Raw genomic sequence first — 144,179 nt, 5'->3', positions numbered from 1 at the left:
CTGTTTGAAAGAAACCATTATACTCAAGTTTGATTCTGGCTTTGATAACTGTCACTATAGAATGACTGACGGCAGCAGGAGAGAATATTCTGTTCTGTTGCATTCTATTCCATAGAATAGAAGATCTCTTCTCTCTCACTCTCCACCCTTCAGGAAACATTTCTTTCTTCCCCTGCCCAGGCAGGCAGGCATAGCTGGTACAGCTGAGAGATCTTGCCTGTTTCTTTCATCCTCCCCTCATTTCCTTCTCATCTCGTATATATATATATTATATAAATCTATCAGTGCGCCTGGCTGCCCTGTCTGGCTGCGTGGGGAGGAACAGACGACAGCCTGCCTGCCGTCGTTAGCTAGCCGAGGGTCGTTTGTTTCAGAGTCGTGCAGTCCCTGACGCTTTCTGAAGTTGCTGTCGCAAATAATGACATTTCAAAACAATTTACACTTATCAGACACCAATAAACTCCTTTTGTGTGTGAGGGAGGTATTTGTCTCATTCATTTCTGTGGATATTGCATTTTCACAGCAGCCGTGCACTGCAGTAATGGGATGAGGTTCGTCCTTGCTTTTCACATCTGTGCTGCTGATAGCAACTCAGTCATTCTGTCTTGAACTTCATGTGGCAACTGAAATAGTCTGGCAAGTTACAGTATGGAAGTAGTCATTTCCTTGATGCCAAGTCAATCCCATAACCTTTACAGAACAGGCATTGTGACAATAATACCAAACTCTTAAAGCTAGAATCCTAAATTGAAAAAATAACAAAGCGACAACAAGACTCTGTTTTGGTAAAAAGCTGAGGGATGGACCTGGAGAAATGTAACCACTCTAAAATGTATAGACAGAGCTATGGATGCAAGAACTGATTCATTCATCCATGCTATAAACATTCTAGTTTTAAGCATGTTTTGAGGCTATAGTATATTAAACAGTGTTTGTTAACATTTACATTTTTTTACAAACATTGTAGTAAAACAAGCTTATATTTTGGGTTCTGAAGGGATACAACAAGCTATATTCTTCAAGAAACCATGGGTATACATCATGCAGGTGTAAGTCCGGAAATGGATGTAGCAAGTAAGGATTCTAGCGTTAATCAGAATGCATGTCAATGAGCTTCATCGAATTGAGTAGAGTATACAGCACATCAATAGGCTAGCACAGGATGGTCGGATACCAACCAACCAATGTGACAATGGTCATCATTACTCTTTCTCTCTGTAGCCACTGTGCTTTCTCCTCTTTCTCCTTTAGTCCATTTGTAAAAGAGATAACAAAAGCACTGATTTATTGGTTTCTGTCCATAAAGTGGGAACACAGCTGAAATTGCAGGGATACAATGGTGGCATTGTGTCTGTCTGCTGCTTGGCAGTGGCTTGCTATGGATGGATGGATAGCAACACAGACCGTACAACACAGACCGTACAACACAGACCGTACAACACAGACCGTACAACACAGAATCTACCTCGTAAAGCTGGCACTGCAGAGGCAGGCAGGGGTTGCTATGGATGGATGGATAGCAACACAGACCGTACAACACAGAATCTACCTCGTAAAGCTGGCACTGCAGAGGCAGGCAGGGGTTGCTATGGATGGATGGATAGCAACACAGACCGTACAACACAGAATCTACCTCGTAAAGCTGGCACTGCAGAGGCAGGCAGGGGTTGCTATGGATGGATGGATAGCAACACAGACCGTACAACACAGAATCTACCTCGTAAAGCTGGCACTGCAGAGGCAGGCAGGGGTTGCTATGGATGGATGGATAGCAACACAGACCGTACAACACAGACCGTACAACACAGAATCTACCTCGTAAAGCTGGCACTGCAGAGGCAGGCAGGGGTTGCTATGGATGGATGGATAGCAACACAGACCGTACAACACAGAATCTACCTCGTAAAGCTGGCACTGCAGAGGCAGGCAGGGGTTGCTATGGATGGATGGATAGCAACACAGACCGTACAACACAGAATCTACCTCGTAAAGCTGGCACTGCAGAGGCAGGCAGGGGTTGCTATGGATGGATGGATAGCAACACAGACCGTACAACACAGAATCTACCTCGTAAAGCTGGCACTGCAGAGGCAGGCAGGGCTTGCTATGGATGGATGGATAGCAACACAGACCGTACAACACAGAATCTACCTCGTAAAGCTGGCACTGCAGAGGCAGGCAGGGGTTGCTATGGATGGATGGATAGCAACACAGACCGTACAACACAGAATCTACCTCGTAAAGCTGGCACTGCAGAGGCAGACAGGGGTTGCTATGGATGGATGGATAGCAACACAGACCGTACAACACAGAATCTACCTCGTAAAGCTGGCACTGCAGAGGCAGGCAGGGCTTGCTATGGATGGATGGATAGCAACACAGACCGTACAACACAGAATCTACCTCGTAAAGCTGGCACTGCAGAGGCAGGCAGGGCTTGCTATGGATGGATGGATAGCAACACAGACCGTACAACACAGAATCTACCTCGTAAAGCTGGCACTGCAGAGGCAGGCAGGGCTTGCTATGGATGGATGGATAGCAACACAGACCGTACAACACAGAATCTACCTCGTAAAGCTGGCACTGCAGAGGCAGGCAGGGCTTGCTATGGATGGATGGATAGCAACACAGACCGTACAACACAGAATCTACCTCGTAAAGCTGGCACTGCAGAGGCAGGCGGGGGTTGCTATGGATGGATGGATAGCAACACAGACCGTACAACACATAATCTACCTCGTAAAGCTGGCACTGCAGAGGCAGGCAGGGCTTGCTATGGATGGATGGATAGCAACACAGACCGTACAACACAGAATCTACCTCGTAAAGCTGGCACTGCAGAGGCAGGCAGGGGTTGCTATGGATGGATGGATAGCAACACAGACCGTACAACACAGAATCTACCTCGTAAAGCTGGCACTGCAGAGGCAGGCAGGGCTTGCTATGGATGGATGGATAGCAACACAGACCGTACAACACAGAATCTACCTCGTAAAGCTGGCACTGCAGAGGCAGGCAGGGGTTGCTATGGATGGATGGATAGCAACACAGACCGTACAACACAGAATCTACCTCGTAAAGCTGGCACTGCAGAGGCAGGCAGGGCTTGCTATGGATGGATGGATAGCAACACAGACCGTACAACACAGAATCTACCTCGTAAAGCTGGCACTGCAGAGGCAGGCAGGGCTTGCTATGGATGGATGGATAGCAACACAGACCGTACAACACAGAATCTACCTCGTAAAGCTGGCACTGCAGAGGCAGGCAGGGCTTGCTATGGATGGATGGATAGCAACACAGACCGTACAACACAGAATCTACCTCGTAAAGCTGGCACTGCAGAGGCAGGCAGGGCTTGCTATGGATGGATGGATAGCAACACAGACCGTACAACACAGAATCTACCTCGTAAAGCTGGCACTGCAGAGGCAGGCAGGGCTTGCTATGGATGGATGGATAGCAACACAGACCGTACAACACAGAATCTACCTCGTAAAGCTGGCACTGCAGAGGCAGGCAGGGCTTGCTATGGATGGATGGATAGCAACACAGACCGTACAACACAGAATCTACCTCGTAAAGCTGGCACTGCAGAGGCAGGCAGGGCTTGCTATGGATGGATGGATAGCAACACAGACCGTACAACACAGAATCTACCTCGTAAAGCTGGCACTGCAGAGGCATGCAGGGCTTGCTATGGATGGATGGATAGCAACACAGACCGTACAACACAGAATCTACCTCGTAAAGCTGGCACTGCAGAGGCAGACAGGGGTTGCTATGGATGGATGGATAGCAACACAGACCGTACAACACAGAATCTACCTCGTAAAGCTGGCACTGCAGAGGCAGGCAGGGGTTGCTATGGATGGATGGATAGCAACACAGACCGTACAACACAGAATCTACCTCGTAAAGCTGGCACTGCAGAGGCAGACAGGGGTTGCTATGGAAACCTACCATGGAGACGCAGGGAGGAAGAGGAGGGGGGTGCTTTCTGCTGCTGCTTGTGGTTTTGCTGGTCCTGGCGGATGCCGTCTCTCTGACTGTCTCTGTGCTCTCTGCAGCAGGAAAGGCAGCGTGAGGCTGGACGACAAGGACATAGGAACACAACACAGGCTCTCCCTTTGAGTGCCATGTGGACAAGCTTTTCCTACTCAAAATCATATTAGAGGATCTGATCTGGTTGTAAGAGGCCAAATTCGATAATTTGTGGGACACAGAAATGCTGGACTCATACATTTCAATCATCACTAAGCATTTACACATCATACACATAAAGCACGTTATATAGTATGACCATCTGGCCATGTGACAACATAGCATGACGACCATTCAATTATCATGCCTGCCACTAAACCCCACTATTATGAACTGCAGCACTAAAACTGCTCTGGTCTCACAGTGTGATAATGACAGGCATTCAACGTAATCCAGACACACAGTGAGGGGACCTGTGTGTCACTGCCCGCTCTGAGGAGAGAGATAGAGAGAAAGAGACGCACACCTTCCTATTCCCGCAAACACACAGACACGACAGCGGCAAACCAGAGCATTCACACCCTGCATCTTCAATTATATGCTAATGTGTTATCTGCCGTGTGCTACATTATTCTAAGCTGATGGAATTTTTCAGCGGCGGAAAAGGCGTGCTTGGAAACTCAATGCCTGGTTGGCGCGGCAACGGGTCTCAGAGTATTATAGATGGGTACAGGCTTCGGGCGGCCGGGGCAAAGTGTTCGTTGGGTAAGGATGAAGAAGTGTTATAATTTATTAAGGGGAGAGGAGAGGAGAGGGGGTAGAAACAATCTCAAATTGCAGTCTTGGTCATTGAAATACCAGACACACTCGTGTCTTGGCTTGATTTCATCAGTGGTAAAGGCATCAATTAGATTAGCACATTCCCAAAGCTAAACACTGTCGAGAGGATGACATTGGCCCACTTAGGGAAACAGGAAACGTCCTGATGGCTCTCTCTCTGTGTGTGTGTGTGTGTGTGTGTGTGTGTGTGTGTGTGTGTCTCCCGTCGTTCAGAGCAATATGTGGGTAGAGGGATAATCTCATTCTCCAGTCTCAATGTCTCCAATATGCCAATAATAGATTTAGGGGGAACTGAGCAGCGCCAGCAATAGCAGCTTATAGACTTGGTGCATTACAATACAAAAGGAAAGTAAATGGAAATGGCCACACAGAAGTGGTGTAATGGGAAAGTCATTGTGAGGCCCTACGGCAGTTGACAGTTTTTCTCTTGACCTTAATTATCTTCTAGGGGAAAGGAAAACGGTTAGACAGTAGTTCAGAGTTCCTCAAGGCTCTGTTCTCGGACAACTTCTGTTCTCATTATATTGCTACCAGTGGAGGTTATTCAAGGAGGCTATAAAAAGTGGAGGGACAATCACTTTATACAGTATTATTGATAAGATTGATATTTGTTGATTGTTCCTCTCAGTGAGTCCATCTCACCTGCAGCAGGGTCTGCATCTCTGTCTTGAGTCGTCCAAGGTCCTAAAGCATATCATTGGCTCATTTCACAGCTGAGCTGGGTCACTCAGTAACCCCAGAGTATAATGGGAGGCCTGACTGGTGACCTCCCCCTTTTATACCTTGGTGCTTCGTGTTGCTGTGCTTCGCTAATGCTGCAGTGACCAGCTCTCTAACCCCAGAGGCCTCCCTTACCTCACCTCGCTCATCAACTCATCCCTGACCGCTGGCTACGTCCCTTCCGTCTTCAAGAGAGCGAGAGTTGCACCCCTTCTGAAAAAACCTACACTCGATCCCTCCGATGTCAACAACTACAGACCAGTATCCCTTCTTTCTTTTCTCTCCAAAACTCTTGAACGTGCCGTCCTTGGCCAGCTCTCCCGCTATCTCTCTCAGAATGACCTTCTTGATCCAAATCAGTCAGGTTTCAAGACTAGTCATTCAACTGAGACTGCTCTTCTCTGTATCACGGAGGCGCTCCGCACTGCTAAAGCTAACTCTCTCTCCTCTGCTCTCATCCTTCTAGACCTATCGGCTGCCTTCGATACTGTGAACCATCAGATCCTCCTCTCCACCCTCTCCGAGTTGGGCATCTCCGGCGCGGCCCACGCTTGATTGCGTCCTACCTGACAGGTCGCTCCTACCAGGTGGCGTGGCGAGAATCCGTCTCCACACCACGTGCTCTCACCACTGGTGTCCCCCAGGGCTCTGTTCTAGGCCCTCTCCTATTCTCGCTATACACCAAGTCACTTGGCTCTGTCATAACCTCACATGGTCTCTCCTATCATTGCTATGCAGACGACACACAATTAATCTTCTCCTTTCCCCCTTCTGATGACCAGGTGGCGAATCGCATCTCTGCATGTCTGGCAGACATATCCGTGTGGATGACGGATCACCACCTCAAGCTGAACCTCGGCAAGACGGAACTGCTCTTCCTCCCGGGGAAGGACTGCCCGTTCCATGATCTCGCCATCACGGTTGACAACTCCATTGTGTCCTCCTCCCAGAGCGCTAAGAACCTTGGCGTGATCCTGGACAACACCCTGTCGTTCTCAACTAACATCAAGGCGGTGGCCCGTTCCTGTAGGTTCATGCTCTACAACATCCGCAGAGTACGACCCTGCCTCACACAGGAAGCGGCGCAGGTCCTAATCCAGGCACTTGTCATCTCCCGTCTGGATTACTGCAACTCGCTGTTGGCTGGGCTCCTGCCTGTGCCATTAAACCCCTACAACTCATCCAGAACGCCGCAGCCCGTCTGGTGTTCAACCTTCCCAAGTTCTCTCACGTCACCCCGCTCCTCCGCTCCCTCCACTGGCTTCCAGTTGAAGCTCGCATCCGCTACAAGACCATGGTGCTTGCCTACGGAGCTGTGAGGGGAACGGCACCTCAGTACCTCCAGGCTCTGATCAGGCCCTACACCCAAACAAGGGCACTGCGTTCATCCACCTCTGGCCTGCTCGCCTCCCTACCACTGAGGAAGTACAGTTCCCGCTCAGCCCAGTCAAAACTGTTCGCTGCTCTGGCCCCCCAATGGTGGAACAAACTCCCTCACGACGCCAGGACAGCGGAGTCAATCACCACCTTCCGGAGACACCTGAAACCCCACCTCTTTAAGGAATACCTAGGATAGGATAAAGTAATCCCTCTCACCCCCTCCCCTGAAAAGATTTAGATGCACTACTGTTCCACTGGAGGTCATAAGGTGAATGCACCAATTTGTAAGTCGCTCTGGATAAGAGCGTCTGCTAAATGACTTAAATGTAAATGTAATGTAAATGGAACACCAGAGACCTCTTGCTGATGTTGGCCTTACCTGTCTTTTTTTATGTTAATGGTTGCAATGTTGTTATAATCAGAAAGTACCCGCTGAGCTTGATCAGCTCCTCCAATAGGAGTGGGAGAGGAGAGACAGCTTTCCTCCTTCCTTCCTTCCGGCCTGGAGAAGTGTTTGGAGAAGAGGGCCAGTGTGGTGGCACAGCACCAATAACATGACTCACACATAGGACAGCATCCAAGCAGCCTATGTAATGTTATTGCCACATAACTATCAAAGACTTCAAATGCATTGACTGGTTGAGGAGAGTGAGTCCTGCTTTGGAAGGAGGGGAAAGCCTATAGGGTTATTCAGAGGTCAATGAGGCTCGCTGTCCTATTATAGGCCATGCATGGCTGAGACTCTGGTATGCACGTTACTGTACTCAATAATATTAGGCTGTTAATGTATTAAAAAAACATCATATTAACTTTCTGATCTTTTTCTGTACAGTGAGTTTCATTGTTTACATTTCAGTTTCGTATGAGCGGTAATGGGGAGAAAATTAAACCTGTCTAGTATTGGAGATGAGAGCTGTATTTACACAGGCATGGATGGAGCCGATAACGAGCGGACTGCGAGGATCTGAGAGAGTCTGCTCATTCCCACTCCGTGTGTGTGTGTGTGTTCTAATTAACTGTTTTCATAGTATAGGGATTCCAATCCATCGTGTGTTACCGACTATGAACTCAATGGCTCCGATATTGCTGGACTTGCCCACTTTTGACGCAAATAAACACACACACACACACAGTTTCCATAGTAACACCATCATAGTAACATATTTTAATATGATACAAAAGTGACTCCTTCCACAGTAGATACACTTATTATTCTTCCCTGTCGGGTGCTACAGGCAGGCAAAGACCCACATACCGTTAATTGACAAAACTGTCACTCAAAAGCACCGCCATTGAAAGCACAATGAGCCCCTGTATTGTTTTTATCTTGTCAAGTTGCAAAAATATAATCTCCTTCATCTCTATGGTTTCACAGGGGGCAATGGATATATTCTTACTGCTTCTGGCTTAATACAGACTTAAAGGTGAAGTACCAAATGGCACCCTACTTTTGCTGAGATCAGAGCCTTTTCCTATATAGGGAGTAGGGTGTGATTTGGGACGTATCCAAATAGTCCCTTCATTGTGGCTCAGATACAGCCAGGAGGACAGGAAGGTATCAATATTGGCACAGAGGATGAGGATGTTTTTACTGTACATTTACACAATGAATCCCTCTTCATCACTACATCAGAAGGACCAACAGGGAGGAAGACTAGTCTGAACAATCAGAGAACATGGTGCAGAGAGAGATGGAGAGAAAGAGAGGGATAGAGAACACATACACATTTTAATGTAGTGAATCTCACAGAGGGATAGAGAACACATACACATTTTAATGTAGTGAATCTCAGAGGGATAGAGAACACACACATTTTAATGTAGTGAATCTCACAGAGGGATAGAGAACACATACACATTTTAATGTAGTGAATCACAGAGGGATAGAGAACACATACACATTTTAATGTAGTGAATCTCAGAGGGATAGAGAACACATACACATTTTAATGTAGTGAATCTCACAGAGGGATAGAGAACACATACACATTTTAATGTAGTGAATCTCACAGAGGGATAGAGAACACATACACATTTTAATGTAGTGAATCTCACAGAGGGATAGAGAACACATACACATTTTAATGTAGTGAATCTCACAGAGGGATAGAGAACACATACACATTTTAATGTAGTGAATCTCAGAGGGATAGAGAACACATACACATTTTAATGTAGTGAATCTCACAGAGGGATAGGAGGAAGCGAGAAAAGAAGAGACGCTAGCTGACCTGTGTGGTTCCCACTGAGCCGTGATCACAAGGCAAAGGTCACACCCACAATGCAGAGGCAGCATCCATCCTCTTGGCAGTGTGTGTGTGTGTGTGTGTGTGTGTGTGTGTGTGTGTGTGTGTGTACTAACAGAGCACAGGGCTGCCGTGGGGGGTGCCAATCATCCGGCCAACTGTCAGAGGAGAAAAAGGCGTTGCACCACGCAACATATAGCAACCATGGACTATTCACTGTTAAGCCCCCCACACAGTGCTGTCTTATACAATACCTAGGCCACTGCCCCTGCACTCACACTGTCATTCTGTAGGGGGGCTTACTTTGACGCATCTCAAAGAACCTTACAGAACAGGAAGGTTCTGACTCAAACTGACAAAGGACAGGGTGTACTGGGGATGCATGGCAGTGGCAGGTATTGTGTACTTGACATTCCACTGGAAGAGAATGTAATTCTAGGGTCCAGGTAAAAACAGAGAGGTACTGCTAGGACGGCAGCATCACTACGAGTATACCAAGTCCTCTACGGAGGTTGAACCATACAAGTCAGATCAAGTGTGTGGGATTTACAATAATGAATCATTTGGCATTCAGATTTTTAGTGTGGGGTGGGAATATGATACACATTGACATTTATGTAAGCAACTGAGGAAGATGTATGCATAAATGATACAGTATAATCTTCAATGAGAACGAGAATGTAAACATTAACCTCAGACCACCATCAGCCTATTAGATCTATGGACCAACATGGAACATGTTCTAAATGTCAATCACACAATAATGTTTGGTCCTCATGTCTGTTCTGCCCTCTGAGGGAGACACAGTTAGGAAGAAGAAGCGTTGGTTCCCCTTTTGGGGGTGTTCTGTTCTGTTCCAATAAATAAACATGAAGGCAGAATGTCATGCTGTGTCTCCGGTAGTGCTGATGTATTCCACACAGTGAGACGTCTTCAATCAGCCTTAAGATGTATCAAATGGAGCTAATCCATTTGAAGAGCGGGAGTGTGCCTTGTTGATGCCAGCCTTTTTGATCTTTCTCAAATTGATTAGGGAGAGGATACAGGGAGGCAGAGACAAAACGTCCCGTTAGAGGTCACCATATGCAAATGTCTCCTCCCTCCTTCCATAGGAAATGGGTTCAAATAGAAGAGATAGTTCAATTCACTCAGGCTGTCTGAAATAGCACCTTATTCCCTATAGCGCACTGTTTTTGATGGCTGACTGCATCTGAAGTGGCACCCTATGCCATATATAGGCTAGTGCACTACTTTTGAATAGGGTGCCATTTGAGAGGACATATTTTCCTACAAGATGTTGTTGACATGCCTGTGTGTAATCATAAAATCATTACGGAGGTAGAGAAATTATGCAACATTGATAAGGTGATGGGAAATCTATATGTTGATAGTGGTTTATTGATGGTCGATATGGAAACCAGAGCAATATTACATATAGGTCTTATAAAAGAACACATCATGGACGAGTTGGTGCCTGAGATCTTCATTAATACTGCATGTTTCAGTGATCCTCATACAAACTCATCCACTTGATAACTATTATCAGCAGCTTAGTAAACATCACCTTATATTCATCTCATTGTTATACACTGTTTTTCTCTCTGGTAAGGAGGTAAGACCTTCCTTGCATTGTACCAAACACAGTCTATTTCTCTAGCTCGTCCTTCTCTCCTGCAGAGGGAAACGCACACACGCAAACACAGTCTATTTCTCTAGCTCGTCCTTCTCTCCTGCAGAGGGAAACGCACACACGCAAACACAGTCTATTTCTCTAGCTCGTCCTTCTCTCCTGCAGAGGGAAACGCACACACGCAAACACAGTCTATTTCTCTAGCTCGTCCTTCTCTCCTGCAGAGGGAAACGCACACACGCAAACACAGTCTATTTCTCTAACTCGTCCTTCTCTCCTGCAGAGGGAAACGCACACACGCAAACACAGTCTATTTCTCTAGCTCGTCCTTCTCTCCTGCAGAGGGAAACGCACACACGCAAACACAGTCTATTTCTCTAGCTCGTCCTTCTCTCCTGCAGAGGGAAACGCACACACGCAAACACAGTCTATTTCTCTAGCTCGTCCTTCTCTCCTGCAGAGGGAAACGCACACACGCAAACACAGTCTATTTCTCTAGCTCGTCCTTCTCTCCTGCAGAGGGAAACGCACACACGCAAACACAGTCTATTTCTCTAGCTCGTCCTTCTCTCCTGCAGAGGGAAACGCACACACGCAAACACAGTCTATTTCTCTAGCTCGTCCTTCTCTCCTGCAGAGGGAAACGCACACACGCAAACACAGTCTATTTCTCTAGCTCGTCCTTCTCTCCTGCAGAGGGAAACGCACACACGCAAACACAGTCTATTTCTCTAGCTCGTCCTTCTCTCCTGCAGAGGGAAACGCACACACGCAAACACAGTCTATTTCTCTAGCTCGTCCTTCTCTCCTGCAGAGGGAAACGCACACACGCAAACACAGTCTATTTCTCTAGCTCGTCCTTCTCTCCTGCAGAGGGAAACGCACACACGCAAACACAGTCTATTTCTCTAGCTCGTCCTTCTCTCCTGCAGAGGGAAACGCACACATGCAAACACAGTCTATTTCTCTAGCTCGTCCTTCTCTCCTGCAGAGGGAAACGCACACACGCAAACACAGTCTATTTCTCTAGCTCGTCCTTCTCTCCTGCAGAGGGAAACGCACACACACAGTCTATTTCTCTAGCTCGTCCTTCTCTCCTGCAGAGGGAAACGCACACACGCAAACACAGTCTATTTCTCTAGCTCGTCCTTCTCTCCTGCAGAGGGAAACGCACACACGCAAACACAGTCTATTTCTCTAGCTCGTCCTTCTCTCCTGCAGAGGGAAACGCACACACGCAAACACAGTCTATTTCTCTAACTCGTCCTTCTCTCCTGCAGAGGGAAACGCACACACGCAAACACAGTCTATTTCTCTAGCTCGTCCTTCTCTCCTGCAGAGGGAAACGCACACACGCAAACACAGTCTATTTCTCTAGCTCGTCCTTCTATCCTGCAGAGGGAAACGCACACACGCAAACACAGTCTATTTGTCTAGCTCGTCCTTCTCTCCTGCAGAGGGAAACGCACACACGCAAACACAGTCTATTTCTCTAGCTCGTCCTTCTCTCCTGCAGAGGGAAACGCACACACGCAAACGCAGTCTATTTCTCTAGCTCGTCCTTCTCTCCTGCAGAGGGAAACGCACACACGCAAACACAGTCTATTTCTCTAGCTCGTCCTTCTCTCCTGCAGAGGGAAACGCACACACGCAAACACAGTCTATTTCTCTAGCTCGTCCTTCTCTCCTGCAGAGGGAAACGCACACACGCAAACACAGTCTATTTCTCTAGCTCGTCCTTCTCTCCTGCAGAGGGAAACGCACACACGCAAACACAGTCTATTTCTCTAGCTCGTCCTTCTCTCCTGCAGAGGGAAACGCACACACATTGCTACGGTGGTATCTGCTGGACGAAAGAGGGGGAAATACCTTCAGCTAAAAGGGATGAAAAAGTAGGGATGATGATGGATGGAGGACGGTGCAAAATGTAGAGGAGAGAATTCCAACCGCTTTCCCTTCCGTCGCCATGGTGAACAGATAGTTTCAAACGTCTCTCTCTTTGTGAGTGCAGAACAGAGGTGTCACGCCAATTCATATCCCATTCATTAGACAGAAATGTATAGATAGAATTATGACCCATGTTGAAAGGGGGTGAGGTGAGAGGGATGTCCATGACAAAGCAGTGACAGGACTTCAACAAATAATGAACCACAAATGACTCTGAACATAATACCCACGGTAGGCTAGCTCTTGAAACATCAGTCTTTGCCGGCTACAAATGTGATCCTAAACCGCTCCCCCTCCCCCTCAAACATTGTTATTATTTTGGCCTCTTCTTCATCCTGCCTCCCATTCCTTCAACACATGGTCATTTCTGCCATCACCACCAGAATAGCTACTATTATCTAATCAATACCAGAGTCATATTAGGACGCCTGCTGGTGGTGGCCTCACCCTCCACCCTCTCTGCTCTGTTGAGTCAAGCTGTACCATCCGTCACCCTGGGCCATCCCTACCCCATCCCAAACCTTATCATCCCCTGCTCTGGCTGCCACAGCATTTAAATGTCATCATCAAGCAGCAGATGTTTGAATTCCAGCCCCTCTATGTGCAAATATACCCAGTCTACCAGATGTGACCTCATAGCCATAGTTTACATTGACCACCTGATGCCCCAGCAGTTATAATGGGAGCAGACCTGGGTTCAAAAACTATTTGAAATCGTTCACATACTTTTAGCATTTGCTCTAGTCAGCCTCTAATGCCAGATGGGCGAGGTTTGTGACTATTCTATTGGTTCTATTGTGCCAGACAAGGCCAATCAAGCACAGATAAAGTATTTGAAATTATTTGTAATAGCATTTGAACCAAGGTCTGTCTGGGAGTGCCAGACACTCCTCCAGATCAGTGTTGATCCCTGGTCGGGGCGAGAAAAGCCCATTCACACTCATTGGTGGTGTAGCCTAGGCTTGCTCAGCCTGATGTCACCCTGGCTTTGTAGTCAAAACCATTCAACATTTCTGTTTCATTATGACATTAAAAAAAACTAGATTTGGTTTCGAAAAATTATTCTGGTTGAGTCTGGAATAAGAAGTACCTTGGCCACATTTCCTTCACCCACTAGATCTCAGGGCAAAGTGAAATTGGATACCATGAATGGTTATATTCATTTCTTTCCATGCACTGATAAAAGTAGGGGTTTCTTGGAAGCCCCCTCTCAATGTAATTTAAAAGCAATTTCCCTGGATTTGTCTGTGCTGTGTTGGAGCTTGACGGTCCTGAACAAGGCAGAATTGGCTGAATCCAATAACCACGAAAACACGTCTTTCAATCATCGCCCTCAAACCTAAATCCAACATGTTCACAATGGCACTATGTATAAACCTAGTAAGAACAACCACTAGGGTGGTTGGAAGGTGATTTATTTCCCTCCTTTATACAATGAAAACCAGAAAGTATATATGTTACACACACAGAAGGCTGACTAAAATACCACCACACTTAGTATTGGAAAACTGTCTAGGTGTTTTGAGTAAGTCATATAAAGTCATATGACCATAGTGTTCCATCCTAAACACACACACAGTTAGTATTTTTGTGATAACGATGCAAAAGGAAGGAAGTCAAATCAATGTTTTTGTCAAGGTCACTGTATAAATTCATGACGCTCAACATAGCAACAGTATCCCAGGGGAACAACGCAGCATGTGGGATCTCTAGGCTGTTGCCTCATACTGAGGACTCTCTCTCTCTCTCGCTCTCTCACACACACACACCAATAATAACAACCCACAGAAACCCTGTTCAATCGGTGCAGCAATCATAATTCTGCCATTATTCTCAGTAATTCCTGATAAAATCGGTGTTGTACAGTAGTCACTCATCCATTAATCTAGTGCGATGACACATTCAATGCCATAAATATCTACCTTGCCTGGTGGTTTGATATAGAATCAAGCCTGAAACAGAAAGAGAGAGAGAGACTGTGGGTCCGAGGAGGCAGGAAGAGAAAACCATAGAAGAAAAAGGTATTTGGGTGCATTAAGATTCTACTCACTAGTGTGTTCTGACCACACACTCCTCCCCTCATCCTAGCCCAGCGCTCAGACGCTCACAGCACCACACACACATTTGTTACTAAAGCGCATCCGTCCATCCGCCCAATGGATGCGTCCTCATTAATATTTATCTGTGTTAATACAAAGCTCATGTATTTTTTGATTAATGTAAAGGTCCTTTTCTAATAACAATGGGGGCTGTAGACGGATGGATGCTGGCTGGCCATACATATTTATGTTTTTCGAGGGCTTATTTATTCTGGTGGATGGCAAGCAGGCAGGCAGCCAGTCAGTCAGTCAGTCATTTGGACATGGTGCCTGTCATTTCCCCAGCCTCCCTCCCTCTGCCTGCCTGCCCTCCTGGCATAATGCTACTTATTCATAGAACATTTTGATTTAGTTCATCTCTCCCGAGGCTGAAAGTCCCAACTAAGCATTCTGCTGTGCTGCTGGATAAAGAGGCTTGAATTATGCAGCGGGCCTAATGTGCTCCTTCCTCTTCCTAAATATAAACACACTCACGGAAGGCATTAAAATGAGAATTCTTATCGCATGCCACATCTTTGAATCTGAACCCATTCCATCCGTCCACATTGTGCAGCTAGGTCCTTAGGTGCCTTGTGCAGAAAGTTACAAAAGATAGAAAATGGCCTCCTGACAGAGTATCAACCCCCATCCCTCTCCAAGTCATATGTTTCCAATTGAATGTATGAATATTGTAAGTGCATCCTTCTCAATGCCTGATAGCTAATAATACTGATGAGTATCTTTTAGAAGTACAAGTAAATCCATGTGTGTATTACAACAACCAATGATACTAGTTATTTTTTTGTATTCTTGGCATTTGATTCATGATTGATATTGAGCCGAATTGTTGAGGAAAGTTTACACCTGTATTCTGTGAACGTGACCAATAAAACAAAATGTATTTTGTGTGTTTTTCTTTACTTTTTTATGATGTAGTTACAGTCTTGCTCCATCGCTACAACTCCCCTACGGACTCAGGAGAGGTGAGGCATGAAGAGAGGCATGCGTCCTCCGACCCTGCCAAGCCGCACTGCTTCTGGACACACTGCTCGCTTAACCCGGAAGCCAGACACACCAATGTGTTGGAGGAAACACCGCCCAGCTGGCGACCGAAGTCAGCTTGGAGTCACTAGAGCGCGATGGGACAAGGATATCCCGGCCGGCCAAACTCTCCCCTAACCCGGACAACGCTGGGCCAATTGTGTGCCGCCTCATGGGTCTCCCGGTCACAGCCGGCTGTGACACAGCCTGGGATCGAACCCAGGTCTGTAGTGACGCCTCAAGCACTGCGATGCAGTGCCTTAGACAGCTGCGCCACTCGGGAGGCCCATGACCAATAAACTTTGATTTCTGTGCTAGGCCATGTGTCTAATTTACCTACAATATTATGGTACAGATAGAGTTAGCTAGACAAAATGAGAATTGTCTATTTGCATTTCTAACTGCCTAAAATAGTGAAGGAGAGGCCTGCCTGCTTGTAAAAGGACCTGCAGTATTTAACAGGCTGTCTGGGAATGTGACTGGCCGGGTATGGCAGGCAAAGTTATATCACACATTACAGGGAGTGGAACTGAACACAGACCTGAACGCTGCAGAGCCAGATACGCTCTAACATACATCATATCTACTGCAAACTGGAAAGCACACTCCTCAATGAATGTCTTCATACCACAGTGAGTCTCTGTCTTTACAGCCCTGTGCCCTGGCCTGCACTACCAGACTGGTAAAAATACACCCATCCATCTATCCAAAGGTGTTCGTCCTATGATCAAGTGCTGTGGTTCAGTCGATGGACGTGGGGATATAAAGGTATGTTTAATTCCGTCTGTCTGTCAGTCCCGCCTTGTTTTTCTCCATCCCGACATGTCATCCTCTCTCCTGCATTTCAATTTCCTCTCCTCTCCTCTCAGAGAGACAAACACTATTTTCCATGTAAGAGGCATCTCCTAGTCTTCAACATCACAGAGGGGATTCAGCAGTGGCAGCAACAGCATATTAGCATAGCTCGATGGCGAGGCCATGGAGCCATTACCTAGCAACAGAGCTGGCTGTGATTGGCTGAGGAGACGTAAACAGCAAAGTGGGTTTGGGGCAGACTGGGACCAAGCGGCTAAATGAGGAAGCGGGGGGCTATTTCTGCCCATGTCATCCCTGCTCGCCACATCAAAATGACATTGGCTGGCTCCTCCTCCCCCACACAGAGAACAGAGCAGTGCAGACCAGAGGAGACGCGCAAAGCAGACCACTCACATTGACTGAATGAGGCTGGGGGGGGGCAGCAGCCCAGAACAAGACGCAGCAGTAGCACCAGCAGCAACCAGACAGCCATCTATCCTTTTGTTTGCTCTTTCTCTTCTGATCCAGGCAATAAGGCTACAAATTATTTCTGAGCCATACAGTTGTCGTGGAAATTACCACCAGGGACTCAAAGTCAAACTTCAATTTATTATTATTATCAGCAAGCTGGAGGTTCCAACAAACTTAATGCACCATACGACACCATTTCCTCCACAACCTCACTCATCATCATAACACACCTAATATCTTTAGAAACTCAAGCCAGTCCTCTCTCCACTTGGGTAACCTAAGAGTCTGTTAACCAAACAAACTCAAACAGACCAGTCCTGTTTGGCGCTCTGCTTTGGTCTCTCCTGCAGAACTGGGCCAACATTAGCTGAACCACAGCTCTGTCAACATGACTAGCAGAACGGACAGGGCCGGGTCAGGGATTTGGAATGTACCAGTGTTTATGTCAGTCACAGTGTTCCTCTGCACACCCACCAACACATTGGGGACAGATGATGATGTGTACCACAGGAGGTTGTTGGCACCTTAATTGAGGAGGATGGGCTTGTGGTAATGGCTGGAGCGCTATCAGTGGAATGGTATCAGATACATCCAACACATGGTTTCCATGCATTTGATGCCATTCCATTCGCTCCGTTCCAGACATTATTATGAACTGTACTTCCCTCAGCAGGCTCCTGTGACGTGTACACAGACAGGACAGACCAGACACACCCACAGAGAGTCAGAAATTCCAGGCAGGCAGTCGTGCTTTATGACTAGCCACTATTTACTTTTAAAACTGTCAATCAGTTTTCTACAACGGCATTCAAGACACATGGGTTATGACGTATAACGGACAAAGCTGGATGGAGAGAATACAGCAGGTATACCACAGAAACTTTGAAAGTTCACTGAGGGACATGTCTGTTGCCTTTTAATACCTGAGAGTAAGCGTGTGCCCTGTCTTCAGGTAAACAGAGTGCATCCTGTGGGGGGTGAGCAGTGGTCCACAGAGGGAAAGGCAGACGGGGAGAATGGAGCTCCATTAAATCACACTGAGGGGGAGGCAGCACAGACGACAGACAGGCTGAAGGCAGCAGACTCGCTGGATGCGTCAAGTGGCTGGACGCACTACCATAGAATGGCCAGTAAGAGTCCTCGTGGCAGTATACACAGGCTGTGTTGACAGCGTCAGTGAAATGATGAACACTCAATACGCTGGCTGGCAGCATTTTAGACATGAATGAATGAGCCTCATGAATCTGAAACATGACCTCAGATGAGCAATGACTATTTTAATTCAGGAAAGGACTAAATAAGACACAAATGGCACACTACCCCTTCTATAGGGAAAAAGGGAATACCTAGTCAGTTGTACAACTGACTACCTTCAACTGAAATGTGTCTTCCGCATTTAACCCAACCCCTGCCTTGCTCAGGGGCAGAAGGACAGATTTTGACCTTGTCAGCTCAGGGATTCGAAACAGCAACCTTTCGGTTACTGGCCCAACGCTCTATCCACTAGCTACCTGCCAACTCTAGGGTAGGACATCATTGTAAATAAGAATGTATTCTTAACTGACTTTCCTAGTTTAATAAAGGTTACATTTAAAAACTGTAAATACATATACGGTATAGTGCACTAGTTTTGAGAAGGGCCCATGAGCACTATATTGAGACTATGGTGCCATTTGGGAAACAGCCCTTGTTTCCTGTTGTAAACTAGGGAAGCACCGTGTTCATTTAAAACGTATTTCTGCTATGTCTTTTACATCTGGGTACAGCTGAAAAACATAGATACTTTCTCAACTGAAGTATCTAGAGAAATGATCAGGTCAGATGTTTATTAAAACAGAGGCTCTAATTGCTGTGGGTTATGACTTATGCATTCACATAACATAAATAGACCTACCACTAGGCTCCATTGTCATTCCTCTCCTATCAGGCTAGAGCAGCACACTAAACTATTCATGTTTCATATTCAGAATCAATCACAAAACCGCCATTATAATCAGGTGCTGTGGTAATCAGGTTTTTAAACGACTCTGAAAGATAGCAGGGCTCACAGGTGCAGACTATCATTCAACTTGTCAATCAAATACATTCTGGAGGGCAGTAGAAAAATACAATCCTTTGGAGAGTATTCAGGCGGGAAGGGGGAAGGAAACACATCCATGCCATCCAATCAGCGTCAACCGATGGCTCCGTCGTCATGGTAACATGCATCTGGTGGCAGCAGGAAAATTTCTTGGTTAGGTTAGCGTGCAACAGTTCATGACAGAGACGACATTCTGTTTACTGCAGGTAGCTGGGGGTTACTGCAGGAGGAAGGGAGGAGGCTAGATATACCCTTTTGTCTTGATTTATAATAGTAAGTGTGTGTGTGCACATGCATGAGTATAACATCTTTTTTACAAGTAATATGTTAATGCTTTCATTCAGAAAATGGAATTCAATAATGGCATGTTCCTTAAAAAGCAATCCCCATTGCAATCAAAATAACCACACGCTGTATATAGGTGGTAATACTTGGCAGTTAGGTAACTAGTTATGTACCGGGTATATAACAAGTTACCTAACTGCCAAGTACTTTTGGTGATAGACGTCAACTGGCACTTCCATCAGTCATAAATTATCATTATGATTACATAATACAGTTCTGTCCAAATTGGTAGAGTATTCCAACATCATGTCAGAAATACAGAAAATCACCATGCATGAAATTACTATTTACTAAGACACATCACCATGCATGAAATTACTATTTACTAAGTACATATTTAATTTGTTAGCAGATCTGTACAGAACCATATCAGCATATAACGGCATGCTGTATGTTAACCTCTAGGGAAAGTTGCAGCTCACTCATACGAAACCAACAACCATCTAATTTCCTTAGTAGCGGAGTAGTGCACCTGTGAAGGGGGAAGGAGAGTGGCTCAGGCACTACTAGACTATACTGCTGACTGCTGCAGAACAGAGCAGGCTACAGTCTTTATTAACTGGACAGGGAAGGTATGGCTTTTTGTCTATCATATAAAAGGCCATATGTTTTTGGCACTGAGGGGGCAGTCCAGGCTGTCCAAGACTATTGCTGCTTGAACACATTGAGAGTCTTTGAATACATTATGTTCCACTGTCAGCCCCAATCCTGTTATCCCCATAGTAGCAAGCCCCAAACGACACCATTCTTTAATACACATTTATATGAAACCAAGAAATAATCCAACTAAGGTCTGAATAAAAAAATATTTGTGAAGAGGAGCAACAGCATCTTTCTGAACTAAATTCTATGTAAAGTAGCTCATTGCTGTACTTATTAGTAGATGACAGTAACCCCACAGGGATCACTGAAACGTTCCTTTTCAAAGACTTTTGTCAGCTGTATGAGGAAGTCTGAGAGGAAGTCTGCCATTGCTGTTTGACAGTAGCGAAACAACACCGGCAGCTAGCTACAGCACCTCTTAATTAGGATCAGCCATCACAGTCCCATTCACACAACAGACGGGTGGAGGACTAAAAGCTGGGAGAGAGAGTGAACGATCCACACTTTACACAGGTGATGACTGACGAAGGACTCGAGGGAGGTGACTGCAGCTTTGCTACAATGCACACGTATGCAGGAGAGCAACACACTCTCACAGTGTGGGGGGGTTCCATAGCCTATTGGATCTGAGAAGACAGGAAAGTGTCAATAGACTCTGGCAACACAGTACACAGGCACAGTCCCATCCCCTACAGTCTGTCAAAATACCAGGCTGGCTGTTATGGGTTGGATGCAGGTATGATCCCATTCAATCTCCAATCCCTTATCTCCATGTAATGTTTTACAAACACTACATAAACACTTTCTATGATGATATGCTGTTTGTTTGGGCTAGGGAAAGGGGTCTCGCACTGTATTGGTAGCATGGCTCAATACATTCCTAGGACTGTTGCAATATACAAAACCAAAGCACTGAACTAGACAGCGCTGAAGAAAAGGCGGTCAGTGAGTCAGTGTGGATTGTGTTGGGGGTTGTTGTTGCCCTTAGAAGGCTGTTTTCACAGGGAGCCGTCCCCCATTGATAATTCACAGCAAACAGGGAGAGGGAAAGATCAGGAGGGTGCCAGAGGAAACTCCTCAAGAGAGACAATTCTAAATGTCAACAAAAAGCCACTGAGGCCTGGCCTTAGATATGGAAATGCTGCTATGCCAGAGAGGAGGCACAGAGCTGTTAGCTTCCTCTCCTCAGCTGTTGTTGTCAATGCTAAAGATAATTGTGGTGACATTTAGGCCTACCTACCTACTTGATGTAAAAACTAGGCCTAGGCTCCATCCTACTTATCCTGCCCCATGTTGCAGATATCCGACTTCAAATACATGACTCACTGTGTCTTTCATTCCCAATGAGAGTAAAGTTATCGTAAACAAGGGGAATACTGTGTTCATCGTGTTAACCATTTTCAATCTGTGGTTGTAATCACAATGTTAGATCAGTCAAGGCCAGAGACAAAGGATGCCTTGAAACAGTCTACTGACTCCCCCGGCTTGGAGCATGTGCTTTCAGTCACATGCAAGCCTTTCTAAATATGTCTAAACAAAAGACAAAGGGAGAGGCTTATATTCCAATAAATCTGTGCAGAGAAAAATAATGCAAACAAAAAATGTCATACAAAAGGTTAGAGAGAAAGGGAGCGTGCAGGAAGAAGGGAGGCATAGCGTTGTATCCATGAGCGATGAACGTACAGAGCATTCTCATCTGTGGGAAGAATGTTGTAGGAACAGTGGGCCTCAGTAGAAGCTAATGTTCATGGCAGGCTGCCGTCTGAACTCTGTGCTCTTGGAGGGCTGGGGAGAAACCCGAGCCGCACGTGGCGCAGCGCCCCTTCCCTTGCTTGTGGCAGCAGCCTAAAATGGCTGCCACATCCTGGTGTAAACAAGCCAGGGAATGAAAGAGCTAAATTTCTCCAGCCTGCATGCCAGGGACTGCAGGGGCTGTACTAGCCCAGAGTGTTGAGGAGGAAGTTAACCCCTTCCCTACTCTAGTTTCCTCACATTCAACATGACAGAAAAATTACCGACAGCTCTAAAACTATGAGGAGGAAATGCTGCACTGAGCTATAAAGGGTATAATATGACTAAATTCAGCCAGGGTGGAGAGAAACAGATCAAATCTGAAAGGGCTAGCATCTGCTACTACAGAGGAGAAAGCAGCTGACCTTATTGTCAGTGTCTAGCTCTCCAAAAACAACACCTCTCTATTTGTGCCCCACTTAACAGGGGGACCCCTCTATGCTTTGGCGGGACACTTTATAAAGGCTGCACTAGGCTTCTTCTCCAGGGGGGAGGGCCTTGGAATGCTAATGTTTTGGAATTCTTTGAGAAACCGAAATTTCTTGCACACAAAGTGTATCAGCCCTGGAAACCAGAGGCATTTATTTTTAAGAGTACAAAAACTATTTCTGCCAACCAATTTAAAACATGAATTTGATAAGAGCAGCATTTTGACAGACATTTATACCCACACACACACACATATTATATTAAGATAAAATGATGACACTAGTGCAAATAATACATATATTATTGACTGCATAAAATATGTTCCAGATCAGCCTTCAAAGGTGATAAACACAAAGATAATCTACATTCAACATTGGATTTTTGTCCAGCTAACTATCAAAACAAGTGAGTGAAGAGACGCCCTAAAACGAGATCACAATAAAACATCCTCAGCCTTTCCTTTCCTGCTATATTTTATTTTCTGAGAAATAACGAGGGAGGACGAAGGGGGAAAAAAGTGGGAATGAAAAAGGGCAAAGGGCAAATCAATTCCTCACCGCGCTGCGGCTTGAAGCTGCGCTTCTGCAGAAAGGAGTGGAAGGCGGGAGGGAGGCACACGCCTGCAGCTACCAGCAGCTCATTCGCCAGAGAGGAATGTTTGAGATTGCATACATTATTATCTGTTGGAGGCCCAGGGCTGTGGAAGATAGTGCTGACATCACCATCTATAAAGAGCTGGGCTTTGAAAGATACGGAGGGAAAACAAAATGGGAATAACCCTTTCCTCACACACACACACACACACACACTCCCTCCAAAAACAACATGCTCGAGCCTTGACCAGATGAAAGTATTTTGCTTGTTTCTCGAAGAATAAAAGGGAGATGGGATTTCAAAGGGGAACTCTGATGTTTGTGCATTTCTAAACAATCTGCAATATGTTACATATACTTTGATCATATGCACCGAATACATACATACATGCATGCATGGCTTGGACATTGTTTTGTTGCTATTCGGGTAATGTAGCATTTACTCCACTAATGTAAGGTTACAAAAGCATGCAAGATTATATTCGATGCAAAGAAAAAGTACTGAATAGAGGCACAACGCAAATTAACAAAAAATAGAGAGAATCTGTAAGGAGAAAACATTGTCAGTCCAGCACACGCAGGGTTAACCTCCAGTCTGCCGTCTCTCTCCCTCCCTCTGTGTCCGTAGCACATTCCTGAATAAATGATGTTTTGTACAAGGCAGGTAACCCATGGCAACAGTAGAGCAGCACGGTGGCACTGCAGAGTCTGAGCAACCTTTGGGAAGGGAGTTTTTTATCCTATGGAAACTTCTCCTGACTGGGTAGGAAGGGGAAAGGAGGGAGGGGGCTGGCTTCCCTGGCTGGCCAACAGAAGGAAAACAGACTGCAGTGATTTGGGAGTGTAAACTGAAACAGTCAACTCTAAAAGCCTGGCCTCTCCAGACTGGGTTTGTTTGAGGAGAGGAATGGGGTTTGAATGATATTTCTACAAGGTGATGGAAGGAAATATCCATTATCAATCGAACCCAGTGAGTTTCCTAAGGCCTATTTAGTGATTTACTGTTATGAGCAGTTATATTTTTGTTCTCTGGAGGTAAATGTGTCACAAGAGGTGCTGGAATGGACTGATTAACTGGTAATGTAGGGTTTTAACACAAAATCCCCATTACCTCATTCAAAAAACCTACATATTTTTTTTTGTTGACAAAACTTACATTCTACAATACCTAAAGAAATGTTACAATTCATAAAAGATGGCACCTAAAACATACCTTGGTCAAGGCATCAGAGATATCAGTCAAGCGCTTAAGCTTAGGCTACATAGACCATTGGGTGAATGTGGAACAATGGGGTTTGTCTGTGGTACCAGCAGGACCGCTCGCTCGGCCTCCCCTCTAGTCTTAGCCTATGAAATGAGGCAAAAACTCCCTGCCATTCCATCCATCCCTCGCACTGCAGACCCCACAGACACCAGCATGCCTGCCAGCCACTCCCCATGACACTGCAATCGCTCTGCTCGCACTAACAGCCACAGACGGACATTTACAACGCTCATATTTTCAATATTGTATTTGAGCTGATTAGATATGTGATCAGTGCAATTTGTATAAGTTACAAGGGAGAGTATATACAAAACACTCATTAAAATGCACAAAGAAAAGGTGGTCCTTTTTCCTTTCACATCTTTTCAACAGACAACCTATAGCATTGGTTGGCAACAGGCGAGTTGTTTTATTTGGCCGCCCTAAAGTTTTTAGGATTTTTGTTCTTGGACAACAAAATACTCTAAAATCATGTAAATTCAATTAAGGTATGAAATTGTTGTTAATTTCAAATACAATATCTATTTTTGGGCTTAGTTGTGGACAACTTGCGGTGTATATTATTTAAAAAATCTTCCTGCGACAGATTTCTTGATTTCACGCAACATATCAGCTATTCTATACACAATCTAGCATCTCGTTCGTTACCTCAGGTAATTAAGAGGTCTAATAGAGAGAAAAGAAGAGACTTGTTTTCCAGCCAGAATGAAGGCAGTGGTGGTGAGACGTGTGTATGAGTCTGCATTTGTTTGTAACGGGTGAGGAGAATTCTGAACAGGTGAAGAAACAGAGAGGGAGAGCCCTCCCTGCTCTCTTTAGCATGCACACTGCAACCTGAAACCCAAACGACTGTTGAGACAGCCAAGGGCACCTTAACCATGGAAGGGCTGTTCTGTTTTAGCATGACAATAGAGACATGCTCTGTCCCAAACCAGGTGCTTTGTTGCCTCACAGCACCTGGGATAGATAGGCCATCGAAGACTGAAGCACTGCAATGCACCATTAGATGGGTAGCCACGATTAGACGGCTCAACCCTAGCCTACGGTTTCTATACTCCTGTTTCGGGGGTATGAGCATGTTGGTAAATAGAGAGATCGTTTTGGATATACTATAGTCAGATAATATAATACAGGAGATCAAAAAGAAAAGATTGAGTGACAAAATGAGTGTGGGGTTGTGATATCTGTTTCTAAATGACACTTGAAGAAAGGGGCGGGGGAGTGTGGGGTTGTGATATCTGTTTCTAAATGACACTTGAAGATAGGGGCGGGGGAGTGTGGGGTTGTGATATCTGTTTCTAAATGACACTTGAAGATAGGGGCGGGGAGTGTGGGGTTGTGATATCTGTTTCTAAATGACACTTGAAGAAAGGGCCGGGGAGTGTGGGGTTGTGATATCTGTTTCTAAATGACACTTGAAGAAAGGGCCGGGGAGTGTGGGGTTGTGATATCTGTTTCTAAATGACACTTGAAGATAGGGGCGGGGGAGTGTGGGGTTGTGATATCTGTTTCTAAATGACACTTGAAGAAAGGGGCGGGGGAGTGTGGGGTTGTGATATCTGTTTCTAAATGACACTTGAAGAAAGGGGCGGGGGAGTGTGGGGTTGTGATATCTGTTTCTAAATGACACTTGAAGATAGGGGCGGGGGAGTGTGGGGTTGTGATATGTGTTTCTAAATGACACTTGAAGATAGGGGCGGGGGAGTGTGGGGTTGTGATATCTGTTTCTAAATGACACTTGAAGATAGGGCCGGGGAAGTGTGGGGTTGTGATATCTGTTTCTAAATGACACTTGAAGAAAGGGCCGGGGGAGTGTGGGGTTGTGATATCTGTTTCTAAATGACACTTGAAGAAAGGGCCGGGGGAGTGTGGGGTTGTCGCTTACTCAGACAGCTGCTTTTCCTGTTGCAGTTACAACTGATGAGCCAATTCGTGTGAACAACATTTCAGAAACTCAACATTTTACCAACCCCGTCTTTCTCTGGCATTCAACCAATTATTTTGACCATATAGTAGTATTCCCCAGGAGGTAAAAACCCTACTTTGAAACAGGGACAGAAACCAGGATACAGAGTATCTATAAATAACTGGCAGTTGGTTGGAGCAGGAGCTATGCTTAGAAGACAGGAGTCTCTGTGGAAACGTCTTTCTCGCCCCTCTCTACAGAACATAAAATAACCATTTCATAACCCACCTAGGAGCAGCGATGGTCCATGATAATGAACGCCACCTCCAACAATCACAGGCTGGAGGAGAGACACAATCTAAAACATAGCGCCAGTCAAATACTTATCAACGGGCATCTAAAAGCTCCTCTACTCTACTACCAGTAAGCCTTTAATGTACATCTGCTGTTGCTCTTGTGAAAAGAATACTGGTTTGTGTCATGTTTCCAGGACATACATAGCAGGCATTGTCTCGGTCTCTTCCTCAAGCTCACATATGGAAGGCTCCAGTTGGTATTTATGGGTTATCTGAGCCATGTGGGACTGGAAACCACGCTGCCTGCCTGCTGCAGACAGTGTGTCAGTGTGTACATATGACCATTTGTCTCGGTAACCCAGAGCAGAGCTAGACTATTAGGCTTAACTCACAGCTAAATAACAGGCATGCAACTGTGCTCTCTCTCGCATATATATATATTCCCCCCCCCCCCTCCCCCCACTGGCTAATGGGACAGTGAGGAACCGTGTCACATGAACAGCCTGCCTGCTGCATTATAAACGAGGAGGTATACTCGTGCTTGTGCAAGCATTTTCACACAAACACACACCCACCCACAGCATAAACATGGTGAAATGGTGGAACTGTTTGAGCATGCACCAATACTATAACCATCAGCCAGATGTTGGCGTCCTCAGTGAGAAGCATGCCATACGAGCTGACTATTATAAGCACAATGAGGAGAGGAGAGCAACTTGACATTCCAATGCCAACTTGTTGAGGACTCTTTTTGTTGTCTTGCTGAGAAGCACAGCTGTTCAAATTGTGGGCCCATCCAATGCAAGTAAACCATGTGCCAATCAGATAGCTGCAACTAAAGCAGCCTAACCAACAGACAGATACAGGAGAAATAAACACTTGTTCACATGTATTTAAAATCGCTCTGGAGTAATGAGCATGCAGAACTACTAGAATGTAAGGTAATGTTACTTTTACATATTGAAAGAGGTTATGATGAATACGCATGGCACCATCTGATCTCTATGAGTCCAACGTTAATTTGGCTTTGCAGTAAGGTCTGTGTGTGTAATAAACACATTTAAATATGAAATAAAGGTATTTTGAGCCAGATCTTAATGTCAAGGTTGTCATCTCCAATTACAGCATATCTCATGTTAGATAACATTGTAAATTGATATAATGCTATGGTTGAGCTATATATATGGACACAAAAATAAATAAATGATTTGTTATACCTCAGTGAACCAGCTATTGTAACAGTCTAAACTTGTTAAATAAACTGACATTTCACCAAGGGTTAATATCAATGGAATTTATTACAATTTACTCAGCTCCAAGGCACATTACAAGTCTTCTGTTACTACAGAAATGTATAAACAAACAGTTTACATTAATGTACAGCATTTTGCTCTACCTTTTTAAGCATCCGTGCATCATCAAAGCAAACGGGAAGAGAAATGAATAACACGTAGTCAAATATTTTCGATCACAAGAAGAAAAGAGATACTTGCTGTAAAAAAAACGAAAAAATGAATATATTAAATAAACGAAAAAAAGTAATCAGAATGATTTGTACCCAATATAGAAGTTAGGGCAAATTGTCATTACTGTTATTGGATATTTACTATGCTTAGTTTCATTTTACAGACATGTATTCATTGGGAGTTTAAACTGGCCTTTTTATAATGAGATAAGTGCATGAGTTGGAGGGGAAAACGGCAGCAGTGATAACAAAGTGAACGTGCTTTGACTCGTCACTGTCATCCAAATACAACACTAGTACCCGTCAAAACACCCCCCATAAAATTAGGTGACATCACATACTGTACTATTCCGTTGCTTCAAAAAACAGAAATATGAGAAGGGGTTGACGTCTCTGTACATCAACTATTTTTTGTACGTTTTGAGTATTCACATGTGTATACTGTATATATTGGACTAAAATGCACGTTTCTATGGGAAGCCATAGGACATATCTATGGGTCCCTCTCCTTTTTTACCTTAACGTCCCCAGCTAATATTGTTGCTATCTCACCTTGCATGAACGCCCAAGGCACATTAGAACCTACCAGGGGGCATTTCTCTCCGCTAGGACAATACACCTCGCCAGTTGCTCCCTGCGCTTTGATGCTCTCTCGGGAACAAGGGAAACAGAATTTATGGTTGGGAACTGACGGACACTGAACGAAATGGGTATCCTCTAAACGTTCGTGGCAAATGGTACAACACAGAGGTCCGTTGTTAGCCATGGGCGAATCTGGAATGTTTTGCGCGTGGACCTGATCCATGCCAGAATGCGCATTGGACTGGGAGGGACCCCCAGATAGATTGAGCTCTCCGTTACGGGAAGCCAAACGCCTCTGCCCCGAAACAGAGGCGGGCGAGACCGGGCTGCTGCTGTTATGCCTGGTGGATGTGGTGGAGTGAACTGAGTTGTTGTCCTTCGGGGAGTGCGCATTGCCCAACGTGTCCGCGACAGACATGAGCGCGGCCATTGGAGACTGTCCATTCTGGGGCGTTGATTCAGGGGGCGTAGCGCGGCTTGAGTGAACAGAATGACCAGGGCCGAGCGGTGGGGGTGCCCCGTGTGAGGTACCGAATGATCCGGATGCCATCGTCAGTTTTAACGCCTCGCTCTGGCTGGCCATCCACTGCTGCCTCTGTTGTTCTTGTTCAGATAGTTTCAGCGCGCTCTCTGCGGAGTCAGGTTCTGGGGAGGCTTTACGCTTACGCACGCCAATCCTCGGGGCACTCGCAGATGGCAAGCCTCGAGGGATGTTGACCAAAGCAGTGGGCAGCAATGGACAGCTGGCATCAATGTAGGGCTGTGGCAACATTTCAACCCCCAGCCCCTCTTTAAAGAATCGGACCGACTCGGGCAACAAATCACCCAGGAGTCGCCAGTCCCCAGAACCATGCTTTTTCTCATACTCCAAATATTTAAAACCCGAGGAGAGCCCTCTGCCAAAGTCCTTCATGCAGTCCTGATACATTTGTTTGGCCACCCCCGATGCGCTGGAAAATACATTACCAGATCCACTTGGGTACTCGATAAATATTTTCAATTCATAGTCCATGCCAGGCTTTGACACTGCATCGAAAGCAAACACCCTGCCCACGAGTGAATGATCCTTTTTAAATCTCACATCAAACGGGGAGCTGTTTGAAAGAGTAAGCAAAGTGTCCCTTACTATTTTCGGTTTGTTTGCCCAGTCTTCGTTTCTATTTCTTAAACTTTCACTAAGCTCAGCCAAAGCCTCCGCATTACGCTGTTTTTCTTTCAGATCTCTCTCTTGGTCAGTGCTTGACACAGAACCTGGTCGTTTACCTTGTTCTGACATGGACTGAGAGGACTGGGACAAAGAGGGTCCCACAATGGATGGTGGGGGGCGGCTAGACAGGCTATGCGAGGCTATGGCTGTTGCCGAGGAGGGTCCATTCAACATGGTCTGTGGGAGAAGGTTGGGGGGGACATTCAGTTGTCCTGGGACCGCAACTAGACCATGGCTCCGACGGGAGTTTGGGCTCTGTCGGTTCAACTCTGGGGGACCATCGTCCGGTTTTGGGAACCCATTTGGACCGCTCATTCCATTCGGAAGTCTGCTGGCATGGGCGCCAATACTGGAGTAGTCAAAGCGAGGTCTCTCTGCGTTCAGAGAGTAGCGGTCCATCCCCTGTTGTTGTTGTTGTTTAGATGGTCCGTCCACATGGTTGATTTGCACCGTCTCCTTGGCTGATATTGCCGCCTGGGTTTTGACTGTGGGCGGCGGCGGTGGACCGGGGGATCTCCCCTCTTGGAAACCATGAGCACGTTTGAGGTGGCGTGCAGTTTCGATAACAAACTCGATTCGATCTGCACCTTCATAATTAACACAACCCCTGCACACTGCCTCCGTAAAATCCCAAATCATAGCCCACGGCATACGGGGTAAATCGCACAGGTAACATGACTGTCTCCGAGATGAGGATACGTGTGCAGAAGACATGTTGAATGTCCCTTGCCCTGGTCCTTTCCCCCCCAGATTATGATTGCAATTTTAATTTTCAGTCCGTGAATTTGCCCCAAAAAAGGAACCCTCTTCCTTCCCTACTCCTCTTCTGATGCCGGTGACGAGCAGTGATCGGTTGTAGGACTGAAATGTGCTTTACACGCGTCTCACATCCTGACTTGGTTTGTGATTTGAAATTTTGATTGTGCCTCCACGTCTCCTCTCCCCAGTTTGGAATGCCACCTGGCTAGAGCAGTGACGTAAGCACCACGTTCCGCAGTTCATAAAAAAAAGAAGACATGCCACTTGTTGCTTTCCTAACACGCAAAGCTCAAACCACTCCCTTCTAATCTTTTGAATGGACTGGGAGCGAACGCGAACGCACAATCCTGACCAAATTACATAAAGCAGAATATGGGTTTCTACAACTCTGGCATTTGAATGTATTTTACTACTGCGAAATTATGTGTCAATACTATATTATATTAGATGTCATATTAGATATTAGATGTCATTAATATACATTAATTATTATTAAATACAAATGTATTGTTTCAAATAGGTTACTTTTGCTTTTGTCAGCAAAACGAAACCTTCAATAGCATAAAGCAATTTACGATTACGAAACAATTCAATTTGTTATGCGTTGTGTTGGTTTTTCGCAGTGCAGGAGCATCAAAAAGCATTATCTTAATCAAACCACTATCGAACAAAAAAACTGGTTAAAAGGAAAACGCCTGGCTATAGCCTACCATTAGGTAATGGAGCGAAAGCCTTTAATATACCTTTATCTTTTTAATTTCTGTTTAAAATATGTGGATAATCTGATTTAATTTTGTAACATTCATTGCAATAGGCATGTGTGATTACAATAACGTTAAATATATTCGCCAAAAGAAAATATACGCACAGTGTGATGGCTAAAATAAATAGGGAGTCGATTCCTCTGCAATAAAAATAACACTGGGCTAGTTGAACTAGAGATATTTTCCCTACATTTCGATTGTTTACCTACTGCACAGACAAGAGTAGCCTGCTCTGCGCACCCTCCGCCCCTTCCTTCCCCCTTTCCCCCAGTCTCCCTTCCTGATTAACAACACCCAGTAGGCAGGCAGAGAATCAGTTTCCCCTGTTATACAACTGGGAGAGAAGGAGGGTGAAGAAAGAAGAACAATGGCAGCAGAGGGAGGGAGGAAAGTAGTTTATTGCAGTCTCCACATACCGCTGGCCTGGCACGGTACTGTATCGTGGTGGTGTGGTCCTCCATCCTTGGCCAAGAAAGAGTCTGCACCATGCCGCTGCTTTTCCAAAACAATGTTGCTTTCACTGCACCAAAAATGTGCCATGCTGTTAGGCTACATGGGTACTGGTTGCACATGTGTGTATTTGTGAATACTGTGTTTTGATACATTTCAGACTCGCTTTAAATTACAAGCACTGATGTCTCTGAGGTGACAGTATATGATGTATAATGCAGAGTCTGACCACATTAAATAAATGCACCTAAACAAATTACCAAGAAAACATGATTTAGTTTCATAGACCAGCCCATCAGTGGCAGGGGAAGCTAGAAACGCCACAAAAAGAGAAGATGGAGCCTGGTTTTTATTCAGAGTCTGTGCAATACACAGCAGGCTGAATGACTACCAGCAGCAGGAGAGGTTGTTATGTGGGCTGTATGTGGACAATTCTCACTCTATTTGTGCACCAGGGATTGTGACAGACAGCCAAATGAAAGAGCAGCCATCATCAGTCAACAGAATAAGGCAGAAAAAGGTGTGGCATGGGAAGAAAAAGGGTTTGTGCCATTTATTCCAACACTGGGCCTGCGTGCCAGGCGAGGCTCAATACAATTTCAACACCAATAGTTTTGCTTGATTTAAGTGTGGAGCGCAATCTCAGTAAAAAAAAGGTCTGAATGATCCTAAAAGCAAATGGCAAAACAGTGCCTTCTCTCTTAAGTTTATGTTTGAATTGTATCCATATGTGTAAACCTATTACAAAACTATGCCACATCAACTAGCCAAACTACCCAATAACGTACATCCATCCATGTAAGTGGAAGGTCAGTACTATAAATATCACAGGCAGAACTCAACATCGCAACAATTAAAACAATTTACAAATTCTGCCTCAGACCTCAGAAGACTTTAAAACAACCAAATACATAGCTTTACACAAAACAAAGCAGAGGAGGTTAATAGATCCCGCCTGCCTCCATCCTGAAAGGATCCTGTGATATCCCCACGGCCCCTCATGCATACACTGAGCCGCTCACATACCAACTGTGCTGATGTCTCTCTCCCAATCTCGCTCTGTGAACATTTTGCAAGCGCAGGGGTTAATTTTTTTTAGCTTCAGCTAAGTGCCTGGCACATTGCCAGACAGATGAATTCTGGGAAAGGCTTGCCAATGACAAACTGCCAACATTAAGCAGGCCTGACAGCCCCTCTCCTCCAAACTGGGCAGCAGTTCAAAGTGCCCTTTTATTTGAGACGCTGGCAGACTGCCAGCAGCATGCAGATTTACGTTAGGGCAATTCCATGCTAACGGAATTACACCGAGACTTACTTTTCACTTTAAAACCAACCATACAGCTCTATGCACAATGACTACTTCGAACAATTTACAAAGTAAAATAGAATGAATAATTTACTGGAAAAACAGTGTAGATGCAAAGTTTGATAACAGAATTATGGTAAAATCTCCCTCAGTTTTATTCTGTTATCAAACTTTATCTGCACAATTCTTCCTGTAAAATGTGTTATTGTAAAATGTTCAGTGGAAATTGTTAAAAGTAGTCCTATGGTTTGTTCAACTATGAAATAAATGTTTTTTGTTTGGTGTATGTTTTAAAGTGAAAAACCTGAGTCTCAGTGTAATTACATTATTGTGGAATTGCCCTTTACCTACTCTCTTCTCACTCTCTGATTAAGCTGACAAATGCTGCTGCTGTTGCCATGGGGATCCTTCTGAGCTAGGAGACAGAGCAAAGCGGTCCTGTGAATTCAAGTGCACGAGTACAGTGAAATACCCTTCTCGCAAGCTCTAAACCCAACAATGTAGTAATCAATAACAATGTAATACTAAAAACAACATAAGGTAGAGAGAACAAAAACACATGAGAACTAAAAATAAGAAGAGCACGAAAAGTAAGTAAGCATACTACAGTGTATATACATGGTCAGTCAGTTCCAGTACCATATTAACAATGTACAGGAATACTGGCTCAATAGCGATAGATATGTATTGGTGTAATGTGACTAGGCATCAGCATATACAGTGAGGAGAACAAGTATTTGATACACTGCCGATTTTGCAGGTTTTCCTACTTACAAAGCATGTAGAGGTCTGTAATTTTTATCATTAGGTACACTTCAACTGTGAGAGACGGAATCTAAAACAAAATTCCAGAAAATCACATTGTATGATTTTTAAGTAATTAATTAGCATTTTATTGCATGACATAAGTATTTGATCACCTACCAGCCAGTAAGAATTCCAGCTCTCACAGACCTGTTAGTTTTTCTTTAAGGAGCCCTCCTGTTCTCCACTCATTACCTGTATTAACTGCACCTGTTTGAACTCGTTACCTGTATAAACAACACCTGTCCACACACTCAAACCTCTCCACAATGGCCAAGACCAATGCCTTTAAACTTTTTCAGTTCTGCCCACAAATGTTTTATAGGTTTGAGGTCAGGGCTTTGTGATGGCCACTCCAATACCTTGACTTTGTTGTCCTTAAGCCATTTTGCCACAACTTTGAAAGTATGCTTAGGGTCATTGTCCATTTGGAAGACCCATTTGCGACCAAGCTTTAACTTCCTGACTGATGTCTTGAGATGTTGCTTCAATATATCCACATAATTTTCCTTCCTCATGAAGCCATCTATTTTGTGAAGTGCACCAGTCCCTCCTGCAGCAAAGCACCCCCACAACATGATGCTGCCACCCCCATACTTCATGGTTGGGATGGTGTTCTTCAGCTTGCAAGCATCCCCCTTTTTCCTCCAAACACAACGATGGTCATTATGGCCAAACAGTTCTATTTTTGTTTCATCAGACCAGAGGACATTGCTCCAAAAAGTACGATATTTGTCCCCATATGAAATTGCAAACCGTAGTCTGTATTTTTTATGGAGTGAGTGTGTAGGGCCCTGTGAATGTATATTGAGACAGTGCAAATATAAAATACAAGGGTCAACTCAGTCCATGTAGTCACTTTAGCAGTCTTATGGCTTGGGGATAGAAGCTGTTCAGGAGCTGTTGGTGGCTGGAGTATTTAATGATTTTCTGGGCCTTCCTTTCACCTCACCTGATATAGAGGTCCTGGATGGCAGGGAGCTCAGCCTCAGTAATGTACTGGGCTGTCCACACAACCAGTGTTGTTGTCATACCCAGCAGTGATACAGCCAGTCAAGATGCTCTTTTTGCAGCCAAACCTTTTCAACCTCATGAGGTGAGAAGAGGCAATGTCGCGCCTTCTTCACAATAGTGCATGGGTGTGTGGACCATTTTAAGACTTTGGTGAGTTGGACACAGAGGAACTTGAAGCTCTCGACCTGCTCCACTGCAGCCCCGTCGATGTGGATGGGAGCATGCTCGCTCACCATTTCCTGTTGTCCACGATTAGTTCCTTGCAGTCATGGATGAACAGGGATTACAGGAGCACACACACACCTGAGGTGTCCCTGTGTTGAGGGTCAACCCTGACAGAGGTGATGTTGCCTTCCCTCACCACTTGGGGTTGTCCCGTCAGGACGCCCATTATCCAGTTGCAGTGGGAGGTGTTCAGTCCCACACTGAGTCCTAAGCTTGGTGAAGAGCTTGGAAGGGACAATGATGTTGAACGCTAAGCTGTAGTCAATGAATAGCTTTCTCAGATAAGTATTCCTCTTACAGTGCATTCGAAAAGTATTCAGACCCCTTGGCTTTTTCCACATTTCGTTACAGCCTTATTCTAAAAATAATTCAATAGATTTTTTTCCCTCATCGATCTACATACATTGCCCCTTAATGAATAAGCAAAAACATGTTTTTAGAAATGTATTAAAAATAAAAACTGAAATATTACATAAGTACTTAGACCTTTTACTGCAGATTCTCAAGCTCTGCCAGGTTGGATGGGGACAGCTATTTTCAGGTCTCTCCAGAGATGTTCGATCGGGTTCAAGTCTGGGTCCTGGCTGGGTCACTCAAGGACATTCAGAGACTTGACAACGCAGGAGTGGCTTCGGGACATGGCTGTGTGCTTAGGGTCATGGTCTATAATTCTTTTTCTGAGATCTTGGCTGATTTCTTTGGATTTTCCCATGATGTCAAGCAAAGAGGCACTGAGTTTGAAGGTAGCCCTTGAAATACATCCACAGGGACACCTCCAATTGAATCAAATGATGTCAATGAGCCTATCAGAAGCTTCTAAAGCCATGACATCATTTTCTGGAATTTTCCAAGCTGTTTAAAGGCACAGTCAACTTAGTGTATGTACACTTCTGACCCACTGGAATTGTGATACAGTGAATTATAAATTAAATAATCTGTCTGTAAACAATTCTTTTAAAAATTACTTGTGTCATGCAAAGTAGATGTCCTAACTGACTTCCCAAAACTATAGTTTGTTAACAAGAAATTTGTGGAGTGGTTGAAAAACGTGTTCTAATGACTCCAACCTAAGTGCATGTAAACTTCCGACTTCAAGTGTATAGGATAGTCAACCAGCATACAATCAATCATTTTAATAATCTGATACAGCAAGTTTCTTGGAATGAAACTAAGAGGCTAATGATCCTCAGCACACCTATATCTAGTTTTTAAATTAAATATCCACATCTTTCAATCTTGCTTTCCTTGAAAAAAATAAAAATGACTAAAGTACAGCCTAAAATAAGAAAACCCTGGCTTAATAGTATTATTAAAATCCCTTTAAGAAAAAAAATATACAAAAAGTATATTTCAAATTGTATTCCATACAAGCATGTGAGATTCAAAACATATAGAAAAACGAAATCAAATTATTAAAACAACCATAAATACTATGACAGTAAACTCTCAAAGCACGAGAACAATATGAGAGCACTATTGATGAAATCCTCAATAAAAAAGATTAAACCCAAGTCCCTCCCCAATGAATTCCTAGTCAAATGATCACTTCTGATCCAAAAAAAGACAGCACACAAGTTAAATCTGTTTTTCACAGAGCCTATTTTGTCAGACAAAATTCCTGTAACTTATCAAAGTCCACTCCAATTTATGAATCTGTCCCAATCTAGCAAGTTTCAATTCACCCCTGTCCTGTAATGAGGTATGTGACATCTTATTATCTCTGAAAAACACTGCCTCTGGTCACAACAGATTGGATGCTAAGCTAGCTAAAGACGTGGTTGATTTAATTATCACACCTCTTCCCCACATTTTAAATATATAAATTGTTAAGGGCATTGAGCCTTCTGAACTGAAAATGGCCAAAATTGTTCCAATTTATAAAGCTAAAGATCCAGCATACTTTACACATTACAGACCAATTTAAATTTTTCCAGCTAGCTCAAACATGTTAGAGAAGCTTGCATATAACACATTCATCAAATAGCTTAACAAGGAAAGGTTGTTATACAAACATCAGTATGGCTTCAGAAAATCTCACTGCCTAACTGGCGGTTACTTACTTAATTGACAAAATACATTTGGCAAATAACCGCAAACATCATACATTAGGTATTTTTTTTGATCTCTCAAAAGCAGTTGATAATGTTGATCCTCATATTTTATTACAAAAAAAACTATGGGTGTGACTGCTTTGGTCTCCAGCTTGCCTCAGGGATCAATTATTGGACCCCTATTATTTATGATTTACACATATTTTTTTTTTAAGTATCTTATTGATGTAATATCTCAAAAGTGGTTAAAAATGAACAAATTGTCACTGAATAAAAAATATATATATTTTTTAATTATTTGGTCCAAAGGAAATAAAATACAGATTATATAGTGGTCCATATTGATAATATACCTATTGATCAGGGCTGTACAACACGCTTTCTTGGTGTTCTGATTGATGATGAATTGTCATGGAAACCACACAAAGACAATAACCTTTAAGATTGCCAAGAATACGGGGATACTTGGCAAAATTAGATATCTCCTAAACAGAGGCACTGCTCTCAGTCTCTACTACACAATGATCTTCCCATTCATCCGTTACTGTAACATTATATGGGCCTGCACACACACCAAACTACTATCAATCTATCGCCTGCAGAAACGCTCTGTAAGAACAATATCATCTGCTGGTGTTAGAGACCATTTAGCACCGCTTTTCAATGCGGACACCTGAAAATGTATCAAAATAATTATTTTCAAGTTGCTTGTTTACTGCACTTTAAATCACTTATTACCCTCTCTCTTCAAAAACTATTTTACAGCCACATATGAATTCCCTAACTACGTAACAAGAAGCAGACAACAGCTACTTCACCCATATTCAAGAACAACTCATTCTCAATATACTATATGCAAAGCTATCACCGTCGTTGTTTAAAACAAAACAAATAAGCGGCACCTACTGAAGCAACACAAACAGACACATGCATACAAACACACATATACAGATGGATTTTGTGTTAAAGATATGTGGTAGAGTACAGTCGTGTTCAAAAGTTGAGAATGACAAATATTAATTTTCAAAGTCTGCTGCCTCAGTTTGTATGATCGCAATTTGCATATACTCCATAATGTTATGAAGAGTGATCAGATGAATTGCAATGAATTGCAAAGTCCCCCTTTGCCACGCAAATGAACTGAAACCCCCAAAACATTTCCACTGCATTTCAGCCCTGCCACAAAAGGACCAGCTGACATCATGTCAGTGATTCTCTCGTTAACACAGGTGTGAGTGTTGACGAGGACAAGGCTGGAAATCACTCTGTCATGCTGATTCAGTTCGAATAAGAGACTGGAAGCTTCAAAAGGAGGGTGGTGCTTGGAATCATTGTTCTTCCTCTGACAAACATGGTTACCTGCAAGGAAACACGTGCCGTCATCATTGCTTTGCACAAAAAGGGCTTCACAGGCAAGGATATTGCTGCCAGTAAGATTGCACCTAAATCAACCATTTATCGGATCATCAAGAACTTCAAGGAGAGCGGTTCAATTGTTGTGAAGAAGGCTTCAGGGCGCCCAAGAAGGTCCTGGCGCTTGCTGGACTGTCTCCTAAAGTTGATTCAGCTGCGGGATCGGGGCACCACCAGTACAGAGCTTGCTCAGGAATGGCAGCAGGCAGGTGTGAGTGCATCTGCACGCACAGTGAGGTGAAGACTTTGAGGATGGCCTGGTGTCAAGAAGGGCTGAAAAGAAGCCACTTCTCTCCAGGAACAACATCAGGGACATACTGATATTCTGTAAAAGGTACAGGGATTGGACTGCTGAGGACTGGGGTAAAGTCATTTTCTCTGAATCCCCTTTCCGATTGTTTGGGGCATCCGGAAAAAAAGCTTGTCCGGAGAAGACAAGGTGAGCGCTACCATCAGTCCTGTGTCATGCCAACAGTAAAGCATCCTGAGACCATTCATGTGTGGGGTTGCTTCTCAGCCAAGGGAGTGGGCTCCCTCACAATTTTGACTAAGAACACAGCCATGAATAAAGAATTGTACCAACACATCCTCTGAGAGCAACTTCTCCCAACCATCCAGGAACAGTTTGGTGACAAACAATGCCTTTTCCAGGATGATGGAGCACCTTTCCATAAGGCATAAGTGATAACTAAGTGGCTCTGGGAACAAAACATCAATATTTTGGGTCCATGGCCAGGAAACTCTCCAGACCTTAATCCCATTGAGAATTTGTGGTCAATCCTCAAGAGGTGGGTAGACAAACAAAACCACACAAATTCTGACAAACTTCAAGCATTGATTATGCAAGAATGGGCTGCCATCAGTCAGGATGTGGCCCAGAAGTTAATTGAAGTTAGCATGCTAGGGTGGATTACAGAGGTCTTAAAAGAAGGTTCAACACTGCAAATATTGACTCTTTGCAACAACTTCATGTAATTGTCAATAAAAGCCTTTGACACTTATGAAATGCTTGTAATTATACTTCAGTATTCCATAGTAACATCTGACAAAAATATCTAAAGACACTGAAGCAGCAAACTTTGAAAATGAATATTTGTGTCATTCTCCAAACTTTTGGCCACGACTGTAGAGTCCCATGGGCACACACTTGTTAAATCTGTTATGAATGTATTGTAATGTTAAAAAACACTTTTATAACTGCCTTAATTTTGCTGGACCCCAGGAAGAGTATTGGATTTGTACCAAACATAAGTGTATTCAGGACAAAAAGTTGATTGCTTTGCCACATGTGCAGTGTTACATTAGTGCATTGTCGATAACAGGATGCATGATTTGGAATATTTGTATTCTGTACAGGCTACCTTCATTTCACTCGGTCAATTAGGTTGGTATTGTGGAGTAACTACAATGTTGTTGATCCATCCTCAGTTTTCTCCTATCACAGCCATTTAACTAACTGTTTTATAGTCACCATTGGCCTCATGGTGAAATCTCCGAGCGGTGTCCTTCGTTTAACTGAGTTAGGAAGGACGGCTGTATCTTTGTAGTGACTGGCTGTATTGATACAACATCAAACATGTCATTAATAACTTCAACATGCACAAAGGGATATTCAATGTCCGAGTTATTCTTCATCTACCAACAGGAGGCGTACTTTGCGAGACATTTGAAAACCTCCCTGGTCTTTGTGGTTGAATCTGTGTTTGAAATTCACTGCTGAACTGAGCGACCTGACAGATAATTGCATGTGTGGGGTACAGAGATGAGGGGGTCATTAAAAAAATCATGTTAAAACACTATAATTGCACACAGAGTCCAGGCAACTTTTAGGCTTGCCAGAACAAAGGGCTTCAATACTTATTGACTCAAGACATTTCAGCTTTTCAGTTTTAATTAATTTCAAATTTTTTCAAAAAACATCATTCAACTTGGACATTATGGGGTATTGTGTGTAGGCCAGTGACAATACATCTCTATTTGATCAATAAAAAAGTCAAGGGATGTGCAAACTTTCTGAAGGCACTGTACACATTACAATGTATAAAATAAGTCATATTTACTGGCTAAACATTATGAAGAATAAGTATCATACAGTGCACAATGCCTCGGGTATGGCACAGATGCATGTTTTTGTTTGGGAGGAGGAAATAGTCAAATAGACTAAAGATAGCCAATTATGTCTTCAAATTGTGAAAACATGACAAACAATATTTTTTCCCCCTCTTACCTGGACTGCACTGTTTGCAGGTTGCCATTGGTGGGTGTTGCTATGGCAACCCTAAGAAAACTGCTGCTGCACACCTCTGGCTGCCAAGCTGCTGCTGTTGTTAGGGATGGCCTCCAGAAGTTTCCTGCAGAGACAGAGAGAGAAACCAGCAATCAGACACCCGCCTCAGCTCAGATCAGCACTTTATATCTCCCTCTCTCTCACTATTCCACACATGGACACAGTCATTCAGATCACACAATGAGCTGATTGCTTCACAGAGCCTCCTGGGTTTCTTATTACATTTTGATCACAATCTCTTCTGTAGAGATTTTGCTATGCTACATTGTGTGGTCATGTTCTAGCTTGAAGATGTGTCACACAGCAAATGTATCAATATTTATTGTTGGATCCAAATGTCTTTTCTCTCTAAGCCAGCTAGTCAGATGGATGATACTGGTTGTTTTTAGTCATTGTCATCAATGTATTGGAATGTTTAGCATCAGCTACTCTTCCTGGGGTCCAAACATAATTAAAACAATTACATCAGAAAAAAACAGCCTACATCAAATATAATACAAGACAGTACTCCAATTACACATTTACAATATAAAATGTACAATACAACAAGTGAAAATAGTTAAATAAACAGATGGATGGTGCACTCCAACAACAGTCAATCGGTCAGTGTGCAGGATGTCCAGCATAAACATTTCCTCTGGTCAAAGGGCAAATGGGTCATAGGAGAACGGTCTCTTCCCACTAAAACAATGACTACTATATACTACTGGTATGTTGAATCAACGTTGGACAAGTAGGAAGAAAAGAATACAATACCATTGAATTGGTTAACACGCTCCTGCATCCCAGTTTTTACAGCCCTGTGTAGTCTTTTCCAAGTCCAACGTCTGCTGATATTTCCAAACAAATTCCCAAACCACTTTTACAGCTGCTTAGCCCAATGACGTCAAGACAGATGCATTGTTTACAGCTGGAAAATATCACATGTATTGTTGCTGTGGAAACAAACTGTATTCACCACCACAATAAATATAATGACTGAGTAGAGTCAAGTGCCTATTACAATGTCATTATGGCGGGATGTTGTGTGACTGGGTTTGCAAAATTACAGGAACTTTCAATAAATGACCTGGTTTTCCAGAAATCCTGGTTGGAGGATCCAGGTTGCCTGCTTATGCCCTCCTAATTCTGTGAATTCTCCAACTGAGATTTTGGGAAAACCAGGGAATTTATTGAAAGTTCACAGTACTTTTCAACCCTATATGAGCAAATACACAAATAAACAAAGCAATATACTTGCTAAACCTCTGGAAGAATTCTGCCAACTCATCTCAAACAAAGCAACATTGAGCACAGGTCTATATATTGCTCCCACACAGTGGAATTCCTTTTATTTGAGTTCAAAAGTACCTGGTCATCTGTTCAAACAGACACTTTCTCATAATACAGGGGCCAGACATGACTACATCATCTCTCTCTCAGGGGATGTAATGGAAGCTCTGAATCCAATCAATGATAAGTGTTCAAACCTAATGGTGGATTTGGTTGATGGTAACTAACTAAACTACATTCATTAATGGGTCACTGGGAAGAAAGTAGATGTTACCAAATACATTAACAAAATTCCTTTGCTTATCATAAATGTGTTTTCCGCTGGTTCAATGAGTCTACAAAAGCTATCCAAAATTCAGACACCGGTGAAGTCACCGTTAGGCTGTTGTGTTCTTATACAGACAAGAAAAGCAATTACCTGGACTGCGTCCCAATTGGCAGCCTATTCACTACATAGAGCAGTGGTGAAAAGTAGTGCACTATGGGCCCTCGTCAAAAGTAGTGCATTATATAGGGGATGGGGTGCCGTTTGGGAGGCAATTACCTCCTTTGATCTGGCGCTGTAACAGGCTTAGAGGAAAGACCCCTCAGAGGAGACGATTAGGCCGTGTAATTCATCTGAATTAGGTCCAGGCTGACAGATGAATGCTCCAACTGTGCGTGTTGTTATGGCTGGGACTGATTCTGTGTGTGTCATGACTGATGATGAAATACTTGATGACATCACATTTTAAAAATAGGAGATTACCGCCCGACTGTTTCTTGAGGACACTTGGAGATGTAATGCAGTGTATTCCAGTCAGATTCCTTAACGTTAAATCAATAATGAAAATAAGACTATGGCAACTACAAGGTGAGACAGGTAATATGAGGCATTCATGAGACAGAGTTCAGCTACATCTAGCTAGTCCCTCTACATTTATGTACAGAAATCAGATACCATGGGTCTCTGGGTACCAAATCAGATTCCATGGTCATCATGGTTGACGAAGGAACTGTCCCCACTTGTGTTTGTCGATAGTGAGATTGACCAAATATTGAAAATAAATAGATTCTAAAAACAAGGCTTCATACAATTCTGGTCTTCTCAATCTACAATTATCTTCTAGTGTCATTATGCCAAAAGGGTTTACATAATGTAAAAAAATGGTGTTCTGTTTTGTACAGATAATGTGAGTGACAGCGACCAAGTGACCTGAATCATATAATTAAGTGGCCTGAATCATTCAGGGCATGGGTTGTTTCACATATGGTTTGATGATGTGTTGAGAAACAAAGGCAAGGACTAAAAATAGCCAATCCCCAAAGTGAGTGCAGTCTGGCAGCTGTAGAGTTAAAACTTTAAAAAAAAAAGAGAAGGAGAGGTGCAAGGAGGAATAGAAATAGCATGGTTGCCATGACAACTGGCTTAGAGGTACTACCAGATACAAAATGGTGCCCCTTCAGACATCTTATAGCATAACGTACATTACAATAACCAGAGTGTCACACCACATCACTGTTGTACCCGGCCATTCACAGTTCATAAACATTTAAGTCCATCTTGAACAAACTAAAATCGACAGTAATTGCAACCAAGTAATGATCAATTGTGATCTTCAAGAAAAGGACTATATGAACATATATTGTGACCTGACCAAGTCCTTAAATAATATATGGACACATTGGACAGACAGTTATTCGATACAAATGTCAAATGCCTGTAACTGATTCAGTGCATTCCCTTATCAACACTGTTGTGTCCCTCTGGCTGCATTGCTGGCTGTATTGCTTAGGGAGGCTGATCTAGTAACACTGGTAAGTTGGGCAAACAAAGCAAGCGTATCGAGTCAATCTTACAAGACTAATGCATTTCCCAATTCTCTCTTACACACAGACACGCGCACCCCCACCCCCCCACACACACACTCAGTGATCCATACACAGACACACAAACTGATGCTTTCTGGGCCATAATTAACTCCATTCTCGCCCACACATCCATCACCATGGTCACTAAACAGCACAGCTCCACTCATGAGAAAGCAATTCCACATTGGTGTGTGTGTGCATGTTTGTGTGAGAGAGATTGGCGAGCAGCACCATTCTAGAGGGAGGCCGATTAGATTCAAGGGGAAGATTGTCCAAGGCTCTCACACGGGTGTAACAGAGAACCAGGCACTGACATTTCCTACCAAACATGTAGCCTGCTGCCTGCACACAAATTACAGTTCAACCGAGGACAAAGGAGGAGGAGGACAAGCCAGTAATAGCATAGGCCTGTGGTTGAATGACAATGGATAGAATAGTAGTACTTATACAGCCTTTCTGTTGTTGTCAGACATCAACAGCTCATTTCTTCAAACCTGGTGCTTTTCAAATAGGTTTCTTATAAAGGATCACCTCCACATCAGTAAAAACATTCATTTCTATCTTTTTAAAAAGCCAACCATTATTTCAAAGTATTTCAAGAGGGTGGGGTTATCAATAAACTAAACTCCATTTTACATCTATTGAACACTGAAGGGCACTGTCTGTCTGTCTATTTGCACAGCTGTGCACCAGCCAGTGACATTTGTTTTCACCTGAATGCTTTCATGCTTAAAGGCCCAGTACAGTAAACAAAATAGTTGTTCCTGTGCTTTATATATATTTCCAAACTATTAGGTTGGATTAATAATGGGAAAAATTATGATAATGCCCATTTAGTGTAAGAGCTATTTTAAAGATCGCCTGAAATTTCAGCCTGTTTTGGTGGGATGGACTTTGACTGCCTGGTGACATCACCAGGCAGCAAATGAGTTAGACCAATAAGAGAGTTCCAAACCTCTCTGCTAATAACAGCTAATTTTCCATTTTTCCCTCTCCCACTCAGACCACTCCCAGACAGTCCTAGCAAAATTCTTGCTAGAAATTGCTATTTGCTAAGAAGCTATTTTTGTTTATTTTTGGCTATTTTAATTGAAACAATCACAGTAAGGTACTTAATTATTACCCAGAAATGATTTGATATTGAGATAAAAACAGCTGCATTTGGGCCTCCCGGGTGGCGCAGTGCAGCGCCATCAGAGACTCTGGGTTCGCGCCCAGGCTCTGTCGTAACCGGCCGCGACCGGGAGGTCCGTGGGGCGACACAAGGGTAAACAAAGCAAGGGTATCGATGATCTATTGTGATCTAGCGTCGTCCGGGTTAGGGAGGGTTTGGCCGGTAGCGACTCCTGTGGCGGGCCAGGGGCAGTGCGCGCTAACCAACGTTGCCAGGTGCACAGTGTTTCCTCCGACACATTGGTACGGCTGGCTTCCGGGTTGGATGCGTGCTGCGTTAAGAAGCGCGCTTGGTTGGGTTGTGTATCGGAGGACGCATGACTTTCAACCTTCGTCTCTCCCGAGCCTGTACGGGAGTTGTAGCGATGAGACAAGATAGTAGCTACTAAAACAATTGGATACCACGAAATTGGGGAGAAAAGGGGGGAAATTAAAATATACATATTTTTTAAAACAGCTGCATTTGGACCTTTAATTGAGTTTTACACCTGAAGAAAGGAGCATACCTAATTTTCCCATGTAAACTGGATGGATATTAGCAGCCAGCATAATATAATAGCGGTACAGAGTTGATATATTCATGCCGTGCGTTGTGAGCTTTTACCACGATTTTCCTACTTTACAGTAAATGTGGGCTTTAAAATAGTCCGTGGTGCTTTGTATGGATCTCCAATGTTCAGGAGGAGGCTGCGTTCCGAAGCTTGTGGCTAGGGAGACGAGAGGGAGACCGAGCGAGGCCCGGCAGCCATTGTAACAATTCAGAGTAGTCTTGGTGCTCGGCCAACGGAGCCAAACACAGGGACATTATGTATGTTTATGACAAAACCAAAACTGAGAATTGACTGGCCGCCAAAACATGAGCTATATGTATTTCACACGTTTATCGTTGTATCACACAACATGTTAATAAGCCAGCCATAGGCCTACTTGTTATGAATCCAATTATATATATTGTCAGACTATAATTCCAAACATGCATTTGACTTAGCATGCAATGCAGTCTGGCTCATTGTACAACGCAGCTTTTCAATTTGGTGGGTAACATTTGAAGATATTTTCTGTAATGCAGATGCTGACAGGTGTGTGTTGACCTGACTGCAATAATGTGGTGAAAATGGCCCAGTGTAAATCTGTCGTGTTTGCATCAACATAAAGCGACTAATGATAATGAGAGGTTGCCAAACAGAGGAGTACAGAAGGCAAATGTTTATTAGTTCAAAGTACAGAGGTTGAAAGTAACATGCTTGTCTTGTATTCCATCTCATCAAGAGAGTGACAAATGGAAATAGCAATCACCAAAATCAACAAGGACAGGAAAAAAACAGTGACATTGTAGCCTATTAAATAGTGTTTTCAGATGTGTGTGAATAAACACTTCCTTTTTAGAATCTCCAGCCTTCTGCAAAATCCTGTACTTCCTACAGAACCAGTAGGTTGGAGTGACACTACTGCCCCCGAGTGGTGAAAATGACTCTTACATCTGTTGGAAATCCATGGCGACATCCGAAATGGCATCATATTCCCTATAGGGCCAATATAGTACACTCCTTTTGACCAAGGCCCATAGGTCTCTGCACAAAAATAGTGCACTCTATGGGGAAAAGGGTGCCATTTCAACCCCAGACCATGACAATTTATCAGATGCAAAGACACTTTGATGACTAACCTTGCGCTGTGTGAGATGTATTCTGTGTCCTGGAGCTGTGCAGCTGTGTAGTGTTCTGGGTGTTCCGGAGTGTGGGCTTTGGGTTTAACCTGCGAGGAGCTGGGGTCTCATACTCCCTCCATCCCTCCACTGGCTGGAAGGTTCTGGAAAAGCTAACGTAGGGGAGACAGACAAATATAAATGTTTAACTTATAAAACTAACTAACTTATAAAAGTAGTTTCCACAAAAATTGACAATAAAGTATCTTATCGTAACTAATCAATGAGGATCAACTTTTTATTTAATAATGACAGATGTCAAGGCTATTCTCATAATTTGTTTAAATAAAGCAAGTGACTAAGGTAAACTGGGTAGCCTACATGTTGCTGGAACCACAGTGGGAGTCTGCAGCATCAAGGTGGGTAATATGAACGTGACCGTGATACTTGCCTTGCAAGTTGTTAGATAGCTAGATAAATAAACAATGCAGTCGTTCTCTGCAACTTGCTGGTACTAAAACCGTACTCAAAGAGCTGAATAAGGCCAAAATCAAACCAGAAAATGCTCATCCAGAAGCGGCGCTCCTAGTGGCCGGGGACTTTAATGCAGGAAAATTACATCCGTTTTACCTCATTTCTACCAGCATGTCATGTGCAACCAGAAGCGAACAAATCTCCAGACCACCTTTACTCCACACAGAGCTCTCCCTCGCTAATCTGACAATAATTCTACCATGATTCCTGTTTACAGGCAAAAACTAAAGCAGGAGGTACCAGTGACTCGCTCAAACGGAAGTGGTCAGATGATACACTACAGGACTGGAATTTATTCCGGGATTCATCCAATGGCACTGAGGAATACACCACCATCAACTGCAGAGTGCGTTATCACAGTCATCCAGAACAGCTGGTACTCCATTTAGCTAGTCTGGTAGGCTCGCGTCTGGGTTCCCCTTTTAGTCGGTAACAGTTGTATTCGGCACGTGACAAATAAAATTTGATTTTATCCTAACATGTTTTACTTCCCGAAACATAATTGTTGGTTGACGTTAGGTTGCTAGCTAGTAGGCACCTCTAAAAGGTTGAAAGAACAGCACAGAAAACCAAGTAAGAAGTTGCTAGACCTGTGCTATTTTAAACAATCGTTGGGAAATGAATACAACCTTTAGTCAGAATCGAGAAATATAACAGCTTCTACTGTTAGCTACTATGAGCCAATATGAAAACACAGCAGCTGTTGCTTACAACAGTAACTTCCGGTCAAGGACATGATCTCGTTCGTGAAATATCTCAATCTGCTGTGCATGAACTTTAACAAAAAAAACAACAAATAAGCATTAAACAACAAAATAATAAACAACCACGGGTGAGAAAGTTAATCCAGCGATAAACACTAAAATGAGGTACTGGAACACTACTTCGTGCCACACCGGAGTTTTTATGCAGTAACACTATATCCACAATTAGGAATGTCAGTTATTTTCGACAAATTATTTTTCGATTTTGAATGTCATACACATCCACACGAACGTATAAAATATGTAACATTCTATAAATGTTTTTAAAACAATGTCGTAATGATTATAGCATTTTTTGTAACGTTACCTTTCAAGCCTCATCCACTGCAGTCCCCTTTTCACATGTACTTCGGGAACCTGGCTGGGTGAATGACTTCGTTGCTGTGTTGAAGAAATGGTGATTGTTCATGCATTTTGTGCACACAATTTGATATCTAAATGTATGTCGTGTTTTCAAAGGCTTAACTGGATCTGCTGGGCTATATAGTTAGCCTGTGAACCTTACCAAATCAGCTTGGGAGCTTTTAGCTGCATACTGAGCTTGCTTGCTAACACTACGAAAAGCCTTCAACTATGCAGTTGCTATGAATGCATGGTCAAGTGTCATATATAGCTAGCTATCTTGGTAATTCAATACTCCCTATGCTAAGATAGTTATAGTGAACGTACATCATACATTACAGGGATAGAGCTGTCATTAAATCAGTTACATCATGTGTGTAACTTCAATCCAACAGAAAACTCGAATTTGACCACCATGGCTGCCCAGGTAACAGAGGCAGACCAGATTAAACGAGGATACTTCTCATACACAATTCAATCTGGTTTAATCTGAGTGTTAAATGAACACATTCATAAATATTGTTTCTGTTCACAGTTCAAATAATTTCTTGGCCCCTACAATAAACTCAGAGAACTGCTTCATGGACTGTGAGGGATTTTACCACTAGAGAAGTAAAGCCAGAGGTAGGTTGACTTTCCTGATGTTTTCTAGAGTTCCTTCTCAAAACCCATTGAATGAGAAAGTCAAAGTTCACTTCCCTCTGACCTTCTCCAATGGGCTTTGAGAATGAGGTGAAGTTAATCTCCATTACATTTCCTTTTCCCATACTCATGCCTGAGAAGTAAGTTGTGGCCATCCTTCCAAATCCTGTCTCGTCATTGGAGGCTAGGAAGTGGATAATCGAATGCACCAATTTGTAAGTCGCTCTGGATAAGAGCGTCTGCTAAATGACTTAAATGTAAATGTAAAATAATCTCATCCACCAGAAGCTTCTCTTTCTGTAGCAATCGAGCCTGGGGATGAGGTTAGGTATTGGGTAAAATAGGACACAATGTGGTACCATTCCTCCTCAACAAAATGTTATCACTGAATGTTCCTGTATGTTAAAAGTAACATTCTACCAGGTTAGCTTCTTTAGTTGGAGTAGAAGCCTTTGCAGTGGACACCAATATTTGAAGAGGTGTAATATGTGATGTCATAGAACGATCTTGGTTTCCCCCTCAGTCCACCTGTTCAGAGAGCTGCCCTACAGAAGTACATGAATGACCCAGCGCATCCAGGAGTACCACATCCAACAGAACGAAGCCCCGGCACAGAAAGCAGGTTTAATGGGACCACGGTAGAGAACTACCGCCCTTTAAACATGGACATAACGCTAGTAGTCCCCCATCCAGTCTGATCACATGATCTACACACCACCATGAAGCTGTTATTTGTGAATCAGCAGATGGCTAACCTACATCTACTTCTCAGGCTGACTGCTTGGACACTTCTAACCAGAGGGCTGTTATGAGCCCTCACAAGGAAAAGCCTGATCATGATGTATGAGATCATGCTGAGTTTTGATCCAGGCAGAATGTGAATGGTTTATTATAGTGTATGTAAGGTATTCTTTTCTGATGTGAATTAAGAATAACATACTAGCAATAACTTAGGAAAAGGGACCAATTAACACTCCCATAAAAATCCATATTTGTTACTAAATGTCTTGTAACATTGACCAGATGTCCCCTCTTGTGCAACAGTCATTAAATAAAATGACCTGGGTATACTGGTAATTTTCCCATTGTATAATGTCCTATTTTGTTTGACTGCTAAACTGTACAGAACAAAACTATAAACGCAACATGAAAAGTGTTGGTCCCACGAGCTGAAATGATCCATACGCACAAAGTGGCAGTTCTCAGAGCGCTTGATGGTTTTTGTGACTGCACTTGAAGAAACTTTCCTCATTGACAGACATTGTCTTAAAGTAATGGACTGTCATTTCTCTTTCTGTTCTTCCATATACCACCCCTACCTTGTCACAACACAACTGATCAGCTCAAACACAAGGAAAGACATTCCACAAATTAACTCAACCTGTTAATTGAAATGCATTCCAGTTGACCACATGAAGCTGGTTGAGTGTGCAAAGCTGTCAAGGCAAAGGGTGGCTACTTTGAATCTCAAACTATATTTTGATTTAATAGTTTTGTCTAAACTTAATTCTACAATGTAGAAAATAGTAAAAAGAAGAAGCAAAACCCTAGAATGACTAGGTGTTAATTTCGGCTGGGGGAAATAACAGTAAGCGTTAGGACAGAGGTGGACGCAGAACGTCCCTCGGAGTGTCCGTCCACGTCAGCCTCTAAAATGATCAGTAATTCACAAGGGAAATATTTAAAAACTTTATTAGAAATGAAAACCTCTGCTTATTTTACATTAAGATACAAAGACTTTGCTCAGGTAATCTTAATACCTTCTTTCCTTCATCCAGGAATCTGTAGATAAACTTAGCTTTTAAGGAAGTACTGTGTGTTTTTCACAAGTCTATAAGGCATAAAAAATGTCAATGTTCTGAATGCTTCCATGACTCTTCTGTAGGGTTAGTTTCAGACTAATGCTGAAACCCACTGGGTCAGTATATAGTCAGTCTGTGTGCGTGAATGTTTCTACCAACTTGTCATAAAAAAGGTTTTAATATACCAGTACAAAGATGAGGTATAAAAAAATAATGTCATTCTTTACAGTTTGTCAAATGTATTTTTCAAATTCATGGTTTTGGAAGATCTATATACAAAAACAATCATAAGAAACCTCTGGGCTTCACATACATATTCCTTAAGCAACTTTTATTTATTGGTCAGAACTCATGTCGAAATAAGAATAGTTGTTTTAAATTATAACAAATACAAGTACCAAGAAACAAAATGAAGGCCACCAAATTATGGTGTTCCCCAAAAACCATCTAGGGGAAGAAAAAAAAAATGTTGAGAAAGTTGAGGGCCCTGTTGAAAATAGGGGAAACATGTACTGCACAGTAGCTACCCAATTGAAACATCACAGTCAAAGTCTGCTTTTAGATGAGCACACAACATTCTTTCAATATCAGAATTTCCCATTGTCCAAACTGTGGAAGGTTCGTGTCTCTATATTGTAAAAAATACTAAAATGTGTCCACTGACAGAATAAATATATTTAACAATGCAAGAAACCTTTTTTACACAAAATTTCAGGGCTAGAAATCTTTCATTAAATAACTTCACTGTTGTGATATATACTTTTTGAAATTTTCCATACTAAAATAAAAACTCTGCAATTACATATAAAAAGACAATACACTCGCAAAGGAAATTAGTCCACTGAAAACATTCTCCTGTGTTCCACTGTAATAAACCCTTTTCTAATATTTTTTTAAATTACTTTTCTTAAAAAGAGACCCAAAAATAGTTTTCATAATTAATCTGTGATGACACACTGCAATAAATGGAAGACAACGGCTGCAGTTTTCAGTAAACTACATTCCCTTTCGCAATTGAATTTGTCCCACTTTTCCAAAATAGGGCAATCTGCTGTAACACGTGTACTTTGGCAGTTCTGATGGAGCAAGCGAACATAATTGACCTTTTTGCAAACAATGTCCAAGGTGGTTAAGTGACCATTATTAACATGGTGGTTAAGTGACCATTATTAACATGGGTAGGGACCCTTTACATTGTAGATTACATACATTGTGTATGTCTGGTTCTGCTGATAGACATCATTGATTCATTACTGAATCTAGATTGCTCCCGTTTGAGGAACCAGAGGAGGTTATATCTGTTTCTGACAGAGTAAGAAGAAGAAAAGTGCCATGGACTGTTCAAGGATGGAGAGTGAAGGGGTTTGGCTAGGAGTATCTGGGGTTTGTGGTTTCCTTTACATTCAACTCACGTAGAATCCATTTCCTGACAACACTACAGTAGGTGGACCACAATATCTACAAGGCAGGGAAGTGCAAGAAGTGGGAGTGGCCAAGTGGTGGATGGGATGCGGTAGGAGGGATGGGGGGGTGAAAGGAGACAGAGGGGGCAGTCGAGTGCTTTTGGCCGCTGGCTCTGGTGTGTCAGTACGTGGGTATGTCTGAAATGGCACCTCTATGCCCTATATAGTGGACTACTTTTGACCAGGGCCTCTGGTCATTTAACACTGGCTTCTGGTCAAAAGATTTGCACTTTAAAGGGAATAGGGTGCCATTTCGGACACAACAGTGTCTCCAGGGAGGCAGCGGGATGGTGGGAAAGGGTAGTCGTCATGGGAACCGTGGGGGAGAAGGCGTGTCATCACCTGCACTCGACAGCCACAGTGTTCTGAGTCGGTGAGGCGGAGGAGGGGCTCATCCCAGTGTCTGACGAGCCAGACGATGTTGAAGCTGTGGTGTGGGACACTGGGAGCGAGAGGGAGAGAGCAGGTTAGACAGCCGTATCCATCTTTCATACTCTGCACAATATTGTGGTGAGCAAAGAGACTATGGAAACAAAGCATACCATTACAATGGAGGGGGAAAAGAGCAGGTTAGACCGCTGTAAGCACACTAATACTTTGAAGTGCGTGTCAAAATTTGATTAAGGAATCATTCAAAAACAAAAGCATTTCAATACAAAGCTATTCAAGCAGTTTGCTCTGGAACATGACTGAGGACAAGAGTAACATTGAGTCTGAGTTGGGATGGAACAGGAGAAGCCATCCTACCTTCTCTTTCTTTCTTCTTTAACCTCTTCCGCCTCCTGTCTATGGAGGCCACTTCAGACTTGAGTGACATGTAATACTTCCTTATATCCTGTAGTTTGTCTTGTAAGAAGGAAATCCTCTCAGCACTTGTCATGCTGTCCAGTTCATCTGCTCAGAGACACACAAAGGTTCTTATTGTAATCGTCAGACCATCTGAACAAATACAGTTGAAGTTGGAAGGTTTACATACACCTTAGCCAAATACATTTAAACTCAGTTTTACACAATTCCTGACATTTAATCCTAGTAAAAATTGAAAAGGTGAAAGTGTCTTAGGATCACCACTTTGTTTTAAGAATGTGAAATGTCAGAATAATAGAGGAGAGAATGATTTAGTTCAGCTTTTATTTCTTTCATCACATTCCCAGTGGGTAAGAAGTTTACATACTGAGTGTTTGGTAGCATTGCCTTTAAATTGTTTAACTTGGGTCAACAGTTTTGGGTAGCCTTCCACAAGCTTCCCACAATAAGTTGGGTGAATTTTGGACCATTCCTCCTGACAGAGCTGGTGTAACTGAGTCAGGTTTGTAGGCCTCCTTGTTCGCACACACTTTTTCAGTTCTGCCCACAAACCACACATTTTCTATGGGATTGAAGTCAGGGCTTTGTGATGGCCACTCCAATACTTTGACTTTGTTGTCCTGAAGCCATTTTGCCACAACTTTGGAAGTATGCTTGGGGTCATTGTCCATTTGTAAGACACATTTGCAACCAAGCTTTAACTTCCTGACTGATATCTTGAGATGTTGCTTCAATATATCCACAATTGTCCTGCCTGATGAAGCCATCTATTTGTGAAGTGCACCAGTCCCTCCTGCAACAAAGCACCCCCACAACATGATACTGCCACCCCCGTGCTTGCAAGCCTCCCCCTTTTCATCAAAACATAACGATGGTCATTATGGCCAAACAATTCTATTTTTGTTTCATCAGACCAGAGGACATTGCTCCAGAATGTATGATCTTTGTCTCCATGTGCAGTTACAAACCGTAGTGGCTTTTTATGGCGGCTTTGGAGCAGTGGCTTCTTCCTTGCTGAGCGGCCTTTCAGGTTATGATATAGGACTCGTTTTACTGTGGATAGAGTTACTTTTGTACCCGTTTCCTCCAGTAACTTCACAAGGTCCTTTGCTGTTGTTCTGGGATTGATTTGCACTTTTCGCACCAAAGTACATTCACCTCTAGGAGACAGAACGCGTCTCCTTCCTGAGCGGTATGACAGCTGCGTGGTCCCATGGTGTTTATACTTGCGTACTATTGTTTGTACCGATGAACGTGGTACCTTCAGGCATTCGGAAATTGCTCCCAAGGATGAACCAGACTTGTGGAGGTCTACTATTTTTTTTCGGAGGTCTTTTTCCCATGATGTCAAGCAAAGGGGCAGCGAGTTTGAAGGTAGGCCTTGAAATACATCCACAGGTACACCTCCAATTGACTCAAATTAATGTCAATTGGCTTTAGAAGCTTCTGATTTTTACATTTACATTTAAAAAAAAAAAGCTTCTGATAGGCTATGACATCATTTTCTGGAATTTTCCAAGCTGTTTAAAGGCACAGTCAACTTGTGACCCACTGGAATTGTGATACAGTGAATTATCAGTGAAATAATCTGCCTGTAAACAATTGCTGGAAAAATGACTTGCGTCATGTCATGCACAAAGTAGATGTCCTTACCAACTGCCAAAACTATAGTTGTTAAGAAATTTGTTAAGAAACGAGTTAATGACTACAACCGAAGTGTATGTAAACTTCAGACTTCAACTGTACCTACTTTGACCATTCAGCTATAAAGCTATGCATGCTTTCGAAGCCATTTAATTTACCACAGTAAATATAATATTACGTTTAAGAATATTCACAGAATGTAAGCTAAAATCCAAACCCCAGGGACGGTTTCCCGGACACAGATTAAGCCTAGTTATAAAAACAATGGAGAATCTACATTGAAGGGGATTTTTTTGTCCAGGACTAGGCTTAGTTGGTCTGGGAAACCGGATGCTATTGCTAATCTTCAACACCTGAGCTCAGTGTGATAAACAGGGATGTAATCATTAATAAAAACAGTTTCTATTGGATAAATTCAGGTAGGTCCCTCCGTGTTTGGTTGTATAGTGAGTACACCCCTGATTAGTGATAAGTGGTAAGTTCTACTTACTGAGCTGGAAGGTCCACTTGTATGTGCGAGGGGAGGGGAAGGAGGACTGCTTGTGTTTGTGCTTGTCCTTCTCTAACTCCTTACTGTTAGGAGAGACCAACTTCAGGCTTCCTTTAGACATTGAGTGTTTCACTGGAGTCATCTTACAGGAGGGGTCCATAACAGCCAGGTCCTCACTGTCACTGCTGTACTCTAGACACACATTTTAAATCATTTAATTGAACCCATAAATCACCTTACAGTCAAGAATGATTCAACCATTAACGTTTATTTTAGGTGAGTCGAAGTAGGGCAGGATGGATGCCAAACGACGGCCTGTCATTAATGGAATCAAACTAGGGATATATATTGGTGAAAATATCAGAATCGGACAATATTAGCCAAAAATGTCAACATCGGCTCGATGTCTAGTTAAACACCGATGTGCAAAACCGATGTCAAAGCTGACGTGATTACCTACACTATGTAGGTACATAAAGTAATGACACCACGGAAAATTTGGCGCAACACAGCATTCCTAAACTAACCCACAACGAGTCAAACAGTCATTTGAAAGAGTAAGGACATTTCAGCGAGACAATGCAAAGGCGAAATCAATTAACACCAAGATAATGGGATTCATGGCCCTTGACAATCAACCGTTCTCTGTCGTGGCTGATGTTCGCTTTCACGACTTTTCGAGCACCGGTACACACTAGCGTTACCAAGTGCTCTATTTTTTCATATATTGCCCTACTGGAGTTACACAGTAATAGCTTCACTACTGACGTTTGGACCAGCGATATCATACCCATAAGCATGCAGAGTCTGACAGCACAGTGGGTCGTCGAGGATTTTGTACTGAGGAAAGTCGTATTTCATGCTCATGGATGTGCTGGTTGTCATACCACTGCTGCCATTTCAATGGCATTTGAGAACAAGTTTGATACTTGGAAACATTAACACATTCCTAGCTCCATTCGAACAACTGACTGGAGAAATAAGCTCATCAACTTCGTCTGCAGCAGATGTGATACCCTCTGTCATGGCATTGAAACACCTGCTCAACAAAACTGGCAACACAGGCTGTGAACAAGCGATTCGGTGGCGATTCGGTCGCCACCATGCTCGATGCTATGTAAAAGGACTGCTATTTCGATGCAGATAAGAAATAGGGTTTACATGAAATGTTACAGTTACAGCTGGACAATATGGTAACGGACACAGGGACAGTGTGGTGTGTGTGTAATCTTTATTTAACTAGACTAGTCAGTTAAGAACAAATTCTTATTTACAATGATGGCCTACCCTGGCCAAACCTGGACGACGCTGGGCCAATTGTGTGCCGCCCTATGGGACTCTCAATCACGACCGGATGTGATACAGTGCCTTAGACCGCTGCGTCCATGTGTGTGTGTTAACCTCTTCAACCTATGGGGGCGCTATGTCATTATTGGATAAAAAGACGTGCCCGTTTTAAGCGCAATATTTTGTCACGAAAAGATGCTCGACTATGCATGGAATTGACAGCCTTGGAAAGACACAACTCTGACGTCTCCAAAACTGCAAAGATATTATCTGTGAGTGCCCCAGAACTAATGCTACAGGCGAAACCAAGATGAAGTTTCATACTGGAAATGCCCCAGATTCTGAAGGCGCTGTGTTCCAATGTCTCCTTATATGGCTGTCAATGCGCCAGGAATGAGCCTGCGTTTTGTGTCGTTTCTCCAAGGTGTCTGCAGCATTGTGACGTGTTTGTAGGCATATCATTGGAAGATTGACCATAAGAGACTACATTTACCTGGTGTCCCGCCCGGTGTCCTGTGTCGAAATTATTGCGTAATCTGTAGGTCCATGCGCGTTCCATTTCTTCAGAAGAGAAAGTAAACTGCCACGAAGGATTTTATCGTCGATAGATATGTGAAAAACACCTTGAGGATTGATTCTAAACATCGGTTTGCCATGTTTCTGTCGATATTATGAAGTTAATTTGGAAAAAAGTTTGCGTTTTAATGACTTAATATTTATTTATTTTTTCCTTACCCAAACGTGATGAACATAACGGAGCGATTAGTCGACACAAATAATATTTTTTGTAAAAACGGAACATTTGCTATCTAACTGAGAGTCTCCTCATTGAAAACATCCGAAGTTCTTCAAAGGTAAATGATTTTATTTGAATGCTTTTCTGTTTTTTTGTGAAAATGTTGCATGCTGAAAGAGAGGCATAATCCTATGCTAGCCTGTTATGGCTCGAGCTGATAACTGCCCCTGCAGGAGGAATTGGGTACCCATATAAAACATGATACATTTTTGTCAAAAGTTGCTAATATATGCATATAAAACATATTATCGACTAGAAAACACTCTAAAGCTTCTAAAACCGTTTAAATTTTGTCTCTATGTAAAGCAGAAGTCTCAGGGCATGCATTCTCCCAAAGTCTCTCTTGTAATGGAAAAAGTTGGCACCACTTTGACGTCATCACATACGCACTTCCCAAGCACCTACAGCTCTGAGAACAGTCTCTATCTGTTCAGCGTGAAGCCTGCTGTCAATTAGGCTTGTCACTGCGAGAATCACGTGCTCACGGGAGTTTGAGCGCGCCGAAACCTCTCGGCCATGCAAAAAAATAGGTGACTGTTACGCGCGCTCTGCCAGGGTGAAGTCTTTTCTTCAGAATCTATTCAAAGACGTGTGTGTTTCGCTTCGTCCTCACAATTGCTGTACACCTTTATAACATGTTAAAGCTTAATTATGAACATAGTTTGACAAGTTTACTCAAAATATAATATGTACTGTCGACGTTTTGGTGCGCAACCGCTTGAATTTTGGCTACATTTCGACCGAAAAGTGTCGTGTTTGAGAACAGAAAGACGCAGACTTGAAAACTAAACGCTAATTTGGTGAGTAGTAACCCTTCCAGGTCTTCTGATGGAAGAACAGCAACGGTAAGGGAATATTTATGTGTTAATTTTGGGTTTCTGCCGACTCCAAGAAAGAGGGGCTATACAGATAATTTTGGAGCGCTGACTCCCTAGTATGTATGGCTTAGTGAACGCAACATGTAACGTTAAAAATAAATGTAACACAGCGATTGCATTTAGAAGAAGTGTATCTTACTATACATATGTAAAACATGCATATTTAGTCAAAGTTTATGATGTTTATTCCTTGTTAGCTGACGTTATCTGCCGGAGCTATTTCAATTCTCCTGACATTCCAGTAGCATTTTTTGAACGATGCATCATTGTAAACAGAGATTTATGGATATATATTGCATATTATTGAAAAAAAAATGAATGTACTGTGTAACATGTTATAATTACTGTCATCTGATGAAGATTTCAAAAGGTTAGTGAAATGATTTTTATTTTAATCCTGCGTTTGTTGAGTGCATATTTTTTCCTACTTGGCTATGCTAATGAGTTATGTCTGCAGTGGTGGTTTGACATAAATATGTGCTATGTTTTCGCCGTAAAACATTTTACAAATCTGACTCGGTAGCTAGATTCACAACGAGTGTAGCTTTAATTCAGTACATTGTATGTGCATTTTAATGAAAGTTTGAGTTTTATCTCAAACTATAGGTGGCGTGCACTTGAAATTTCCGCTGATTGGGCTGATTGGTGTTCCTACCAAGGGACCACAGCCCTAAAAAGCTAGGCTATCAATACTGTTACACAAATGCTTGTTTAGCTATGGTTCAAAAGCATATTTTGAAAATCTGAGATGACAGTGTTGTTAACAAAAGGCTAAGCTTGAGAGCAAATAGATTCATTTAATTTAATTTGCGATTTTCATGAATAGTTAACGTTGTGTTATGCTAATGAGCTTGCGGATAGATTTACACAATCCTGGATACAGGTTTTTTTTCGTAGCTAAATGTGACGCAGAAAACGGAGCGATTTGTCCTAAACAAATAATCTTTCAGGAAAAACTGAACATTTGCTATCTGAGAGTCTCCTCATTGAAAACATCCGAAGTTCTTCAAAGGTAAATGGTTTTATTTGAATGCTTTTCTGGTTTTTGTGAAAATGTTGCCTGCTGAATGCTAACGCTAAATGCTACGCTAAATGCTACGTTAGCTATCAATACTGTTACACAAATGCTTGTTTTGCAATGGTTGAGAAGCATATTTTGAAAATCTGAGATGACAGTGTTGTTAACAAAAGGCTAAGCTTGAGAGCAAATAGATTAATTTCATTTCATTTGCGATTTTCATGAATAGTTAACGTTGCGTTATGGTAATGAGCTTGAGGCTGTAGTCACGATACCGGATCCGGGATGGCTCGACGCAAGAAGTTAACTATATAACTGTACTAGAATGCTTAAATTATAAATATTGGTTATCGGTATCATTTTCTTTGGCAAGGAAAATATTGGATATCAGTATTGGCCAAAAATGTCATATCGGTGCATTACTTTATCAAACCATGCGACTTACCTGCTCCATTCTTCTCCATTTTGGACGTAGTGCTTGGCCGTTTCTGGTTGCGCTTCTGCTTCTTTGCAGAACAACTCATATTGCAGTCCATCAACCTTTTCTGACCTAATCATAAAAGGGAGAACATTGAGTATTTTCATTTCAGAGGACAGAGATGTTTCCCCATGAGTGTACAACTAAAACCTTATTTGCAATGAGCAAAATATGTATAAAAACTAACATGTGAGGAAACTGTTCGCAAGACGCATTTTTACATTTACACTACCGTTCAAAAGTTTAGGGTCACTTAGAAATGTTCTTGTTTTTGAAAGGGAAGCACATTTTTGTCCATTAAAATAACAACAAATTGATCAGAAATACAGTGTAAACATCGTTAATGTTGTTAATGACTATTGTAGCTGGAAAAGGCATATTTATGGATTATCTACATAGGCGTAGAGAGGCCCATTATCAGCAACAATCACTCCTGTGTTCCAATGGCATGTTGTGTCAGCTAATCCAAGTTTATCAGTTTAAAAAGGCTAATTGAGCATTAAAAAACCCTTTTGCAATTATGTTAGCACATCTTAAAATTGTTGTTCTGATTAAAGCAGCAATAAAACTGGCCTTCTTTAGACTAGTTGAGTATCGGGAGCATCAGCATTTGTGGGTTCGATTACAGGCCCACAATGGCCAGAAACAAATAACTTTCTTCTGAAACTGGTCAGTCTATTCTTGTTCTGAGAAATTAAGGCTATTCCATGCGAGAAATTGCCAAGAAACTGCAGATCTGGCTGTGTACTACTCCCTTCACAGAATTCCTCAACTGGCAGCTTCATTAAATAGTACAGACAAAACACCAGTCTCAACGTCAACAGTGAAGAGGCGACTCCAGGATGCTGGCCTTCTAGACAGAGTTGCAAAGAAAAAGCCATATCTCAGACTGACCAATAATACAAATTTAAAAAAGATGAAGATGGGCGAAAGAACACAGACACTGGACAGATGAACTCTGCCTAGAAGGCCAGCATCCCGGAATCGCCTCTTCACTGTTGACGTTGAGACAGTTTTTTTGCGGGTACTACATAATGAAGCTGCCAGTTGAGGACTTGTGAGGCGTCTGTTTCTCAAACACACTAATGTACTTGTCCTCTTGCTCAGTTGTGCACCGGGGCCTCCCACTCTTTCTATTCTGGTTAGAGCCAGTTTGCGCTGTTCTGTAAATTGAGTAGTACACAGCGTTGTACGAGATCTTCAGTTTCTTGGCAATTCCCCACATGGAATAACCTTCAGTTCTCAGAACAAGAATAGACTGATGAGTTTCAGAAGAGCTTTGTTTCTGGCCATTTTGAGCCTGTAATCAAACCCACAAATGCTGATGCTCCAGATACTCAACTCATCTAAAGAAGGCCAGTTTTATTGCTTCTTTAAATCAGAACAGTTTTCAGCTGTGCTAAAGGGTTTTCTAATTATCAATTTACCTTTTAAAATTATAAACTTGGATTAGCTAACAATGTGCCACTGGAACACAGGAGTGATGGTTGCTGATAATAGGCCTATATAGATATTCCATAAAAATAAAAAAATCAGCCGTTTCCAGCTACAATAGTCATTTACAACATTAACGATGTCGACACTGTATTTCTGATCAATTCGATGTTATTTTAAATGGACAACAAAATGTGCTTTTCTTTCAAAAACAAGGACATTTCTAAGTGACCCCAAACCTTTGAACGGTAGTGTACATTTGAGTCATTTAGCAGACGTTCTTATCCAGAGCGACTTACAGGACCAGTTAAATTGTTAAATGCCTTGCTCAAGGGTACAGAGATTTTGCCTAGTTGGCTTAGGAATTCGAACCAGGGACCTTTCGGTTACTGGCCCAACGCAAGGCTAAATGGATATAGCCTATTCTATGCCAGTCCGTGTGTGACCTACCTCTGTCCTTGGTGTCTCTCTCCTGTAGTGACATGCTGGAGTTGCTAGAGCTGGTGTTGGCTTCAAAGCAGTTGGAGTTGGCCGACTCATTATCACCGAGCCCCTCCTGAGACTCCCCAGCTACGCTGTCAACCTCGATGGTGACGTCGCTCTCACTCTTGGTGCTTATAGACTCATCAGGGCTAGGGGCCGAGGTGGGGGAAAAGACTTGTGGAGGAGCAGCTCCACCGGAGGATGGAGGAGGGTTGTTGTGGGTCTGGGGGTGGTGGGAGGAGGCATTGGATGGAGGGGGAGCATGGACCTTCCCTTGGCTCATCATCATTAGGAGGTCTTCTGCTGAGGTCTTGTCCTTCTCATCCAGGTCGTCCAAATCCACCTCGTGGCAGACCAGCGCCTCAGGCCCTATCTGGGGCATCAGCTCCTCCTCTGCCCCATAGTCTGGCTGCTCTGACCTGGGCTGACCTCCTGCAACACCTCCCTCTCCTAGACCTCGACACCGCACCTCCGGAGTGAGGGCAGGCATCTCTGTTTTAACCTCCGGTTCTGTTTTACCCTTCGCTGGCTTCAGACACTCCTCTTCTTTCAGTCCCCCCGACTCCAGCCTCCGCTCTGGAGTCGTGGGCCTCGCGCCCGGCGAGTCATGGGGCCTCGCGCCCGGCGAGTCATGGGGCCTCGCGCCCGGCGAGTCATGGGGCCTCGCGCCCGGCGAGTCATGGGGCCTCGCGCCCGGCGATGCCATTCTGGCAGTATCCTCCCTCCAGTCTAGACGCACCTTCTTGTCCGGCGTCCTGTGGTCGGTGGCTTTACGCTTGGCCACGCCTCGCTCCTCCCTGCAGATCTCCTCCTCCGGGGCGGAGTCTGTGTCGGAGTCCATGATGGGGAGGTCAGGCATGCTGGGGAGGTGCTCAGCAGAGAGACAGTGAAGAACCACCATGGGCTCATCCTGCCTCTTTAGGGGGCATGGGCTGGGGAACGACTCCGTCTCAGTGTGGTTGGGAGTGGTGGGTATCTCAGAGCCAGTGATGTTGGTGTTCCTCTCGGGCTCTCTAACGTTACTTCTACGTGATGCTTTAGGCCTGGGGGATTTCAGGTTAGGGGTGTCTTCCTCCTTGGGTCTGTCGGGTTCAGGGGTCATGGGAGGCGTCTGGAGCTGCTCCTCAGCCTCCTCTTTCTCAGGCTCCCTCTCAGGGAGTTTGTCTTCCTGCTGCTGCTCCTTCTCCTTAGGGCTGCTGGGGGGTTGGAGCTGTGCAGCTGCTGCTGCTGCCTGGGCTGCTGCGGCGGCCACTGCTCTTCCTCTCTCCACCCTCAGGTCCTCCTCCTCTTCCTGTTTACGGGCTGTGGCGGGGTCCGTTCTCTCCGCCCATGCAGGCTTCTTCTCCGGCGAATCCTCTGACTCACTGTCCTCGGACGAATTCCCCGACTCATCTAAAATAAGTAGAAGGGGCACATAAATGGGTAGCTTCCATCCATCAAAAGTCCTGGCTTGAATCGATAAATTAACCATTACTTCCAACACCAAGGCGCAGTTTCCCCAGACACAGATTAAGTGTAGTCCTGGACTCAAAATCAAGCCCAATGCAGAATATCCACTGAAAGGGCTACTTTAGTCCAGGACTAGGTTTAATCTGTGTCTGGTAAAACCCACCTCACTTGGCCAGAAAACACCCTCCAATCTTCCTTAAATGTCAACTATCATAGTTCTCATAAATAAAGTAGTGACTACACTATACTGCCTCTGCATTTCGAGGTATGTACCTACCATTGGAGTTGGCATCCCTGTCTGAGTCATACATCCCAGAGGTTCTTCTTGTGCGTCGGCGAGGGGTACCTGTTCACAGACAAATTTAATGAATAAAGTTGTAATGATTGATAATAGGTGCAGATTAAGGTGAGGAGAAAAGAAAGCCATGGTTCAGTATCGGGATGGAGACACGTTACATGCTGGTTTAGGTACAGGTCTCGTACCCTCTCCATTGGGCAGGGGTGATGTGTCAGATTTGCTCTTGCTGCTGGAGCGCCCCTCACGGCTGGGGGTCTTGGAGACGCTGCGGTTGGCACTGGGGGGAGTGGTTCTGAGAAGAGGGCGACCTCTCAACCCACCCAGCTTCCCCTGCTTGTCCTTCTCTCCATCCTCTTTGTTCATGACTTTCTTTTTCTGTTTATTTTTTGTTCCACCCTTGTCGACAGGCCAGATGATCCGATCTGCTTTGACCCACTCATCATACCTTAAGAAGACAAATGAAACCATAAACATTATAGTTAGACTCACTCATACCTATAGAGGGGTAATGAACCCATAAAACATTATAGTTAGACTCACTCATACCTATAGAGGGGAAATGAACCCATAAACATTAGAGCTAGACTTACTCATAGCTATAGAAGGGAAATGAAACCATAAACATTATAGCTAGACTTACTCATACCTATAGAAGACAAATGAAACCATAAACATTATAACTAGACTCACTCATACCTATAGAGGGGAAATTAACCCATAAACATTATAGCTAGACTTACTCATACCTATAGAGGGGAAATTAATCCATAAACATTATAGCTAGACTTACTCATACCTATAGAAGACAAATGAAACCATAAACATTATAACTAGACTCACTCATACCTATAGAGGGGAAATTAACCCATAAACATTATAGCTAGACTTACTCATACCTATAGAGGGGAAATTAATCCATAAACATTATAGCTAGACTTACTCATACCTATAGAAGACAAATGAAACCATAAACATTATAACTAGACTCACTCATACCTATAGAGGGGAAATGAACCCATAAACATTATAGCTAGACTCACTCATACCTATAGAGGGGAAATGAACCCATAAACATTATAGCTAGACTTACTCATACCTATAGAGGGGAAATGAACCCATAAACATTAGAGCTAGATTTAAAAGATTTAACCGCTTGGTGTTAGGGGCAGTATTTTCATTTTTGGGGAAAAAACATTCCCGTTTTAAACAGGATATTTTGTCAGGAAAAGATGCTAGAATATGCATATAATTAACAGCTTTGGAAAGAAAACACTAACGTTTCCAAAACTGTAAAGATATTGTCTGTGAGTATAACAGAACTGATGTTGCAGGCGAAAGCCTGAGAAAAATCCAATCCGGTAGTGCCCCAGGTTTTGAAAGCGCTGCGTTCCAATGACTCCCTATTCAGCTGTGAATGTACCATCAACGAGCTTACGCTTTCTACGTATTCCCCAAGGTGTCTACAGCATTGTGACGTAGTTTTACGCATTTCTGTTGAAGAATAGCCATAGGCGGCCACATTGCGTAAGTGGTCACATGGTGGCGCCGAGAGAGATTCTTGCGTAAAATACAGAGATAGCCATTATTCCAATCGGTCCTAGTGAAAAACGAATTGTCCCAACGGATATATTATCGAATAGATATTAGAAAAACACCTTGAGGATGGATTCTAAACAACGTTTGCCATGTTTCTGTCGATATTATGGAGCTAATTTGGAATATTTTTCGGTGTTGTGGTGACCGCAATTTCAGGCGATTTCTCAGCCAAATGTGAAAAACAAACGGAGCTATTTCGCCTACAAAAATAATATTTTGGGGAAAAATGAACTTTGGCTGTCTACCTGGGAGTCTCGTGAGTGAAAACATCCGAAGTTCAAAGGTAAACGATTTAATTTGATTGCTTTTCTGATTTCCGTGACAAGGTTGCCTGCTGCTAGCAAGGCATAATGCTATGCTAGGCTATGATAAACTTACACAAATGCTTGTCTAGCGTTGGCTGTAAAGCATATTTTGAAAATCTGAGATGACAGGGTGATTAACAAAAGGCTAAGCTGTGTTCCAATATATTTTCATGAATAGGAAGATTTATGTCCGTTGCGTTATGCTAATTAGTGTCAGATGATGACAACGGTCCCGTTCACGGGATGGGGTGTCACTACAGGTTAAGCGTCACAAAAAAAACGCTTAAGCAGCCCGCCCAAGGGTTGCTATGGCAGGAAAATACTTGCACGACATTGAATGTCAAAGTAACTTCAAAAACAGAGAAATAGAGAAAGGTGGAAAGCTAATACCGAAAATACTGCCATGATCAAGACAACAAATCATAAAAACACAAATCCCCATCATCTCTTTCAGGTGGGTGAGAACGGAAGTATGTGTCCATGGGTTACCTGACGTTCCAGCCGTAGTAGTGTACCAGGTAGAGGACATCTCCGGCATCATCGTTCTCAGTTTTCTTGATATTGGCCTCGTATATCTTCTGGGTCTTCCCTCGGCCGTACTTTACCTTCACCTTAGTCCCGGTCACAGAGTCTTCTGAGTCCTCATCCTCAGCCCTGTAGAGAGACATAGATCAAAACAGGGCCAAAGGAAAAACCTATGCACAGAAAAGCTTTGCCTGACGACTCATGATCCTGAATTTAGTTCCGCTGCTCTATCGACGATCACTGTTTGTTCCTTGTCTGAAACTGACATCCTAGAATTTGTTTGTGTGACGTCAAAATAAGTGACGAACAAAACAAATTCAACAGGTATTAACCAAACAGAGTATCAACGTTGATGACAACATTTTGTAGGACGGCTCTGGCCATACCGATCAGTTTCTAGGACCAATCAAAACGGTCAGAATGTGTTTGCATTCCAGAAGACGTCAGGGAGGGAGGAAAATCCAGGGCCTTGTTCAGTTGACCAACAATCTCGAATGTTGCATATAGAAATGCCATGAATAGAGCCAATGTGATTCCTTATTCTACATGTCAGAGGCATGTTTGATCTAAAATGTTCCGTCCTGCTGAACACTCCCCAGACTCACTGTAGAGAAAGAACATTAGTGGGCCAGGCGTTTGGTCCTGAGCAATGTGGATGGGTAGCCAGGCAACAGAAAAGTTGTCCCAAATACCCTTTTAAATATTTTAGTAACTCAACCCATGCTTACTTACGGTGCCCACTCACAAAAATAAAGCTAGCTGCTTATCTTTAGCTGCTCACCCTTGCCTAAAATATCTCTAATCATGACTTGAATCAAAAAGGTGATTGTGTAAATTGTGTAAAAAAAAGCCGTTGTTAGCTAGCCTCCAAAAGCAGGTTACTATTACCATTAACACTGGTCCAAAGCTTCAGAAAATATTCATACCCCTTGACTGATTCCAGTGTTACAGCCTGAATCCAACATGTATTAACCTGTTGAACCTATGGGGGCGCTGTGTCATTATTGGATAAAAAGACGTGCCCGTTTTAAGCGCAATATTTTGTCACGAAAAGATGCTCGACTATGCATGGAATTGACAGCCTTGGAAAGACAACTCTGACGTCTCCAAAACTGCAAAGATATTATCTGTGCGTGCCCCAGAACTAATGCAACAGGCGAAACCAAGATTAAGTTTCATACAGGAAATGCCCCGGATTCTGAAGGCGCTGTGTTCCAATGTCTCCTTATATGGCTGTGAATGCGCCAGGAATGAGCCTGCGCTTTCAGTCTATTCCCCGAGGTGTCTGCATCATTGTGACGTGTTTGTAGGCATATCATTGGAAGATTGACCATAAGAGACTACATTTACCTGGTGTCCCGCCCGGTGTCCTGTGTGCGTAATCTGTAGGGCCATGCGCGTTCTATTTCTTCAGAATTGAAAGTAAACTGCCACGATGGATTTTATCGTCGATAGATATGTGAAAAACACCTTGAGGATTGATTCTAAACATCGTTTGCCATGTTTCTGTCGATATTATGGAGTTAATTTGGAAAAAAGTTCGCGTTTTAATGACTTATATATATTTTTTTTCCTTACCCAAACGTGATGAACAAAACGGAGCGTTTAGTCGACACAAATAATATTTTTTGTAAAAACGGAACATTTGCTATCTAACAGAGTCTCCTCATTGAAAACATCTCAAGTTCTTCAAAGGTAAATGATTTTTATTTGAATGCTTTTATGGTTTTTGTGGAAAATGTTGCATGCTGAATGCTAGGCTTAATGCAATGCTAGGCTATCAATACTCTTACACAAATGCTTGTTTAGCTATGGTTCAAAAGCATATTTTGAAAATCTGAGATGACAGTGTTGTTAACAAAAGGCTAAGACTGAGAGCAAATAGATTCATTTCATTTGCGATTTTCATGAATAGTTAACGTTGTGTTATGCTAATGAGCTTGCTGATCGATTTACACAATCCTGGATACAGGGGTTTTTTCGTAGCTAAACGTGACGCAGAAAACGGAGCAATTTGTCCTAAACAAATAATCTTTCAGGAAAAACTGAACATTAGCTATCTGAGAGTCTCCTCATTGAAAACACCTGAAGTTCTTCAAAGGTAAATGATTTTATTTGAATGCTTTTCTGTTTTTTTGTGTAAATGTTGCCTGCTAAATGCTACACTAAATGCTACGTTAGCCATCAATACTGTTACACAAATGCTTGTTTTGCAATGGTTGAGAAGCATATTTTGAAAATCTGAGATGACAGTGCTGTTAACAAAAGGCTAAGCTTGAGAGCAAATAGATGAATTTCATTTCATTTGCGATTTTCATGAATAGTTAACGTTGCGTTATGGTAATGAGCTTGAGGCTGTATTCACGATCCCGGATCCGGGATGGCTCGACGCAAGAAGTTAAATGTATTTATCACCCATCGACACACAATACCCCATAAAAGTGAAAACATTGTTTAAATGTTTATTGAAAATAAAATATCTAATTTACAGGAGTATTCACACCCGAGTCATTACTTAGTAAAAGCACAGTTGTGAGTGTCTGGGTAAGTCTAAGCGCTTCCAACACCTGGATTGTGCAACATTTGCCCATTTTTCTTTTCAAAATGGATCAAGCTCTCTCAAATTGGTTGTTGATCTTTGCTAGACAACCATTTCAGGTCTTGTCATAGATTTTAAGTAGATTTAAATCAAAACTGTTCCTTGGCCACTCAGGAACATTCAGTCTTTTTGGTAAGCAGCTCTAGTGTAGATTTGACCTTGTGTTTTAGGTTATTGTTCTGCTGAAAGGGGAATTTATCTACCAGTGTCTAGAAGAAAGCCGACTGAACCAGGTTTTCCTCTAGGATTTGACCTGTGCTTAGAGCCATACGGTTTATATTTTTATCCTGAAAAACTCCCCAGTTGTTAACAATTTCAAGCATACCAAATAACATGATGCAGCCAACACTCTGCTTGAAAATATGGAGAGTGGTACTCAGTAATGTGTTGCATTAGATTTGCCCCAAACAAAACACTTTGTATTCAGGACAAAAAGTTAATTGGTTTGCAGTGTTACTTATTGCAAACAGGATGCATGTTTTGGAACATCTGCACAGGCTTCCTGCTTTTACCTGTCAATTAGGTTCGTATTGTGGAGTACCTACAATGTTGATCCATCCTCAGTTTTTTCATTTTATTATTTTATTTCACCTTTATTTAGCCAGGTAGGCTAGTTGAGAACAAGTTCTTATTTACAACTGCGACCTGGCCAAGATAAAGCAAAGCAGTGTGACAGAAACAACAGGGTTACACATGGACTAAGCAAGCGTACGTACTGTCAATAACACAATAGGAAAAAAATAAAGTCTATATACAGTGTGTGCAAATGACATCAGGAGGTATGGCAATAAATAGCCCATAGTAGCAAAGGAATTACAATTTAGCAGATTAAAACACTGGAGTGATAGATGAGCAGATGATGGTGTTTAAGTAGTGATACTGGTGTGCAAAAGAGCAGCAAAGTAAATACAAACAATATGGGGACGAGGTAGGTAGATTGGGTGGGCTATTTACAGATTGACTATGTACAGCTGCAGCGATCGGTTAGCTGCTCAGATTGTTTTTAAACTTTAAACATCAGCAATCTACAATGAATCCTTTTTAAAATTACGGTTCTAACACAACAAAATTTGGAAAATGTCAAGGGGTGTGAATACTTTCTGAAGGCACTGTAGTTGGAGCAGCTGACAGCTTGACAGAACTCTGTTCATAAAGACGCAAACGCTAATTTTCATCAAAACTCTGGGCAGGACACATTGGCTTTACCCTGGTAGGCCAGGCTACTCAAAGGTTCTCTACAGACTCCTTTTCTGTGATCAAACAAAAGCATCCTGCAGTAACGTCACAAAAGAACCTTGGGCCCCATGTAGAGCCATCACAACGAGGCTCTCAAAACGCAGCTTTCAGCCAGTACTACCTGGCACTACTCCAATTTCACATGATAGAAATGGGACTCATTCATTAGTTCACACCGTAGCAAAATGTTTTGCAACAAAAATGTGAGTTTCTTATTGGGTAAGTTAAGCTAGGTCTTCTCTCCCTGTTTCGGTCAGTTTGCATCTTAGTGAATACAGTGAGCTCTGCACACTACAGCAAAAGAAATGAGCTGTTTCTAAAAATATTAAAATAATGTCTCAGACTATAACAGAATTGACATGGCAGACGAAAATCACAAGGAAAAAAAATAAGTTCTGCTTGGTTTGAGGTCCAAGGCTCTTACAATGGAAAGCAAAAGGTCCTATGTAATTCCGGCTCCCAGATTTCAATTCCTATGGCTTCCACTAGATGTCAACAGTCTTCATTCAAGGTTTCAGGCTTGTTTATTGAAAAACGAGCAAGAATTTTGAGTTTTTGTGAAGAGAGCACCGGAACAATATCAGTCTTTCGGCACGCGAGGAAGAGGGCGTGCGCTTACTAATTTTACTTTTCTATAGAACATACTACTTTCCGTATGAAATATTAAGTTCATTTACATTTTAGGGTACCTTAGGATTGTATAAAAACGTTGTTTGACTTGTTTAGACGAAGTTTAGCGGTAGCTTTTTCGACTCATTTGTCTGCATGTTGAACGAGTGGATTACTGAAATCGATGGTGCCAACTAAACTGACTTTTGGAAGACTGAAGGATTTTATCTAACAAAACGACCATTCATGTTGTAGCTGGGACCCTTGGGATTGCAAACAGGGGAAGATCTTCAAAAGTAAGTGATTTATTTAAATCGCCATTTGTGATTTTGTGAAGCCTGGGCTGGTTGAAAAATATGTTGATGTGGGGCGCCGTCATCAGACAATCGCATGGTATGCTTTCCCTGTAAAGCCTATTGTAAATCGGACAATTCAGTTAGATTAACAAGAATGTAAGCTTTTAAATGATATAAGATACTTATGTTCATGAATGTTTAATATTATTTATTTGAATTGCGCGCCCTCCAATTTCACCAGATGTTGTCGACTGGTATACCGCTAGCGGGACGCCTATCCCTAAGAAGTGTTTAATATTACACTGTTATATGTTTCATTAACATTTAACTGTACCCTTCAACTCTCCTCTCGCCGTCCTCATCCTCCCCTTCGTCCTCAGACTCTTTATCGGTCTCCTCCAGACGTCGGCTGCATCCATTCCCCTGAGTGTCCCCTCCGTCTGACCTGCTGCTCTCTTTTTGACCACCCGTCTCCTCTCCGCTGGTCTCGCCCACACCCAGACCACTCGGCTCCTGCTCTTTGATCTTCTCCAGCTTGACAGGCTCCTTCACCTCAGCTTTGACCGGGGTCACAGTGCACCGTCTCCTCCCCTGAGGGAAAGGATAGAGAAGAGATTAGTGTCTGGAACTCAGGGGGAAAAAACTATATAGTACAGCGCTTTCACACTTTCTCCTTGCATCTTCCTCAAAACGCATTGGATGAAAAGATCAGAGGGGATGAACCCCAGTTCAATTCATTTTGAGAAGGCGAATTGGGAGGAAATCTAAGAGTTCGAAAAAGTAAATCAGCACAAAGGACAAAAGTTGCTTTTGAGAACTCCTAACCCTGGGAGAGGCGATATCTTTGTGGCTCTCTTTGTCGCTCTCACTCCCCGACGCAGCCTCCTCCTGGGAAGGCTTGTCCTCTGTGGCTGCAGCAGACTCATTCTGGACGGGTGGTGTTGGGCCCTTGCCAACCTTGTCTTTGTCCTTCACCTTCACCTCAGGGACCTGGGCAGCCTTCTGCTCTGTCTGGGACGACTGGGGCGCTGGACGAGCCTCGTTGTGGTGGATGGTCCTGAACACGATGCAGGCTGAGCGGCAGTACTCCTCAAAGCCATACAGGTACCTACACACACACACACACACAGTAAATGTCACTCACCACACATTTCTAAATAATCTTGGTGCAAAAAACTGAAATATCCATCAATCAAATGTATTTATATAGCCTTATAGTAATCCGTCCTAGAAGACAGTTTCAATTTATCATGCCAAGACGTTGAGTGCATTTCTCAACATCAACGCAAATGACTCAGCTTCAAAAGAAAGACGTGTCTGGTAAAGAGTGCTTGTCAGTCTGAGTGAAGTGAATCAGCACCTACTTTCTGTAGGCAGTCTTCACATTGTAGGAGGCAGCAGAGTTTAGGATGGGAATGCCCAGGTCCATGTAGATTTGTTTCCACACAGATCCACTTTCAATCTGCAAATAACAACCATCAACGTAACATATGAATAATCATTAATGTAGGCCACGCTATATCAAGAATATCTTCAACAAAACAAACAGGGAGGTAAGTGAGACAAAACGCTACCAACATCACTTGATCGAGAAGAAGTCCAAATTGTTAAGTCATTTCAGGCCTATTGTTTTCTATGCCCTCATAACAGCTGACGTGCAGAACACCAGCCAGACAGCCCCATCCATGACCTTCATAGTCCACTAAAAAGCTACATGCTGCAATTCTGCTTATAGAGGCAGAGGAGAGACAAAGCTTGAGAGAACGGGCTGTTCACATTAGATGATGAGACCAGACAGTCCGCCTGCCTGCCACTGCAGTGAGGAGAACTCCGATGAAAGAGGCAGGGGGGTGTTAGCTGTACAGATGAGATGCACTCACTTTGTCACAGCCCCCCTGCTGGTAGACTAGCCTGAAGAGCTTGAAGAGGTTCAGATCCTTGTAGCCGAGCACAGGAGGCTTGTTAATTGGTGTCCCTGAGGAGGAGATGTGGAGAAGAGCAGTGAGAAGAAAAGTAGCACATTCTAGGGCATTCTAAATCACAGGAACATCGTTCTTATTTCATATGTTGTCGTTGAATGACTGATAAGGATGCATTGTGTGAAAAAAAACTGCAGTGAAATCAAATGAAGGATGGATGGGGCATTCAGAGCCAGAGCCGGTAAGGTAGTGTGTGCGCGCGCGCTTGCAGTAAAGTGTTGTGCGCTGTAAAAGTCATGAAAGATCACCAATGGGCCCTGGTCAAAAGTAGGGCACTATATAGGAAATAGGGTGCTATTTGAGACAGACAGGGAAAACACAGGAAGATAAATGGGACAGGGCTGAAGGCTCACCTCGATCCTCCATGAACTTATACAACTGCTGCAGGAAGTGATCCCTCTCCTCTGGATCCGCCTCATCCTCAGGCTGCTGGGAAGGTAAACGTAACACTCCTTCGTTAAAATAGGCAAATGAGGCATCAACCGACGATATCTTGTGTTAGTCATTAACTGTCAGCGACTGTGCTGTTATTCTGACAAGGTCTCTCGACAAACATATTTTAGTCCTAAATACAAATAATTTGATAAAATAAAAAGGTAACGTTTTTAAAAGAGACGGAAGAATGAAAAGCTGTGAGTAGACAAGAAGGCATGGAAGTAAAAACCAATCAGTCCTGACATAGCTACATTCCTGTAGAGTTAGCAATGCTATTATTTACATAAGCATTTGTATTGAGCTCAAGGTGCACTCTTTCCATTGATCATCCTTGAGATGTTTCTACAACTTGATTGGAGTCCACCTGAGGTAAATTCAATTGATTGGACATGATTTGGAAAGGCACACACCTGTCTATATAAGGTCCCTCAGTTGACAGTACACGTCAGAGCAAAAACCAAGCCATGAGGTCGAAGGAATTGTCCGTAGAGCGCCGAGACAGGAATATGCCGAGGTACGGATCAAGTGAAGGGTTGCAAAACATTTATGCAGGATTGAAGGTCCAAGAACAGTGGCCTTCATCACTCTTAAATGGAAGAAGTTATGGACCCCCAAGAGTATTCCTTAGAGCTTGCCACCCGGACAAACTGAGCAATCGAGGGAGAAGAGTCTTGGTCAGGGAGATGACCAAGAATCCGATGGTCACTCTGACAGAGCTCTAGAGTTCCTTTGTGGAGATCTAAAAACCTTCCAGAAGGACAACCATCTCCGCAGCACTCCACCAATCAGGCTTTTATGGTAGAGTGGCCAGATGGAAGCCACGCCTCAGTAAAAAAGGCAGATGACAGCTCGCTTGGAGGCTGCCAAAATGTACCTAAAGGACTCAGACCATGAGAAACAAGAGTCTCTGGCCTGATGAAACAAAGATTGAAACAAATTACTTCGACTGAATACCAAGCGTCACGTCTGGAGAACACCGTAGGGATGGTGCCAGGTTAAGCATGGGGGTGCAGCATCATAATGTGGGGACATTTTTTTTATCGGCTGGGACTGAAAGACAATTGAGGATCGAGGCAAAGATGAACGGAGCAAAGTACAGAGAGATCCTTGATGAAAACATGCACCAGAGCACACAGGAGCTCAGACTGGAGCGAAGGCTAACCTTCCCACAGGACAATGACCCTAAGCAAACAGCCAAGACAACGCAGGAGTGGCTTCGGGACAAGTCTCTGAATGTCCTTGAGTGGCCCAGCCAGAGGTCAGACTTGAACCCGAAAGAACATCTCTGGAGAGACCTGAAAATAGCTGTGAAGCGATGCTCCCCATCCAACCTGAGAAGACCTTGAGAGGATCTGCAGAGAAGAATGGGAGAAAAATCACCAAATACAGGTGTGCCAAGCTTGTAGCATCATACCCAAGAATACTAGAGGATGTAATTGCTGCCAAAAGGTGCTTTAACTTTTTATGGCTGCAGGGGCAGTATTGAGTAGCTTGGATGAAAAGGTGCCCATTGTAAACGGCCAGCTCCTCAGTCTCAGTTGCTAATATATGCATATTATTATTAGTATTGGATAGAACACACTCTGAAGTTTCTAAAACTGTTTGAATTATGTCTCAGTATAACATAACTCATATTGCAGGCAAAAAAAAATTCTGGTGCTACAGGCACTATCTGATGTGTGGAGACATTTCACTGCAGCTAATGTAGAAGGAAAAGCTATGTACATTTGCAAATACTGTGCCAAATCACATGAAGAACGCAACAAAGATGCCAATTATTTCAGCCAAGTGCATAAAGTTCCCTCAGCGCCCACAACAAGCAACCTCTGACAAAAGTCCCTCTTCTTCTATTTTAGGTGAAAATGATGAATCTGACAGCTCATGGTCCTCCTGGAATCAGAAGGTTTTTTTGACTCAATGGAGGAACCTATTCAGAGAAATGCCGATGAATGTCTTGCTCGAGCTGTGTATGCAACTGGTTCACCTCTGATGCTCACAGGCAATGTGTATTGGAAGAGATTTCTGCATGTTCTTTGCCCAGCATACACCCCTCCAACCAGACATGCTTTATCTACTCATTTGCTGGATGCAGAGTTCAAGTGAAGGTCAAGCAAATCATAGAGAAAGCGGACTGTATTGCAATCATCTCTGATGGGGGGTTCGAATGTTTGTGGGCAAGGAATAATTATCTACATCATCTCCACCCCTCAACCAGTATTCTACCAGAGCACAGACACAAGGGACAACAGACACCAGTCTCTACATTGCAGATGAGTTGAAAGCAGTCAAATGACATTGGACCACAGAAGGTATTTGCACTGGTGACAGACAATGCTGACAACATGAAGGCTGCTTGGTCTAAAGTAGAGTCCTACCCTCACATCACACCCATTGATGTGCTGCTCATGCATTGAATCTGCTCCTCAAGGACATCATGGACACACTCTACAAGAGAGCCAAGGAACTGGTTAGGTATGTGAAGGGTCATCAAGTTATAGCAGCAATCTACGTCACCAAGCATGAGAAGAATAAGATCACCACATTGAAGCTGCCCAACAACACCCGTTGGGGTGGTGTTGTCATCATGTTGGACAGTCTCCAAGAGGGGAAGGAGTCTCTGAAGAGGATCCTCCTAGATGATGTATTTTGGGAGTGGTAAGCAAGCCTGAGACCTATATCAGTAGCCATTGCACGGATTGAGGGAGACAATTCCATCCTGTCTGATGTTCAGACTCTGCTTGCAGATGTTAGAGAATAAATCCGTACTGCCCTGCCCACTTCACTGTTGCTCCAAGCAGACGAAACTGCAGTTCTGAAATACATCATAAAGCGTGGACTTCTGCCTGAAGCCCATACGCCACAGCGTACATGTTGGACCCCAAGTATGCTGGCAAGAGCATCCTGTCTGATGCAGAGATCAACCAGGCCTATGGTGTCATCACTACCGTGTCTCGCCACCTTAGCCTAAGTGAGGGCAACGTTCTTGGCAGTCCGGCGAAGTACACTTCCAAGCAAGGGCTTGGGGATGGAGATGCAATATGGCAGTCGTGCCAACATATCTCATCAGCCACCTGGTGGAAGGGACTGAGCCGTCCTCAACAAGGTTGGAAAGTGACAGTGAAGATAGGGCATCAGAATCTGGTGCTCAAGGTGTGGACATTGAGGAGGTCCCGGGAGAAGACATGGAATCCTGAGAGGAAGACAACCAAAGCTTTCATTTCTAGACTATCATTTTACAGATGTATGTTGAAAACGCTTTTTTGAGAGATGCGATGGATTATTGGGGACCATTCAATATTCTCTTTTGTAGTTCAGGGAAATCCCATGTTAAGGGTCAACTCATTTAATTCAAGTTCAATTCGTAACTAATTACTTCATTTTTTTCTATTGGAAGGATTTAGTCATTGGCAATTATGTCTACTTATGATAAGTTAAAGTTTTATGTTCGTCTCCATATGATATGGTAAATAGATAAAATATCTACATCTAAATGTTATTAATATTAATTTGCATATACAGTTGAAGTCGGAAGTTTACACACTTTGGAGGAGTAATTAAAACAAGTTTTCCAACCACTCCACAAATGTCTTGTTAACAACATATCGTTTTGGAAAGTCGGTTAGGACATTACTTTGTGAATGGCAAGTCATTTTTACAACAAATGTTTACAGACAAGATTATTTCCCTGTATCACAATTCCAGTGGGTCAGAAGTTTACATGCACTAAGTTGACTGTGCATTTAAACAGCATGGAAAATTCCAGAAAATTATGTAATGGCTTTAGAAGCTTCTGATCGGCTAATTGACATAATTGGAGTCAATTGGAGGTGTACCTGTGGATGTATTTCAAGGCCTACCTTGAAATACATCCACAGGTACACCTCCAATTGAGCCACTGCTCCAAAACCAGTGGCTCAATGCTCGAAAAAAACGCCATAAAAAAGCAAGACTACGATTTGCAACTGCACATGGGGACAAAGATTGTACTTTTTGGAGAAATGTCCTCTGGTCTGATGAAACAAAAAAAGAACTGTTTGGCCATAATGACCATCGTTATGTTTGGAAGAATAAGGGGGAGGCTTGCAAGCCGAAGAACACCATCTCAACCGTGAAGCACAGGGGTGGCAGCATCATGTTGCTTTTGCTGCAGGAGGGACTGGTGCACTTCACAAAAGATGGCATCATGAAGCAGGAAAATTATGTGGATATATTGAAGCAACATCTCAAGACATCAGTCAGGAAGTTAAAGCTTGGTCGCAAATGGGTCTTCCAAATGGACAATGACCTCAAGCATACTTCCAAAGTTGTGGCAAAATGGCTTAAAGGCAACTAAGTCAAAGTATTGGAGTGGCCATCACAAAGCCCTGACCTCAATCCTATAGAAAATATGTGGGCAGAACTGAAAAAGCGCGTGCGAGCAAGGAGGCCCACAAACCCGACTCAGTTACATCAGCTCTGTCAGGAGGAATGGGCCAAAATTCACCCAACTTATTGTGGGAAGCTTGTGGAAGGCTATCTGAAACGTTTGACCGAAGTTAAGCAATTTAAAGGCAATGCTACCAAATACTAATTGAGTGTATGAAAACTTCTGACCCACTGGGAATGTGATGAAAGAAATAAAAGCTGAAATAAATAATTCTCTCCACTATTATTCTCACATTTCACACAGGTCCTAACTGACCTAAGACAGGGAATGTTTTACTATGATTAAATGTCAGGAATTGTGAAAACTGTATAACTGAAAACTTATAACCCTGTAAAGGCTTATAATTTAGTGGTTTACACAGTTCCAAATGGTCAGAAAATTATATGCGAATCTAACGGCCCTTCTTTGGACACTGCGCTAACAAACCTCCAATCGAGCTTCAATGCCATACAACACTCATTCAGAGTTCTCCAACTGCTTTTAAGTGCATGCTCTTCAACCGATTGCTGCCCGCACCCTCCCGCCCGACTAGCATCACTACTCTGGACAGGTCTGACCTAGAACACAGTGGGGCAAAAAATTATTTAGTCAGCCGCCAATTATGCAAGTTCTCCCACTTAAAAAGATGAGGCCTGTAATTTATCATAGGTACACTAACTGACAGACAAATTGAGAAAAAAAATAATCCAGAAAATCACATTGTAGGATTTTTAATTAATTTATTTGCAAATTATGGTGGAAAATAAAGTATTGGGTCAATAACAAAAGTTTCTCAATACTTTTATATACCCTTTGTTGGCAATGCCAGAGGTCAAATGTTTTCTGTAAGTCTTCAAAGTTCTCACACACTGTTGCTGGCATTTTGGCCCATTCCTCCTCTAGAGCAGTGATGTTTTGGGGCTGTTGCTGGGCAACACGGACTTTCAACTCCCTCCAAAGATTTTCTATGGGGTTGAGATCTGGAGACTGGCTAAGCCACTCCAGGACCTTGAAATGCTTACGAAGCCACTCCTTCGTTGCAGAAATCTTGCTGTGTGTTTGGGATCATTGTCATGCTGAAAGACCCAGCCACGTTTCATCTTCAATGCCTTTCATTCTTTCCTTTACATGGATCAGTCGTCCTGGTCCCTTTGCAGAAAAACAGCCCCAAAGCATGATGTTTCCACCCCCATGCTTCACAGTAGGCATGGTGTTCTTTGGATGCAACTCAGCATTCTTTGTTGTTTTTTACCAAAAAGTTATATTTTGGTTTCATCTGACCATATGACATTCTCCCAATCTTCTTCTAGATCATCCAAATGCTCTCTAGCAAACTTCAGACGGGCTGGGACATGTACTGGCTTAACATCTTGCGTCGAGCAATCCCGTATCCGGGAGCGTAATCATAGCCTCAAGCTCATTACCATAACGCAACGTTAACTATTCATGAAAATCGCAAATGAAATGAAAGAAATATTCACTCACAAGCTTAGCCTTTTGTTAACAACACTGTCATCTCAGATTTTTAAAATGTGCTTTTCAACCATAGCTACACAAGCATTTGTGTAAGAGTATTGATAGCTAGCATAGCATTAAGCCTAGCATTCAGCAAGCAACATTTTCACAAAAATAAGAAAAGCATTCAAATAAAATAATTTACCTTTGAAGAACTTCAGATGTTTTCAATGAGTTGACTCAGATAGCAAATGTTCAGTTTTTCCAAAAAGATTATTTGTGTAGGAGAAATCGCTCAGTTTTGTTCATCGCGTTTGGCTAAGAAAAACGAAAATTCAGTCATTACAACGCCAAACTTTTTCCCAAATTAACTCCATAATATCGACAGAAACATGGCAAACGTTGTTTAGAATCAATCCTCAAGGTGTTTTTCACATATCTATTTGATGATAAATCATTCGTGGCACTTGGGTTTCTCCTCTGAAGCAAATGGAAAAATACACGCAGCTGGAGATTCCGCAATAATTTCGACGGAGGACACCAAGCGGGCACCTGGTAAATGTAGTCTCTTATGGTCAATCTTCCAATGATATGCCTACAAATACGTCACAATGCTGCAGACACCTTGGGGAAACTACAGAAAGTGTAGGCTCATTCCTGGCGCATTCACAGCCGTATAAGGAGACATTGGAACACAGCGCCTTCAAAATCTGGGGCATTTCCTGTTTGAAATTTCATCTTGGTTTCGCCTGTAGCATCAGTTCTGTGGCACTCACAGATAATATCTTTGCAGTTTTGGAAACGTCAGAGTGTTTTCTTTCCAAAGCTGTCAATTATATGCATAGTCGAGCATCTTTTTGTGACAAAATATCTTGTTTAAAACGAGAACGTTTTTTTATCCAAAAATTAAAAGAGCGCCCCCTATATCGAAGAAGTTAAGCAGGGTGACACGTTTGGCACTGCAGGATTTAAGTCCCTGGCGGCATAGTGTGTTACTGATGGTAGGCTTTATTACTTTGGTCCCAGCTTTCTGCAGGTCATTCACTAGGTCCCCCCGTGTGGTTCTGGGATTTTTGCTCACCGTTCTTCAGATCATTTTGACCCCACGGGGTGAGATCTTGCGTGGAGCCCCAGATCGAGGGAGATTATCAGTGGTCTTGTATGTCTTCCATTTCCCTAATAATTGCTCCCACAGTTGATTTCTTCAAACCAAGCTGCTTACCTACTGCAGATTCAGTCTTCCCAGCCTGGTGCAGGTCTACAATTTTGTTTCTGGTGTCCTTTGACAGCTCTTTGGTCTTGGCCATAGTGGAGTTTGGAGTGTGACTGTTTGAGGTTGTGGACAGGTGTCTTTTATACTGATAACAAGTTCAAACAGGTGCCATTAATACAGGTAACCAGTGGAGGACAGAAGAGCCTCTTAAAGAAGAAGTTACAGGTCTGTGAGAGCCAGAAATCTTGCTTGTTTGTAGGTGACCAAATACTTATTTTCCACCATAATTTGCAAATAAATTCATTAAAAATCCTACAATGTGATTTTTTTGGATTTTCTTTCTCATTTTGTGTGTCATAGTTGAAGTGTACCTATGATAATTACAGGCCTCTCATCTTTTTAAGTGGGAGAACTTGCACAATTGGTGGCTGACTAAATACTTTTTTGCCCCACTGTATATGTGGACAACTACAAATACCTAGGTGTCTGGTTAGACTGTAAACTCTCCTTCCAGACTCGCATTAAGCATCTCCAATCCAAAATTAAATCTAGAATATGCTTCCTATTTCGCAAAAACAAAGCATCCTTCACTCATGCTGCCAAACACCCTCGTAAAACTGACTATCCTACCGATCCTTGACTTCGGCGATGTCATTTACAAAATTGCCCCCTACATCCAGCAAATTGGATGTAGTCTATCACAGTGCCATCCGTTTTGTCACCAAATCCCCATATACTACCCACCACTGCGACCTGTAGGCTCTCGTTGGCTGGACCTCACTACATATTCGTCGCCAAATCCACTGGCTCCAGATCATCTATAAGTCTATGCTAGGTAAAGCTCCGCCTTATCTCAGCTCACTGGTCACCATAGCAACATCCACCCATAGCAGGCGCTCCAGCAGGTATATTGCACTGGTCATCCCCAAAGCCTTTCCTTCCAAGTCTCTGCTGCCAATGACTGGAACAAATTGCAAAAGTCACTGAAACTGGAGACTTATATCTCCCTCTAACTTTAAGCATCAGCTGTAAGAACAGCTTACCAATCACTGTACCTGTACTTGTCGACCGATTATGATTTTAACGCCGATGCCGATTATGAGGACCAAAAAAGCAGATGCCGATTAATCGGCCGATTAAAAAATATATATATTATAATAATGACAATTTCAACAATACTGAATGGACACTTATTTTAACTTAATACATCAATCAAATCAATTTAGCCTCAAATAAATAATGAAACATGTTCAATTTGGTTTAAATAATGTTAAAACAAAGTGTTGAAGAAAGTAAAAGTGCAATGTGCTAACGTTTCAGTTCCTTGCTCAGAGCATGAGAACATATGAAAGCTGGTGGTTCCTTTTAACTGGGAATATTAAAGACTCATGTTAAGAAGTTTTAGGTTGAAGTTATTATAGGACTATTTCTCTCTATACCATTTGTATTTCATATAGCTTTGACTATTGGATGTTCTTCTAGGCACTTTAGTATTGCCAGTGTAACAGTATAGCTTCCGTCCCTCTCCTCGCTCCTCCCTGGGCTCGAACCAGGAACACAACGACAACAGCCACGTTTGAAACGCTATTAGCGCGCGCTAACTGGCTAGCCATTTAACTTCAGTTACACCAGCCTCATCTCGGGAGTTGATAGGCTTGAACTCAAACACTGCAATGCTTGACGCACAACGAAGAGCTGCTGGCAAAACTCAAAAAAGTGCTGTTTGAATGAAATTTTACACGCCTGCTTCTGCCTACCACTGCTCAGTCAGATACCTAGATACTTGTATGCAACGCAGGACATGCTAGATAAACTAGTAATATCATCAACCATGTGTAGTTAACTAGAGATTGATTGTTTTTTTATAAGATAAGTTTAATGCGAGCTAGCAACTTACCTTAGCTTACTGCATTCGCGTAACAGGCAGTCTCCTTGTGGATTGTAACGAGAGGCAGGTGGTTATAGCATTGGACTAGTTAACTGTAAGGTTGCAAGATTGGATCCCCCGAGCTGACAAGGTGAAAATCTGTCGTTCTGCCCCTGAACGAGGAAGTTAACCCACCGGCATTGAAAATAAGAATGTGTTAACTGACTTGCCTAGTTAAATAAATCGGCGCACAAAAATAACGATTTCCGTTTGTTATGAAAACTTGAAATCGGCCCTAATTTAATCGGTCGACACCCAACCTGTACACAACCAATCTGTAAATAGCACACCCGACTACCCCATCCCGATATTGTTACTTATCCTCTTGCACCCCAGTATCTCTATTCTCTACTTGCACATCATCAACTGCTCATCTATCATTCCAGCATTAATGCTAAATTGTATTTTTTTGACCTCCATGGCCTATTTATTGCCTTACCTCCCTACTCTTCTACATTTTCACACACTGTACATAGATTTTTCTATTGTGTTATTGACTGTGTAACTGTTGTTTTGTCGTGCTGCTTTGCTTTATCTTGGCCAGGTCGCAGTTGTAAATGAGAACTTGTTCTCAACTGGTCTACCTGGTTAAATAAAGGTAATATATATATTTATTTTAAACAGCATACTGTTTGGCATACATAACTCCTTACCTTGTTTTTCTTGATATCCAGTATTTTTCACAACTAAGTCAAATTTATTGCACACATCCCACTTACCCTTTACCTCCTGAGCAATCAGTAAACGTTCACAGACAATTGCCGTTATTATTCTTTTTAAACAGCACAGCAAGTCTTAGCATGGCCAAGCACAATCAAATCAATTGCAGTCGGACTCTAGAATTTGTGTCTTAATAATTTCATCAAACAGCGCGCTTAAAGCAACAAACTAAATTTGATTTGATTAAAACATGTAGGATGTGTCTATGGAAAAATACACGTTTTAATTTCTACCAATCGATTAGTCTAAAGACAACTCAGTTGATCAAGATGTTTTTTTTTATTTTTATTTTTTATGCTTTTGTCAGGTACAGCCCTAGTGTTGGTGTGTAACCTATTCACAATAACCAGGGCCATAGATATGGCTCCCTATGTACATTATTACTAGCGAACAGACACGGTCACAGTACACTGAAGTCAAATGGAGGAACTAGAAAGAAAAATCAACTATGTCCATGCCATTGTAATCAATGTAGGTTGTACTGTGTAAACTATAACATGATCGACAAACTGCTCCAGACAAGTAAATACACAGTGAAGTGAACCTATTTCACTCATGAAAAGCAAAGCATTTGTCAAAACCAGCCAAGGTAGAAAGAAACCTTGAGGAGGAAGAGGGCCTTCCCACGAATAGGACAGCCTGGCTGGCACGCCTCCACTGGACCTCAGCCAATCCCCACAGGCCCTCTAACGATAGGAAGTAGCTGCCGGTTGCTATGGGAACAGTGTAGGAAACCATACAAATGGTCATTTGTCCAAAGCTCTGGGAGCAGGAAGAATGAACCATTGTTGTTCCTGAGGTAGGGGCTATCCCACACACTAGGAGTGTATCCCAGATGGGACCCTATTCACTATGGGCCCTGGTCAAAAGTAGTTATACTAAAAGGGAATATGGTGCAATTTGGGATGTATCCAGGGTCTATTGGGAGTCTGGCTCAATCAAGGTGATTCAGTAGCCACAAGATGTCAGGGTGGGAATGCAATGAAGGCATGGTACAAGCCAACTTCATTGACAGACCAGGTAGGTGAGGTCACTACAGTTTGCAATACAACAGCTGGGTTTACACTACTCAATGTGACGGATCTCGTTTTGAACCTTATCACTGCAAAATAAGATAAGAACTTCCTTTTTTTCTCTCCATGAAGTAGTACCTATTATAATCTCCAAGCCCAAACCTCACAAGCAGGTTATGATGGCCACTGTTAGAACATTACACTTCAGTATACAGTCAAACAGTTGAACTAATGCTTTGTCAAAACCGATCGAAAATTCTCATTTCTGAATGTGGCAAGGTACTGGTCTAGTTAGCACCTCAAAGGAAAGTAATTTACTTGTAGGAAACAGAAGCGTGTTCTTCTTACCTCGTCATCCTCCTTCTCCTCCTCCTCCTCCTCCTCTTCTTCACTATCTTTTCCTTCCTTGTCCTCCTCCTCGTCACTGCTGGAAGATTCTAAGATCTCGCTCATGTCCATCTTCCAACTGTCAGGGACCACCTTGGTTTTGAGGAAATGCACTGCCTCGTCCAACCCTGGGAATAGCCAGAGGAAGTCAATTCAGTTGACTTGGACAACACATTCCTCCATAGGAATGCCCATTCAGATCTTGAACTACCTGGAGTTGAGCTCCCTAGATGAGCCATCCTTACCGTTCCTCGATGAGAACTCAGCTTTAGAGATGCTGTCCATGTTCACTTCATGGATCTCCTTTCTTGCCACAGTGCGACTGAAAAAAAAAACATCTAAATGCATGTGCACTCAGCTACAATGTTACCAATTCTGAGAATACTACAATAGCAAAAAGACATGCATATTTACATTGCTCTTGGCTAGAAAATGTATGACGGGGCAAATATCAAACAAGACAATGTTTGTAAACTAACCAGAATTTCCTTAACTCTACGACACAAGAGTAGGATGAACAATGCTTACAATTTGGAGTCTGCAAATGATCTCACTAAACATTGGTCTTTCTTGACTGTCAGGTCATCATTGCAGCTGGGTGATATCACCTAGACAGAACCAATAAAGGGAAATTCAGGCGCAATTGCAAATAGTGCTGGGCAATATATTGTGAATACCGGTATGGATCCACATACCATCTATGAAGGTATTTTTATACAGTGCTCAGTAAATCCAACAAGTTGGACAACGTCACTGTCAGTTTCTTCGTAGTTTGGATGAGAACAAAACCATCAGAATAGAGAATCATTAAAATCACTTAGAATTCATGTTGCCTCCATTCTAGAGTCATGCACTACTCATAAGTCGTATTTAGAACAGAAAACAAAGTCAAATATGAGAAAAATAAATTGTCTTTGTCACCCAGTCCTAATATCAAAAGAGGAATTGTGCTAGAAGAACCAAAGGCCAAGGAGGGTTATAATCCATTTGCTTTCAGTTTCACAATGGGTTCCATTTTTCAAGTGGTTGTATAAACCAGTAGTTTCCAACCTTTTTTGAACCGTGGCACACCTTAATGGGATCAAAAATATATTTTTTTTTAAAGATTAAAATGGGGTTCATCGGCACCCCATGATAGTTAATTTATGTGTACATCTTTAAGAGTGTTCTGCGAATCTGTGCTGGAAATGTAAAAAAAAGTGTGCGCCGGTAAAATAAGTCTTTAGTTTTGAATAGTTTGGAGATGAGCGGTTTTCTGCTTTGTAAATGGACAACCACAGACACAAAGCCACGTTTGTTTCTTTTGTGGAACAGCATAGCCTAGTCAGACATGCCTGTGGTAATGGTTGTCACAGGCAAAGTAATATTATACAAATTACTCATGATTTGCTCTCCTCAAATGATACAAATGTAACAGCCTGAGCACACCTGACTTGAAACAATGATACAGATGTAACCATGTGCTATTCAATGTATTATCTGAGCACTGGTGCTCCCAAGTCAAAATTCCATAGTTCACCATATATATGAGAGACAGAGAGAGAGCGACAGAGAGCGACAGGCAGAGAGAGCTGGCGACAGGCAGAGGGAGCTGGCGACAGGCAGAGAGGCAGAGGGACAGAGAGAGCGACAGGCAGAGGGACAGAGAGAGCGACAGGCAGAGGGACAGAGAGAGCGACAGGCAGAGGGACAGAGAGAGCGACAGGCAGAGGGACAGAGAGAGCGACAGGCAGAGGGACAGAGAGCGCGACAGGCAGAGGGACAGAGAGAGCGACAGGCAGAGGGACAGAGAGAGCGACAGGCAGAGGGACAGAGAGAGCGACAGGCAGAGGGACAGAGAGAGCGACAGGCAGAGGGACAGAGAGAGCGACAGGCAGAGGGACAGAGAGAGCGACAGGCAGAGGGACAGAGAGCGCGACAGGCAGAGGGACAGAGAGCGCGACAGGCAGAGAGAGCGCCACAGGCAGAGAGAGCGACAGGCAGAGAGAGCGACAGGCAGAGAGAGCGACAGGCAGAGAGAGCGACAGGCAGAGAGAGCGACAGAGAGCGACAGGCAGAGAGAGCGACAGGCAGAGAGAGCGACAGAGAGCGACAGGCAGAGAGAGCGACAGAGAGCGACAGGCAGAGAGCGACAGAGAGCGACAGGCAGAGAGAGCGACAGAGAGCGACAGGCAGAAAGAGCGACAGGCAGAGAGAGCGACAGAGAGCGACAGGCAGAGAGAGCGACAGAGAGCGACAGGCAGAAAGAGCGACAGGCAGAGAGAGCGACAGAGAGCGACAGGCAGAGAGAGCCAGAGAGAGCGACAGGCAGAGAGAGCCAGAGAGAGCGACAGGCAGAGAGGCAGAGAGAGCGACAGGCAGAGAGAGCCAGAGAGAGCGACAGGCAGAGAGAGCCAGAGAGAGCGACAGGCAGAGAGAGCCAGAGAGAGCGACAGGCAGAGAGAGCCAGAGAGAGCGACAGGCAGAGAGAGCCAGAGAGAGCGACAGGCAGAGAGAGCCAGAGAGAGCGACAGGCAGAGAGAGCCAGAGAGAGCGACAGGCAGAGAGAGCCAGAGAGAGCGACAGGCAGAGAGAGCCAGAGAGAGCGACAGGCAGAGAGAGCGACAGGCAGAGAGAGCGACAGGCAGAGAGAGCCACAGAGCCCATATTAATGCTTATTTATGTTCCCTTGTGTACTTTAACCATTTGTACATCGTTACAACACTGTATATATACACACACGATGACATTTGTAATGTCTTTATTCTTTTGTATGTGTAATGTTGACTTCATTTTTATTGTTTCACTTTTGTATATTATCTACCTCACTTGCTTTGACAATGTTAACACGTTTCCCATGCCGATAAAGCCCCTTGAATTGAAAGCGCTCAAAATGCTCTGCTCTCACCTACTGTGATGGTCTGGGCCTAAAAAACAAAAACACCAGACACTTTGGAACACAAAGCTTTTACCATCTCACCCTGGAATATACAAGGTCTGGGGTCATCTGCCCTCGGGCTAAAGAGCAGGAACCCAGGCTTCAAAGAAATTGGAAATACAGACATCGTCATCCTACAAGGTATAAAGGAGATGGACTCACTGGTTTCCCTCTAGGTTACAGAGAGCTGGTAGTCCCATCCACCAAACTACCAGGTGAGAAACAGGGGGTATGCTAATTTGGTATAGAGCAGACCTAACTCAATCTATTAAATTGGTCAAAACAGGAACATTTTACATCTGGCTAGAAATTAATAAGGAAACAGAGAAAACTGTCCTCATACGTGCTACCTATATCCCCCCAATAGAATCCCCATACTTTAACGATGACATCTTCTCCATCCTAGAGGGGGAGATCAACCATTTCCAGGACCAGGGACATGTACTAGTCTCTGCCAACCTAAATACCAGAACTGGACAAGTACCTGACACCCTCAGCACACAAGGGGACAAACACCTACCTGGAGTTGACAGCATTCCCTCCCCCACATGCCCCCCTAGACACATCTACAACAACATAACCAACAAAAATGGGTCACAACTCCTGTTGCTCTGTCGGATGCTGAGCATGGACATAGTCAATGGTAGGCGTCGAGGGGACTCCTATGGTAGGTACATCTATAGCTCATCTCTTGGCAGTAGTACGGTAGACTACTTTATCACTGATCTCAAAAGGACCGGAATAATATTAATAAATATTATAGATGGAAGGAAAGTGGTGTGGAAAAGTACCAAAAAACTATTTGACAACAAACTCAATCCCTTCTAGACAAAATGTTTCACTGTGAAACTCTTGACCACTCAGCTTGCCTGTCAAATCTAAAAATCACAAGCAGACAGAACAACAACGGCAAATGGTTTGATGAAGACTGCAAAAACCTAGGAACAACACAGAAACCTATCCAACCAAAAACAGAGACCCTGAGCCTCGCCTTCACTATGGTGAATCACTAAATACAATAGACACACTACGGAAAAAGGAACAGCACATCAGAAACGTAATTGAAGAATCCATGGAATCTAACCACTAATAGGAAAACTCTAAACAAACACGAAGAGTTATCTATCCAAAACGGAGATGGATAAACCACAGATATTTTTGGCTCTATAAAAACAGCAAAAACACATGATCATATACAAATCTTAGAATCAACTATTAAAGACTACTAGAACTCACTGGATTCTCCAATTACATTGAATGAACTACAGGACAAAATACAAACCCTCCAACCCAAAAAGGCCTGTGGTGTTGATGGTATCCTAAATGAAATGATAAAATATACAGACCACAAATTGCAATTGGCTATACTTAAACATCATCCTTGGCTCTGGCATCTTCCCCAATATTTGAAACCAAGGACTTATCACCCCAATCTACAAAAGTGGAGACAAATTTGACCCCAACAACTACCGTGGGATCTTTGTCAACAGCAACCTTGGGAAAATCCTTTGCATTACCATTAACAGCAGACTCGTACATTTCCTCAGCGAGGAACGAATGTGAAATGTACTTACCAAGTTATCGTACGACAGACAACATATTCACCATACGGGAGAGAGAGCGAGAGACCCCGACAGGCAGAGAGAGAGAGAGACCCCCACAGGCAGAGAGAGAGAGACTCCAACAGAGTGTGTGTGGGGCTGGGGTCTGTGCATGATGTGACTTACCAGGGCCAGGTACCAGGATGTCTGGTCTGTCCCAGTCTGAATACTGGCCACTTTACCCAGCAGGTCATCATTTAGCCTCCTCCTATCCTCACTGTCGTCATCACTGGACGACGACTCCTTGTCATCGTTCGCACTGAGGGGTTGAACAAGGGGACTACGTCGGAACAGAATCTTTCATCTCAGTCAAAAGCTTCTACAGAGCTCTATAGAAGCTCAACACTATCAAACACAAAGGCCTATATTGGAGCCAGTTACAGATGTCATTTAACAGTCACATTTTGTTAAACTTGATCATAATTGGTAATGGGAACATGCCCAGGTATCGAACTATGTCGTTGTATACCGTGCGGGAGAAAAGGATTCAGAGACCTTTTCCACATTGTTACGTTACAGCCTCATTCTAAAATTGATTTAAAAACATTCTCAATCTACACACAATGTCCCATAATAACAAACCAAAGACAGGTGTTTAGAAATTTTGCAAGTTTCAAAATAAACTGAAATATCACATTAACATAAGTATTTAGACCCTTTACCTTTGTTAAAGCACCGTTGGCAGCAATTATAGCCTCGAGTCTTCTTGGGTATGACCCTACAAGCTTGACACCTTACTTGGGGAGTCACAACTATTCTTCCCTGCAGAACGTCTCAATCTCTGTCAAGTTGGATGGGGACATCACTGCACAGCTATTTTCAGGTCTCTCAAGAGATGTTCAATAGGGTTCAAGTCCGGGCTCTGGCTGGACCACTCAATAACATTTATAGACTTGTCCCGAAGCCACTCCTGTGTGGGTCATTAGGGTCATTGTCGTGTTGTAAAGTGAACCTTTACTGAGTCTGAGGTCCTGAGCACTCTGGAGCAGGTTTTCATCAAAGATCTGTACTTTGCGCCGTTCGTCTTTATCTAAATGCTGACTAGTCTCCCAGTCTATGCCGCTGAAAAACACCACCATAGCATGCTGCTGCCACCACTATGCTTCACCGTAGAGATAGTGCCAGGTTTCTACCAGACGTTATGCTTGGCATTCAGGCCAAAGAGTTTGATCTTGGTTTCATCAGACCAGATAATCTGGTTTCTCATGGTCTGAGAGTCCTTTAGGTACCTTTTGGCAAACTCCAAGTGGACTGCCATGAGCCTTTTCCTGAGGAGTGGCTTCCGTCTGGCCACTCTACCATAAAGGCCTGATTGGTGGAGTGCTGCAGAGATGGTTGTCCTTCTGGAAGGTTCTCCCATCTCCACAGAGGAACTCTGGAGCTCAGTCAGAGTGACCATCCAGTTCTTGGTCACCTCCCTGACCAAGAATGTCAATGGATGTCCCCCAATTGCTCAGTTTTGCAGAGCGGCAAGCTCTTGGAAGAGTCTTGGTGGTCCCAAAGTTCTTCCATTTAAGGATGGAGTCCACTGTGTTCTTGGGAACCTTCAATGCTGCAGAAATGTTTTTGGTACCCATAGCCAGATAGGATGGTGTCGGGGCACCAATCTCTGAGCTCTACGGACAATTACTTTGACCTCATGGCTTGGTTTTTGCTCTGACATGCACTGTCAACTGTAGGACCTTACATAGACAGGTTTGTGCCTTTTCAAATCATGTCCAATCAACTGAATTTACCACAGGTGGACTCCAATGAAGTTGAAGAAACATCAAGGGAAACAAGATGTACCTGGGTCCAATTTCAAGTCTCATTACAAAGGGTCTGAATACTTATGTATAAAGCACTAAATAAACTTCAGTTAGTGCTAAATATGGCTGCTAGAATCCTGACTAGAACCCCCAAAAAATATAATATTACTCCAGTGCTAGCCTCCCTACACTGGCTTCCTGTCAAAGCAAGGGCTGATTTCAATGTTTTACTGCTAACCTACAAAGCATTAGATGGGCTTGCTCCTACCTATCTCTCTGATTTGGTCCTGCCGTACATACCTACACGTACGCTACGGTCACAAGACGCAGGCCTCCTAATTGTCCCTAGAATTTCTAAGCAAACAGCTGGAGGCAGGGCTTTCTCCTATAGAGCTATATTTTTATGGAACGGTCTGCCTACCCATGTCAGAGACGCAAACTCGGTCTCAACCTTTAAGTCTTTACTGAAGACTCATCTCTTCAGTGGGTCATATGATTGAGTCTAGTCTGGCCCAGGAGTGGGTAGGTGAACTGAAAGGCTCTGGAGCAACGAACCGCCCTTGCTGTCTCTGCCTGGCCGGTTCCCCTCTTTCCACTGGGATTCTCTGCCTCTAACCCTCATACCGTCCCTGGGAGGGGTGCGTCACCTGGGTGGGTTGAGTCACTGATGTGATCATCCTGTCTGGGTTGCCCCCCCCCCTTGGGTTGTGCCGTGGCGGAGATCTTTGTGGGCTATACTCAGCCTCGTCTCAGGATGGTAAATTGGTGGTTGAAGATATCCCTCTAGTGGTGTGGGGGCTGTGCTTTGGCAAAGTGGGTGGGGTTATATCCTTCCTGTTTGGCCCTGTCCGGGGGTGTCCTCGGATGGGGCCACAGTGTCTCCTGACCCCTCCTGTCTCAGCCTCCAGTATTTATGCTGCAGTAGTTTGTGTCGGGGGGCTAGGGTCGGTTTGTTATATCTGGAGTACTTCTCCTGTCCTATTTGGTGTCCTGTGTGAATTTAAGTGTGCTCTCTCTAATTCTCTCTTTCTCTCTCTCGGAGGACCTGAGCCCTAGGACCATGCCTTAGGACTACCTGACATAATGACTCCTTGCTGTCCCCAGTCCACCTGGCCGTGCTGCTGCTCCAGTTTAAACTGTTCTGCCTTATTATTATTGGAACATGCTGGTCATTTATGAACATTTGAACATCTTGGCCATGTTCTGTTATAATCTCCACCCGGCACAGCCAGAAGAGGACTGGCCACCCCACATATCCTGGTTCCTCTAGGTTTCTTCCTAGGTTTTGGCCTTTCTATGGAGTTTTTGAGATATCAGCTGATGTACGAAGGGGTATATAAATACATTTGATTTGATTTATGTAAATAAGGTATTGCAGTATATTTTGTCATTGTTTGCTTTGTCATTATAGGGTATTGTGTGCAGATTGCTGAGATTTTTATTTTAATCAATCCCAGAAAAGGTCTGTAATGTAACAAAATGTGGATAAAGGGAAGGGGTCTGAAAATGTGGATAATGACCATTTTTGAATGGACACAGCAGAGCATCTACAGAAGCATGTTTGCAGATTAAAATCTTACTGGGAAATGTAAGCGGTAGTGCAGGTTAGGTCGTCAAACCGTATCAAAAGAAAGAACACAGTGGTACCATATGGCTCACTGCAGGGCAGCACTTTAAAAAAAACTCCACTCAAACTTTTGGGGTCATTTTCCCATTAGTCCACTGTTGATACAGTTCTAAAATGTTTTGCATGTCAGCAGTCAAGTTTAAGATATTGGACGTGCAAGAAGCAAAACGCATCACATGATGTGGAAGGCGACATGTTGCTTCTTGAAAGTCAAATAACTTGAAAACTTGACATAAAATAATCCAAAAGGTTGTTTTAGAGTGGAGTTTTGCTTTAAAAGGTTAACTTAGAAGGGTGGGATTGGGGTAAAGGTGAGGATTAAAATAAGAGGTAAAGTGAAAGAAGGGTCAATTTACTGAGCCTGAGATGACCTCCTTCCTCCGCGGTTTCCCTTCTTCCCGATGACGGGGGTGCCAAAGTGCTCCGGGTTGGTAAGGGGCAGTTGGTCCAACGTCTAGATAACAACAGAGAGAGATAGAGAGGAGTAAGAAGAGGGAGCGAGAGGAGGAATTTTAATCAACGTATCAAAGAGCAACATAACGGAGAGACCACCAAATCAAATGTCCAAGAAGACAGTCAGGTCAGAAGACCAGTCCTCTTACCTCGCTCTCAGCAAAATGTCTCTCGCCCTTAAGACACAGAGACGTCCTGCGGAGTGTCTTCTCATCTCCATCGTCAAACACTGGAATACAGTGGGAAGCAGTTCCTTTGTAATGTTTACATTTGATATTTATCCAGAACAACTTACAGGAGCAATTAGGGTTAAGTGCCATGTTCAAGGGCACTTTGAAAGGGTTTTCACCTACTTGGCTCGGGGATTTGAACCGGCAACCTTTCGGTTACTGGCCCAACACTCTTAACCGGTAGGCTACCTGCCACCAAGATGGTATTTATTTTAAAACACTAACACCAAAGTATACTGCCCCCAAAGATCATAGACAAATAAACTCAGCGAAAAAGAAACGTCCTCTTTCAGGACGCTGTCTTTCAAAGATAACTCGTAAAAATCCAAATAGATCTTCACTGTTTCCCTTGCTTGTTTAATGAACCATAAACTATTAATGAACATGCACCTGTGGAACAGTGGTTAAGACACTAACAGCTTACAGACGGTAGGCAATTAAGGTCACAGTTATTAAAACTTAGGACACTAAGAGAGTCCAGTCTACTGACTCTGAAAAACACCAAAAGAAAGATGCCCAGGGTCCCTGTTCATCTGTGTGAACGTGGCATGCAGCAAGGAGGCATGAGGACCACAGGCAATAAATTGCAATGTCCGTACTGTGAGACGTCTAATACAGCACGACAGAACAGACAGCTGATCGTCCTCGTAGTGGCAGACCACGTGTAACACCTGCACAGGATCGGTACATCCGAACATCACACGTGCGTGACAGGTACCGGATGGCAACAACAACTGCCCGAGTTACACCAGGAACGCACAATCCCTCCATCAGTGCTCAGACTGTCCGCAATAGGCTGAGAGAAGCTGGACTGAGGGCTTGTAGGCCTGTCGTAAGGCAGGTCCTCACCAGACATCGCCAGGAAACAACATTGCCTATGGGCACAAACCCACCGTTGCTGGACAAGACAGGACTGGCAAAAAGTGCTCTTCACTGACGAGTTGCGGTTTTCTCTCACATGGGGTGATGGTCGGATTTGCGTTTATCGTCAAAGGAATGAGCGTTACACTGAGGCCTGTACTCTGGAGTGGATTCGATTTGGAGGTGGAGGGTCCGTCATAGTCTGGGGCGGTGTGTCACAGCATCATCGAACTGAGCTTGTTGGCATTGCAGGCAATCTCAAAGCTGTCCGTTACAGGGAAGACATCCTCCCCCCTCATGTGGTACCATTCCTGCAGGCTCATCCTGACATGACCCCAGCATGACAATGCCACCAGCCATACTGCTCATTCTGTGCGTGATTTCCTGCAAGACAGGAATGTCAGTGTAGAGCCAGGATCTCAATCCCATTGAGCACGTCTGGGATCTGTTGGATCGGAGGGTGAGGGCTAGGGACATTCCCCCCAGAAAAGTCAGGGCACTTGCAGGTGCCTTGGTAGAAGAGTGGGGTAACATCTCACAGCAAGAACGGGCAAATCTGGCACAGTCCGTGAGGAGATGCACTGCAGTACTTAACACAGCTGGTGGCCACACCAGATACTGACTGTTACTTGTGATTTTGAGAATAGTCCAAATGCAACCAAACGACAAAGACCTATGTAGTCTACCATTATCTGGTGAGAACAGGAGCAGGACTTTTTGTAAACTAGTTTAAGTGTTGTTAAATGAACCTACCCACTGTGTACCAACTGGCGTCTGTAAGTTTGTTGATGGTTGCCTCACTGCAGATCCCCTCTGCACTCTTCACCTCTACTGTGGAGCCCACCTGCAAAAAGATGCCAGGGAGATGAGACAGACCCCTCATATGAGCTGCTCTTACACTCCCATTTAAAAAATAACTCAAAATGGCAACAGTAAAATCTGCAATATGTAAATTTTTGGGCGACCCGACCTAATTCACATAGAAATTAGAGTTTGGAACTAACTGATCTGTTATTGTCATTGAAAGCAAGTCTAAGAAGCAGTAGATCTGTTCTATGTGCGGTATTTATATGCTTCCCGTTCTTAAGTTAATTTTTTGTTTCTTTCACTTTTATACACCAGCTCAAAACACAATATTTTTGGTTATGGAAAATATATTTCACAGTGGTTTAAGATGATCAAATTATATACGTCACATCCGCTGAATACAACCTTAACGTGAAATGCTTGCTTAGAAGCTCTTAACAAACAATGCGGTTCAAGAAATAATTTCCCAAATAAACTCAAGTAAAAAATCTTTTTTTTTTTTTTTAACAAGAAAATTACAGGGGGAACCGGTACCGAGTCTGTGTGTGGGTTACAGGTTAGTAGAAGTCATTTGTAAAGTGACTATGCATAGATATTAAACAGCGGGTAGCAGCAGCATAAAAACGGGGGGGGTTAATGTAAATAGTCCGGGTGGCCATTTGATTAATTGTTCAGCAGTCTTATGGCTTGGGGTAGAAGCTGTTAAGCCTGGTCCTAGACTTGGCGTTCCGGTACCGCTTGCCGTGCGATAGTAGAGAGAAGTCTATGACGGGTGATTGGAGCCTGACAGTTTTATGGGCTTTCCTCTGACACTGCTTAGTATATTAGGTCCTCTATGGCAGGAAGCTTGGCCCCAGTGAAGTACTGGTTGAGTGTACAGGCCCACTCCACTACAGTCCGTCAAGTTTAATGGGGCCCTGTTCAGCCCTTCATTTCCTATAGTCCATGATCAGCTCCTTTGTCTTTATTACATTGAGGGATACGTTGTTGTCCTAGCACCACACTACCAGGCCTCTGACTTCCTCCCTATAGGCTGTCTCATCGTTGTCAGTGATCAGGCCTACTACTGTTGTGTCTACAGCAAACTTGATGGTATTGGAGTCGTGCTTGGCGACAGTCGTGGAAGTACAGAACTGGACTAAGCACGCACCCCGAGGGGCCCGTGTTGAGGATCAGCATGTCAGATGTGTTGTTGCCTACCCTTACCACCTGGGGGTGGCCCATCAGAAAGTCCAGGATCCAGTTGCAGAGGTAGGTGTTTAGTTCCAGGGTCCTTAGCTTAGAGATGAGCTTCGTGGGCACTATGGTGTTGAACGCTGAGCTGTAGTCAATGAACAGTATTCTCACAGGTGGGAAAGGGCAGTGTGGAGTGTGATTGGAGTGGGTCTAGTGTTTACAGCATGATGATGTTGATGTGAGCCATGACTATTCTTTCAAAGCACTTCATGGCTACTGACGTGAGTGCTACGGGCGGTAATCATTCAGGCAGGTTACCTTCGCTTTCTTGGGCACAGGTTACTATGGTGGTCTGTTTGTAACATGTAGGCATTTAGGTAATGTAGGTAATCAGTCTGGCTCCGCGTGCGGCTTTGTGAATGTAGACCTTTAAAAAAAAAGAAGGTCATACTCACATCGGCTATAGAGCGCTTGATCACACAGTCATCCGGAACAGCCGGTGCTCTCATGCATGCTTCAGTGTTTGCCTCAAAGCAAGCATGAAAGGCATTTCGCTCGCATCGTTGGCTCGCGTCACTGAGCAACTCGCGGCTGGGTTTCCCTTTGTTGTGGGTAATAGTTTAAGCCCTGCCACATCTGGCGAGTGTCAGAGCCGGTGTAGTAAGATTCAATCTTAGTCCTGTATTGGCGCTTTGCCTGTTTGATGGTTCATCTGAAGGAATAGCAGGATTTCTTATAAGCGTCCGGATTAGTCTCCCGCTGCTTGAAAGCGGCAGCTCTAGCCTGTAGCTTGTTGGGGATGTCTGTCATCCATGGATTCTGGTTGGGATATACATGTACAGTTCCTGTTAGGACAACATCGTTGATGCACTTATTGAAGAAGCCGGTGACTGAGGTGGTGTACTCAATGCCATTGGATGAATCCCGGAACGTATTCCAGTCTGTGCTAGCAAGACAGTCCTGTAGCGTAGCATCAACATCATCTGACCACTTCCGTATTGAGCGAGTCACTGATAGGTCCTGCTTCAGTTTTTGCTTGTAAGCAGGAATCAGGAGGATATAATTATGGTCAGATTTCCCAAATGGAGGGCAAGGGAGAGCTCTGTAAGCGTCTCTGATTGTGGAGTAAAGGTGGTCTAGAGTTGTTTTTTTGTGCCTCTGGTTGCACATGTGATATGCTGGTAGAAATGAGGTAGAACAGATTTAAGTTTGCCTGAATTAAAGTCCCCGGCCACTAAGAGCGCTAATGCTGGATGAGCATTTTATTGTTTTCTTATGGCATAGACCGCAATCAACGAGCTGTATTAGTGCCAGCATCGCTTTGTGGCGGTAAAGACTGCTACGAATAATATAGATGAGAACACTTGGTGCGATCTACAGCTTATGAGGTATTCTACATCAGGCGAGCAAAACGACCAGACTTAATATTAGACATTGCGCACCAGCAGTTATTGACAAATAGACAAACATGCCTCTCGCTTTACCAGACGTAGCTACACTTTCGATGCATGGAGAAGCCAGCCAGCTCTATATTATCCTTGTCGTCGTTTAACTACGTCTCAGTGAAACAAGATATAACAATTAATGGTTGTATAGTCTTAGATCGTCCAGTTTGTTTTCCAATGATTGCATGTTGGTCAATAATACAGAGGGTAGTGGTGGTTTACCTATTCGTCTGAAAATTCTTACAAGGCACCCCACCCTCCTAACCCTTTTTCTCCATCTTATCTTCACGAGGATGATTGAGATGTGGTCCTTGTCTCGACAAAGCAGTACATCCTTCTCGTCAGACATTTAAAAAATTCTTTGTCCAGTTTGAGGTGAGCAAATCGCTGTTCTGATGTCCAGAAGCTCTTTTCGGTCATAAGAGACGGTAGCAGCAACATTATGTACAGAATGAGTGACAGACAATGCTAAATGTATTATTTTTTTTAAATTTTAAATAGCACAGTTGGTTAGGAGCCCGTAAAACGGCAGCCATCCCCTCCAGCACCTATTGGCACAATGATTCTCGACATAAGGCAAATTATTTGAATTTTAGCAACCAGGAAATGGTGGAGCAATTTCTGAATATTGCATCTCAAATCAATTCTTCTCTAAAGAAAGAAACGTGCCTGGGTAAAGTGAAAGCCCATATGACACGTGTTCGAACAGTAAAAAAGGGAACCACACACGGTGTACAATAGATCATAACAGAAAAACTGAGGCCATTTTAAATCTTAAGGCAACTTTGAATGTTAAACACTCTGGCATTAAAAGTCAGCGCACACACACAAAAAAAAAATTGCACTACCATTGATGCTTACAGTTGTTGGAAAAACAGGTGATCAGTATAAATTGCCAGGGCATTGGTCACATGAACATTGCAGTTAGGCAATATATATGAACTTCACGTTGACAATACCTTGTCTGTACCGGTTCTATATGCCTGTACCCTGTAGGACATTATGCTCTCATAAGTACAGAACCATTGTTATATCCAAAAGATCGGAATCTCAGAATCATGTGACAAACAGATGATTCTGAGAATCAAAAGAACAATGAGGGCCTAATTAATTTATTGCATATCATGCTGTGGAGAGTTCGGTGATGCAATGCCAGTTAGTTCCAAACTTACCCTCAACTGTCCTTTCACTTGGTCATCTTGAACAACTTGTGAGGTAGTGTCTCCTTTGAGCATCACCTAGGGAGAGAGGAGGGAAACAAAAGGAATTAAGTCTAGGTGGAATAATCTAGTTGAGTAACAGAAAACTTTCCTCTTCCTGACTAGCCACGAAATATATGACAAATGACATTATATTTGACGAGTCAGTTTACCAAGGAGCCTATAGACGAACCTCACATGCCAACGCTGGAAGGCACAGTTGTACAAACAGGCGGTTCCAGCTACAGATTTAAGATCTGATACAATAGTAGACATGTGCTTCTGGTACTACCAGGGAATGGTGCATAATAGCCTTCACCCATCTTTCTATGTGGAGAAAGTTCAAAATGGGGCTTCCTACCTCATCCCATCAACACTAGACAAATGAAATAATCAATCAAGGGTACTCTGACCTTGTTGTGACAATCATAATGGAAGAGCAGAAGCAAAGGAGAACAGCGGAGAATACAGGTGGTCAGGTCACAATGCTGCTACCTGGTCATTGGTGTGGGATAACTTGACCTTAAAACAATAACCATCATCAGCCCTGACCTATAGGCAGGTTCACCAGTTCAGTGGCACCCACATTTTCAAAATGGTGTTTTAAGGAATAATTAAAAAAGCACATATGAACCAAAATTCCTAGGCCTATCGGTTGTTGGAAAAAATACAAAACCAGATTCATTAGGCCCTAGTCTATGGATTTAACATGATTGGGCAGGGGTGTAGCCATTGGTGGGCCTTGGATGGCATAGGCCCATCCAATCAGAATGAGTTTCCCCCCACAAAAGGGCTATATTGAAGACAAATACTCCTCAGCACCCCTCCTAAGATGATCCCGCAGGTGAAGAAGAAGCTGGATGTGAAGGTCCTGCGCTGGCATGGTTACACATGGTCTGCGGTTGTGAGACCGGTTGGTCTTACTACAAAATGATCTAAAATGACTTTGGGGGCAGCTTATGGTAGAGAAATGAACATTGAATTCTCTGGCAACAGCTCTGGTGGATATACCTGCAGTCAGGATGCCGATTGCACGCTCCCACAAAACTTCACATCTGAAGCATTGTGTTGTAACAACTGCTCATTTTAAAGTGGCCTTTTATTATCCCCAGCACAGATTTCAGGGATTTTAAATTGCAGCTCAAGAAACAAGGGACCAACACTGTTCCGTGTATTTAATGTGAAACATGTGTTTTACCCAACACGCTGTAACCAATGCAGTCATGATGACAGACTATCACCAGCGTTTGTTATGATATGACTAAATTAACTATTTTCAGTGTCTAGTTGGGACTGCGTAGGTCACAGATTAGCCTAGGGGTCTCCATCCAACATGTAGATCGCGAACTACCAGTAGCTCGCAGCCCAACTATGAGTAGCTCGCTAACCAATTCTGTAAGTACATGCATTGGTAACACTGTATATGGATAGTCCATCTGTAGATGCTTTACCTACTGTCTGTAACATTTCAACTAATCTACTAACCCTAAACTTAGCAAGCAGTTGATTAGCAACAGATAGTATGATCATCTCTAGAGCATCTACAGATGGAAAATCCGGACTATCCAAATAAAGGGTGATGCATGCATTCTTTCTTTCATGTGTTCCATCGCAAACAGTCAACCATAAAAGCTCCCGGCCACTGTCCAATCAAAGACACATCGACATTATCCCACCCCTGGTTAGCCACTGTTGGCTTAAAAAGCCAAACGTAACACAGTATATGCCAATTAATTCCCAGCAAAATTGCTGTCCGTCTGTTTGGTGGGCGCATTTGTCTATCACTCTGTATATATAGCCAGTTAGCGATGCTAATGATAACAGTCTTGTGGGTAGACAAGACTTTCCCAAAAAACTCTCAAATGCAAATTAGGCTTACCTGACATTACTAGATCATGATTATTTGTATAAATTGAGTGGCAACTGTGTTGCAAACTCTGCCATGACATATGGTGCAGCAGTAGGCTAAACCCGACACATTCCTTTCTTGTCCGATGCACAGATGAAGAGGAATTACACTCAAATCACAAATGCGCTGTCTTTTTTCCATACCTAAAAAATAATAATTTTAAAATGGTATTTCCATGTGATTTAAGCATTGACGTGACTCAGAACATAATTTGTTGTTGTTGCTCTATGAATAATTATAATATCGAAAAAAAATTGAGTAAAAAAATAGGATTCAGGAAAATACTAAATATGATTTTATGGGGCCCCCTTAGTTGTTCACTAACCATTATTTTACCAGTTATATTGACAGAGAAAACATCTCTTGTACACCAAGTATCCGGGGAAGAGTCACAGGGTAGAGGAGAAGGACATACCTATTTGAAAGCTATATATAAAAAATATTTTTAAAAGTATGCTAGAAAAGGTTGAAGACCCCTGGATTAGCATAATGCTTTCTGAAACAAACTAACCAACTGTTCATAGAACAAGGTCTATGTGAAAGATGTCACTGGCATAAACTAACATTTAGATGGGGGGGGGGGGGGGGGGGCACAACAAATCCTTGTCAGATTTGGACATCAACATTTGCACCCTTTCACATTACTCCCTTGTTTGATTAGAATGTTGTCTGTGTCCCAAATGGCACCCTCTTCCCTATATAGTGCAATACTTTTGACCCCAGCCCCATTCCGTTTATAGTAGTGCACTATTAGGAGAATGCGGTGTCATTTGAGAAGGAGCCATTGTTGTGCCGTGCTCTTACCTTAACCTTCACCGTCCGTTTAACAGTCTTGATTTTTGCCTCACAGAAGGCACCTCTGTATTTCGCGCTGACCTCTGTCCCCACGGTCAGGTAGGCAGGCTCGTCCGCTGCCTATGAGAAAAACAGACACCCCGGTAACATTTATCATTATACTTTCTTAGAAAGTAAACACAGACCATGTTTGGCCACTATTGAAAGAGATGTCCAGGAAGCATGATAACACAAACATTGCATTAGAGGTTTTTCAACTCAATGACATTTGTTGTCTTGCTCAGGAAGGTGGGCAATGCAGTCTGAAAATTGTCATATACAGTGAAGCCTACATGAAAACTTTAACATTGAAATTAAATATACAGTACCAGTCAAAAGTTGACACACCTACCAATTCAAGTTTTTTTTTTTACTATGTTCAACACTGTAGAATAATAGATAAGACAAACTATTAACACATATGGAATCCTGTTGTAACCAAAAAAGTGTTAGTCAAAATGTATTTTATATTTGAGATTCTTCAAAGTAGCCATGCTTTGCACAATCTTGGCACTCTCAACCAGCTTCCTGAGGAAGTCACCTGGAATGCATTTCAATGAACAGGTGTGCCTTGTTAAAATTTCTTTCAATGCGTTTGAGCCAGTTGTGGTGTGACGTGGTAGGGGTGGTATACAGAAGATATATGGATTTGGGCTTTTACCACATAGGGCTTATGGCAAGAACAGCTCAAATAAGCAAAAATAAATGATAGTCCATCATTTAGGTCAGTCCATCATTTAGGTCAGTCAATCCAGAACATTTCCAAAACTTTGAAAGTTTCTTCAAGTGCAGTCGCAAAAACCATCAAGCGCTATGATGAAACTGCCTCTCATGAGGACCGCTGCACCTCAGATTGCAGCCCAAATAAATGCTTCACATAATGAGTTCAAATAACAGACATCTCAACATCAACTGTTCAGAGGAGACTGCGTGAATCAGGCCTTCGTGGTCAAATTGCTGAAAAGAAACCACTACTAAAGGTCACCTATAAGAAGACTCGCTTGGGCCAAGAAACACAAGCAATGGACATTAGACTGGTGGAAATCTGTCCTTTGGTCTGATGAGTCCAAATTTGAGATTTTTGGGTCCAACCGCCGTGTCTTTGAGATGCAGAGTAGGTTAACGGATGATCTCTGCATGTGTGGTTCCCACCGTGAAGTATGGAGGTGGTGTGATGGTGCTTTGCTGGTGACACTGTGATTTATTTAGAATTCAAGGCACATTTAACCAGCATGGCTACCACAGCATTCTGTAGCGATACGCCATCCCATCTGGTTTGCACTTAGTGGGGCTATCATTTGTTTTTCAACAGGACAATGACACAACACACGTCCAGGCAGTGTAAGAGGTATTTGATCAAGATAGAGAGTGATGGAGTGCTGCTTCAGATGACCTGGCCTCAACCCAATTGAGATGGTTTGGGATGAGTTGGACTGCAGAGTGAAGGAAAAGCAGCCAACGAGTGCACAGCATGTGGGAACTCCTTCAAGACTGATGGAAAAGCATTCCACGTGAAGCTTTGAGCAAATGCCGAGAGTGTGCAAAGCTGTCATCAAGGCAAAGGGTGGCTACTTTGAAGATCTAAAATATAACATAGATTTTGATTTGTTTAACACCTTATCGGTTACTACATGATTCCATGTGTTATTTCATAGTTTTGATGTCTTCACTATTATTCTACAATGTAGAAAATATTTTTTTTAAATAAAGAAAAACCCTTGAATGAGTTGGTGTGTCCAAACTTTTGACTGGTACTGTATGTGACATTGACACCTTCACACTGTCATATATTGTTGCCAACCATATAGACAGTTGTCCCCAAGACTCTTTGCAAGCCAAGTGAAAGAGGCGTCGGCTTCACTGCTGTTTTCAACTGAGGTTAGCCAAGTGACTTACCTTCATCGTAGAGGCTATTTGAGGGAGTCCAGCTCGATTTGTTTTGATTGCTGTAAAACAAGATAGGAATTGCAGATGAATAAATGTGTCAAAACAACAGTGATTCGGACTAAATCCATTTTAGTCGAAAAATAGTAAATATGCTAACCGGCTAACTAGCCTGCTACTTCTAACGCATTCTTTTCAAGCTCGATGCAGCCCCCTCCCTCCAGACTCACAAAAATGTGTGGCTACTGGCTATCTAGTTTAACTGTATGCTCATGCTGATTGTTAACAGACAAAAAAACGTAAAAAGCATTTAAAAAGAATTGTATCAACAGCTTAGCGTTGGCATACTACAAGGACGTTGCACATAGACAACAGACAGAATAGTGCGTGTTCCTTCCCGCTTTGCTCGCAATCTGACTGTGTCACGTCGCCATCATAGCTCGCCGTGCTGCACCATGTCAGGCTGGGAGCTCATTCCTAACTGCTTGTGAAATACAGAGGAGCTGGCTACAAAAGGTGTACCAGTCTCTTAGACTATATGTTTTAGTAGAAACAGAGATTATAAATATTGTGGTTAAAGTAACGACAGAAGATTTCCCTCAACTCGAGAGCTAAATTTAGCTAGTTAACTAACTTAAACATGCTAGCTAGCCAACGTTAACAGTTTCTCGATATGGCGATTTAAAGCGCCTTGCTCGTCATTGAGTTGGCCAGCTAGTTCAGGCAGAACATTTCAAACGGTGGTTCTCATTTGGATAAACGAGAGGCAGTCAGGTAGGTTTGTTCGACGATAAAAACAGAAAAGTATCAGAACAATCATTATTTATTATCCAGTTTCACAAAAGGCGCATACATTTCTTCACTGCAAAAACAAGCCGACTGGTCACTGGCATTCTTTAACAGTCTAATCTTACAGGAAAAAATACGAAATTTAGCGAAGTCTCGTCCGATAACTAACGAAACGGTTGTCATGTTGATCTAAATAGCGTGAACTGTTAAACGTTTGTAATTCATTAGAGGGATATTATATTTTTTTTATACTTACATGCAACGACACGACTTGCTAGCCAGATTTGCAAAGCAATACACGAATAACAAGCTGTTGAGCTGAAGCTGGGTCTCTCGAAATCCGATTGGCTGGCCTGACAGCGGTGGTCGAATCGTAGAAATATGATTGGTCAACACTTTCTTCAAATTCTATAGGACATACCTTCTCTGTATTTATGGTTGGTAGAGATGGAAATCGGCGCTTTGAGAGAAAATGTGCTATTGGCCCTCTCATACTTGGCTTCTTTTACTAGAATAACACCCCAACATGGAAATATGATTGGCTTTTATTATCTCAATCCAAGCCTTTCACTGGTTAGAAATATTTCACAATGGACCGCCTATTTTCGACACTGGCTTCCTTGTCACTCCAAGGTGGGAAATATACTATATGTGAACTGAAAACACAATTAATTTCTACTCACTCTTTAGATGGTGCTAGCGGTAACTTATATTTGAATTTATGAGTTACTAGCAATGTAGTCATTTGCTGGGGAGAGGATGCGAGTTAAATATAAAGTATCGATTTGCTTTAAGTTGAGGCCAATTGCGCCTTGTTCGTGTTTGTAGGACGTCAGAGCAGGCAAATTGGTTACGTAACCGGAAGGAAGCATGTGCAGGTAAAAGCCAGTGAAATGATTGCTGTCAAATCTTGCTTAGCTAAGGCCAGACAATGAACGTATATAACCGTGTTGAGGGGTGTAACTGAACACTGGCGACTCTTCTGGCTGAGTATCCTGACATGTGAATTTCCAAGCTTAAATCTACTAGGTTGACATCAGCGCTACTACAAAATAATCTGTCCCAGGCAGGCAGAAGGACGTCTTCATCAAATGTACAGCTGAGGAGCTAATCAGTCCCTCAGATTCAAGTGAAAGCCTCAATCTAATATTGATATTTCTTAATTGCATTCTTTTACATTTAGATGTGTATTGTTAGATACTACTGCACAAGTATTTAGTTACACATATTTAGCAGATGTTATTGTGGGTTTATGTGATGAATAAAATTGGATTTAAATTGTATCCAAGCAGGGAGAGAACCAGATGAGGCTGGCATGGAGTGGCAATGTGAGGAGGAAAGGCACGGAGTTTGACGTCCATCTGTAAGGTCAATGTGGGAACAAAAAAAAAAAAAAAAAATTAAAAGGTCAATGTGGAGACTTTTGCCCGTCGGGTCACTGACTCATGTCATACCTGAAACATATCACACTGTGCACTGAAATAGAGTCTAAGTCTTCTTCCACAACTGGCACCACCAGAAGGATCAAGTGACCGTCCTTGAGATATGTGCTAAATACACACAATTCCAAAATCAAATGACAGAGGCAGACCCTTGACAGCATTTAGAGTCTCACAAAAAAAAGGCCAAATATGCTTTTAGTATAAACAGTGCTTATCTTCAACTTTTATTTCAAGGCTGAAATCCATCAAACCCTAAATGTAAAGAAATGACATGAATGGTCCATTAATTACAAAACAATTTGTGTCTCTTGGAGAGCCGTCCTGTCAGTAGGTGTGTGACGGTTGGAGAAACCACAGAAATGAGTTTACATGTTGTCTTCATCAGAGTCATCTTCCTCCTCCAAGGAATCCTATGGTGGAAGCATAAGGCATTGCGAATCAGACACCAGCAAGACAGATATAATGGAAGTGGTTCAGTGAACCATTCTCACGTGATGGGTAACCTTGCCTGGGACCTGAAGACTTGAGTTGGCTCCCTGGGCTAAAGCTTGGGCTTTAGCTCAGCAAGCTAACTCAGTCGTGTGGCGCACAGAAGACTTGAGTTCAAACCACAGATGTATTTTTGGTTAGAATACAGTAGGTCACAGAAATGCCATGGAAAATAAAAATGAATGACTGGTAGTCGTGGTACATACCTTAGCGTACTTCTCTGCCTCCTCCCTGACGTCTTTTGGAACCAGCACATGTTTTCCATTTGTCACTGGTGAAGGGACATGAAGGTCATAAGTTTCACTGCGATCAATTTGACTAGACCAGGTGATAGCTAGTCAAAACTGGTGAGGGTTGAGTATCTAACAGAATCATAACCCCTTATTGCACATGCTTGCCATACATCACTTTGTTATTTTATTTAACTAGGCAAGTCGGTTAAGAACAATTTCTTATTTACAACAACGCCCTATGGGACTCCCAATCACGGACAGTTTTGATACAGCCTGGAACCGAACCAGGGTCTGTAGTGATGCCTCTAGCACGGAGAGGGTGGCACACAATTGGCCCAGCGTCGTTAGGGTTTGACCGGGGTAGACAGTCATTGTAAATAAGAATTTGTTCTTAACGGACTTGCCTAGTTATGAGCTGGGTTAAATGTCAGATTTAAAATGTGTGACACTGCTCACAACCAGAGACAAGTTTGTTACAAAAACGCTATGGCTGCTAACCCGGTACACTAGTGGTGGTTTAGACCAGGGTACAAAACTCTGCCTTTGTTTACATTTGTCATATACAAAGGGAGACAATACCACACTTAAAAATACATGTGTATAAGGGAAAGTGGCATTACCTTCTCCAACCCAGCTTAGTTCCAACTCAAACGATTTGTCTTTCACTTCATCATGTACAATGTAGATTCTACAAAATATCCAACAGTACATGTTAGTAGCAACTTAATATGCAGTGCCTTGATTGGAGGCTATTCATGAGCGTGAACAACAGTGTGGGTTTGTGTTCCTTTAATACAACAAACAAAAACACTTACATTTTGGCCACCTCTTTTACCAACTCCCTGCAGGTCATGTCTTTCATCTGTTGATAGCAATAGCATACAAAATCAAACAATTAAGCAAGATCTTCCCTTGTCTTAAACTTGGCTCAAGTAATATTCTTACCTGAAGCTTTTCAATTTCTGTCTTGGCGGCTTGCTTGGCTTTTCCAATAGCACATCCCCAGTAACCCTTGATAAAACAAAATAATGAATAAGTGGTAATCTAATATTTTAACAGCATCGCCTAATGTTACAAATTTCAGGTCATAATTTAAGGTTGAATGACAAGATATACAACATCTATGTTGACAATCAACATTCCCAATCAAACATTGCACAGGTTCAAACACCTTAAAAAAAAAGGGCCATTTTCCATGACCCAGATTAAAACTAGTCCAGGACTAAACCACATGCTCAAGGTAAAATCCCCACAGAGAATGCCTCATTACTGGATGAGTCTTAATCTAGGTCTGAAAAAACATCCCTAAACGTGTAGTGTGAAATCAGTAAATGAATGACAGACAGCGCCTGTTTGGGGATAAACCCCCCAAAGATAACTCACATATGAGATTCCAGAGGGGTCAACCATGTACAGCTGAGGACCATCATCTTGATCGTAAGAGCCCAAAATGAAGCTACATCCAAACGGCCGCACCGCACTGTATAGTGTGTAGGCATGGACGTACATGGCCACTCTCTCTGAGAGATGCTGTAAAGAGAGATTATACAGTTGAAGTCAAAAGTTAACCTCCCGGGTGGCGCAGTGGTTAAGGGCGCTGTACTGCAGCGCCAGCTGTGCCACCAGAGACCCTGGTCTGTGGGGCGACGCACAATTGGCCTAGCGTCGTCCGGGTTAGGGATATCCTTGTCTCATCGCGCAACAGCGACTCCTGTGGCGGGCCGGGCACAGTGCACGCTAACCAAGGTTGCCAGGTGCACGGTATTTCCTCCGACACATTGGTGCGGCTGGCTTCCGGGTTGTGTTAAGAAGCAGTGCGGTTTTGTTGGGTTGTGTATCGGAGGACGCATGACTTTCAACCTTCGTCTCTCCCGTGCCCGTACGGGAGTTGTAGCGATGAGACAAGATTGTAGCTACTAAAACAATTGGATACTACGAAATTGGGGAGAAAAAGGGGTAAAAATACAATTAAAATAAATAAAAAGTTAACATACACCTTAACTACATTTAAACTCAGTTTTTCACAATTCTTGACATTTAATGCTAGTAAAAGTTCCCTGTTAATATCAGCACCTAATTATAAGAATGTGAAATGTCAGAATAATAAATACTAATACTCAATTAGTATTTGGTAACATTGCCTTTAAATTGTTTAACTTGGGTCAAACGTTTCAGGTAGCATTCCACAAGCTTCCCACAATAAGTTAGGTGAATTTTGGCCCATTCCTCTGACAGAGCTGGTGTAACTGAGTCAGGTTTGTCGGCCTCCTTGCTCACCCACTCAAATACCATGACTTCTTTGTCCTTAAGCTATTTTGCCACAACTTTGGAAGTATGCTTGGGGTCACTGTCCATTTGGAAGACCTGGCCTTTCAGGTTATGTCAACATAGGACTTATTTCACTCACAAGGTCGTTTGCTGTTCTCGGATTGATTTTCACTTTTCGCACCAACGTACGTTCATCTCTAGGATATAGAATTTGACTCCTTCCTGAGCGGTATGACGGCTGCGTGGTCCCATGGTGCTTATACTTGTGTACTATTGTTTGTTCAGATGAACGTGGTACCTTCAGGCGTTTGGAAATTGCTCCCAAGGATGAACCAGACTTGGAGGTCTACAAAAACTAATCTGAGTTCTTCGCTGATTTCTTTTGATTTCCCATGATGTCAAGCAAAGAGGCACTGAGTTTTAAGGTAGGCCTTGAAATACATCCACAGGTACACCGCCAATTGACTCAAATAATGTTAATTAGCCTATCAGAAGCTTCTAAAGCCATGACATCATTTTCTGGAATTTTACAAGCTGTTTAAATGCACAGTCAACTTGTATGTAAACTTCTGACCCACTGGAATTGTGATACAGTGAATTATAAAAGTGAAATTATCTGTCTAAACAATTGTTGGAAAAAATGACGTGTCTAACCGACTTGCCAAAACTATAGTTTGTTAACAAGAAATTTGTGGAGTGGTTGAAAAACGTATTTTAATGACTCCAACCTAAGTGTATGTAAACTTCTGACTTATCCTGTATGTATCTTTTCTCAAATCAAGGAATATTGCAATTGTCCATAGGACTTGGGGAAAAGGCAAAGCAACCAGTTGAATCAGGTGCGGTAGTACTGTAACGGAACAGACCAAATATGTGGAACTGACAGGGTACACAAAGAGGAGTTTGAGAGAAAAAAAACTGATCAAGAGCATCAGAGTTCTTTTTACCTTCAGTGGGATGTTGTGTCCATAGTTGGATCTGAAGTTGGAGGCCTCCTCTCTGGCCACCTCAGACAGGGATCGAGCATCAGCCAGTAGTCCAGCAACTGCCTATCGGTAAAAAAAGTGAAGGTAGAATCAGCTATGCACAAAGTAAACAGCAGAGAAGGGGCGACATTGCAAATACTCGGGAGTGTTACGGCCAAGATCCACTAACTAGCGATGATTTGCCCAGCCACGCTAGCTTCGTCCAGAGTGGCTCGCCATGTTGATGCTATAGCAAGCCGACAGCATGCTAGGTATCAACAGCCAATCCAATAGGGTCTGGAAGCTATAGTGAGCTAGCTAACTAACCAGAAACTGTAACTATGTATTTGAAATAAACAGCATATAAAGTACAATGGGTAAATCTCTTGATGTTTAATAAACATTTGCAGACAAAATAGCTTACATTTTAATCCTTTGATTGTAAGATTTGGGTTTTCTCCACGTGGTTGCATGCACATCAGTTTGTTGGTAAACACAACACATGTATATACTGGGCATGTGGTCTGTGGATGAATACATACCATCCCTACGTGACGGTCGACATTGAAGATACGCTTGTTTGAGCCTTGTTCGTAAAGTTTGGAGAGAACCAATTTCTCGACACCGAACACAACCCCATCCTTGCACCGGATCCCAATTGCTGTGCTGTAAGGAGAAAGAACAAAAACCAACAAATTGATTCACTTGAGTACAAAAAAAAAAAATCCTGTCACTTTCCATTATGTGGGTAGTACTGCATTCAAAAACACATTAAAAGATGGAAAGATCACATACCTGCTGTTTTCTACTGCCTTCATGGCATATTCCACCTGGAACACCCTTCCGTCAGGGGAAAAGGTGGAGGCAGACAAGTCATACTAGAGAGGGAGATTTGGGTGTTATACTTTGATGACCACTGCTGTTGATATAACATACATGTTTCATTGACAGGAACTGACAGTCTTCAAACTTTTACATCAATCTCACCAATACTCATTGGTGCCACTTTTCATAGTAATGGCTAGCAAAATCATGGAAGTAACTGTTAGATTCACAATAGAGGAATCCCCTTTGAAAGGCTCCGTGAAATCTAGGCTCCTTGGAACATCCATACATTGAAATGTAAAAAGATTAAGGTTAGGGACGTCCCAAAGATACCGGATATCACCGAGCCATTTGAAAGTGCAGGTGTGAGGGTCAATCTAGCTAATTAAACGAGTCCAACATTGTCTAACTTGTAAATATGTGATATCAAACATTTGTTGATAGATTGGATATCGGTAGCTCTCCTACACCAAATCAGTTTAATTGGTTTCAATTTCGATTTAGCTTAGCCAGCATTGCTACTGTAGCTAACTAGCCTGTAGTGCAAGTGACTCAGCACAGCAGGCATGACAACATGGCTTAGTATCAAACTAACAGTAGTACTGCAAGGCAAGAACAGCTAGGTAACAGTACCTAGTGTAAAATGTACTTCACCACGATATACGATTATAGATCTTACACGAATGACGTGATTAAATGTATTATTAGCTAGTTATCTACTGAAACCTACAACTAGCACAGAGCAGTCACAGCTAGCTAGTTAGCAAGTTGGCTAACTTTGTTGCTGGCCTGGCTAAGATGAGCCGAGGCTAACAAGTTACCAAACATTTTATTTGTTAGCATTAAAAAAAATGAAGGAAAAATATCTTATCAAACTTACCCCAGTTCCAATTGAACTCATTGTGGTAAAAACTCTTCAAAAAATACTTTATAACAACTCTGTCTGATGTGTTTCAGCACATCCCAGTCACTCTCCAACCAACAAGAAAATGGCTTTATGTTCAACACAACAGCAGCCGCATTGAACATGCTTCAAATATCGCCACCTACTGTGGTGGAGTGTAATATCATAACGGTAAACATTTAAAAAAGTGCACTGCACACTCGTCAGAAACGGAATCTTAAATATTTAATATCTACAGGAATAATAAATAAATAAAATATGCTGGTAAACACAGTTCAGCAATTTACTATCAATCCTGGCTACATTTCCACCTGCAAATTGCCGTAATTAATAACATCAGCACTAGAAAGTTCCCCCCTACCATTTGTGACTTTGCCTAAATATTTATGTATTTAATTATTAAAGTCCTCTTTTCTCAGAAGTATCTGGATTGAGGTTTGTGAACGATTTAGTTTAGCTAATCATCGACTGCTCCCTGGTGGACTAAAGATGATCAACACCATAATTCCAAATGGAATCAGAACTTCCTCAATTTCACAGAAAGGACTGTATTATAGGGGTGTGCTTATTAGTTGCTTGGAGAATTCATGAGATAACCCTGTCTCTGGTTACATTTATGATTCTGTGGTAAGTGCTTCAAAAGGGTAACGCTATATTGTCATGTGAAAATAAACGGTATATGGTTAAATGGCTACGCTACTTTAGCTTTGTTCGATAACATTATATACCTAACGTTAGCAAGGTTGACACTCAGCTGAGAAAGTAGCGGATTCATTTTACGATATTTGTGAACATGGGAGAATGTTTTTGGATTCGAAAGCCACACTAACTACATGTTAGGGTTTAGCTATAGCTTCCACGTTAACTGTTTGACATTCTTTTGGTCATGTAGTGTATGTGGACAGCTGCTAATCAAATCTCATTCCACAACCAGGGGCATTAATATCTAGTTGGTCCCCCCTTTGCTGCTATAACAGCCCCCACTCTTCTGGGAAGGCTTTCCACTAGATGTTGGAACATTGCTGCAAGGACTTGCTTCCATCCAGTCACAAAAGCATTGGTGAGTTCGGGCACTGATTTTGGGCAATTAGGCCTGGCTCGACATTCAAATTTAGCTCAAAGATGTTCGATGGGGTTGAGGTCAGGGCTTTGTGCAGGCCAGTCAAGTTCTTCCACACCGATCTCGACAAACCTTTTCTATATGGACCTCACTTTGTGCAGAGGCATTGTCATGAAACAGGAGAGGGCCTTCCCCAAACTGTTGCCACAAAGTTAGAAGCACATAATCATCTAGAATGCCAGTGTATGCTGTAGCTTTAAGATTTCCCTTCACTGGAACTAAAGGGCCTAGCCCGAACCATGGAAAATAGCACAGACCATTATTCCTCCTCCACCAAACTTTACATTTGGCACTATGCATTGGGGTAGGTAGTGTTCTCCTGCCATTCGCCAAAGATTCATCACTCCAGAGAACGTGTTTCCACTGCTCCAGAGTCCAATGGCGGCGAGTTTTGCACCACTCCAGCCGACGCTTGGTATTGTGCATGGTGATCTTAGGCATGTGTCCGGTTTCTCAGCCATGGGAACCCATTTCACGAAGTTCCCGACAAACAGTTCTTGTGCTGAAGTTACTTCCAGAGGCAGTTTGGAACTTGGTAGTGAGTGTTGCAACTGAATCCACTAGGGGTGTCCACATACTTTTGTGTATATATAGTGTATTTTAGGTATGCCAGTAACATGCCATAACAATATTATGTCTATATACAGTTCATTCGCAAAGTATTGAGACCCCTTTACCTTTTCCACATTTTGTTACGTTACAGCCTTATTCTAAAATTGACTTAAAAAAAATGTAATCAATCCAAACACAATACCCCATAATGACAAAGCAAAAACAGGTTTAGAAATGTTTTCAAATGAATTAAAAGTTAAAAACATACCTTATTTACATAAGTATTCAGACCATTTGGTACGAGACTCGAAATTGAGCTCAGGTGCATCCTGTTTCCATGGATCATCCTTGAGATGTATCTACAACTTTATTTATTTTATTTATTTCACCTTTATTTAACCAGGTAGGCCAGTTGAGAACAAGTTCTCATTTACAACTGCGACCTGGCCAAGATAAAGCAGTGTGACAAAAACACCACAGAGTTACACATAAACAAATGTACAGTCAATAACACAAAATATAAGAAAAATAGAAAAATCTATATACAGTGTGTGCAAATGTAGGGAAGTAGGCAATAAATAGGCCCTAGAGGTGAAAATAATTACAATTTAGCATTAATACTGGAGTGATAGATGTGCAAGTAGAGATACTTGCAAAAGAGTAAGAGGGTAAGTAATAATATGGGGATGAGGTAATCGGGTGTGCTATTTACAGATTGGCTGTGTACAGGTACAGTGATCGGTAAGCTGCTCTGACAGCTGATGCTTAGTTAGAGAGGGAGATATGTCTCCAGTTTCGGTGACTTTTGCAATTCGTTCCAGCCATTGGCAACAGAAACTAGAAGGAAAGGCGGCTAAAGGAAGTGTTGGCTAAAGGGATGACCAGAGCAATATACCTGCTGGAGCGTGTGCTACGGGTGGGTGTTGCTATGGTGACCAGTGAGCTGAGATAAGGCGGAGCTTTATCGAGCAAAGACTTATAGATGACCTGGAGCCAGTGGGTTTGGTGACGAATATGTAGTGAGGGCCAGCTAACGAGAGCATACAGGTCGCAGTGGTGGGTAGTATATGGGGATTTGGTGACAAAACGGATGGTACTGTGATAGACTACATCCAATTTGCTGAGTAGAGTGTTGGGGGCAATTTTGTAAATTACATCGCCGAAGCCAAGGATCGGTAGGATAGTAGTTTTACGAGGTTATGTTTGGCGGCATAAGTAAAGGATGCTTTGTTGTGAAATAGGAAGCCAATTCTAGATTTAATTTTGGATTGGAGATGCTTAATGTGAGTCTGGAAGGAGAGTTTACAGTCTAACCAGACACCTAGATAATTGTCCACATATTCTAGGTCAGAACCATCCAGAGTAGTGATGCTAGTCGGGCGGGCAGCAATCGGTTGAAGAGCATGCACTTAGTTTTACTAGCATTTAAAAGCAGTTGGAGGCCACGGGAAGGAGTGTTGTATGGCGTTGAAGCTCATTTGTAGGTTTGTTAGCACAGTGTCCAAAGAAGGGCCAGATGTATACAGAATGGTGTCGAGAATTGAACCCTGTGGCACCCCCATGGAGAATGCCAGAGATCCGGACAACAGGCTCTCCGATTTGACACACTGAACTCTATCTGAGAAGTAGTTGGTGAACCAGGTGAGGCAGTCATTTGAGAAGCCAATACTATTGTGTCTGCCGATAACAATGCGGTGATTGACAGAGTCGAAGGCCTTGGCCAGGTCGATGAAGACGACTGCACAGTACTGTATTTTATCAATGGCGGTTATGATATCGTTTAGGACCTTGAGCATGGCTGAGGTGCACTCATGACCAGCTCGGAAACCAGATTGCATAGTGGAGAAGGTGCGGTGGGATTTGAAATGGTCGGTGATCTGTTTATCAACTTGGCTTTCAAATATTTTAGAAAGGCAGGGCAGGATGGATATAGGTCTACAGTTTGGGTCTAGAGTGTCTCCCCCTTTGAAGAGGGGGATGACCGCGGCAGCTTTCTAATCTTTGAGGATCTCAGACGATACGAAAGAGAGGTTAAACAGGCTAGTAATGGGGGTTGAAACAATTTCAGCTGTTAATTTTAGAGGGTCCAGATTGTCTAGCCCAGCTGATTTGTAAGGATGCAGATTTTACAGTTCTTTCAGAACATCAGATGTCTAGATTTGGGTGAAGGAGAAGCGGGGGGTTGGGCAAGTTCCTGCAGGGGGTGCTGAGATGTTAGCCGGGGTAGGGGTAGCCAAGTGGAAAGCATGGACAGCTGTGGAAAAATGCATATTGAAATGATCGATTATCGTTGATTTAATCGGTGTTGACAGTTTTTCCGGGGTCTATTCGATGCTAAAGCATGTTTTTGTGCTGGTCAAGAGCAGTCAAGTCTGGGGTGAACTAAGGGCTATATCTGTTCTTAGTTCTACATTTTTTTTGAATGGGGCATGCTTATTTAAGATGGTGAGGAAAGCATTTTTGAAGAGCAAACAGGCATCCTCTACTGACGGGATAAGGTCAATATCCTTTCAGGATACCTGGGCCAGGTCGATTAGAAAGGCCTGCTCGCTGAAGTGTTTTAGCGAGCATATGACAGTGATGAGGGGTGGTCGTTTGACCGCGGACCCATTATGCACGCAGGCAATGATCACTGAGATCCTGGTTGAATATAGCAGAGGTATATTTAGTGGGCAAGTTGGTCAGGATGATATCTAAGAGGGTGCCCATGGTTACGGATTTAGGGTTATACCTGGTAGATTCCTTGATAATTTGTGTGAGATTGAGGGTATCTAATTTAGCTTGTAGAATGGCCGGGGTGTTAAACATGTCCCAGTTTAGGTCACCTAACAGTACGAACTCTGAAGATAGATGGTGGGGGGCGATCAATTCACATATGGTGTCCAGGGCACAGCTGGGGGCTGAGGGGGGTCTATATCAAGCGGCAACGGTGAGAGACTTGTTTCTGGAAAGGTGGATTTTTAAAAGTAGAAGCTCCAATTGTTTTTGCACAGACCACAGTATATTCTGCAGGCTCTCTCTGCAGTGGAATTCAACTCCGCCCCCTTTGGCAGTTCTATCTTGTCGGAATATGTTATAGAAATTTCATGGACATTTCAGGATTTTAGGTGGCCTTCCTAAGCCAGGATTCAGACACAGCTAGGACATCCGGGTTGGGGGAGTGTGCTAAAGCGGTGAATAAAACAAAACAAACTTAGGAGGGAGGCTTCTAATGTTAACATAAATAAAACCAAGGTTTTTACGGTTCAGAAGTCAACAAATGAGAGCACCTGGGGAATGGGAGTGATCCTGGGGGCTGCAGGGCCTGGGTTAACCTCTACATCATCCGAGGAACAGAGGAGGAGTAGGATAAGAGTATGGCTAAAGGAACTGGTCGTCTAGTGCATTTGGAATAGAGAGTAAAAGGAGCAGGTTTCTGGGCGCGGAAGATTAGATTCAAGGCATAATGTACAGACAAGGGTATGGTAGGATGTGAGTACAGTGGAGGTAAGCCTAGGCATTGAGAGAGGTTTTATCTCTAGAGGCACCATTTAAGCCAGGTGCGGTCACCGCATGTGTGGGGGGTGGAACATAAGGGCTAGCTAAGGCATATTGACCAGGGCTGGAGGCTCTACAGTGCAATAAGACAAAAATTACTAACCAAAACCGCAATAGACAAGGCATATTGACATTAGGGAGAGGCATGTGTAGCCGAGTGATCATAGGGTCCAGTGAGTAGCTAGGCGAGCTGGAGGCATGATTCAGACAGCTAGCAGGCCGGGAATAGTAGCAGGCTAGCAGATGGGCCTCAGGGGGACGTCGCAACGGGAGAGCCTGTTGAAACCCCCTCGGACGCTTACGTCAGCAGACCAGTCGTGATGGATCGGCGGGACTCCGTGTCGGCAGGCCAATTGGCAGAAGAGGTAATTGAAGCCCCGGATTTGCTTGATGGATCTCTTCGGCTTGCCGGGAGATTGGCCTAGTTCGAGGCTAGCTCCAGGCTAACTGGTGCTTGACCACTAGCAGTGGCTAATGGTGATGACCACTGGCAGTGGCTAACTGACTAGTAGCTAGTTAGCTGTCTAGCTTCTGAAGGGGGTTCCCGTTTCTAAAGTGTAAAACAATAGCAGATCCATACCACATTGGGTGAGGCGGGTTGCAGGAGAGTATGTTCAGTCTGTAGATGGAAAATGAAATAAAAAATGTAAAAAAATATATATGAAGAAAAACGATATATACAAGGGACGGGACAAGACAATCAAAACAGACATCCCACTGCTACGCCATCTTGGTTTGAGGGATTGGAGTCCACTTGTGGTAAATTGATTGGACATGATTTGGAAAGGCACACACCTGTCTATATGAAGTCCCACAGTTGACAGTGCATGTCAGAGCAAAAACCAAGCCACGAGCTTGAAGGAATTGTCAGTAGAGCTCAGAGACAGGATTGTGTCGAGGCACAGATCTGGGAAAGGGTACCAAAAAATGCCTGCAGCATTGAAGGTCCTCAAGAATACAGTGGCCTCAATCATTCTTAAATTGAATTAATTTGGAACCACCAAGACTTTTTCTCGAGCTGGCCGCCCTGCCAAACTGAGCCATCGGAGGAGTAGGGCCTTGGTCAGGGAGGTGACCAAGAACCTGATGGTCACTCTGACAGAGCTCCAGAGTTCCTTTGTGGAGATAGGAGAACCTTCCAGAAGGACAACCCCTGCTCTAGCCTAGTCTGCTTGACGCCTCGATCATACCGACATTGCATTTTGGTACACCAGAAGTACGTTAATTTCCTATGGAATGCTGTGATTGCCTTGCAGCATTGTGTTGCAGAGGCAGTCGCAGTACGTTCTCTGGTGCATACGTTGGATTTATTGAACATATGCATCAAATTGTATGCATAGATGGCTTGACAGTAATGGTAGCAGAAGCTGACACCATGGGATGTTCCAATGCTGGAAGGGAGGCCCCAAGTGAAAAAGTTTGGGAACCCCTGCATTAAAACACAGAGATGCTGGTTTGCAGTTCAAAAAGGTTGGTCATAAATGCATCCAAAATACGCAAAGGAAAGGGTTACAAGAGAAAAGATGTTTGACCCAAGTTAAACAATCTAAAGGCAATGCTACCAAATACTAATTGAGTGTATGTAAACTTCTGACCCACTGGGAATGTGATGAAAGAAATAAAAGCTGAAATAAATTGTTCTCTACTATTCTGACATTTCACATTCTTAAAATAAAGTGGTGATCCTAACTGACCTAAGACTAAGGTTAATGTCCTTAATGAGCTTTTTGTCCTTCCTATGGCATCGGGTGCTGTAGGTGTCCAGGAGGGTGGGAAGTGTGCCCCCGGTATTTATCTTCTAACAATTGCCATTTCCATCCTCTTTCTCTGTGGCTGGTGTAGGCGGAGATGGGAAGAAGGTAGGCCAGACATTTTGGGGACATGGGTTTGGCTTTCCATTCCCTGCACTTGAGGCAGGAATGTTGGTGTTGACGCACAGCTTGACATCCCTAGTCGAGTCTGACCACCGAACTGTCCTGTCCACAGGTAAGGGGATATCGGTCTGTAATAGCTTGGCAACTGTAAGGGCAGCGACTGCCAGAGAATGGAGAGAGGACATTTAGGAGCTAGTCTTGAGTTTTCCATGACAAAGGAGACATGGACTTGTGCTTACTGGGTTTCAATCCTGTGGTATGCCACATACCCGTAAGCCTGCTCTGAAGCATCACCGAACACATGCAACTCTTGAAAGTAACTGGGATGTTCACTGGGGCTATAGCATCTGGGAATCTGGATCTTGACCAATTCAGGGAGCTCACCTTCCCTCTCAGTCCAGGCCTGATGGATAGTGCTCTCTAGGGGTTGGAATTGGGTTATCCCACACTCTGTTATTAACCCACAGTTGCTGTAGCAGGACTTTACCTCGTGTGGTGAAGAGTGACATGAAACCCAGCCGGTCGTACTGACTTGCCAAGACTTTGTACAAGTTTCTCAGGTCAAGGCTCTTGTACTCAACTGGTCGGTGCTTGTAGCCCAGTGTATCCGATGGACAGTGCTGACTAGGGTTGCAAAGGGTCAGAAACTTTCCGGTAAATTTCCAGAATTTTCAGAACATTTTCCATGGTAAATTAAGCCTGGGAATTTTGCTGAAATTCATCAAAAACAGTTAGCTTATAACGGTGAACATTTTTTGTGGATTGCACACAAGGCAATTCTAGGTCTTGTGGCATATTTTGGTTAAACTATCCCCAATTCAATGGAATTGCATCCCTCTGCATGCACAGTGCATTATTCCGTCACGTGCAGTGCACTCTTCCATCGATATTGCACACTAATGAGATGCTATTGAGCCCACACTACTATACTGTCTGAGCCAAGGACTACATGCTTTCTGGTAAGTTTTGACAGTACTGAATGGAGTGAATATATTTTATGACATGATTTTTTTGTTAACTAGTAAATAGTAGCCTACAGCAAAGTGTTTAAATAATTTCTAACTTGTTAACAATTTCTGCTAGTTAGTTTTTGCTACCATGTAGGTTTTAGCTTGCTTTAGCCTGCTAACGGAGGAGTGTTAATTCACCTGTTTCCATACATGTTTCATTTTAAAACATTTACCTTACAAAGGAGTTGTTTAATCTTACTAACTATTTCTGTACATTGAATTGTATTTTTTTTTTTTTACTCTTTTCTCATCTTTACAGGAAAATGCCACGGACACTGTCTGATGTGTGGAGACATTTCACTGCAGCTAATGTAGAAGGAAAAGCATACACCCCTCCAACCAGACATGCTTTATCTACTCATTTGCTGGATGCAGAGTTCAAGTGAAGGTCAAGCAAATCATAGAGAAAGCGGACTGTATTGCAATCATCTCTGATGGGGGGTTTGAATGTTCGTGGGCAAGGAATAATTAACTACATCTCCACCCCTCAACCAGTATTCTACAAGAACACAGACACAAGGGACAACAGACACACCCGTTTCTACATTGCAGATGAGTTAAAGGCAGTCATCATTGACCTTGGACCACAGAAGGTATTTGCACTGGTGACAGACAACGCTGTGAAAATGAAGGCTGCTTGGTATAAAGTGGAGTCCTACCCTCACATCACACCCATTGGCTGTGCTGCTCATGCATTGAATCTGCTCCTAAAGGACATCAAGGAACTGAAAACAATGGATACATTCTACAAGAGAGCCAAGGAAATGGTTGGGTATGTGAAGGGTCATCAAGTTATAGCAGCAATCTACCTCAATAAGCAAAGTGAGAAGAATAAGAGCACCACATTGAAGCTGCCCAGCAACACCTGTTAGGGTGGTGTTGTCATCATGTTTGACAGTCTCCTGGGGGGGAAGGACTCTCCAAGAAATGGCCATATCACAGTCTGCCGATATGGACAGACCCATCAAGAGGATCCTTCTGGATGTATTTTGGGAGAGAGTGGTAAGCAGCCTGAAACTTCTGAAACCTATATCAGTAGCCATTGCACAGATTGAGGGAGACAATTCCATCCTGTCTGATGTTCAGACTCTGCTTGCAGATGTTAGAGAAGAAATCCGTACTGCCCTGTCCACTTCACTGTTCCAAGCAGAGGAAACTGCAGTTCTGAAATACATCAAAAAGTGTGAAGACTTCTGCCTGAAGCCCATACACGCCGCAGCGTACATGTTGGACCCCAAGTATGCTGGCAAGAGCATCCTGTCTGGTGCAGGGATCAACAAGGCCTATGGTGTCATCACTACCGTGTCTCGCCACCGTGGCCTGGATGAGGGCAAGGTTCTTGGCAGTCTGGCGAAGTACACTTCCAAGCAAGTGCTTTGGGATGGAGATGCAATATAGCAGTCGTGCCAACATATCTCATCAGCCACCTGGTGGAAGGGACTTTCCACTGTTGCCTCCATCATCCTTCAAATCCCACCAAAATCGGCCGCCTCAGAGCGCAACTGGTCCTTGTTTGGGAACACACACACCAAAGCACGCAGCAGGCTGACCAATACAAGGGTTGAAAAATTGGTGGGCATCCTGGCAAATTTGAGGCTTTTTGAGCCTGACAACGAGCCATCCTCAACAAGGTTGGAAAGTGACAGTGAAGATAGGGCATCAGAGTCTGATGTTCAAGAGGTGGACATTGAGGAGGTCCAGGGAGAAGGCATGGAATCCTGAGAGGAAGACAACCAAAGCTTTCATTTCTAGACTATCATTTTACAGATGTATGTTGAAAATGTTTTTGGGAGATGCGATGGATCGTTGGGTATCATTCAAATATTCCCTTTTGTTGTTCAGTGAAATCATCCCAAGTGAAGAGTCAACTCATTTAATTAAAGTTCAATTCGCAACTATAAATAGTTTTTTACATTTATATTAGAAGGATTTAATAATTTGCAATTATGTCTACTTATGATAATGTAAAAAGTTTGTTTCTGTCTCCATATGATATATACACTGCTCAAAAAAATAAAGGGAACACTAAAATAACACATCCTAGATCTGAATGAATGTAATATTCTTATTAAATACTTTTTTCTGTACATAGTTGAATGTGCTGACAACAAAACCACACAAAAATTATCAATGGAAATCAAATTTATCAACCCATGGAGGTTTGGATTTGGAGTCGCACTCAAAGTTAAAGTGGAAAACCACACTACAGGCTGATCCAACTTTGATGTGATGTCCTTAAAACAAGTCAAAATGAGGCTCAGTAGTGTGTGGGGCTTCCACGTGCCTGTAAGACCTCCCTACAACGCCTGGGCATGCTCCTGATGAGGTGGCGGATGGTCTCCTGAGGGATCTCCTCCCAGACCTGGACTAAAGCATCCGCCAACTCCTGGACAGTCTGTGGTGCAACCACAGTTGGTGGATGGAGCGAGACATGATGTCCCAGATGTGCTCAATTTGATTCAGGTCTGGGGAATGGGTGGGCCAGTCCATAGCATCAATGCCTTCCTCTTGCAGGAACTGCTGACACACTCCAGCCACATGAGGTCTAGCATTGTCTTGCATTAGGAGGAGCCCAGGGCCAACCGCACCAGCATATGGTCTCACAAGGGGTCTGAGGATCTCATCTCGGTACCTAATGGCAGTCAGGCTACCTCTGGCGAGCACATGGAGGGCTGTGCGGCCCCCCAAAGAAATGCCACACCATGACTGACCCACCACCAAACCGGTCATGCTGGAGGATGTTGCAGGCAGCAGAACGTTCTCCACGGCGTCTCCAGACTCTGTCACGTCTGTCACGTGCTCAGTGTGAACCTGCTTTCATCTGTGAAGAGCACAGGGCGCCAGTGGCGAATTTGCCAATCTTGGTGTCCTCTGGCAAATGCCAAACGTCCTGCACGGTGTTGGGCTGTAAGCACAACCCCCACCTGTGGACGTCGGGCCCTCATACCACCCTCATGGAGTCTGTTTCTGACCGTTTGAGCAGACACATGCACATTTGTGGCCTGCTGGAGGTCATTTTGCAGGTCTCTGGCAGTGCTCCTCCTGCTCCTCCTTGCACAAAGGCGGAGGTAGCGGTCCTGCTGCTGGGTTGTTGCCCTCCTACGGCCTCCTCCACGTCTCCTGGTGTACTGGCCTGTCTCCTGGTAGCGCCTCCATGCTCTGGACACTACGCTGACAGACACAGCAAACCTTCTTGCCACAGCTCGCATTGATGTGCCATCCTGGATGAGCTGCACTACCTGAGCCACTTGTGTGGGTTGTAGACTCCGTCTCATGCTACCACTAGAGTGAAAGCACCGCCAGCATTCAAAAGTGACCAAAACATCAGCCAGGAAGCATAGGAACTGAGAAGTGGTCTGTGGTTATCACCTGCAGAACCACTCCTTTATTGTCTTGCTAATTGCCTATAATTTCCACCTGTCTATTCCATTTGCACAACAGCATGTGAAATGTATTGTCAATCAGTGTTGCTTCCTAAGTGGACAGTTTGATTTCACAGAAGTGTGATTGACTTGGAGTTACATTGTGTTGTTTAAGTGTTTCCTTTATTTTTTTGAGCAGTGTATATAACCAATGCAAAAACCATATTAATTCCCATTATATTCCTGTTAATTCCCACGGTATGTTTCCACCTCTGAATATTCTCCAAAATGTGCAAACCTATTGCTGACTCAGGCCAAGGTACCCCCTCTTGGTTCTGTTCAGTCATGACTCAACCACAGTTTAGCGCTTTCAGATTGTGCTTCAGGAGAAAAGGGCTAAACTATAAATGGCAGCTGGCTTCCATATTTCGAAGCTCCCTGAAGCTAGCAGTTGTCGAATTCTGACCAGCAGTTGTTTGGCTTCCTGGATGGTGGGTAGGCGTTGTAGACGATTATCTACCTAGGAGTGCAGCACTGAGTTATGGATGTCTTCGTTGTTCTCTTGGTTGTCATGAACATGTTTCTGCAATGCATATGTGGCACAACATAGACTGCAGGTGGTGCCAAAAAGTAAGACTTGCCATTCATATACATCTGAGGGGTCTTCCTTTCTCCTTTCTCATTCCTCTCCACAGGAATCTCAGCAGAAGCAGTCGTATCTGGTGAAACAGGCTTGATGTCACCACTGATGGTGATGCTATTCTGGTGGAATTGGAGGAGCACACAGATCAAGGATGGTCCCAGGGTGGGTCCAGGTAGGTGTTCTTTCAGGGATTCTCCTTGATGCAGGAAGTAGCCATTGAACACCATTCGGTGCTTGCCATTGTGTTGGAGATGATGCAGGCTATACCAGGATTCTTTGGTGGGCTCATCTACTTGATCTGTGTTGAGTTTGGTAATGTAGCCATCATTGACCAACTTTATTACCTCTTGGTTGTAGATGGTAGCCAACTCAGGTTTGTGCTCTAGTTGCCTCTCAGTATGTTGGAGGATGAGCATGACTGCTTCCTTGGGGACATGGAGTTGGAGTGCCATTTAGTGCGAAGGAGGGGTGTTGAATAGCGGTCCACTCCATTAATGGTCACTCGATTGGTTTGGAAGTCTAGTAAGGACATGTCTTCGGTATCTTGCTTGGATCGAGTGATTAACTTATCATCCCGGAAAGGGAGCAAATCAACTTGCCATAGTTTCTATATGTTCTAGAGTAGGTCAGCTTTGGGAGCAGGGGAGGTTGGGAGCAGGCACTGCTGTGGAGTGGACTGGTCTAAGAGATGGGTAGGGCCTTGGAGTGTCCATCCAAGCCTAGTCTTTAAGGCTTCTGGTGCCCCTGTTGGACCTTGGCGAACATGCTCAATTGGAGTGATGAGATGGGGGTTATCAGCTCCAATGAGGGGGAGAGGTTGAACTTCGGAGAAGGTATGCAAAGGGAGGCCTCTGAGGTAATGGTGGTATCTCTGCAGTTTATCTACTGGGTAGCTTTGTTTTACTAGGGCCAACTTGTTGGAGGTGAATGCAACCTGGATGGTGAATTTCTGGTTGGGGAGAGATTTCAAAGTGGACTGTGGCCCCATCTAGGTGTCTGTCTCTTGTAGGATTGTCCACAGCAATAGGTCTTCAGCTGCCCCATCAAGCCCTAAGTGTTTGGTAGCAGTTGACAGTAGCAGTGTGCATTCTGAACCATTGTCAAGAATGGCATTAGTCTCACGATAGTGATCTTTGTTACTCAGGAAGACTAACAACCTTCAAGAGTAGTAGTGACTTTGTGGGTTGACATAGAATACTCAAGTCTGGTTTTCTCTTGTTGAATGTATGCAGGATGCCATGGCACTTGGGGCAGGGTTTCTTCAAGTTACACTCTGGCTAGGCACATCTCCAACATCGCATTTTGTCTTTAAACCACTCAACTTTCTCTGCACTGAGCCCTTTGATCTTCTCAGTGTGTGAGGGTATGATCCCTTGAGTCACAGTAGAGGAGTACAGTACAGGTAGGTGCCTGGGTCCACCAGGGGTCTTACCGGTAGCTGGGGATGTGGAAGATTGTTTGGTGAGTGAGGGTTGAGTTAGAACCGGAACCATGCAGAATTGTAGCTGTACTGGATGAGGACTATCGGTCTGTATCTCATCTGTGGCCATGATGGTGCTTGGTGGAGCTCACCAACCTGGGTAGCGACTGCCTGACACTGCTTTATCTTGCAGCCTCAAAAAGAAGTCCTTTAGATTGTACTGGACACCTGGCCTGCTTCTGTGGGCATGACTGGCAACTTGTTCTGCTGGTAACTTACTGAGTAGCTGCTGAACATGGGAGGCGCAGGCCTGCTCAGCAGCTCCCTCTCCGTGCTGGAATGCCTGGAGCTTTGGGTCATTAGCATAAACCAGGGCCATGCGGCGGGCAGAGACCAAGTGTAGGTGATCCAGGGGGATGTGGTACTTGTATTTCTGTTTCCTCCTCTGGTGGTAGGTTTGTGAGGGCCATTCTTAACATTTCAAACTCTTCAGGATCTTCGTAAATGAAGTTGGGTACGGAAGGTCCCTCTATCCGGGATGAATACCTGTGTCTCTGTGGAGCCACTTAAGGGTTGTAAGTTGGGACTACTGGGAATAGCCATTGGTCAGACAGTTGGTTGTAGTGAGCAGTAGGCACGTCAAAGTTTTGTGAAAGTGGTTGCGCTTGTTGGCGCCTACTATACCTCTGAAGGGCCTGATAGGGTGCTGGAGGGGAGCACACTGGTGGGTGCACCGGAGGTCTTTCTGGGTTCAGAATGTTCTGGGTTTGAGAGGTGGTGACGTATCGAGTCTGGTGTTCTGGGTAACGAGGCTGACTTGGTGCAGGAGTTGCGTAGTACAGGGTAGAGTAAACCTCTGGGTGTTGGAGGCTGGTATTGGTTGGAATAGACTTGAGGGAGACTCTGGGTAGGACTGTGGTTGTTGGTGAAACTGCACGGCAGGTTCTGAGTTCATGAGAGATTCAGAGTGCATAGGAAGTCGATAGGGCACGGAAAGCCAGTACACATCAGGAGGCTGAAATTGTTTGTGTCCTTGATGCTGAGTTTGCAGGTTGGGAGGCTCAGAGTGCACATGAGGCTGGTGCATGTGAGGCTGGATGCGCACATGACTGGGTACTCACAGCAGGCTGGACAGGAGGTTTAGTATGAAAATGTGCTTTAGACTGGAGATGTGGCTTAGACTTAAGGCATAGACAGTTGTTTTGGTGGTATTGAGAGTGGAGAATGTGTACATTGCGGCTGGGGTTTTGCTGAATGAATGGCTTGAGAGGAACTGGTAGTGATGGCGCTTGTGAGGATGCTGATTGTTCAGGCTGAGGGGTTGGCAACATGGAACCTGTAGGGAGGGAAAGAGACTCTTGTCTACACTGTTGGGGTTGTTCTGGCAATGGTGAACTTTCAATCTGGCTATTTTCCACTCCTCCATACGATCACATAGCTCCTGAACTATAGAGAGAGCAGCCTCTCCCTGGTTGGCCACTGCTGAAGCTCCAGAGTTAGTTGCTGCACCAATGAGTGAAAGATGGCTACTGCAGTGGAAAAGACCACTTTCAGATTGATTGTCTTAGAACCCTTGCTCAGCCAGTGCATCTCTATTGCATAAACCGTTTGTTTTAGTTGCTCCATTTCCCTCTACATGTTGGCCTTTGCAGTGGTTAGCTCTTGAATTGTGGTGATATAGGGGTAGGCCTCAGCTTGACCCTGGAGCTCCATTTACCCTTGTTCATACTCTTCTGGCCTTTGTTGAAGGAGTTGAGGGGTATAGCTGTAGCCAGAGAATTGAACATGGTAGTCAGACAGGTGAGGTGGAGGCCTTTATATTCCTCTCTGAGCTCGTCTCCATCCAGATGGGGGTCTGTTATTGTTTTCCTCTGTTGTGATCCATTCCATCACAATAGCCCGATCTGATGCAGAAGGACCATGTACAAACTAAGAGCTGTCTTGATGTAATTGTTGGTTTGAGTTAGGAATATCATGGTGGTGTGTCCATTAAAACACTGAGATGGTGGTTTGAGTTAGGAATATCATGGTGGTGTGTCCATTAAAACACTGAGATGGTGGTTTTAGTTAGGAATATCATGGTGGTGTGTCCATTAAAACACTGAGATGGTGGTTTGCAATTAAAAGAGCTGGTCATAAATGCATCCAAACTACACAAAGGAAAGGGTTACAAGAGAAAAGGTGTCATGTAACAAAAAACTTTAAAACTGAAATGTTTAGGTCTGCCACACTGATTAGTGACAGGTGTGGTATTTAAAGATGACGAGGCGCTGGAGTCCTGCCTCTGCTGGAGGGGGATTGGACAGGGGATGATGGTTGGTGATAGGATGAGGGGACTGTCGGTCAGTATACGTGCAATTCGACCACAATCATTGTTTACTAGCTAGTACCTCAGAGAGAGAGAGAGCCCAGAGAGCAGTTAAGTGAGGTAGTAGTGAACCAAAATCTGGGTTTACAGCATACGTTGAATATGTCAATTCTGCTTTAAGCCATGGAAGCAGCTATTCAACTTCTATTTCCCCTGCTTTTCAAGCTTAATGTCAAAATATGTTCGGTAATTACCAAAGAATGGTGTTTCGCTGAGCAGTTATCATCATTACTACCGTCGCAGCCAGTATGTACTTCCAAAAAAGGTCTAAGTAAGCAGCTACATTCAACCTCCAAAAATGCCTTGTCTGGAAATAATCTAAATATTGGTTTTGACCAAGTGCGCATGCGCCAAATCCACCTCTTCCAACGTCTCCTGTAAACCCAGATTCGGGCTCAGGTTGTGGTACAACAGAGTGCATGCTTCTTTCCCATTGGCTGTTCATGACCGGTGAGTTGAAGAGTCTGTTGTTCATTTGACCAGGATGTTCTTTGAAATGCTGTGAGAAGTGTTGTCATGTGTATCAAATTGCAACTGCTGTGCCTGAACAGTCAGTAGCTATTCAGTATCACTGCAGCATCGTGGTGGAATTACAGTTGGCTGATGGCTACAAAAATGAGAGTTTACTATGTTAGAAATGCACTGCAACAAGCTAAGCACAAGATATATATATATATAGCTGGCTGGTGTGTTTACGGACATATTCAATCAATCCCTATCCCAGTCTGCTGTTCCCACATGTTTCAAGAGGGCCACCATTGTTCCTGTTCCCAAGAAAGCTAAGGTAACTGAGCTAAACGACTACCGCCCCGTAGCACTCACTTCCGTCATCATGAAGTGCTTTGAGAGACTAGTCAAGAACCATATCACCTCCACCCTACCTGACACCCTAGACCCACTCCAATTTGCTTACCGCCCAAATAGGTCCACAGACGATGCAATCTCAACCACACTGCACACTGCCCTAACCCATCTGGACAAGAGGAATACCTATGTGAGAATGCTGTTCATCGACTACAGCTCAGCATTCAACACCATAGTACCCTCCAAACTCGTCATCAAGCTCGAGACCCTGGGTCTCGACCCTGCCCTGTGCAACTGGGTACTGGACTTCCTGACGGGCCGCCCCCAGGTGGTGAGGGTAGGTAACAACATCTCCACCCCGCTGATTCTCAACACTGAGGCCCCACAAGGGTGCGTTCTGAGCCCTCTCCTGTACTCCCTGTTCACCCACGACTGCGTGGCCACGCACGCCTCCAACTCAATCATCAAGTTTGTGGACGACACAACAGTGGTAGGCTTGATTACCAACAACGACGAGACAGCCTACAGGGAGGAGGTGAGGGCCCTCGGAGTGTGGTGTCAGGAAAATAACCTCACACTCAACGTCAACAAAACTAAGGAGATGATTGTGGACTTCAGGAAACAGCAGAGGGAACACCCCCCTATCCACATCGATGGAACAGTAGTGGCGAGGGTAGTAAGTTTTAAGTTCCTCGGCGTACACATCACAGACAAACTGAATTGGTCCACCCACACAGACAGCATCGTGAAGAAGGCGCAGCAGCGCCTCTTCAACCTCAGGAGGCTGAAGAAATTCGGCTTGTCACCAAAAGCACTCACAAACTTCTACAGATGCACAATCGAGAGCATCCTGTCGGGCTGTATCACCGCCTGGTACGGCAACTGCTCCGCCCACAACTGTAAGGCTCTCCAGAGGGTAGTGAGGTCTGCACAACGCATCACCGGGGGCAAACTACCTGCCCTCCAGGACACCTACACCACCCGATGTCACAGGAAGGCCATAAAGAACATCAAGTACAACAACCACCAGAGCCACTGCCTGTTCACCCCGCTATCATCCAGAAGGCGAGGTCAGTACAGGTGCATCAAAGCTGGGACCGAGAGACTGAAAAACAGCTTCTATCTCAAGGCCATCAGACTGTTAAACAGCCACCACTAACATTGAGTGGCTGCTGCCAACACACTGACTCAACTCCAGCCACTTTAATAATGGGAATTGATGTAAAATATATCACTAGCCACTTTAAACAATGCTACTTAATATAATGTTTACATACCCTACATTATTTATCTCATATGTATATGTATATACTTGTACTCTATATCATCTACTGCATCTTTATGTAATACATGTATCACTAGCCACTTTAAACTATGCCACTTTGTTTACATACTCATCTCATATGTATATACTGTACTCGATACCATCTACTGCATCTTGCCTATGCCGCTCTGTACCATCACTCATTCATATATCTTTATGTACATTTTCTTTATCCCTTTACACTTGTGTGTGTATAAGGTAGTAGTTTTGGAATTGTTAGCTAGATTACTCGTTGGTTATTACTGCATTGTCGGAACTAGAAGCACAAGCATTTCGCTACACTCGCATTAACATCTGCTAACCATGTGTATGTGACAAATAAAATTGGATTTGATTTGATATATGGAAAATGAGCTCTCAGTGAAGTAAGTACCAAAGCTGCCATGTAGCAAGTATATAAATAGCCAACGTATTTTAAAGCTAGGTGGCCTACTTAACCATAGAGTTGATATCATGCATGCCTTTACTTCAGCAGATTGTAATTTAGAAATGATGGCCTACAAATCTATCAGAATGATTAAAGGTTGTTTCAATGTTTGATTGTCGTCTGTAATAATTACCTTGTAAGGTGTCATAATGGATTTAAAAGTCGGTACAGTTAGGCTAACTTCAAATACGTAATTGCAGTTTATCCTTATCATAAAAGTATTCAAAGTGTTGCGCTATTGGCTATTATCTATCATGCCTGACTATTAGCCTATATTGAATGATATGAGGTTTAGGATGAACATGGTGTAAAGGCTAATGGTAATTTGCTATGTTTGAAATGTGACACCTACGCTCTCAGATAACACAGATCAGACAGTGGTGAGTGAGGAGTTTCTCTCAGGGAGGGAATAAATAAGAAAACATCAACTTGTGGTTGTTGACAGGATCATTTTTAATAAATGATTGTCTTATGAATGTGTTATGGAATCCTATGGAGGTATCCTTCCAATAAAGTGCTCCTTTAAGTCCTCTGAGATGATAAAAGCAGCATGGTTATACAAGCATGGTTATTCAAAAGCAGCATATATATATATATATATATATATATATCACACACACACACACACACACACACACACACACACACACACACACACACACACACACACACACACACACACACACACACACACACAGGTGAAGTCGGAAGTTTACATACACTTACAATGGAGTCATTAAAACTAGTTTTTCAACCACTCCACAAATTTCTTGTTAACAAACTATAGTGTTGGCAAGTCGGTTAGGACGTCTACTTTGTGCATGACGCAAGTCGTTTTTCCAACAATTGTTTACAGACAGATTATTTAACTTATAATTCACTGTATCACAATTCCAGTGGGTCAGAAATTTACATACACTAAGTTGACTGTGCCTTTAAACAGCTTGGTAATTTCAGAAAATGATATCATGGCTTTAGAAGCTTCTGATAGGCTAATTGACATCATTTGAGTCAATTTGAGGTGTACCTGTGGATGTATTTCAAGACCTACCTTCAAACTCAGTGCCTCTTTGCTTGACATCAAGGGGAAATCCAAAAGAAAATAGCCAAAACCTCCAGAAGTCTGGTTTATCCTTGGGAGCAATTACCAAACGCCTGAAGGTACCACGTTCATCTGTACAAACAATAATATGCAAGTATAAACACCATGGGACCACGCAGCCGTCATACCGCTCAGGAAGGAGACGCGTTCTGTCTCCTAGAGATGAACGTACTTTTGTGCGAAAAGTGCAAATCAATCCCAGAACAACAGCAAAGGACCTTGTGAAGATGCTGGAGGAAACCGGTACAAAAGTATCTATATCCACAGTAAAACGAGCCTCAATCCTATAGAAAAGTTGTGGGCAGAACTGAAAAAGCGTGCCAGCTCTGTCAGGAGGAATGGGCCAAAATTCACCCAACTTATCGTGGGAAGCTTTTGGAAGGATACCCAAAACATTTGACCCAAGTTAAACAATTTAAAGGCAATGCTACCAAACATTAATTGAGTGTAAGGTGTACGTCATCTTCCGACTTCAAATGTATATGTATACAGTTGAAGTCGGATGTTTACATACACCTTAGCCAAATACATTTAAACTCAGTTTTTCACAATTCCTGACATTTTATCCTAGTAGAAATTCCCTGTCTTAGGTCAGTTAGGATCAGAACTTTATTTTAAGAATGTGAAATGTCAGAATAATAGTAGAGTAATTTATTATCAGCTTTTATTTCTTTCATCACATTCCCAGTGGGTCAGAAGTTTACATACATTCAATTAGTATTTGGTGGCATTGCCTTTAAATTGCTTAACTTGGGTCAAACATTTCAGGTTGCCTTCCACAAGCTTCCCACAATAAGTTGGGTGAGTTTTGACCCGTTCCTCCTGACATAGCTGGTGTAACTGAGTCAGATATGTAGGCCTCCTTGCCCGTGCATGCTTTTTCAGTTCTGCCCACAAATTTTCTATGGGATTGAGGTCAGGGCTTTGTGATGGCCACTCCAATACCTTTGTTGTCCTTATGCTATTTTGCCACAACTTTGGAAGTATGCTTGGGGGTTATTGTCCATTTGGTAGACCCATTTACGACCAAGCTTTAACTTCCTGACTGATGTCTTGAGATGTTGCTTCAATATATCCACATAATTTTCCTGCCTCATGATGCCATCTATTTTGTGAAGTGCACCAGTCCCTCTTGCAGCAAAGCACTGCAGCAAAGCAACATGATGCTGCTACCCCCGTGCTTCACGATTGGGATGGTGTTCTTCGGCTTGCAAGCCTCCCCCTTTTTCCTCCAAACATAACGATGGTCATTATGACCGAACAGTTCTATCAGACCAGAGGACATTTCTCCAAAAAGTATGATCTTTGTCCCCATGTGCAGTTTCAAACCGTAGTCTGGCTTTTTTTTATAGTGGTTATAGAGCAGTGGCTTTTTCCTTGTATGTATATGTGTATAACGATAAGAAAGAGGTTGAACAGACTCGTAATAGGGGTTGCAACATTGGCGGCGGATCATTTTAGAGAGTGTCCAGGTTGTCTAGCCCAGCTGATTTGTAGCGGTCCAGATTTTGCAGCTCTTTCAGAACATCTGCTCTCTGGATTTGGGTGAAGGAGAAGCTGGGGAGGCTTGAGCAAGTAGCTGCAGGGGGTGCAGAGCTGTAGGCCGGGGTTTGGGTAACCAGGAGGAAAGCATGGCCAGCCGTAGAGAAATGCTTTTTGAAATTCACGATTATCGTGGATTTATCGGTGGTGACCGTGTTACCTAGCCTCAGTGCAGTGGGCAGCTGGGAGGAGGTGCTCTTATTCTCCATTGACTTTAGTGTCCCAAAACGTTTTGGAATTACAGGATGCTAATTTCTGTTTGAAATAGCTCACCTTTGCTTTCCTGACTGACTGTGTGTAATGGTTCCTGACTTCCCTGAAAAGTTGCATATCGCAGGAACTATTCGATGCTAGTGCAGTCCGCCACAGGATGTTTTTGTGCTGGTCGAGGGCAGTCAGGTCTGGAGTGAACCAAGGGCTATATCTGTTCTTAGTTCTACATTTTTTGAAAGGGGCATGCTTATTGTGTCGGCTGGAGTGGTGTAAAGCTCGCTGCCGTTGGAGTCTGGAGCAGTGGAAACGCGTCCTCTGGAGTTATGAATCACATTTCACCATCTGACAGTTCATCAGACAAATCTGGGTTTTTGGCGGATGCCCGGAGAACGCTACTTGCCCCAATGCATAGTGCCAACTATAAAGTTTGGTGGAGGAGGAATACTGGTCTGTGTCTGTTTTCATGGTTCAGGCTAGGCCTCTTAGTTCCAGTGAAGGGAAATCTTAACTCTTCAGCATACTAGATGATTCTGTGCTTCCAACTTTGTGGCAACAGTATGGGGAAGGCCCTTTCCTGTTTCAGCATGACAATTCCCTTGTGCACAAAGCGAGGTCCATACAGAAATGGTTTGTTGACATTGGTATGGAAGAACTTGACTGGCCTGCACAGAGCTCTGACCTCAACCCCATCGAACCCCTTTAGGATTAATTGGAAGGCCGACTGCGAGCCAGGCAAATCGCCCAACATCAGTGCCCGACCTCACTAATGCTCTTGTGGCTGAATGGAAGAAATTCCCTGCAGCAATGTTCCAACATCTAGTGAAAAGCCTTCCCAGAAGAGTGGAGGCTGTTATAGCAGCATAGGGGGCACCAACTCAATATTAATGGCAATAATTTTGGAATGAGATGTTCGAGTAGGTATCCACATGCTTTTGAACATGTAGTGTAAATCCGAGGCACCCCAGCTTAGTCAGGGCAAGTTGTGAGAGAGATTAGTCAAACACAGTAATCTGGGAAGCGTATGTCCTGCTTCATTTGTCCCATAAAACCTGTGAGAGGAAGTTAGTGAAGTCTCAAACAGTTGAGCTGAACTGGTCTGGGGTGCTTTTCTTAGAACAGAATGCATGGGACCCAGAGGAGATTCTAACATTGTAATTTGTTAATTCTAATTAATTCTGAGGGAGAGTTGCTGCTCTGAGAGTGAAGAGGAACTCAGTCTGTCATGGACACACAGCAAGGAACTCAGACTTTCGTTGATATGTACAAAGGTAAATAAAACCAGTCTACTCTGTGTTCTGGTTATTAAGCTGCTGTTCCACATCAGATACTATTTCCTCTGTAGTTATTGTTGATTTTTTGTGAGGGTGGATGTGTAGCAGTTGTATCAGAATGTTCAAGTAGGAGAAACCAGGCTAGAAACTATGCAATATGTTGATCTATGCATATTAAATTGTTGTTAAGATGAGGTGTAAGACAACCAGAGTGTTTATAGTGAGTCCACTCCATAAGGGAGTCAAGAACACATTCGGAAGTGTAGCCTAATAACAGCTGTTGTAAGACCTCAACTCAGCCAATGCATTTTGTATTTCACCACTGAGTTTCAAAGACTCCTGACGATACCATACTTTCCTTTTTACACTAGAGACCAATTTGAGTAAGAATTGTATCTTGTTTGGTGTAATTCTTTCAGAAGAGAGTGTGATAGGGTTGGAAAGAAGGACTAAAAAGCAGTGTTAGAGGAAGAAACACATGTATTTGAAATGTTAGGCCTAAAGCTCCCCTCAAGAGGGCGCACTTGCCATTTCAAAAGAATAAATAGAACATGTTTTCTATCATCACTGAGTGTGTGACTGACAGGTTTTACTGAACTGGCCTATTGCATTCATCAACAATTATATAAACTCCCTCTACAAACAGTCCTTGATTTGCTGCTAATCTTTAAAATAAATGTAATTGAAACTGGGAGCCCATTGGTTCATAGGCAGTTACTTTGAACTTCTTAACAAATAGGTTTGCCAAAAACATGAATTTATTACCATTTATTTGACTTGATTTGAATATTTTCCCAAACTTATATGAATCATTATTGCAGATTGTATTAATACATAGAGATGTGATAGTGGTGGTAGAGTCCTCCTTTAACAGTGTGACGTGTTTAACAAAGTAATTTGAATAATTAAATGTATTCCTTCATAGGGGATTGCTGCATGGCAGATGGTGACAAAAACAGGCATTAGATATTGCAGCAATCAAGAACTGTGACCAGGTATGCGTTTACCTTGTGACAGTCGTGGCTACAGCGGAATATGGCAATTCCCAACAGTATCCCCTCTGTTAATTTGAGTTGCCTCAGTCTACCAGCGTGTTTGTTGTGTTAGCGACATGCTGATGTATCCTGCTCCAACTCTGCTTGTCCTACCACATCCTAGTGCAGGAGGGTGGAGCCCAATGACTGGAGCAGGATGTAGCGGCTCACATATCCTTATATTAGCTCATATAAAGAGGACGGTGTCAGCTTGTCTGTAACAGGCACCTTGTCTAGAGTACACATGGAGGCATCGTAGCTCATATTTTCAGCTGTCAGTCAGCCCTGAGCCCCTGCGGGTATCCAGTCACACACGGCAGACAGGAAGATTTGCTCCTAGGTCCCAGCCTCTTCAACCTCTGAAACATCGCACTGTCTCAATCAAGTCCAATCTGGCTTTGGGTTCATTTAATCTTTAGTTAGTAACCTTTTCTACAGAGTCTGTGTCTGCAAGCCGTGATGAGCTCTCAGTCAGATCCTACTGGTCCTAGTTGGTCATCAGTAAGCTTACGAACAAATCCCCAATTCTCTTTTTTAAAAAACAAGAAGTGCTTTGCGGCGTGGTGTCTGCATTTATCTGACACACTTTAATGAGGCTGACTCACGCAGGTGGTAGAATAGGTGTCAAATATTTGTCTAACTTGTCTGAATGTTGGGACATGAATATGCTTTGAGGATTATCCTGTGTTCTATTCAAATGATTTGTCCATCCATAGTTAAGCAACAGTCAGAAATAATGAAGACTGGTTCCTACGTGTCAAAAAAAGTTTAACTTGACATGTTCTGTTTTGCAAATGGTGAGAATCTGCTGCATAAATACTGCAATAGAAGTCATGTGGTTTATCAGAGATCAAAAGATTTGTGACTTAAATATATGTATGCTGCTTAGGCTAGACCTATTTATTATTATATGGAAATTGATTTAATATGTGTTTGCCTTGACCACTAAAAAGTGGATGTTCAATATGAAATCATAGCGTTGTCTATTCATTTGAGTGGTTCATTTCCCAACGAAGCAGCTAGTCTGTTCTGTTCCAAATAAAGTGTCAGGGTTACTGTTGCATTGGGCTGAAATTGTAGTAGATTGTGTCTTTAACACACAGTATCCAAAAGACAGCTTTTAGAACTCTGGTCTGGTATGTTTAATTCCTGGGTATCTGTCTGCTGACTTAAAAAAACATTCCCCACCAGAGAATTCAAAGTACCTTCAAGAACGGGCCAAATAACAAACAATGTAATGTTTCCTAGGGAGTTGAATTGAACAGGGAGAGAAAAGCTACAGTCCCAGAGAGCTTTGTTCTTAGCAGGTGGATTGACCTTTGCCCTAAACCTTACTCCCTCCCTCTTAGCATCAGTTTCCCAGGAAATGTAGTGTCAGTGATACTAACAGAAGAAACATGGGTTCTAGTCTTCCCCCATCACTCCTGACTCTCTGCGAGGTCCCTCCAACACCCAGCCAGCCTCTCACTAATTCCCCCGCTCCACCGGGGCACTTCACAGGGACAAGAGGCAGGCTATCAGCACTTTTGGGCTTCCATGTGGGTCTGATTGAAGTCCTGAAATCCTTGGAATTGAGTGTGGTGTGGCCTAACAGTCCATCCCACTCCCTAAGTGGGTGGTCTCACTCTGAGCAGTAGGCATGCACACAGGCACAGGGATTCCTTAGCCTCTGTCCCTCTTTGTCTCCCTGTGTTGGTTTAGGGAATAGACACAGGGTGAGCACTGTTAAAACGGTGACTGGGGTGATTATTCTGATCTGGGAGAGACCGCAACACACAGTCTCTCGCTCTCTCTTGCCAGCCCAATGCCCTGTGAAGGAGTTGGAAGAAATTCACCAAGCAAGTGGCCTATTGTTTAGTCCCTACTGGGTCTCTCAATAACATTGCAGCAGTATTGTGCAAATTCTGCATTGCAAGTCAACCGCCAGCAACCCTGGGTTGGTGTTTCTGGCGATACACCCGATCACAGCCTATGAACCATCGAGCAAAACAAACAGGGCTGGCCATGCACTGAACCACAGATGCTTTGAGAACTGTTTGAACAGGGGAGCAATTAAAATGGTCACTGCTGTGGCCCATGCTCAAACATCAAGTGCTAATGAGGACTGCTTGGTTATGCTGTTGCTGTCGGACCTGGGTTCAAATAGTATTGGCTTTCTTTCACACACTTACTGTAGTTGATTAACCTTGTCTGGAGTACCAGAATGAATGTGTTTACACATGTTGGGACTATTTCATTCTGCCAGGCTAGCTCAATCAAGCAATTTAAAGTTAAACCAATATTATTTGAACCCAGGAGGGATTGGTTGGTTGTGCTAGATGTGATCACCCCCTAGCCCAGTGGTTCTAGGGACCCCTGGGGGTACTTGAGAACACTCATGATACCATAGGCCTACTGGTAAAATACATAAGGGGGTACTACTGGCAGAGCAAAATTCAGTCGGTATGGTAAACGAAAAAGGTTGAAACAACTGCCCTAGCCCTCAGACACGTTCACCCCCCCCCCCCCCCTCCCCCCCAGAGGAGCCCTGCAAAGAACAATGGTTCTGCAAGGCAGGTTATTTAATGTCTTCAAATCCATACAACTTTGAAAATGTTCGTAAACCTTAATCCATCTCCCTAAATCTCCTTCACCCTTATTAGCTACAACTTATAGCAAGGCATCTTAGTCACTGAAACGTTTCTCCTTTGGATAGAAGCCTGGAATGTTTGAGGGGAGCGTCCCAAATGGCACCCTATTCCCTACATAATGGACTACCCTATGGTCCCTGGTCAAAAGTAGTGCACTAAATAGGTAATAGGGTGCCGTTTGGGATGAAGACTGTGTGTTGATTCTAGAGCTGGGCAACTTGTCTCCTGCTGGTTGTTCTAAAGGACAGGCCGATGCCAGAGCATCGCTCATCCTTTGCGAAGCGCTTCATTTTGGATTCAGTCTTAGTGCATAGCAAACGTTAATGTTTAAAAGCATGTTAGTAGAGGGATTTTCTCAGCAAAAAACAACACCCCAGTATAGAGTCCTCCTTAACACTAAAATAATAATTGCATGCGTGTGTGTACACATTGTGAATCCTCACATTGAAATGTAGTACCTAATGGATTCTGGGCCTGAAAGCAGATGAGTTAGGCTAAAATTTGGATAGTCCAAAATGATGTTCAATTAGGGTGCTGCTGACTGTCCTTCACTACTGAGTAGCCTAACAGTTACATAAAAAAGACTGTGTACGGTTACATGCACACAATAATGTGATTATTGTGGATAATCAGATTCATGTAAAAGTTTTAGTCAAACTATTATATGCTTTGCAATAACATTTTCCCTAATAGTCACGTTTACATGGACTGAAATCTGAAATCAGTGCATGTAAACATACTTACTGAGTAGGTTTACACACACACTAATAATTAGATATTAAACTCATGTCAGTAGGCAGATTATGCAATAAGCAGAGTAAGGGGTTTAAATTACTATCTTAATAGGCGTAAGGTCAAAGTCGAAGTAAGCATACACCGATTAAACACCTGGTTTTCTGAGCAACCTTTCGAATTATTAGAACAAGTAAACACCTTTAATCGGCGTTCCGAACTCAGAATCAAATACCAGTCTCAACGTCAACAGTGAAGAGGCGACTCCGAGATGCTGGCCTTCTAGGCAGAGTTCCTCTGTCCAGTGTCTGTTCTTTTGCCCATCTTAATCTTTTCTTTTTATTGGCCAGTCTGAGAGATGGCTTTTTCTTGGCAACTCTGCCTAGAAGGCCAGCATCCCGGAGTCGCCTCTTCACTGTTGACGTTGAGACTGGTGTTTTGCCTGTACAATTTAATGACGCAGCCAGTTGAGGACTTTTGAGGCGTCTGTTTCTCCAACTAGAAACTGTTCATGTACTTGTCCTCTTACTCAGTTGTACACCGGGGCCTCCCAATCATCTTTCTATTCTGGTTAGAGCCAGTTTACGCTGTTCTGTGAAGGGAGTAGTACACAGCATTGTACGAGATCTTCAGTGTCTTGATAATTTCTCGAATTGAATAGCCTTAATTTCTCAGAACAAGAATAGATTGAGTTTCAGAAGAAAGTTATTTGTTTCTGGCCATTTTGAGCCTGTAATTGAACCCACAAATGCTGATGCTCCAGATACTCAACTAGTCTATAGAAGGCCAATTGTATTGTTCTTTAATCAGAACAAAAGTTCTGTGCTAACAATTGCAAAAGGGTTTTCTAATGCTCAATTTGCCTTTTTAAAATGATAAACTTTGATTAGCTAACACAATGTGCCATTGGAACACAGCTGTTATGGTTGCTGATAATGGGACTATGTACGCCTATGTAGATATTCCATAAAAAATTACAACATTAACAATGTCTACACTGTATTTCTGATCAATTTTATGTTATTTTAATGGACAAAAAAAAGCTTTTCTTTCAAAAACAAGGACATTTCTAAGTGACCCCAAACTTTTGAACGGTAGTGTATAATGTCAGATTCCATATTGATTTTAATTATTCAGTTCATCAATTACGTGAAACAAGCAGTCTAATACGGTATGTGAAGGAAAAATGACATTTTCTTTTCCAAACAAGAACTAATGTAGCCAAATATGCCTGAACTTATTATTTACTTAGGGATGAGGCAAGGTTGGTCTCCTCCTGTGGAAAAATAATTGGAAGATTACAATATTATTCATCATTTGTATAGGATGCTAAACAAACAACTGTCTTATAACTGAAATAATTTAACATGTTGCATAGAACAGTATGCAGTTGATTTGAATGCGTAGTAAGTTTTGATATAAGGAGGAGAGGAATAGAGAGTGAGTTGGTTAGGGGGATACCTAGTCAGTTGTATAAATGAAATGTGTCTTCCGCATTTAAGCCAACCCCTCTGAATCAGAGAGGTGCAGGGGGCTGCCTTCATCGACATCCACGGTGCACGGGGAACAGTGGGTTAACTGCCTTGCTCAGGGGCAGAATGACAGATTTGTACCTTGTCAGTTCAAGGGTTCGATCCAGCCACCTTTTGGTTACTGGCCCAACGCTCTAACCACTAGGCTAGTTGTTGCACCTTACTGCAGCGTTCTTCAACCTCCGGTCCCCAGGCTGGCACCGGTCCCTGTGATGTTGCTGAACAGTCCCTCAGTTGGTTAGCTGACACAGATTTAGTCCGCCTTGCATTGCTAGTGTTAATATAATTAAGGAAGGATGAGGGCTGTCCCAAATGTCACCATATTCCCCTTAAAATGCACAACTTTTGACCAGAGCCCAAGTCAAAAGTACACACTTAGAAGAAAAAAAAGGTGCCATCTAGAACCTGAAAGGATTCTTCGGCTGTCCCCATAAGAGAACCCTTTTGAAAAAACGTTTCTACCTGGAACCAAAAAGGGTTCTCCTATAGGAATAGCCAACGAACCCTTTTGGAACCCTTTTTAGTAGTGCACTATAATGTGAATATGGTACCATTTTGTAAAGCTGGTTTGCAGGTTTCTGGAATAAAAGATTGAGCAATCCTGGGTTACTAGATCGAGACATAGAAAGGAGTGTATCTGTCTGCTGATGAGTATTTAGCCCTCTGGTTGATAGATCCAGTCATTATTCAGGCATTACATTCCCATTAAAGCCTCTGTTAAACTCAAAGCATTGGCTGTATAATTGCATGATCGCTTTAATTCAGAGAAAGTATATTGGATGATGTGAGTGACACTAATTAGAAATCTGATTATCTGCACTGTATTTGCTCTCTTGTTTGCTTAGCTGATAAAGATTTGTCATCTTTATTCATCCAACATTATTAAGAATGAAAACAATTCCTTTATAGTGACTAAGGCCATACAGGTTGTGAGGGGTTGTTTTACAGGTACTTTCAGCCAAGCTTGATTCACTTTGTAAACGGTGTGTTTGGATAAATGGTGTTAGACAGCACTACATTCAAAATGCAACCGTTTTAACCAATATATTTTTTGAGTACTGGTAAGCGGTGACTATTTTTACAGTTACTCAACTAGACTTGATTTGAAATTGTAACTATTCATATAGATAGCCATACTTTTATATTTCAATTTACCATCCGTGTGATTCCACAAAAACTCTGTAACCCTTTGTTAGGCCTAATGTACAGTGCCTTTGGAAAGTACATATTTTGTTACGTTACGGCCTAATTCTAAAATAGATTTTTTTGTTATCTTCAGCAATCTACACACAATACCCCATAATGACAAAGCCAAAACAGGTTTTAAAATGTTTTGCAAATGTATTAAAATGTCAAAACAGATACCTTATTTATATAAGTATTCACACCCTTTGCTTTGAGACTTTAAATTGAGCTCAGGTTCATCCTGTTTCCATTGATCATCCTTTAGATGTTTCTACAACTTGATTGGAGTCCACCTGTGCTAAGTTAAATTGATTGGACATGATTTGGAAAGGCACACACCTGTCCTATATAAGGTCCCACAGTTGACCAGTGTATGTTAGAGCAAAGATATTTATGAGGTTGAGCTCCGAGACAGGATTGTGTCGAGGCAAAGATCTGGGGAAGGGTACCAAAACATGTCTACAGCATTGAAAATCCCCAAGAACACAGTGACCTCCATCATTCTTAAGACTCTTCCTAGAGCTGGCCGCCCGGACAAACTGAGCAATCGGGGGAGAAGGGCATTGGTCTGGGGGGTGACCAAGAACCGGATGGTCACTCTGACAGAGCTCTAGAGTTCCTCTGTGGAGATGGGAGAACCTTCCAGAAGGACAATTATCTCTGCAGCACTCCCCCAATCAGGCATTTATGGTAGAGTGGCCAGACGGAAGCCAATCCTCAGTAAAAGGCACATGACAGCCAGCTTGCAGTTTGCCAAAAGGCACCTAAAGGACTCTCCGACCATGAGAAACAAGATTCTCTGGTCTGATGAAACCAAGATTGAACTCTTTGGCCTGAATGCCAAGCGTCATGTCTGGAGGAAACCTGGCACCATCTCTACGCTGAAGCATGGTGGTGGCAGCATCATGCTGTGGGGGTATTTTTCAGCGGCAGGGAGTGGGAGACTAGTCAGGATTGAGGCAAAGATGAACGGAGCAAATTACAGAGATATCCTTGATGAAAACCTGCTCCAGACCGCTCAGATTGGGGTGAAGGTTCACCTTCCAACAGGACAACAACTAAGCACACAGCCTAGACAATTCATGAGTGGCTTCGGGACAAGTCTCAATGTCCTTGAGTGGCCCAGCCAGAGCCCGGACTTGAACCCGATCGAACATCTCTGGAGAGACCTGTAAATAGCTGTGCAGCAACATTCCCTGTCCAACCTGACAGAGCTTGAGAGGATCTGCAGAGAACAATGGGAGAAATTCTCCAAATAAAGGTGCGCCAAGCTTGTAGAGTCATACCCAAGAAGGTTTGAGGCTCTAATTGCTGCCAAAGGTGCCTTTTATAAATTAGCAAAACATTTCTAAAAACCTGTTTTTGCTTCGTCATTATGGGGTATTGGGTGTATATTGAAGAGCGGGAAAAAACATTTAATCAATTTAATAATAAGGCTGTAAACTAGGGGTCTGAATACTTCCGAAGGCACTGTACATATTGAGGCTATGCATCATTTTGAAAAGGGGTTTACTAAAAGTGCTTGTGAAAAGGGGTTTACTATTTCTCCTTGTCACTTTATTTGCAAAGGACTTGGAATCACGATTACTTTTTCAAGCAGGGATATTATCATTTATATCCTGATTAACAATCGAAGCAATGCAGCAAGTAAAATCACTGTTTTTTTTTCTCCCGAGTGTGATAAGATATTCAGGGGTTTATCTAGCAGAGTCTGTGAGAGGGCTTCATGCTCTAAGTTATTCACACTGCACAGCTGTCACACCTCCAAGGGATTGGGAAGGATGGGCTTGCTTTCCACACAGCTGTCACACCTACAAGGGATTGGGAAGGGTGGTCTTGCTTCCCTTGGCTCTCCACAAGCCTCCCGGCTGCTGGCTTTTCCTCGCCGAAAATTTGCTGGATCTTTCTGAAAATGAGGCACTCATCCCGGGTGATTGTACAGGTCATTCCTCCTGGCCCCCCCTTAATGCTGAGAGATCAGAGCTACTAGTCCTGATGACAGACTGCCACCCAGAATGGATCCACCCAGCAGAGGATCTGCATTGGTGCGGCTTTCACCATGCTTTCTCCTCTTCCCCAGGGCTCAATACAATAATCAATATCACTGAGGCTGAGCCCTCCGATAGTTAGAGATCTCATAGTCCAATTCCTCCCTCTCAGGGCTCCCAGTCTCCCATCAGAAAGGCACTAAGCCCAACTATAGACCTAATCAAGGTGAAGGCACACATTCACCGACTATGATAATGCCACTTTTAAGAATGTTTACATATCTTGCATTACTCATCTCATATGTTTATACTGTATCCTTCACTATCTATTCTTTACTATCTATTGCATCTCAGCCGGTCTGTCACTGCTCATCGATATATTTTATACTTACACTACTGTTCAAAAGTTTGGGTTCAATTAGAAATGTTCTTGTACCCGCAAAACACCAGTCTCCATGTCAACAGTGAAGAGGCGACTCCGGGATACTGGCCTTCTAGGCAGAGTTGCAAAGAAAAAGCCATCTCTCAGACTGGCCAATAAAAAGAAAAGATTAAGATGGGCAAAAGAACACAGACACTGGACAGGGGAATTGTGTCTAGAAGGCCAGCATCTCGGAGTCGCCTCTACACTGTTGACGTTGAGACTGGTGTTTTGCGGGTACTACCTAATGAATCTGCCAGTTGAGGACTTGTGAGGCGTCTGTTTCTCAAACTAGACACTAATGTACTTGTCCTCTTGCTCAGTTCTGCACTGGGGCCTCCACCTCTTTCTATTCTGGTTAGAGACAGTTTGCTCTGTTCTGTGAAGGGAGTAGTACACAGCGTTGTACGAGATCTTCAGTTTCTTGGCAATTTCTCGCAAGGAATAACCTTAATTTCTCAGAACAAGAATAGACTGATGAGTTTCAGAAGAAAGTTATTTGTTTCTGAACATTTTGAGCCTGTAATCGAACATACAAATGCTGATGCTCCAGATACTCAACTAGTCTAAAGAAGGCCAGTTTTATTGCTTCTTTAATTAGAACAACAGTTTTCAGCTGTGCTAACATAATTACAAAAGGGTTTTCTAATGCTCAGTTAGCTAATCCAAGTTTATAATTTTAAAAGGCTAACACAACATGCCATTGGAACACAGGAGTGATGGTTGCTGATAATGGACCTCTGTACGCCTATGTAGATATTCCATAAAAAATGTGCCGTTTCCAGCTACAATAGCCATTTATAACATTAACATGTTATAAGTATTTCTGATCTATTTGATGTTATTTTAATGGACAAAAATGTGCTTTTCTTTCAAAAACAAGGACATTTCAAACTTTTGAACAGTAGTGTATATATTCTCATTCCTTTACTAGATTGTGTGTATTAGGTTTTGTTGTAGAATTGTTAGATATGACCTTTTAGATACTGCTGCACTATTTCACTAGTCTGGCCTTTGAAACCCTTGAGATTAAGTTTATCATGAGTTGATGAGCTATGATATGACCGGTCTCTGCCTTCACCATGGTAGTGATGTCTGAGGTTTACATTTCTTTGTCAACTTTGAAAATGTGCATTGTCCTCCAAGTGGTGTCAACACTCCTATGCGACACTAGTCCCTTAAACGAAGTTACGATGTCTGACGTAAGACAATGTTGAATCAGTATTTTGCTCGGCAATCATTGGTTCTCTGTCTAGCAGAAACAGTTTGTTTCAATTGTGAACCTGGCGGTTCGAGCCCTGAATGCTGATTGGCTGGAAGCTTTGGTATACCACCGGTATGACAAACATGACTTTTTACTGTTCTAATTACGTTGGTAACCAGTTTATGATAGCAGTAAGGCACCTCGGGGGTTTGTGGTGTATGGCCAATCTATCCTCGTTGCGTCATGCCTAACAACATCC

The 144,179-nt window shown here is 43.2% G+C and overlaps 3 protein-coding genes and 1 long non-coding RNA gene across 11 annotated transcripts; 1 reads left to right on the top strand and 3 right to left on the bottom strand.

The window, feature by feature from the left end:
- Nucleotides 1-27,721: 27,721 nt before the first annotated feature.
- On the bottom strand, nt 27,722-30,677 carry LOC115138706 (probable E3 ubiquitin-protein ligase IRF2BPL). The gene has a single exon (XM_029675837.2). It carries the CDS (start codon nt 30,408-30,410, stop codon nt 28,401-28,403), a length of 2,010 nt encoding a protein of 669 aa, XP_029531697.1. The 5' UTR covers nt 30,411-30,677; the 3' UTR covers nt 27,722-28,400.
- A 17,316-nt stretch (nt 30,678-47,993) lies between these two features.
- On the top strand, nt 47,994-50,074 carry LOC115138707 (uncharacterized). Of its 4 annotated transcripts, none has more exons than XR_003864990.2 (3): nt 47,994-48,076; nt 48,324-48,974; nt 49,516-50,074. It is a non-coding gene; the product is annotated as an uncharacterized LOC115138707 (long non-coding RNA). The 4 variants fall into 4 exon arrangements; XR_003864989.2 differs by having other exon boundaries at nt 48,012-48,113; XR_003864988.2 differs by lacking the exon at nt 47,994-48,076 and having other exon boundaries at nt 48,197-48,405; nt 48,886-48,974.
- Nucleotides 50,075-50,668: 594 nt separating this feature from the next.
- On the bottom strand, nt 50,669-105,058 carry LOC115138704 (AT-rich interactive domain-containing protein 4A-like). Of its 5 annotated transcripts, none has more exons than XM_065025788.1 (24): nt 103,756-105,058; nt 102,723-102,772; nt 100,797-100,907; nt 98,057-98,122; nt 94,210-94,300; nt 92,515-92,594; nt 92,269-92,366; nt 88,664-88,796; nt 84,548-84,627; nt 84,265-84,341; nt 83,981-84,147; nt 72,818-72,893; nt 72,366-72,460; nt 71,850-71,947; nt 71,311-71,593; nt 70,820-71,076; nt 65,710-65,874; nt 63,478-63,764; nt 63,299-63,367; nt 61,540-62,964; nt 59,623-59,727; nt 55,199-55,390; nt 53,005-53,151; nt 50,669-52,699 (listed from the first exon to the last, which is right to left on the bottom strand). In XM_065025788.1, exons 2-24 carry the CDS (start codon nt 102,726-102,728, stop codon nt 52,596-52,598), a joined length of 4,212 nt encoding a protein of 1,403 aa, XP_064881860.1. In that variant the 5' UTR covers nt 102,729-102,772; nt 103,756-105,058; the 3' UTR covers nt 50,669-52,595. The 5 variants fall into 5 exon arrangements, with proteins under 5 accessions (XP_064881860.1, XP_029531694.1, XP_064881861.1 ...); XM_029675834.2 differs by having other exon boundaries at nt 63,505-63,764; XM_065025789.1 differs by having other exon boundaries at nt 72,818-72,890.
- An 86-nt stretch (nt 105,059-105,144) lies between these two features.
- On the bottom strand, nt 105,145-110,723 carry LOC115138705 (proteasome subunit alpha type-3). The gene is made up of 10 exons (XM_029675836.2): nt 110,602-110,723; nt 109,692-109,774; nt 109,439-109,562; nt 108,879-108,980; nt 107,047-107,193; nt 106,609-106,674; nt 106,479-106,525; nt 106,284-106,351; nt 105,637-105,701; nt 105,145-105,351 (listed from the first exon to the last, which is right to left on the bottom strand). Exons 1-10 carry the CDS (start codon nt 110,620-110,622, stop codon nt 105,307-105,309), a joined length of 768 nt encoding a protein of 255 aa, XP_029531696.1. The 5' UTR covers nt 110,623-110,723; the 3' UTR covers nt 105,145-105,306.
- Between the last annotated feature and the right edge of the window lie 33,456 nt (nt 110,724-144,179).

The sequence above is a fragment of the Oncorhynchus nerka genome, linkage group LG12, assembly GCF_034236695.1.
Source record: "Oncorhynchus nerka isolate Pitt River linkage group LG12, Oner_Uvic_2.0, whole genome shotgun sequence".
Lineage (NCBI taxonomy): Eukaryota > Metazoa > Chordata > Actinopteri > Salmoniformes > Salmonidae > Oncorhynchus > Oncorhynchus nerka.
Note: the sequence above shows the minus strand (reverse complement) of the source record. Positions and strands in the feature narration are given on the sequence as shown.

What these genes read in the sequence shown, in the direction of transcription:
- LOC115138705 (XM_029675836.2), bottom strand. Translation starts at nt 110,622, where the DNA reads ATGAGTTCAATTGGAACTGGG. An exon ending in CAGAAATTGAAAAGCTTCAG is followed by an intron (nt 106,526 to 106,608) that starts GTAAGAATATTA and finishes TGCTATCAACAG; the next exon opens with ATGAAAGACATGACCTGCAG. An exon ending in AGGCAGAGAAGTACGCTAAG is followed by an intron (nt 105,352 to 105,636) that starts GTATGTACCACG and finishes CTTCCACCATAG; the next exon opens with GATTCCTTGGAGGAGGAAGA.
- LOC115138704 (XM_065025788.1), bottom strand. An exon ending in AGCAGGGGGGCTGTGACAAA is followed by an intron (nt 71,948 to 72,365) that starts GTGAGTGCATCT and finishes TGTTATTTGCAG; the next exon opens with ATTGAAAGTGGATCTGTGTG. An exon ending in CAGGGATGCCAACTCCAATG is followed by an intron (nt 62,965 to 63,298) that starts GTAGGTACATAC and finishes TACTTATTTTAG; the next exon opens with ATGAGTCGGGGAATTCGTCC.
- LOC115138706 (XM_029675837.2), bottom strand. Translation starts at nt 30,410, where the DNA reads ATGTCTTCTGCACACGTATCCTCATCTCGGAGACAGTCATGTTACCTG.